Genomic DNA, 106,632 nt, shown 5'->3' on the forward strand with positions numbered 1-106,632 from the left:
ATTATTATTATAGCTTGATAAAAGTAAAACCCACTATATTTGCAAATTAAGGTAACAAATGTTTTTCTTTCGTTTAGGTAACAGAGCATTTCACATAAATGATACCCGTTTTTAAATTATTTGCTGAGTGAAAGATATGACACAATATTCTTTGTAATTATAACTTAAAAAATATTAAAATTACAATGAAGAGTAATTAAATTATATCAATAATAAATATATACAGTGGATACGGAAAGTATTCAGACCCCCTTAAATTTTAAAAGTTAAAAAGTTATATTGCAGCCATTTGCTAAAATAATTTAAGTTAATTTTTTTCCTCATTAATGTACACACAGCACCCCATATTGACAGAAAAACACAGAATTGTAGACATTTTTGCAGATTTATTAAAAAAGAAAAACTGAAATATCACATGGTCCTAAGTATTCAGACCCTTTGCTGTGACACTCATATATTTAACTCATTAATATATTATTTATATATTTAATGCATAATAAATGCATTTAATGCATAAATACATTTTAAACAATTTATTATAAATGATATTTAACATTTACATATATAAAATATATTTGAAAATATCATTATATATACATATTTGCATATGTATGTTTTATATATATTAAACATAATAAATAACCTAAAAATAAATGTTTTTTTTTTGTGGTGACACCTGTAAAAACATTAGCAGCCATGTATAAAAGAGAAATTGTCACGGTTCAGTTCTGAAGTGAATTTAAAGTGCTTTGGATTCAGGATTATCGTAGTTAAACTACATTTCTGTCATTTGAAATCAAATAAATGCTAACTGAAATAAAACATGAAAAAAATGACATTTTACATCGGCTAGTTGCAAACGCAATTTTTTTTCTTTTTCTTCTACTAGAATAACTAAAAATGAAATAAAAATGAATAAAAACAACAAAATTGTGAAAACTTTAAATGAAAACAAATATAACTCATTCAAATTTTGGACAAGTTAAGGCAATTTCCCCCTGTCGAAATAGAGAACTGATATCATAAAAATCGCACTCTCTACACTTTGACCAAATCTGACGTTATCAAGAAACGTTCCTGTAATCTTTACAGATAAGATTAAATGCACACACTTTCAACAGAGGAAAGAACAGCATGTGTTCATTCATATTCTTGTGTAAACAATGAGAAATTGTGACCCGAGTGACTGATAACAGAGCTCAAGGACAGATCACACACACTTATCTAAGTGGCAGTTCAAATGAATGTCATCATTTACTCACTCATTTCATTCCAAACCAGTGTGACTTTATTCTCATGGAAAACAAACACTTTGAAGAATCTTCTAGCATCACAATGACAGCTCAGAGCTCAAGGTTGAAGTGACCACTAGTGCTGGGCGGTATACTGGTTCATACCGAATACCGGTGTTTATTTTTGTTATGATATGAATTTTTAAAATACGGCAATACCGGTGTATGTCGCTTAAACAACGTTCGGAACGCGACACTGTTTGAAAGAAGTCCCTTTTCACTGTTGCACTGTGGTGAGGGAACAGCTGTATGTGTTACTAAGCGTGAACGTTCCGAAACTGAAGCTGTAGAACTAATAGAACGTGATGACACAGAAGAACTCATCCACAATATCCACACTCACCCCCACAAATAGCCACCGCCCCCCGCCATCAGCTCCCGCGTCTCACACACACACACACGAGCGTGACTTTAGCACTAGATTTAGCAACTTTCAGACCCTTTTAGCGGCTTTTTTCCATAGAATATTAATACTGACAAACCTAGCGACTTTTTTTGGATAAACCTTTGCTATGGTTCAGTTGGACGATTTCGCCAGTGCTGTCCCGCGAACGCGAGGTCTGACTTTCCCGGAGAAGTGTCGCCCCTCTTGGCGTCTGTTCTGTGCAGTGAGCGGCAGCGACGCTCCGCAGCCGACTCCTCAATAAATGAGTACAAAACAGCGTTTCCAAGCACCTGTCGCTTACTGATTGTTTGGAATTATAAATATGAGCGTAGTTCGTCTGTTAATATCACATGCACTTTTTTGTTTGTTGTTTTTTTTAGTTTGTTACTCAGATGCAGGCAGTGCGCTGCATGAGACAAAAAAGTAATATAGCCAAAACAACCGCATAGCCACTCTTTAGTGTAGATGCATGTTGATTTTATCAGACGATGTTGTGATTATAAATGAGAGTGACTCCTGGTTAACTTGTATTCAAAGGGGTCGTGTTTAGTCACTATATAGTGTGGTATTTTTTGACAATATTCACTCATCATGACAGTAAAATAGGGCATTCTAAGTCAATATACTGCAGTATTTCCTCTCTCAATCAGTAGAAAATATGATTAACACCCGGTCATGCATAAAAAAAAAATACCGTCATATACCGTTAAAACCGGTATAATTTTGAAAAATACCGTGATATAAATTTTTGGTCATACCGCCCAGCACTAGTGACCACGTTCCTCAGGGTGAGTAAATTATGACAGAGTTTTCATTTTTGGAGGACCTGTCCCTTTAACAGATGACACTGAGCGCTTCCCACCTTGCTGAGCAGCAGCAGCAGTTACTCCTTGTCTTTGGCCGCTCTCTTCTTGCTCTTCTCGGGCAGAGGAGGCAGAGGCGGTGGGGACGGAGCGACGTACGACACGATGCCCGGTTCGGGAATATATTCCTCCCTGCTCTTCTTCAGTAGTGGATTGGATTTGATCGAGTACCAACCCCAGTGAACCATCCCAAGGCCAGAGCCCATAACAATCAGCACTTTATAGTTATGCCAAAAGCTCCGGAGCTTACTCATGTCTATCAAAACTAGAAGACATGAAAAACACGAATAAACTAATGCCAGGCCAGTGGAACAAGAGGAAGAGATTGATGTAGGCAGCTGACACTGCGATTAAAAAAAGTGTGCCAACTTGCCCCGGTCTCTCTTCTACATGTGAATTAATACTCTCATTCATTTTAAACGCAGTGATATTGTATAACGCTGTCGTTTATCATTTTGACAGGTTTAGAAGCAAATAGGCGGGTTGACAAATGAAATATCTGTTAGGTGATCAAATGTTAAATGTGCACATGCTTGTTATAACTATTTCTAGAATTACTCACTCACTCACCTTCAGGTTGTGGTTTCTACTCACGCCGCCACCATTTTGGGTCCTGACGATGGAGACGTAGGTAGCCGCTAATTGTCCTGACTAAAAATATTACTGTTAAAATTGAAAAATTAAAATATTTCAATTCAGTGCAACCATTAAAATGCTGTTTTAATTATTAAATTTTATTATCAACTGTAGGCAGTTGTTTTGGGCCACACACTGAGGGTTTGTATCGCACTATTTGTAAAAAAGCTACCTCGGGACATGATAAAATAATATTTTTTTAAAGGCACCGCACCTGTATTATTAATATAATAATAGGGGGCTTGATTTATTTACACATATGTAAATTTGTTAAAGTTGTTCCAAGTTTTGTGACATGCTGTCTAAATTATTTATAGTGTATATATATATATATATTCTTTTGGATTTATTGTAGGTGATAATACCTGTGTGTTATTTAAAGAGGCTTAATAAAGGGTTAAAAAATCAATAAGTATTAAAAACAATAATATTCGTCGTGATATCCTTATTCCAACAGATAATCGATCAAATAGGCGCATTTTCATTTGGGGAAAAAAAATGTCACACCTATGTAGAACCAGCAGAGAGAGCTATTCACTTAAGTTATAGCTTCATTCACAAGCCTGTTAGTGAGCACCCTTGTGAGCAGATGTGATTCGTTAAAGGTGTGTCCATTATGGACAGAGAGAAGAGAGTCTAAAAGGAAACACTAGTGCACTGCTTAACATATTATGCAGTAGCCTAGGCCTATACATTGTAATGTGTTTCAGGTTGTTGTATGAACTATGAATTAGCCTAGTTTGAAGTTACTCAAAGCCAAAACCGTTGATTTGATACAAAACTATCGGAGAACACAGCTGGCTGACTGTTTACAATCAAATCTCTCTGTTTCTCAGTGTTTCATTCCTGTGTAACAAGGTGTAGCTACGCTGCATGTTGGTAAGGAACATCAGCTAACAAAAATATCTTCTAAGAAATGTTTGCTAACATTTCCATTAAGAAAATGTTGTTTCTTAATGTTCTCTAAATATTCAAAATGTGCAGTATTTTTAAATGTTCTAAAAAAAAAAAAATTCTTGGTTTTGCAAACCTTAAATAGCACACGTATGTCTGCAAGGTGTCTGTTAAAGATCACTTCATCTGGAAAGCATCTGCTGTGTACAAACATCTGATAGACGTCTTTAAGATGTCAGTTATAGAATGTCATACATTCTAAATAACATCTTGAAGACATTTTCTAAACGTCTATTTGGCATATGATAGGAAACGTCCTATAGATGCCTATTGAGCAAACACTCTAAAAAATACGTCTTGTACAAGTAAATGCAGACGTCAAATAGACGTCTCTGTGTGCTATCAGGGTAAGGGAACATTCAAATGTATCATATTAAAAACATTATGCAAATGTTACTTTTGAATGTGAACGTTCTGAAACAAGTACCATTCAGAAATTGTTAGACAAATTTCCAACTGAGATGAAAAAAAAATTCCATGAATGCTGTAGGCTATACATTTACCAGTTTTTGTGCTAAAGTTTCAACAACATTATTAAAGACCAGATAACTTTGAATGAACGTTCTATTAATGTTACTGGAAGAACATTTGTTCAGAATGTTCGCCAAAGATCTGAGAACATTCCCTGATAGAAGAGAAGCAGGCTCAAGCAGCTCTTTTCGGTACAACAGCTGATGGACAACTTTTGGTTTCTGGAACATTTGGAAAACGTTAGTTTTTGGTTCTCAGAATGTTCCCAGAACTGTCGTTATTTGATGCTGCGTAAAGATCCTTCACAAATTCAACTTTTGTGTACCATGAAAAAACGAGTTTGAGAAAATAATGGCAGTGTTTGCATTTCTGGGTGAACTTTTTCTTTAACGCTTCTATAAATGCAATCCTCTGAGCTTTGTGTATGAAGTGGGACTGAAATATCCTTCACAATACAACATTCCCACTCATTACGACACCAGGCTTACTCTCTAATAAGCCTGTGTGGTAAACACGCTGAATTTGTTAAAACAGGCCATCGTCTCTGCAGTTCCCATGAGAATTTGCCCTCACACACACTGCAACTCCACAAGTAATCCCACCAAGAGCGTGCCTGGCTCCCCCACAGTGTGTGTATGTGTGTGTGTGTTAAGATGACAACTATACCTACTAGATTACTATAAGACGATAAATGTGTGGGAGTGTCTGTCTCCGTTTTTAGTTTTTAGCCTGCATTCATGTCTCAGATTCATAGAAATGGACAGTCATAATAGTTCACTACAAAGTCACTTTACAGAAAACATGTGTCAGTCATTCCTGGTATTAAGGTGATTGTTTATTTCCCAAAAGTTAGTGGGATGCTTTATTGCGTTCATTTACATCTCTCTTCAAATAGTTTCCAGTCTTCCCATGCCATGAGGAGACAGAGAGAGAGAAATGGCAGGCAGGTTTTGAAGGAATGACAGAGGGCAATAACAAATTAAACTGGCTAATTGGTTGAAGCTCAGGGCTATAAGGCAGTCAGCTATCACACATATACACATGTAGTCAGTGTGGGAAAGGATCTAGTTTGTATTACAGTAACACGCCTAAACCACCCCGCACCCTCACGTCCCCATCACATTCTAATCCACCAATCAGCAGCGGTTCTCTCTGGGCATGTGCAGACACAGAGGTCTTGTTTACACCTGCTATTGACAACCAATTCAATTTTCAATTTCAAAATACTGCAATACATAAAATACTGCCAAAGCATTAACACCAACTTTGGAAATCCATTTCTGCCACACAAGAAAAAAAAAACATGCTTTGGTAAATCATAATTATGACATACAAATGTGAAATAATGAGATACTAAGTAATAATTATGAGATAAAAATGCAAAATAACAATTATAAGAACTAAGTAATTATTTATGAGATAAAAAGTTAAAATTCTGATATATTATTATATATTATGATATATAGGATGTATTATGTCATACTTTTATTTATTAAAAGTCAAAATCCTAATAATGTTATTTTTATGTTGTAATATGACTTTTTATCTCATAATTCAGACTAATTATCTCATAATATCTCATAACATGATTATGATTGCCAAAGCATGTTTTTCTTCTAATGAGGTGGAAATGGGCTTCCATATAGAACAAAATAGTATTAATGATTAAGAAATGAAATAAATGAATAAGATGCCAGTATAAAATAAAAGAAAAGAAAAGAAAAGAAAATTAAACCTGGAAATTTCAGGAGTCAGAAATACTTTTACAGTTTTTATTGTGGTATCATGAAATTATAAGGCATATAAGAATAAACCAAACCGTGGTTGGATGCTTTACTTGTTACTCAAGTAGTCTAAGTGTTTCTAAGTGAGCGATTTTTGGTGGCCAGATTTTATTCCACTACACAAGACTACCATCATCAACATATCACATGACTATATTCAACGTCCACTCTTGTGTGCAAATACACTTACATGTGTTTGAGTGTGTGGTTGGTCAGTGATGTTGCAATATTATTAATTTACCCCATTTTCATACTGACTACCACTTTTGAAGGACAGCAGCCTCTGGCTATATATCCCCATGGAGAAATCAAGTGTGTGTTTGTGTGTTGACAGGGTGTGTTGTGAGTGTAACACCTGGTACTGCAGCTTCTCCATCATTACTTTGATAGGCCGTGGGGCAATTTCACTGATGACAGCAATCACTTACACCCATTACTGACAAACCTTTCCCCTCTCACACACTCTTTTTCTACTTCTGTCTCACTCTCAGGAAATGTGCATAATATACCTTCACCTGTGTGCAAACTACGAAACACACACACACCCACACAAGGTCCTAAGACTATAGTGAAAATACTTTAGTTTAGCATTTTTCTAATTAAACAAATATGTTTTGTTACAAATAATATTATCAGAATGACAAACTGTGCGAAATTTGAATAAAAAAAATGATCTGTCATGTCATCCTTTTTGTCAGTCTACAGAATAGCCCAGCAACAGCCTAGCAACACCCTAACAACTCTCAAGATTACCACAGCAGCAGCTTAGCGATGTACTAGCAACAACCTAGCATCACCCCAGCAACTGCATAGAACAATCCAGCAACAGCCTAGCAACACCCTAGCAACTGCATAGAACACCCCAGCAACAGCCTAGCAACACCCTAACAACTCCATCAAACACTGCAGCAACAGCCTAGCAATGTCCTAGCAACCGTCTAGAATACCATAGCAACAACTTAGCAACTGTATAGAACCCCACAGCCTAGAACATTCCAGCAACAGCCTAGCAACATCCAGGTAAAGCTTAGAACCTAGCAACAGCCTAGAAACACCCTAACTACTTCCTAGAACACTGCAGAAACATCCTAGCAACTGCAGTGAACACCCCAGCAACAGCCAAGATATGCCCTAACAATAGCTAAGAACATCCCAGCAACAGCATAGAAACACCCTAGCAACAGCCTAGAAACAGGCAGGATTTGAATCCATTTTTAAATGTCCAGGCTAGCCTGTTTGTTTTGACAGTTTGAACTGTATCTCAGCTCTGACACACCCAACAGTTTTAGCTGTAACTGCAGATGCATCTGATTCGTGATAAGAGAGTGTGTGTTGGCTGGACACACCTGTTTTTTCCAGGAGCTTCTGGTACGTGATGTAAGAGAGGATGCACTGATGATGTCGTCACAGGTGGGAGGTAGTGATCGTTTGACGGGAACAAATGAATCGTAGTCAGTCAAACATGACTGGGTACTCTTCTGGGAACTCTTACCTCATTTTTGCATTTGCATTAAAATAACAAACTATTCTGCCTCACAAATACCACAGAAATGATTACAGGTGTGGAGATCTATGTGCATGTGCATGTTTGAGTACTAAAAACGCAATGCAATTTGTGTGTGCTTGGCAGTACATCTGTGAATCTTGACTTTTGGCCACTTTGTTTTTGATCTTCAGAGGGTCTGAACAGGTCAGACTGTTGCTTTCTCTTGTGCCTGACCCACATTCCTCATTCACTGCAATAGCAAGTGGTTTGTCAACAGTTTGCGCTGTAGGGTGAGATCAAATACATACAAACAGCCCAGTGGTGCTTTCAGTCCACAGAGAGAGCTGGACTCTCAGCACCATATAACAGGATCAGCTCTACTACACTCTTAAAAATAAAGGTCCAGTCAACAAATGTAGCTCTTTCTTGGAGAATGTATGTTTACTGAAAAAAAATCCCTCTAATACAGTATCTTATACAATTTTACTCAGATAAATTGAACTTCGCTTATGGATTTATATAAATTAATACTGGAAAAACATCACTATACAAAAAAAAAATATTGATTTAAACAAACTTTTTTTCGCAAGTGACTTTTCTAAATCCGCTATCATAGTCTCCTTATCATAGGCTGCATTTACAGTGGGTACGGAAAGTATTCAGACCCCCTTAAATGTTTCACTCTTTGTTATATTGCAGCCATTTGCGAAAATCATTTAAGTTCATTTTTTTTCCTCATTAATGTACACACAGCACCCCATATTGACAGAAAAACATAGAATTGTTGACATTTTTGCAGATTTATTAAAAAAGAAAAACTGAAATATCACATGGTCCTAAGTATTCAGACCCTTTGCTGTGACACTCATATATTTAACTCAGGTGCTGTCCATTTGGTTCAAGTGATCCAATTCCAACTCAGGTGGGCACTTTTAAGGGCATTTTTGCCAAGTCTGCCGTTTTCCAGCAAAATTGGGCTAATTTTTGAAAAAAATTAGAAAAATAACATTAGAAATATATATATATTTTTTGGTAACCATTTGCAAAGTTGGCAAGTCTGTTGTAACACAGTCCATAGGTCGGGAAGAAGGAGGCGGGAACCAGTAAACATTCAAACATAAATTAAGCGTTAGCGTTAGTTCTGGCAGGTCATGTGAGTCAAGCTTGTTAAATCCAGTCAAAAACCCAATAAATGGGAGTTAAATACAATCTTCGAGCACATGATACACCAGCAATCATTGATTTTTGGAATTGATTCACAAGCTATTTCTGGTGCATTAAGTTTGACGTTATAAATATTGAACACAATCTGCATATGCAGTTCAGTTCAACAATTGGATGAAACTCACAAAACCCTCAAGAACATTTCCAAATCTAATTTCATCACAAGAAACGAATAAGAATTTATAGGACTATACTGTTTAGCACTATAAAGGTTAAGCACATCCCCCTGTAATTCTCAGTTTTATGCAATACAAAAATATGTGTTTTTAATTACGTGGTATTTATTGTGCTTCTTGTAATTTATGCTGATTTGCATAAAAATCCTAGTATTACAGTATTTTGTATTGGATAAAAATGCAGTATTTCAATTTTGGAAAAACTGGGAATTACGGGGGAAAAACCCACATGTACAGTAATGAGAATTTGGGTGGATAGAGTGCTCTTTGTCGTGACAGTCAACAATAAGCGTTCTGATTCCAAAGGATGTCTTCTTTCGCTTGACCTTTTGTGACATCATGTAGCAACGACTGTTACCATGCCGAGCATCGGCTGCTATACGATATACTCTATTTTGTGCAAGCTTTGTTGTGCGTCCAGATCTCTTTGCTGTGAATCCGGAGCTCTGTGCTGTGACTCCAGGTCTCTGTTGTCTCGTTTATTAGTCCAGTGTGGATTTTTTACGTCTGTGCCGTTGGCGCTCAGCCTGTCGTCCCTGTCCACCAGCATGTAGGCCGACTGGCGTGGAAAGCACGCCTTCTGCAGACGCTTGTTGGAGTCCTCCTGCGCTAGTCTGGCGGATTCGGAGAAACCCGTCCTGATTTTGGCGTTGACGCTGTTCTTGTCGTCGCAGTGGAGCTCTTTTCCTGGCAGGCTGCCATTGGACGCGTTCTTCTCGATGTGGTTCTTGATGTGGTTGAGCTGCTCGCGGGCGTTGTTCACCGTGTTGTCTTCTGCGTTTCCCGTGGAGTAGGGGGTGGCGGGGTTGATGGTGGTGGGGCTGGAGCTTTGTTTGCGTCGATGGCGCACGCACCACAGGAACACCCACGCCAATGCCAAAACCCAGATCGCCGTCACTATGGAAACCAGCAGTGGCATCAAGTAGTCTACTAAATGAAGAAAACAATGAAAATAAAAACAAGACGGCAAAATATTAGATACCAGCATTGTGCAAAAGCATTTATCATTTTATTATATTTGATATATGTTATTAAATTGATTAGTGTGGTGTATTAGCTGAGTAGCTCAAATTAAATGCAAAAAAAAATCTTAATATTTTTCAGAGAAACAGTAAAATTGTGAAATATTATTACAATTTAAATGACTGTTTTCATATTTGAATCCATTTTAAAATGTAATTTATTCCTGTGATGCAAAGCTGAATTTGCAGCATCATTTCTCCAGTCTTCAGTGTCACAAGATCCTTCAGAAATCATTCTAATATGCTGATTTGCTGCTTAACAAACATTTCTTATTATTATCAATGTTAAAAACAGTTGTGTTGCTTAACATTTATGCAGAAATCATTATTCAGGATTCTTTGATGAATAGAAAGTTCAGAACAGCATTTTTTTTTAAATAGAAATCTTTTGTAACATTATAAATGTCTTTATTTTCAATTTAATGCATCCTTGCTGAATACAAGTATTAATTTCTTTAATGAAAAGAAACCCCTCACTAACTCCAAACTTCTGATTGATAGTGTATATCTCAATATTTATGCATTTGCTCTGAAATTGCATAAAATTTTACTTTATTTCCAATCAGAGCATCCATCATTTTGACCTACGGCTACTTCCTCCAATGTGTAAGTGCTTCCTGTGGTGTCTCACCGTTGGGGTTCTGTGGTTGTCTGCGCTGCACACGGACCTCAGCGATGGAGCCGATGATGGAGCTGTTCGCGCTGTGTTTGCTCACCAGATCGATGATGCTCTCTGTGATCTCTTTGACAGGAACCCGGCCGTGAATGCCATCCTCAGTCACATGCTACAAAACACAATATTTCCTTTAAAATGCGATGCAAAATGCAAAAAATAATCCTGACTTAAATTGTTTTCTATAGTTTCTTTTTACGACTGAAGCTGCTGTTATTAAATTAAAGCAAACAAAATGCATGGGGTGTTAAAATAATAACAATAAATATAATACAACAACATAATGTATAATAAAATCAAATAATATAATAAAAAATATGCACATTATTTCCTTTGAAATGCATCTTAAAAAGTGAATAAGACATAAATATTTTTTACAACTGAAGCTTGTAAGCTATTATTAAATTAAAGCAAAATTAACTGCAAAATTACTTTGATAGTAAAATACAAATAAATAAAATACATAATGTAAAAAAATAAATAATAACAAACAAAAACAATACAAATATATTATTTATACACAAATAAATACATACATAATGTAAATAAAAAATAATATAAACAAAAACAATACAAATATATTATTTATACACAAATAAATAAAATACATAATGTAAATAAAAAATAATAATATAAACAAAAACAATACAAATATATTATTTATACACCAATAAATAAAATACATAATGTAAATAAAAAATAATTATATAAACAAAAATAATACAAATATATTTTTTATACACAAATAAATTAAATGCATAAGGTAAATAAAAAATTATAAACAAAATAATATAAATATATTATTTATACACAGTTGTTTATACATAGTCGTTCTTTAATGCAATAAGGATATTAAAACTGCACTCACAAAAAGCTATTTCTAGCCAATGAAATACTGCATGAATGTGACTTACGATGGCCACATGGATCTCATTGGTGGCAGAAGAGAGTTCACAGCTCATAGAGATGGAAAACTCAGCCGAAACATTCTTTGCCACATACAGATGCCTCAGCTCACGACACACCTGCTCCACCGTCACTCCCTTAGAGCAACACATCAGAAAACATTTTAAAATGCATGCATTAATCCAATACATGCAACCTAATCACCCAACCCCACCACCACACTTTAAATATCAGTCCCAGTGGCCTCACCTGTGGCATGGTGTCCTTGTTAAAGGTGAAGGTGATGTTGGTGCAGTCGCTCTCGGGGTGACAGCGGGCCCTCACGGCCGGCCGGTGAGCAGACCAGCACTCGCCCTGTGATGAGCAGGGCTTCACGAAACACTGCTCGTCTCGCACCGGCACACACAACTGACCCAGAGGACAGTCGCCTCGTCCTGAACCAAGCATCCGGCAAGGTTTAGGGCCACACCACAGCTGTGGAAGAGAGGAAGGAAGCGAATTCAGAAACGATAATGCATCACTATTAACTTCTGTCCTCGATTTAACAACAGCTACAACACACAGGCTCTCGCTGACATACCTTAGTGCAGCTGACAATCCCCCTGTGACAGTAACAGGTGTTACAGTCTTCAGCCCACTTTGCTCCATCTACAGCAATCCCACCTCCGACCACACACAGACGTCCGGTGACTGAGAGAAAAAACTAGGCATTAAAAAAAAATCATACTACATTTACACGTTTTATTCTTTAATTAGGGCCACTTTTGACTATTTTACACTAAATTAAACTGAATTATAGTTATGGTTCAGTTATGTTAAAACTTTTATCACTTGTCCTTTCAATTTGTGATTTGTAATGATGTTTGCCATGTGTTTGAGAAAAAAAACAAACATAAATCTTGCTAATTACATTAAGTTAGCTAGTGCGTGGTAACTGTTAATTAAGAAAAATACAAAGAAATAGATTACAGAATTAAAATTAGTAAATGTATCACCAAAATTATTTAAAATACTGAATTATTTAAAAATAATTAAAACCAAACCTACTCTGAGGTCATGATTATAAAAAATATTAACACAATAGTTAAAGTAAATTTTTTTAAAGGTTATTATAATACATCCTTTAAATCTAGAAGAAAGATTTTTTTTAAATAATAATAAATTACACCATAATATTAACACAATAGATACAATTTTAATAAATTACACCATAATATTAACACAATAGATAAAAGTTTAAAAGCTACTACAATAGATCCTTTAAATCTAGAAAAAAAAGATACAAATAAAAAAAATAACACCATAATATTAACACAATAGAGACAATCAAAAGTTTAAAGGCTACTATAATATATCCTTTAAATCTAGCATGAGAAAAAATGTAAATAAAATACTAAGGGTTTTAGTAGCAACATCTAACAAACCTAGTCTGAGATCATGATTAAAAAAATAATAAATTACACAATAATATTAACACAATAGATATTATATTAGCTAAAATAAATATTAGAATAGATAGTGAAGTTTACAAACTATTATATATCCTTTAAATCTAGAAGAAAAAAAATTTATTCTCAAGGGGACAGAAAAGTTCCCCTAATCGATGCATGATTTGAAGTATCAACGGTTTAATACTAAAGCTTAGTGGGATTTGAACAACCCCTGAATTCTGTATGATCATTAGCTGCATGACTAATAATACTGAAGTTAAACAGCAAGCATGAATAATGGGAATTGGAGTCTGGACCATGTACCTTCCTGACATCTGGGTCCGGTTCTGCCGGGTGGACACAGGCAGCGGTAGCCGTTAATTTCATCGACACACGTGGAACCGAACGCACAGGGAGATGACTGGCACTCATTGATGTCTGTGGGGTGAGACATATATGTTTACACAAGAACAATATTACTCTAAAATCACCATCTTCTGTGCTAATGTGACTATTTACATTGTATGCATTAAGCTACAACCTAACAAAACATTGATGAAGCATGAATCACTCACTGATGCGACAGTCGGGCCCTGCGAATCCACTGGCACACTCACAGCGGTACCAGTTATCACCGTCCACACACGTCCCGCTGTTATAGCTGCACACACATTACACACATGATGAGATACGGGGTCAGAGTTCACCAGCACACATGCTGCCTTCAAGTCCTCCTGGGAAATTTCTACGAGTTTGGACATCTCAAGTACGTTGTAAAATACAGTACATTTTTGGTCAAATCCCATTTATTTCAAATTGATGACAAACACAGAAAGCTTTTTAACTGGTAATGCAAAAAATAAAAACAAGCTTACAAGCATTTATATACATAAGTATATATATATATATTTAAATATTTTTTATATATATTTAAAATATATAAATTTGTATGAAAATATTAATTTAATTAAAATATAAATTTTATGAATTAATGCTTTACATATTTTGTATTGTCCACCCACAGAGATCGATTCATTAACAGACTATATTTGTTTTTTCTGGCAAAACGTATTGCAATTCTTAATTAACAATATACAAAATATGTATAAACGAAATTATAGTTGATGCTTACAATACAAATTTAATTATGATCAATACCAGTTAGCCTCCGCCATGATTCTTTCATTAAAACGGAATTAAGTTCATGACTTAAACAGCGCCATAAAATAAAAAAATATTTTCTTTATGTATGCGCATCTCATAAATGTGATCCTCCCCTCATGACTTGAAGGCAGCAACATAATTTATTGATTTGAAATTAATCTTACTATTCACGTGAAGCTTAATTAGCACAGTATTTCATATAATGAAATGGTTTAGTAAAAATATATAAGGTAAATATAGCTGATTATCACTATGTATTATTTGTTATATGATTACATTGTTAGATAAATGAAAAAGATCTTCCTTTAATTACACAGTATGCTTAAAAAAATTAATTTAATTTTGAAAGAAACAGCAAAATGACTGATTCAAATGAAGCTCACCATGGTTGTGGGTTGCAATCATTGGAATCTGTAAATGAAGCATCAAACATTTTGTTATTAACGGTATTCGCACACAGAAACAATCATCTGAAGATTATTGTAATCATGTGAAATCAGCATGTTCACGTGTACAACTGTCTATAATCCACGATGCAACATCAACCAGTAGATCAGTCATGTTTGCTAATAAAGTTATGTTTGCTAATAATCTGTGAACTATTCATGCCACTTTCTGTGTTCATTTAGAAAAACCTGGAGTTCTGCATCTGAAGGTAAAGATGACGTGTGTAAATCTTTCAGTGTTAAAATACTTTCTTCTATCCCAGTGTAATATGCAAAGACAACTATAATGATGACGCTCGTGGTGTAGAAATGACACACTTCAGCGTTAAGGTGCTATCCAATTAGTATATAGTTTGAAAGAGAACCTTAAGCAGCAGTAGGTGATAGTTGGAAACAGGAGTCAAGACAGGAAGTAGTAAGGAAGTGGAACAGGAAGTGTTGCCGTACTCTGGCTGCAGGTGAGCCCCTCCCAGCCTTCTTTGCAGACACAGGTGAAGCTGTCACCTGTCACGACACACGTGGCTCCGTTCTCGCAGGGGTTCGGCAGGCAGCTGCTGTTCTTTGCTGTAGAGTGAAGGGGAAAAGCTTTAAAAACTGATTCAGAGGCTAGTTCACCAAAATGGTCAGTCAGGTTGTTAGCGGCTCACCTATATTACAGGTAGCTCCTTCCCATCCAGGAGCACACATGCACTTAAATGAGTCGCCTTCGTCAGAACACGTGCCCCCGTTGTTACAAGTAGCCTCGTCACATTGGCTTTCGCCTATAAACGAGAAGAAATCAAGTGTCAGACAAATGGACTATATTCAAATCATTTACTTGATACTTGAACGATTTATTAGACTAATTCTGCGATCCTTTAATTGTCTCGTGACTTGCAAGATAATAGCGTTTGATTTAAACTAGTCGGAAAGTCAGATTAGTTTCCGTGAATCAGTTCAAATTGTCCGTTTAAATGAACTGATTCAAAACTCTGATTCAATGATTCATTTGTATCATCACTTAAAAATGCTCAGGGACATTTTCCCATGCTATTTCATGCATTCAAATGGTTTCGTAAAAATATATGTAGATAAATATGGCTGTTTATCACTATGTACTGATATTATATTTTCATGTAAATTAAAAATATTATTATTATCATTCTTAAAGATTGAATTCAATTTAAATATTCTTATTTGTGAAAAAAAACATGCTAGATTTTTAATGTATTTAGTTCTTACGTTAAACATATTGGATCTACTTGACAACAGCTGTTTTGTTGACAAAATCCCTCTTTTTATTTATAATTTTTTTTACATATAGAATTCTGTTAGTTAAATCAAAATAATAATATTTTCATTCATTCTTACTTGTTTAACAGTAAAATAACAACAGCAATGAATTTATGAATTCTTGCTTGCTATACAGTAATAATTACCATGAGTATTAATATTAATTAATAATCATTATTAATATAATTTAATAAGTATTTTGTTATTTAGTCTTGTTTAAAGCAAACATATCTAAATCTTAAAACAAGATGAATTCAGTTCAAAGCCAAAAAGGCATCTGAACAATGACTTTCCAGTCGATTTAAAATATTTAAAAACATTTATTGACAAAAGAAATTTTATTTTCATAAAACGACACTAGGGTTTTCAAGATTGTATAAATACACACGATTTTATAAATCATCTAGCCAAACTGCGCTGATATGCAAATGAGGAGGCGGGGCTTACGTGAGTGACAAGTCTTTCCCTTCCAGCCGTTTTCACACTCGCAGTAAAAGTCATTGACCAGATCACGACACACTCCTCTGTCCCGACAGGGGTTCATACTGCAGTCGTCAATGTCTGTTTTGGAAACAAACAATGTTTTACTGCTAAATATAATTAGAGACATTTCTGAAATTTCTGACTTTTAAGGCTGAAATGTACTCACTGCTCTCACAGTTGTGTCCCTCCCACCCATCAGCACAGATACACTGGTACGCATTGATTTTATCAATGCAAGTACCGCCGTTACGACAGGGACTACTTTCACAGTCATTGATGTCTGAGAGTAAAGAGTGAGAGGTACAACGTTAAAAAGTCTGTGAGCGAATGTGTTGAATCGAATATCAGCAAAGAACCCTGGGATACGAATCTGGCTTACTCTCATGGCAGTATGTGCCGGTGAATCCTTCCTGACACTCGCAGCTGAAGTGCCCTCCGGCGTGACTTCGACAGCGGCCGTGAGGACCACAAACGTTAGAGGAGATGAGCCGCATGCCGCCCGGAGTGCTGTTAGACGCCACGGCAACCGTGCAGCTGTCAATCACTGGGGAACAAAATGAGGACTGAGTCATTAAGAGTCCTTTTGATCAAAATCCTTAATCTAGTCTATAGGTCAAACTCATGTCCACCAACTGGGAGCCATTTAGACCAGCTAGAAACCACAAAGAAGCTGGTTTAGAAGCTAGCTAGATTTCCCAGCTGAGAATCTCGCCACAGCATTAATAGTAACAATAATGCTGTTATTATTAGTATAATATAATTAATATTATTAATGGCGACAATAATTACATTTGATATTATAATCTTAATCTGATTAAGATCAGATTTAATAAATGTAACTATTGTCAACATTAATAATAATTATTGTTTTAATAAGTATTCATAATTTATTAAATAATTAATTTAATAAGTATTTTAATATTTTCTTAATTCTTGTTTAAATAATGATCATTCTTGCAGTAATTAATAATAATATTTTACCGTAAAACAGGATATTATTGTTATTATTTATTACAGTAAAAAATTATATTATATATTAATAATCACTAATAGTAAAGTTTCATAATTAATAATATGTATTTTTTATTTAGTCTTGTTTTAGAGAAGAAAAAAAATCTAAAACGAGGTCAATTTATTTGAAAAGCAAAAAGTCGTCTGAACAATGACTTTCCATTGTTTTTAAAGCCATTTGCGCAATTTGAATGATTTAACTAGAAAAAAAATTCACCATAGAAATTTCTATGAAAAGTCGTTGGACTTTAAGATTATGAATTAACATGACTTTTACAGGCCTGAATATTTAATGTGAAAATAGTTCCAGGGTTTCCATCCAAATTTCTCCTTCACACTGACAGCAATGATGAAAGCAGACAGCGGCATGCTAAGAATTAGCCAAGTCGTCATGATTAATGGTGGGTTTTCCCCTCTCGGTATAAGCTCACTTCGGGTTAGCATATGTATCGTGTAACGATATCTTAGCTGTTACCATGGTGCACCAGCCCGGGAGACCAATAGACTAGAGTTAGCAATCACTAACGCTACGGCGTACACAATGGCACGGCATCAAACGCACCGAGGCCTTGAGATGAGGATAGTCTTACGCCCACGCTGACTAAAAAAGACTCAACTTCTATTTGGAGTACCCATTAAAACCTCCGAATGTGCCCAAGCAGATAATCTTACCACCCGCACATGAGGCTGAAGATCTGGAGTCTGAGAGCGCTGATTAGCCCTCAATAAAGCTGGAGACTTCAGGACCCCTCTAGTATTCACTCTAGGGCTAACATGGGTTTCCAACGGATATCTTTCATTGACAGTAAACCAACTACCTCAACATGTAGAGTGCAACAAAGAAGTAAAAACATAATTTTAATATTATTCATTAAAAAATAAATTATATATATATATATATATATATATATATACTGGATCCTCGGGGTAACCTACCTTGACATGGTGTGACGAGGCAGTGGTCTTTAAGTTGGGAGCAGTTTTTGCCTTCGTAATCTTCTGGACATTTACAGTAGTAATCTGAGGCCAAGCTAAAGCACTGTGCTCCATTCTGACATGGGCCGCTCTCACAGTAGTCTATGTCCAGCTGAAGACAAAATCACACCGACAGCACAGACTCTTATACCTGCTCACAAAGTTATTTAGGCACGTTTACAAAGACTACATAAAAAAATCAGCAGAAACGGTTAAGACAAAAGGTTTTGGAGCTCACCTGACATGTGACACCTGAGAAAGCAGGTGGACACAAACACTGGAATGCATTGAGCGCGTCCTGGCAGCGTCCGCCGTTGAGACAGGGTCGACTGGCGCACTCATCCACGTCTCGCTCACAATGTTCACCTGCAAAGCCTGCTGCGCACACACATCGATATCCACCGACCAGATCCTGACAGACAGACAGACAGAGGGAGAGACACATTAGGACAGGGCGGCAAAACACTATATTCACAGAACACTAATCATTATGAAAAAATAATACCATTATTATTATTATTATTATCAATTGAATACATTGTAAAATAAAAAGTTGTATTATTATTATTATCAAGATAATAAATAATAATTATTGTAAACATTAATAGTAATAGTAATAATAACAAGTGCTATTATTATTATTATTAATAATACTATGATATTGACAATAATGATTAATCATTATTTAATAATTATCTGCATTTAAATTTATAATTATATTTTTCTTTTAATTATTTAAATTTGGAATACTTCATTTTATTAATTCCTATTTGTGATACATAATAGTAATAATACTGTATTGTAAAATAAAAAGTTATTATTATTATTATTTTATACTGAGTAAGATAATAAATACAAATGATTGTAAACAGTAACAATAATAGTAATAATAATAACAACAAAACAATTACTATTATTGTTATTTATAATACTATGGTGTTGACAACTATTAATCATCTATATATGTAATAATTATTTATATTTTTCTTTTATTTATATTTTATAATTTAATAATCATTACTTGTTATACAGCAAAATAATAATAATAATAATAATAATATAATTTTTACTTGCTATACTTTAAAATAATTAAGTGTATAAATATGATTAATTAATGATCATTAATAATATAATTTAATAACTATTAATTACTTAAGTAGTATCATTCAGTAAGTATCATTTTCGAGCAAAAATGTCCAAACACCTACAAAATAAATCTACCCGAGAAGCAAAACTGTGTATGATACAACATATTTTCATAGATTATATCTTGAATTTTATTTTCTAGGACCACTGACAAATAGTTTTTTCTTTAAACAAAATTTTGTGAGGTTTATGCAAAGACAATATCACCCATCCCTAGTGAGGATATTTTACTTTCTTGCAGTACAAGGGACTAATATCCTAAAGTCCATTACAACATGTTTCATTTGATCAAATCAAGCACGGGATTGTCAGAGCTGATTAGGACTTTACTCGCAGTGTTTTGAGAGCTAACTGGCTCAGACAATGTCCTAATGTATTCCAGCTGTACACGAATCAGCCTGGACCAGAGTGAGCAAAGTATACAAAGAGAGAGAAAAAACAATGAATAGGAGACAAGAATGTTTATGGTAATCCGATCGTTTTACAAACTCACTCTGTCTTTATTTTCACTCTCCAAAACATGACTCAGCTTCTGCTATTTTTAAACAGAAATGGATAGAGGTGATCGAAACGGAGAAAGCGGGTCTGGGGGGGGGGGGGGTTTTTCACCATACTTACTGATGTCGCAATTCTGGCCCGTCCAACCAGTGAGGCACTCGCAAAAGTATCCGCCAATCAGATTCCGGCAGGAGTGGGCATTGACGCACGGGCTTTCCTTGCATTCATTAGCATCTGAGCCAAAAATGACAAAAGAAATCAGCACGAGCGCAGTCTAAATTACAATCAGACTGATAGGCAAGCACCAAAACGTCCCGGAGGAATTTGTGCGTGTGTGTTAATGGACTGTAAATGCGCTCTCGTATGTATCAGCGGTGGGGGTCTCATGGTGGTCTGGTACTTAAATTCTTCCAAGGCTGATTCGGTTACCACGGTAAATTGAATTTTAGAACAAACACACCCTGACTCAAAGAAAGAGAGGGAGCACAGGCACACACACACACACACCAATGAGACAGGTCTTGCCGGTCCACTGCGCAGGGCAGATGCATTTAAAACCGTCCGCCAGGTCCACGCACACGCCGCTGTGATTGCACGGGTTCGGACTGCAGTCATCTTCATCTGAGGAAGAGGAGGACACACAGAGGAAATTTGCATGATAGTTTAAGAGACTTCTGAAGTTCAGTTTTGTTTCAGTTAAGTATCAAATCAAAGGGAAACAAATGTTTATGCAAGAAAACAGCTATAAAACTTGATTTTCACTTTTGCTGAAGAAACACAAGTGGTCCTTGATTATGCAGAAGTCACTGCAGTGATACTGGCGTATTTTAAATGGTTCAAATGGTGTTGCTGTGCCCTGGCTAAGGTGTTCAGAGTGGTTTTTAATGTGTTGGCATGCGCTTGCTTTGTTATTCTGGGCTATAGTAATATATCAGAATGATTTCTGAAAAATCGTGTGACTCTGAAGACTGGAGTAATGATGCTGAAAATTTAGCTTTGATCACAGGAATAAATTGCATTTTAAAATCTATTCAAACAGAAAACAGTCATTTCATATGGTAATAAAATTTCACAACATTTCTGTTTTAACTGTGTTTTAAATCAAAGAAATGTAGCTATGAGCATAAGAGACTTCTTTCAAAACGATTTAAACATCATATGACAAGAACTGTTTAAATAACAACAACAATAATAAACTGTTATCATAATTCGAATTAATTCATTCTAATACTAATAAATTGTTATTATTAATAATGTTGACACTTGTTGTTAATGATATTTAATACTTAATATACATTTCTTAATACTAACTCATATTAAAATATTTTCTTAATTTACACTCATTTTACAGTGGAATAATAGTGAATATTTTGACAATTATTATTTAATCATTATTAATAAGTATTTTCTAAGTTGATCTTGTTTAAAAGCAAAAATGTCTAAACATCCTTAAAACAAGATTCATTTATTTTAAAAGCAACACTGTGCAAGATGTATTTTCATAGCATATATCTTGATATTTACTTCTTGTCCCCTATTGGCAAAAAGTTTTTTTTTCTCTTAAGCATAAATCCAACAAAATGTTGAGGTTCATACAAAAACAATATCACCTACCCCTGGTAAGGATATTTTACTTTTTTGTAGATTAAGGTACAAATATCCTGAATTTTTGAATTTTTATTAGTCTGTTATTCTAATGCACATAAACATACAGATACAGTCTCAGCTATACAATGGAAAACAATAAGAAGCATACAATCAGGTAGAAAAGTGAATACAGTCAGGCATATGCACCATAGAATAGAAGATCAAGAGAGGTTGTTAATGTAGCACCAGAGAGGTGTCCATATCTGCCAAAAATCATTAGACTTTTGATGTATATCAAAGGTGAGTTTCTCAAGTGGAAGTAACATAGATATTTGAGACAACCACATTTTAAAAGAGGGTACTTGAGGAGATGACCACAGTAACAATATACATTTCTTTGCCAGATAAACCAAAATTAGAAACTGTTATACAGTGGAGTGTTTGACTTCCACACCAAACAACTAATACAATTCCAGAGAAAAACAAAATTTCAACTTAAAAAGACTTTGTAAAAAAAGTATGTACTTTAGTCCAAAAAGAAAAGATTTTGTCACAATACCAGAAAGCAGTGAAGGAAATATCCTGAATTTTTTATGTGATAACATGCAATTGCTAGGTTATTCTGGGTGGTTGCTTTCTGGCCCGAGTCAAAGAGTGACATTCTGATTTCTATATATGGCTCAGTTCTTTCCTTCAAAGTCAGTGTGAGGTACGAAAAATCGAAAGGCAGATCTGAGCAGTTTGAGACATTGCAGAGATGGCTTACTGATGTTGCAGGACGGCCCGGTCCAGCCCGGCGCACACTGACACTCAAAGCCCTGACTGGACTCCACACAACTGCCTCCGTTCAGACACGGCTCAGACAGACAGGCGTTATCTGCTGCAGAGAGCCAGAGAGAGAGAGAGATGTTATAATGTAGTGCTCACACACACAATCAAAGCAAAACTGAGACAGAACAGCATTTTCTGAAGGAATGCACAAAATACAGACATTTTACCACAAAATAAAACACATGTACCACACATTTGCCAAACAATGACAAACTCCCTTTCTATTCTAGCAGCACTGTATGCCTCTGCTTGTTTCATGTCATCTTATGACTCCACGGTCTCTTCCCACTCACATAATAAAATAATTACAATTCAAATCAAAATTTAATGTCTATTTATTTAACCAGTTATTTAGTTAATAGCCACTTCATGTCAGGCAGTGTTATTGATAATAGGTTTTGTTAATTGAAAATTAAAATAAAATAAAATAAAATACAATTTTGCCTTGGCAAGTTAAGCTTACATAAGTACTAAAATTACTCAAAATAAACTGAAAACAAAAAATATAGAAATATATAATTATTTTAAAAAAAAATTATAAAAATTTTATATAATAAAATTTTATAAAAATACCTCAATTTAAAACAAAAAAAGAAAATATACAAATAAAAACCAATTCAAAATATTGATAAAAACTGTAATAGTAAATAAATAATACTAAAATAACTATATAAAATAGCCTAAATAAATATATGACCCGCTGACTGTACATTATGACTAAATTTAAAAGTATAACTTTGCTATTCTTTATTTATCCATTTATTTCTAATTTTCTTATTTTATATTTGTTTACTCCATTAATGCGGTTTCCATTTCCCTTTTTTCTTTTTTTACTTATTTTACAACGCTGTGGAAACACAGATGTACGGTTGCAGCAACAAACTGACATTTCACTAGCATCTGCCACAAAAAAATAAATATTAAATAAAATAAAAAACTTTTACAGTTTTCTAATGTAATTATACGAAAGGCCTCTGTGTCTGCAAAGCTTTATTGAAAACTGTGCTTTTCCCCAATTCAGATATCATGGGACATTCTGTAAAGCTTCTCAGACCGAGCAATGGCAAGCAGGCAGAGTTTAACAAAGGGTCAACTGAATGCGAACCAAGAGAGAGAATAATCAATATGAGGTTTGTTGCATCAAATCACATTGTCTTTTATTGTTCACAGACAGTCAGGCAGGATCATGTCTTGGTTTTCTCCCTTTCAATCTTCCAGTCCCTCCCTCTCTTCGCTCTATCGCTCTTTATCAGATCAGTCAGTGGACGGGAAAGCCCCTTTGGCCTTTCTCACACCGAACAGAGACCACCAACAAAAACAGACGAGTGAAGCAAGAGGCTGTGAGCTTTTATTTCCAATAAAACATAAGAAAAAGGATCGACGAAAATCGAAGCAAACCAGAACAAAATGAAAACAGAAGAACAAAAAAATATCTCTATTACTGCGTCCTGGAGCGGTGTGTTTGACAGAAGACACATCATGCCAAAACAACCCAACCAACAGATCTATTCCAACACACATATGTGATTGAGCCTGCACACGATGTGATGCATTATTCTGCCCAAATCAAATGAATGCACACTGCATTCTTAGGCTTGGCCAGGACACGCACTGCTTGATTAGTAAGTGTATGTTTGCGTGTGTATCTCTCAGTTCTTACGGCACATAAAAATCTCCTGACCAAAGAAAGACAGATGACAGAATCCAGGAGAAATATGGACAAGCAGGATCCAGAATCAACCCTCACCAAGTGCTAAATGGGAGTAAAAATTGGCTTTGGAGAGTAAATAAAATTGAGTTACTTGCCAGTTGGCCAGTATGAACTGCAACATGATACATGGCTTAATTTGACGACTCGCTGATAAGTAACGTGAGCGAAACATACAAACCGCGCACTCAAGAAGCATCTGTTGAACAACTTTTTATCCTCTTTGGAAAAATCAAATCAACCTCCAGTACTTCCATTAATGTGGAATATTCCTTTTTTCACTGACATTTTTGATCAAATAAATGCAGCCTTGTTGAGTATAAGAGACTTATTCCAAAAACGTACCAATCCCAACTTTAGTGTAACAGTAGTGTAATAAATATGGAGAAATCATGATGCATCCGGAAATGAAAAAGAAATTAAGACAAAAATGTATATTGTATTTTTACAGTTTTACTGTTAAATTAAATTTTTATTATTTTCATTATTATTAATAAATAATAGGGTTATGTTTAGGGTTAATAATATATTTAAAAATGTGGCCAAATTTAGCAGCACTACAAAATTGCACAGAAAACCTCTTTAGAAAAAAAGCTCTTTAAAAGAAAAAATATATAATTTGAAACTACAAGTGCAATTATCAAAAAAAAATTTTTTTACAAATTAAAAATTTAAATTTTGCAGCCCTAGTTATGAGATTCTATATGTTGTCACCGTAGTGTTCCAAATCAGTCACTTAATAGTAGGCCAGTGCAGAAACTGGGGTTTCATTTGAGTTTACTTATGAGACTCTAGGATTTTTTTTTTGGCATGCTACCTTAGAAGGGAGCTGCCCATTTAGCCAGAAGTCAGCTCACTTAATTTTGGAAAAGAGTCATTAAATCCATTATCCGTATAATAAATGCTATGTGTTACCTGCAATATCCAGGCATTTTACAGGAGCCATGCTCGGTGCTACAGCCCTGCTTACAGATGGCTAAGAAAACAAGACAGAAAGAGGGATATGGTTACTGCTATCAGCTCCATCTGTGTGATCTCAGCAGTTCTCTATCATCACGCCATTCCAGCCACCCTGAACATCATCGCACCCTCTGCCAATGATATAATTTCTCCTCCCCTCCACTCGTGTTTCTTCATGCGGGAGTGAATGAGGGAATAAACACTATTACAGATACAATTTATACCACCAAAATAGACAAAAAACACTAAAAGTATTCCCAGAAGACACATCATGCCAAAACAACCCAACCAACAGATCTATTCCAACACACATATGTGATTGAGCCTGCACACGATGTGATGCATTATTCTGCCCAAATCAAATGAATGCACACTGCATTCTTAGGCTTGGCCAGGACACGGACTGCTTGATTAGTAAGTGTATGTTTGCGTGTGTATCTCTCAGTTCTTACTGCACATAAAAATCTCCTGTCCAAAGAAAGACAGATGACAGAATCCAGAAGAAATATGGACAAGCAGGATCCAGAATCAACCCTCACCAAGTGCCAAATGTGAGCAAAAATTGGCTTTGGAGAGTAAATAAAATTGAGTTTCTTGCCAGTTGGCCGGTATGAACTGCAACATGATACCTGGCTTAATTTGACGACTCGCTGATAAGTAACGTGAGCGAAACATACAAACCGCGCACTCAAGAAGCATCTGTTGAACAACTTTTTATCCTCTTTGGAAAAATCAAATCAATCAGAATTTTATTCATGATGGTTTTCCTCCAGTACTTCCATTAATGTGGAATATTCCTTTTTTCACTGACATTTTTGATCAAATAAATGCAGCCTTGGTGAGTATAAGAGACTTATTCCAAAAACTTACCAATCCCAACTGTAGTGTAACAGTAGTGTAATAAATATGGAGAAATCATGATGCATCCTCAGGTTAGAAATGAAAAAGAAATTAAGACCAAAATGTATATTGTATTTTTACAGTTTTAATGTAAAATAAAATTATTATTATTTTCATTATTATTAATAAATAATAGGGTTATGTTTAGGGTTAATAATATATTTTAAAATGTGGCCAAATTTGGCAGCACTACAAAAATGCACAGAAAACCTCTTTAGAAAAAAAGCTCTTTAAAGAAAAGAAAATCATTTTAAACTACAAGTGCAGTTATCAAAAAAAAACAATTTTTAATTAAACATTTTAATTTTGCAGCCCTAGTTATGAGATTCTATACGTTGTCACCGTAGTGTTCCAAATCAGTCACTTAATAGTAGGCCAGTGCAGAAACTGGGGTTTCATTTGAGTTTACTTATGAGACTCTAGGATTTTTTTTTGGCATGCTACCTTAGAAGGGAGCTGCCCATTTAGCCAGAAGTCAGCTCACTTAATTTTGGAAAAGAGTCATTAAATCCATTATCCGTATAATAAATGCTATGTGTTACCTGCAATATCCAGGCATTTTACAGGAGCCATGCTCGGTGCTACAGCCCTGCTTACAGATGGCTAAGAAAACAAGACAGAAAGAGGGATATGGTTACTGCTATCAGCTCCATCTGTGTGATCTCAGCAGTTCTCTATCATCACGCCATTCCAGCCACCCTGAACATCATCGCACCCTCTGCCAATGATATAATTTCTCCTCCCCTCCACTCGTGTTTCTTCATGCGGGAGTGAATGAGGGAATAAACACTATTACAGAGATTAAATCCACCCTAATACTGTCGCAAACCCACACCGTATCAAACAGTAACACACACTAGCTGGCAGACGGGATGAATGAATTTCCATGATGTTTTCCATTGTTTTGTGATTTTTTATTGTCAAAAAGAACATTTTGTTGCCGATTAAACATGAATGCCTATTGTATACAACAAAAATACAATTTATACCACCAAAATAGACAAAAACACACTAAAAGTATCACAAATGTTTCCTTACATGAAACATACCCTACATTCCCAGTCTTCTGAAGCCATATGATAGCTTAGCTTGACAAATAGATCTAAATTTAAATCCTTTTTGGAGCTTGATAGCATAAATCACCATTACCTTTTGATGTTTGATGTATAGAGCAGCTCAGACATTCTGCTTAATATCTCATTTTGTGTTTCAAAGGACATGTAAACAAAAAACAATGACAGATTTTTGGGCGAACTGTCCCTTTAAGAGCAGTTTACTATAGACTTTGTTTACTACTGGGCAGAGAAATATTGTAGTAATTTATTCAGTGCCGGCCAGAATCCAGCACAGCGGTGAGATATTTGGCCGAAGGGCTGTAAATTGTGAGACGAGTGTGTGAAATGTGTGTGGCTCGTGGTTTAAGAGAACTGTCTTGACCCAAACCTGTCCTTCAGAAATACAGGAGGACAAGCATCAGTGCCAGGCTGCCAAAGCTGAGATCTCCCTGTTACCTCTCCTCGCTGTTTACCTGAGAGCGAGACGAGCCTTCAGATACCCACATGACGCTGGAAACATCACACCATAGTGCAAGAGCCAAAAGTGTTGTGTTTTTGATTTCTGCTAACATACATACACAAATATAATATATAAAATATAATGTAAAATAAATACACACACACACACACACACATATATATATATATATATATATATATATATATATATAATATTTACACAATTTATTGTGCGTATGTATATAAAATAAAAAATATATTCTATATCATTTAAATATTTACATAAAACATATTTACATTTTCAAAATGATTTAGGAAGGAAAATTATAGTCGATTTTATGCCCAGTTCATTAATTACGCACAGTACACATTATATATACTGCTGAAGTAGTGTGAGAATTAATGTTTGAAAACAGCCTAAGAATGTATTTACTGCTGTATTGTCTTTAAACCCTAGTTAAACAGCATTTATTAAAGTGTGTGTGTGTGTGTTTAATGAATGCCACACTACAGAAGCTGGACCCGTGCTAAAGGCTACTTGACACGTTGGTGTTAAGTACAAGTCAATATTTACACTCCCGTTTAGATTTGGCGCACACTCACATGCTCATTTAGATTTGAATCAGATAAATAATAAAAATAGATTATACACACATATTACATTCTACACAAAACTAATGTCCCAAATATCCAAGTTTCTCCCTGCTTCGTGTGTGTAAATTTGTCTCACGCTTGTAACAATGTGTTTAAAAGACTGATGAATGCAAGCAGGTGCAGGCAGCGGTTTAGTGACAGGAAGTGTTTGCCAGCCATCCACAACACACACGCACAGAAATACACACAAACACGCACAAGTTGCATGCTGCCTTTACACACGCTCTCTCTCATTATCACTTTCTGACTGTACTCTCTTCAAAGATACAGAATAAAGTGTGTATGTGTGTGTGTGTGTGTGTGTGTGAGAGAGAGAGAGAGAGAGATACTCACTGCCAGTGCTCGAGTCATTATTGAAGTCCAAAGCCTCCACAATCAACGTATATGACCTCTGAAAGAAAGACAACACACATGAAATCACCAATACACACAATCTCAAAGAATCACTTTAAACTGGATAATCTTCATCTTATATTCATTCACAATGTTTTTGTGTGTTCTTTGAACATTTGTGTTTCAAATTCTGCTGATTTAAGTTATATAGTTGGCTAAAACGGGTGAAGTTTAAAAAGACTTCAAGGTGTAACTATGGGGTGAAAAATTATAAACCAGTAAGTAATGCGTTCATCCTATGACTTTCCACCAAAAGGTTTTTACTAATTATAGAGCTAAATGGTTAAGAATATGCAGGAAAGAAAATTAAATAATTAAATATGCAATTAATACAATAACATCATCACGGCTAGACTACTTGAAATTTGAATCTTGAATTTATAAGTTTAAAATTTTTTACAGTTAAAAAATTTTAAATTAAGCATTTAAAAGTATACTTTAATCTTAAAGTAAAACGTTTACAAAAACGATTTATCATACTGTGAAATATTATTTCAATTTAAAATAACAGTTTGAATATGCCAATGATGGCAATGATGAATTTTCAGCAGCCTTTCAGTGTCACATGATTCTTCAGAAATTATTCTAATAAGCTGATTTGGTGCTTAAGAAACATGTTGAAAACAATTGTGCTGCTTTATATCTTTGACTAATAGAACAGTCCGTTAATTAATGTAGAACTTTCATTCTTTAGGTTAGGGGTTTAGAACAAACCTTTCCAGAATATTTGAGAAACATTAATACAGCACTGCCTCACAAACACTGTAATGATTGATGACCCTGCTTTATCAGGAGACATCACTGAACTACTTTCACTATCTGGCTCTTCATCGACTGAAGATAAGTAACAGGACAGACAGGAGAGTGAAAGAATGTGTGAGAAAAACCCTCGACGAGATGATGTTTGAGGAAAAGGAAAAGCTTGAAACTGACAGAAACAACTTGAGAAATTATTCTCAGAATACGAGCTGATTCAGAGAATAGACAGCAGAAGCATTTACTCCATCTGTGCTCTCTGAGATGACCTCACACACACCAATAATGCCGGCTCTTCCTGCCTCTGCAGTCTGAGGGATCTACAGCCCTTTATGAGCTTTAATCCATCCATACACACACACAACTGAGTGCAGCATGGACTGCAGGCCATTCAGAGTTCAAACTCATGCACAGAAAGGCACAGCGGGGCTACAGGATTCATCTGCAAGTGACACCTCAGTGATTTGAACTAGAGACAGTGTGAGAAAGAACCTCTCAGACAGAACTCATGTCACACTGACGGAGATGTTTGTTTGACCGTATTCAATATTTAGATCTCAATATTTAAAGGGGTCATATGATGTTGCTAAAAAGAACATTATTTTGTGTATTTGGTGTAATGAAATTTGTTTATGTGGTTTAAGGTTAAAAAAACACATTGTTTTCCACATACTATACATTATTGTTTCTCCTCTATGCCCCGCCTTTTTGAAACGCGTTGATTTTTACAAAGCTCATCGTTCTGAAAAGCGAGGTGTGCTGTGATTGGCCAGCTATCCAGTGCGTTGTGATTGGCCGAATACCTCAAGCGTGTGACGGAAATGTTACGCCCCTACCATACTGTGATGCCCTGTCCGGCCGGAGCGATGAGACAAAAACATTCAAACCCATTATAAACAAGGCATTTGTTGCATCCAGTGGGGACATAACTACTGATTATAATGACTTATACTGACTTTTTTACGCATTGCATCGCGCCGTGTAAACATAAAACCATGTCTGCATTTGTGATCGGAGAAATTACAAACAACAAGTGCTACTCTACACTGCTCAAAACTCGCGTTTGAATCGTCAGTGGCAAATTCTTTAAATATAAAAAACGTACTTACAGTCTGGGATTCAGCCGGCATTGTAGTCTACTCTACCAGGATCAGGAAACAGTCCTCCATAAAATGTGCTGCACACATCTGAATATTTGGGTTGAACTGCTCCAGGCATTTGGACGGCGTTATGCAAATCTTCCCTCATTGTGACGTAGATATGTGGGGGCGTGTTAGAACGAGCCGTTTTAGGTAGGCGTGGCTGACTCTGAACTTTTATAAAGAATATCTCTTTGGATTTGAGACTTTAGTCTTTGCAACTTTACAGATCTTCTTTATGCACCAAGAGCTTGTAACACTCCAAAGAGAAAGGAAAAATTGAAATCGCATCATATGACCCCTTTAAGTATTTACTCTGAAATGGCTTACATTTCTTTCAATTAGATGAACCATCATTTCAATGAACTTGTCAGTGTAATCATTAAGATTCAAAATGTTTGATGCAAGAAATCAAGTTATAGAAACTAATCAAGGCTTGTCTTTCACTATTTGAACAGAATTAAGAAGGATATTTGATGTATATGTATAAGTAATTACATGCATATGTAGCGTCTGGACCAATCCAACACACTATATATTCTCTTTTTATATAACAAATACTCTGTAACCTCAGTTTACATTTACCAATATAACAATAAATGCTAACATATTGTTTACAAAACCCTTTAATATATTAACCTAACAAAGCTTTTCCAACACCAGATATTATTGATGTTGCTTCATGTTATGCTTCCAATAAAATCACTGCAAGTAGGCTATATTTGTGAATATCTATTATATCAGCTAGCCCTAATCAGACCAAGTTAACTTTTTAAAAGTGTATGTGCCCAAAAGGGTTTTACAACCCACACTCTTAAAAAGAAAGGTTCCAGGGTTTTCAAAGCAATGCTACTGAGAGATCCCTTAAACCAATATATGAATCTGAAAACCTAAATGTAACAGAACATCTCCAAAGGGCAACTCAACAACGCCATACAGTGAAAAAGGTTCTGAACAAGAACTTTTTAGCTGAATTTATGGAACCATTAAAGATTTTTAAGAGTGAAGCATGGAATATCCACAGTACAATCAAACTCAATCTAGAAGTTCTCTAGTCTTCATCTCCTCCAAGTTCACTAACAGCAGGACGCTGGTTACCAAGACTCGGCCTGAAACATCCATACACACACCCTGCATTTTCATCTGACCGCTGCTGATGAAAACGAACAACAAATAGAGCAGAACACACACACAGTCATGCAAAGACCCCCTGGGTGTCTTTGTAAACCCGCTTTGTTGAACCGGCGTCCAACAATCCAGCATCGCAGGGTGCGCGGAGTTCAATTGCTAGGTAGACTTGTGACGGAAAAGAAAGCATGCAAGATGACAATATCTAATTAATCTCCATTCAGAGCGGCTGTGAAGCAGGTCTAGACCGCTCTGATCGACGTGGGCAGGGGGTGAGATGTTTGAGCGCGGCTGCCACGGTAACTGGCCCTAAGTGGACTATCAGACTGACTTACTTTGACCTCGTACTGACGGCTCGGCCTTAGGAGCTGTGAAAGTAAACATGGGCTTCAGCAAAAACAATTGCACCATTCAGATTCAGAATGGAGAAAATTAGATGCCAAAATCAGATCTGGCTTGGGCGATGCTCTAACAAAAGTTGAGGCTGACTGATAAAGAGATTTTCAAAGGCTGATGCAACGTCTAGTGGTCGACCGATACGGTTTTTTGATGGCCGATGCCAATATCTTATCGAGCAGGGTGGCTGATGGCTGATATAAAGCTGATATACCCTATCACAGTATTGAATTTGAACAGTTTCTACAATTAAATGTATATTTATTTGGCATAATATTTACTTAAATTAATTACAAATAAATAATTTGACAATTAATCCATTTAAAATAAAATAATTTTAAATTAAAATAAATTTTTACAATTTTATTTAAAAAATAAATCTGTAAAATAAGATAGGAACTTCCTGATTTAATAATCCTAAACTAAAATAATTAGAAATAAATAATTGGAAAATGAATCGATTTGGAAATTTTTCACAAATACAGAAGTTGACAACATGTGGACTAGAGATCAAGATGATGGTCTCTGGTCAATATACCTCAAACGTGATTGTAAAATTGCAAAATTAAAAAATAACAAAAAACACTTGTTTTGCATAACCCTTACTCATATACACCCAAAAAATGTGTATTATTCACTGACAATTTTGGGAGCTAACTAAAGGGGAACTAACACTTCATGCAAAGACCCCCTGGGTGTCTTTGTAAACCCGCTTTGTTGAACCGGCGTCCAACAATCCAGCATCGCAGGGTGCGCGGAGTTCAATTGCTAGGTAGACTTGTGACGGAAAAGAAAGCATGCAAGATGACAATATCTAATTAATCTCCATTCAGAGCGGCTGTGAAGCAGGTCTAGACCGCTCTTATCGACGTGGGCAGGGGGTGAGATGTTTGAGCGCGGCTGCCACGGTAACTGGCCCTAAGTGGACTATCAGACTGACTTACTTTGACCTCGTACTGACGGCTCGGCCTTAGGAGCTGTGAAAGTAAACATGGGCTTCAGCAAAAACAATTGCACCATTCAGATTCAGAATGGAGAAAATTAGATGCCAAAATCAGATCTGGCTTGGGCGATGCTCTAACAAAAGTTGAGGCTGACTGATAAAGAGATTTTCAAAGGCTGATGCAACGTCTAGTGGTCGACCGATACGGTTTTTTGATGGCCGATGCCAATATCTTATCGAGCAGGGTGGCTGATGGCTGATATAAAGCTGATATACCCTATCACAGTATTGAATTTGAACAGTTTCTACAATTAAATGTATATTTATTTGGCATAATATTTACTTAAATTAATTACAAATAAATAATTTGACAATTAATCCATTTAAAATAAAATAATTTTAAATTAAAATAAATTTTTACAATTTTATTTAAAAAATAAATCTGTAAAATAAGATAGGAACTTCCTGATTTAATAATCCTAAACTAAAATAATTAGAAATAAATAATTGGAAAATGAATCGATTTGGAAATTTTTCACAAATACAGAAGTTGACAACATGTGGACTAGAGATCAAGATGATGGTCTCTGGTCAATATACCTCAAACGTGATTGTAAAATTGCAAAATTAAAAAATAACAAAAAACACTTGTTTTGCATAACCCTTACTCATATACACCCAAAAAATGTGTATTATTCACTGACAATTTTGTTGTCCACTGGAAATACATTTTTTAATGTTTCATTGTCTTAACAATCAACACCAATTCACAGCAGGACGATCCATTGTACGGACTGTACATCCGTCCTTTATAGTGTCATGTTCATTCATGTAAAATTAAAAGTGATGTCTGTCCTGTCTAGGTCTGTACATCTCAGACAGCACACACACACTCTCTGTCAGTTTTTTTACCCATGAGCCTGCATAGACGTAATCATAGACGAATCACATTAGGCATCTCTCTCTGACCTTCTTTCCTGGTGTCTCTGCCTTATTGCATTTTCACTACTTCACTAGATTGCATTCTAATGAGGTTCATTTGCTACACGTTTCGGCACAAGTTGCCATTGTGACAGTCCTGTTAATATGTGTATAGTATTCATGAGCAAGAACCCTGAATATCACAACACAGGACCCCTGCTAGTTCTCCATTGTTTTCGGCACAGAAACAGCCTCAGTCTTTTCATGCCTGTAAACGCAGCTGGTCGGAGACGGCTCTTTCTTGGAACAACAAACTGCTCTTTTCAAAGCTAAACGTGAAGCGGTTCATCATCTCCCAGTCCGTGTTAGAGGAGTCCCAAAAGAAAAGAACATGACAGGAATGAGGGGGATGGAGAAGAAAGGGCGATCAGAAGGGGCATCTCCTGTGAAACAGAGATGGAGGAAGGAGGGGCTGATAAAGGTGGGGGTCTTTATTTTTAAATTAGAGCAGCTGGGTCTCAGTCTCTTTAAAGAGCTGTCATGAATAGATTATGGCACAGGCCGAAACAGGAGCTACCCACCCCTCTCTTTAGGACAAACCCCCTCAGCCTCTGCTGGATGGAATGAACTGCATTACTTTGACAAGAGAGCAGGAAGTAAATTACACACGTGTAAAAATTTTTTTAAAAAAAACCATCTTATGAACAAATAAACACTGTTTGAAAATTATGAAAGACGTCTCTTATGTTCACCAAGGCTGCATCGGTTTGATTGAAGTTATATTATGATTTTTTGTTTCTTCAATTTAAAATAAATATTTTCTATCAGAATAAATTTTAAAATGTAATTTATTTCTGTGATGTAAAGCTGAATTGTCAGCATCATTACTCCAGTCTTCAGTGTCACATGATCCTTCAGAAATCAGTATAATATGCTGGTTTGCTGCTCAGTCTTGGTGACTCGGTGGCAGTTGAAAACATTTGTGCTGCTTTATATTTTTCTGAAAATCTTTTTAAAAAAAAATTTAGATTCTTTGATGAATAGGAAGTTGAAAGAACAACATTTATTATATAGAATAGAAATCTTTTGTAACGTTATAAATGTATTTATGTCACGTCTGTTCTGTCAAGGGGTCTGTCAGGGGAAAACACGGATTCAATTTGCAGGTTAAACTTAAATTTATTTGAATCTCAAAACAGTCCAAACGAGCCTCCAGTCACTCCACGAGGCAGAGCGGGTAAGGCGTAGGGAGAGCAGTGCACACAGTCCCAGCGTCAATGCTGACGCAACGTCAGAGTGGAGAGAGAACCGTGCACAGAGTCCAAGCGTCGGTACCGACACAACGTCAGGGCAGAGAGTTCCTTGTAGAGTGCATCGAGAGGGGCAGGAGAGGAGAGGCCGCAAAGCGCAGTTCTGGTAACTGGTAACACGGCAAGACAAGAACACAACAAGACTGATAGTAGGTCACGAACGAAGAGTAGCGTGTTCACACCACAACGGTCAGACACAAGACTACACACGAAGGGAACTAAAAAGGAGGGAGAATTAAGGAATTAACAAGCCACAGGTGTGACAGCAGCTGAAGTAGTTAAGATAACGATGGGGAGGGAAACCACGAAGACAATGAGCACATGGTGAACTGTCAAAACAACAACAACAACCTGCTGATCAGACCGAAGTCATGACATGTTCAATTTAATGCATCCTTGCTAAATAAAAGTATTAATTTCTTTCTCTTTAAAAGTAATTCATTTAAACTTTTGAACGGTAGCGTTCACAACTAATCAATTATTTATGATCTCTTTTGTATAGTATTTAACTTATCGTTTTGCTGTTCTGTACATTTAACAGGACTGGAATTAATTATCATAATTATTATTTCTTGTTTTTACATTTTAATGTCAACATAAATTCTAAATTGACCCTACTTACAGATGTTATTGTGCACAATTCATCCATGCATGCTATTCCAATTTGAAATTATTTATATTATTTAATTATTTATCAATTGGTTAATTAATGAATTAATGAAATCTAACTTTAATTTAAAATAAAAAAAGATTTTATTTCCATATCTTCCACATCTTCCATATCCCTTTGTGCTCAAGAAACAACTGAGGTGTGACACTGCAGTGTGTTGACGCTGGCAAAGCTATTCAAATAAATCTAGGACTCTATCAAGCATTTTATCAAGGATTCTCAGACTCTCCCAATTCCTCGGAACTCATAAACACCTGCAGTGACATCATAGCAGCTCAACCACACTTTACCAAAACTGATTTTAGCATCCCAGCAGGCCTGTAGCCACAGGCAGCAATACGCTGTCAAGCAGCCAGTTCTTGGGCCAAAGGAAAATGACTGGCAATGTTTGAGTGCGTGCGGAGGAAAGCTTTGAGTTTTTTTTTTAAGGCAAAACGTAGCTAATTGCAATTCCTTCTTTGTCTTCTGGAGATGAAATAGCTCAACACAAGCCAGACACTGTAAATAATTTCAACTACACTCTTAAAAATAAAGGTGCTTCACGATGCCATAGAAGAACCTTTTTGTCTAAATGGTTCCATAAAGAACCTTTAACATCTGAAGAACCTTTCTGTTTCACAAAAGGTTCTTTGTGGTGAAAGAAGGTTCTTCAGATTACAAAAAGGTAAGAAAGAGATGGTTCTTTAAAGAACCTTTGACTGAATGGTTCTTTGTAGAACCAAAAATGGTTCTTCTATGGCATCGCTTGAAGAACCTTTTGAAGCACCTTTATTTTTAAGAGTGTAACCCATATGACAAACACATTTCAGATCTCCGTGAGGTTAGCCAGATGTTGTCATTGTCTTCAAAATGTCTAAAAAGTGAGTTTGTGTTTCAGGTAAGAAGATAAGAAATGACAAAAACCCAGCTTAGAAATATAATGCTGTGCCAAAGATACCATAGATAAGAAAACAAAAGACATTTGACAACAACACAAAAAGGTTCCTGTATGACATAAAGTATAATAAAAGATTACAATTATGGACACAGGTCAAAGCTCACACGTTTGGCAAAACTTTGAAAACAAGACCTTCATTTCAGCGGCACATTCAACACACATTTGCATCACTTTCTAATTGACTTCTACATATAATTAAGCTACCATGGATTCATGTCAACAAGCCATGCATTTTTTGGTCGAATCATACGATTCATCATTATTTCATTGCTCCACCTCTAAAACAATCGTTCATTTTGACCGCTGTCACAAATCCAATACTTTTTCACCTCCCCCCTCTGACCACCTGACTCCATTCTGGAATGTACCGTCCACCTTTCCAAAATTCCTGATGGATAAATCAAATTCCACCCAGATTACAGAAGTGAATGAGGACATTAAATAGTGTCTTTGTGACCCATTTGTCCTTATGAGCGCAACTTGTAAATTTCATGCTAATGTTATCACAGATGAGTAGTCAATGGAAGAGTATGCGTGGGATCTCAAGGGTGTGTGTGTGATTATATTCTACTAACTGTGCTGAGAAAGTGTGTCCTGAACGCCCCCTCATTTTTACTACAGAGTTTATGTGCTGTAAGTGACTGACAGTAATAAAATGATCTCAATCACAGATACATGACTTTTTCTTTGGGCTACCCAATTAAAAAAAAAAAAATAATGTTTTGCTTCAAATCTACTAATGTCAGCAGGTTTGTGTGAGGGTTAAGTTTAGGAGTACAGCAAAAATCATTAGCGGAGTATGAAAATCATTGTATTTTAAAAGGATCTTCCCCAATAAAGCTTCAAGTGTCAATTGTGTGTGTGTGTGTGTGTGTGTGGAGAGGAGATCTGAGGGAGTTGAATTCCTCCATCTCTGATGTGACAGGAAAACATTTCACACTCTGAAAACAGAGCCAGCACTGCAGCAGGTTCAACAAGCACATCTGGACAGGAGATAGAGACAGAGGAATATAGTACAACCAAGCACAAAACGGACATAAATGCATGTAATATGCTTACATAAAAAGTTCAGGTATGCAAATAATTTCCACCTAGCCAACAAAAATATGATCCTTGAACGTTCAAAATGTCTTTTTTTATTATGCTTACTGGAAGAACGTTTGTTCATAACTTTAAGAGAGCCAAAGTTCTGAGAATTTTCCCTGTTAGCCGGGCATCTCCTCTAAAATGGCAGACTAAGGCAATTCGCTAATCTCGTTGAAACGCATCCAGCTGAATCATTCCAGCCCTGAAATTCCCCAGAAATAATCAAAAGTTCTGCTTGGTGACATCTGTGTGAAAAGTCCATTTTACGTGACTAATGTTAAATGTGAAGTGTAATTTCTGAGCCTCTAGGAGCACCAAAAGAATTGAAATTAGTTTGTCGAGTAGCTAGACTGTGTCAGGCACAACGGTCGGTTTATAGCACAACCAATGGCGTGAGTTTGGGGTGGAACTACCTGTTTGTTCAACCAATGGCAAATGGGGTGTTTAAATAGCTTAAAAACAAGTTTTTTTTCAGTTCTGTTTGGGACTTTTTTTTTAGTGGTGCAGAAATTACACACTTTGATATAGATGTTACCAGAGGTGAAAAATATACTTGAGAGAAGATTAAAATGTTTTATTTGACAGAAACAATCACTGATGGTTGTACTATTAAACGTTTACAGTGTTTGCATTCTTCTGATATGCTAAATTGGATAACCCTGATTTATAAAATATGTATTCTTGTATTTTAGATGGTTCGTTTTTGAATAAAAATAGTGCAGGAAAAATGTAACGTGCAAATCATAAATACACACGCACAAAATTGAGTTCAAACTGTGCGACTCCCTTTAATTGTAAGCACATCTGGTGCAGCAGCATACGGTCCACCCCCTACCCGTCCCAGAACCATTCGTCCAGTTGACCAAGACAAGTGATTCATGATTCACTTTCTCTCTTTCTCTCAACACTGACTTTGTTAGGATTAACAAGTATGGACATAACTTAACTGGGCCTAAATGTACATACACAATGGGGTATTTTCATTATGCTGAAAATTATGCTGAAAATTCAGATTTGCATCACAGGAATAAATTACATTTTAAATTGTCCAAAGTATCTTGTCAGAAGCATGCGAGTGTCCACTTTCTCTAGTGTCGAGAGCCTTTCACACACACAATCGCTCAAACAGCCCACACATGCTCATTTATTGTGGTCACTTTTATGTGCAGGTCTCTGGAACGGCAAACAAACTCTCTCTGCCTTTGTTTTTCCCAGTTTTACTTTCATGGACACATCAAAAATATGCCACAATGATGACTGTGAGAATCCTCCGGATTTGCTGGAAAAGCATAAATTTTGCTATACTATTCTACAGGAGGGATAAACTCCGGAGCATAAATTACTCATACTGGCCATAACCCTGTGAAAAATCTAGTCAGAATATGATAGAGATTTGTTGGTGGGCTAGTGGACAAGAACATAACAACAACCCAGAACACCCTACAACCTCATAGCAACTCTAAAAACCACTCAGAATATGCTAGTAAACCCATAGTAACACCCTGCAATGGCACAGCAACTGCTGTTTTCTTCTGAGAATGCAAAATAGCTCTTTAATGAAATTAAAAAACAACAACAATAACCAAAAATGGCATCCACCAAACACTCTAAGATGGCACAAATCAATGAGAAAATTAACGTAAAATTTTAAAAATAATAAAAAACAATAACTTGTATAATACCATTACTAATCAGAAATTGCAATAAATATTCATCTTTAAGCTTTATTCATGTCATTGTTATATCCAAAAATTGCACTTAAAAGCAAAACTATAAGTAAAAACAAAAAGCTATAAACTGTGTGTGTGTGTGTGTGTGTGTGTGTGTGTATTGGCCAGCTGCCACGTCCCAGTTCGGTTTGGCTCTCAGCAGGGACACAGGACACAGATCACAGACCTTACTGTTATTATACACACACACACACACATGCTTGGACCGACACATTCATACATTCCCATTTGCCCTCATGAGAGTCTGACACAACACACACCAATCATAGAGTGGATGTGCCAGATTCAGAGCGTTTCTGAGCGCTTTGATTGGGTGGAGTTTCAGGACACTCGAGGAGCTCTTGGCTTCACCATTTTGTTGCACATTACTCAATCAAAATAACTGAGAATTGTCCTCTTCATTTTGTGTAATTTCCTCTCACTGAAATGTTATTTCAGTTTTCACTAAATCTAAAATGCCATTTCTCAGCGGTCCACCCTGTGCTAAAGGTTCAGTCACTGTACCCATTTACTGTAAATTAATTAGTGCTATAAAAATATGGATTACTGTATCTTTTTCACTTCCAACTTTACCCTGAGACATACCATTCTTTAGTCAGGAAGAATCCAGATGTGGACGAGATTAGACAAATGAAAAGGATTTGTCTGTTAAAAACACATCTGTTATCACTCACATAAAGCATAAAATGAATAAATCCACAAAAGCAGTTCACCCGAAAATGAAAATTCCTCTGAGCTTCCAATTACCATATTTGATGAGCTCCAAATTGCAGTTTCAATGCCGCTTCAAAGAGCTCTACACGATCCCAGCCGAGGAATAAGGGTCTTATCTAGCGAAACGATCTGTCATGTTCTTAAAAAAAATACAAATTTATATACTTTTTAACCACAAATGTGCGTCTTGCACTAGCTCGACTTCATGCATTACGTAGTCACGTTGGAAGGGTCACGCGTGATGTAGGCGGAAGAACTGACACAGCGTTTACAAAGCGAACGTGTAAAGAAAATCAAATGCCATTTACAAAAAAAAAGGTAAAACAACTTTGTCGGACGATTTTGAAGTTGGAGGAGAAAATGAGATGGAGTTTTTCACCCTACCCTACCTTTCTGAACTGGAGTACATAGACGAAGAGCTGACCGCACGTGACCTTTCCAACCTGATTATGTAATGTGCGAATTTGTGGATGTGCATCATGGAGCTAGTGCATTTGTGGTTAAAAAGTATATACATTTATTTTTGTTTAAGAAAATGACAGATTGTTTCACTAGATAAGACCCGTATTCCTCGGCTGGGATCGTGTAGAGCCCTTTGAAGCTGCATTGAAACTGCAATTTGAACCTTCAGCCAGTTGATCCCCATTGAAATCCATTATATGGAGAAAAATCTTGGAATGTTTTCCCCAAAAACCTTAACTTCTTTTCGACTGAAGAAAGAAAGACATGAACATCTTGAAGTGAAGTGACATGTGGCCAAGTATGGTGACCCATACTCGGAATTAGTGCTCTGCATTTATCCCATCCAAAGTGCACACACACAGCAGTGAACACACACACCGTGAACACACACCCGGAGCAGTGGGCAGCCATTTTTTGCTGTTGCACCCGGGGAAAATGAATGGCATGAGGCTGAGAAAACTATGCTATCAGGACATTTTTATTCTGGAAGTGAACTAATCCTTTAAACTAGGCCTACAACAACCTCACAAAGTTCATTTCGACTTGACACATTAAAGTAATGATGACTTGCACAATATAGTGAGTCTGATGGTAACTCAGTGAATGAATCATTAGAGTGGGTTTTTAAGTGTTTTTGATTCACTGAAAGGAATCGGCTCATAAGATTCATTCGTTTCTCATTTTGTTTTCCACAGACGAAAGAAAGCTACACGGGTTTGGAGCGACATGAGGGTACGTAAATGACGACAGATTTAGTCTTTCTCTTGCTCCATGTGTTTCTCCAGGCGACAAGGTTTCCCGCGGTTTCTCTGTGGTGTAAACAGATCTGCAGTGATGATGCCCAGGGCACAGGCTTCAGCTTCAAACACTAATGACGCTCATTACAAAGGATAGCCATTTTACACACACACAGAGAGAAAGAGAAAAGAGTTCAGAAAGACTCGATTCTAGTCAGTTTCCTTCTAAACCACAATTCTTCCTCCTTCACACACACAGACACAGGCGTTTGGGAATGTCTGACCGCATGATCACGGCTTGTAATGTCACACATATCAAACAAGTCTGATGTGGTGCGCAGCTGTCACGGCCTGTGGTTTCCATCTTGTTTTATGCGCTCACAATTGTGTTTTGGGTTTATGCGCGCCTGAGAGAAAAGCAAAAATGAGGAAAGAGAGCAGAAAAGCAGAGCGATATTCAGATTAAATGCAAAGCAAACCTCACTAATCGAATACAACTGTGTTTACGAGTGAGGGAGAAATGTGCTGCGCGCCGCACAAGGCGAGAGGACACTGCTCGGTCATGAGTCACGATGACTTGATCTCCATGGCAACCTCGTTCATTCTCACTCTGGGACAGTAACCGGACCCCTGGAGCAAATTACTACACACAGATGAACTGTTGGTGGTAAGAGCAAGTAAGAACATGAGCTCTGTCCAAAACCAAGTGAGCTGCCTTTCTACCTTTTAAGTGTGCTCCCTAACTGAAAAAGAACCTCATAAGTGATCGATTTAGAACTTTTAAACAGTTTTTGGGAACTATTCTTTCAACATGAAGAATTTAAAGCTTTTTTGAAAAGTTACATTTTCTTTTCTTTGCATGTACACTCTTAAAAATAAAGGTTTTTAATTGGCATTTATTGCTCCGTTAAGAACCTTTAAAATCCATGAAATCTTTCCATTGCAAAAAAAGGGTGTTTAGTGGAAAAAGGTTCTTAAATTTTTTAAATGTGCTTCACCCTGCATGGTTCTTTTAAGAACTGTTGTCTGAAAGGTTCTTTGAGGATCCAAAAATAGGTCTTCTGTGGCATTGCTGTGAAAACCCCTCTTTGCGACCTTTATTTTTAAGAGTGTTTAGTGGAATGGAAAGGTTCCATGGATGTTAAAGGTTCTTCACAGTAGATGCCAGTAAATAGCCTTCGTTTTTTAAGAGTGTAGGTTTGAATTTGGAGACAGCAACTGAATGAAAATCCCACACGGAGAACTGAGGCGAATAATAATGACCACAAACTCATGAGAGGAAACCATTAATCCAAACAATCATCTCTCTCGGTTGCGATATCACTGTACAACATCTCATAAGACCAAAATGAAGGGCTTTCACATGGTTATGACGCAAAAGAAAGAAAGATATGCCAGGATGTGTTCTAATGCAGATAAACAATATAATGATTTCTAATGTTAGACAAGAAATTATTTCTATAAAACGGTTATTAAAGTATGTTTTACAAGAAAATACTATTACAGTCTTTCCAATAAAAATTATTTGTAATGAATGGCGAACTTCACTAGCAGTTTCTGAGTGAAAATTGTTTCTACACCAAATTTCTTTCAGTGGAGGTGTGTTGATAGTTTGAGTGAAGGGTCTTTACAGGTGATTATTAGGAGAGGATTCCTGTCTGAAGCATCTTGTGTGTACAGAAATAAGTCAATGCAAACTCTGACCTCATTTCACAGTGTGCATGGAAAACACACACAGGTACGCCTTGCCAAACTGAGAGGCGCTTTCACAGTGTGCAGAGAAAGACACAGACACTAACATACACCTTGCTGGGCATACGGAGTAGTTTAGTCTGTGCAGTGTAAACTGTTCATTTTGCAAGCCCCATTAGCAAATGCACGAGGACATTTTTTTGACGTTGAATCCACACAAACACACACAGGTATGCTTTGTAAATCACTGAACTGATTCACAGTATGGAGAGAAAAGCACACACTTCACAATAACATGTTGAAAACAGTTGTGCTTATTAATATTTCAGTGGAAACTGTGACATTTTCGGGATACTTTAATGAATCGGAACGTCAAAAGAACAGCATTTATTTAAAACAGAAGTCTTTAACATTCAAGACATTTTAAGTGTATCTTATCTGTCTAAAAACTCTTTATAGTCGCTGTAGTTTTGAGTCCTGTTGTTGCTAATGGAGTTTATAGTGGTTTAATTGAGTGGAGTAAATACACGGAGCACATCAATGGAGCGGCAGGCAGATGCTGCCGGAGATAATAAAGGACGGTCTATTCTCAAGTATTCAAAACTAATTCAAGACTCCATTATCCCTTTCAACCACGCGCAGGATGGCGGAGAACCACAGCACAGATGGCAGGGGTGACCGTTTGGGCCGGAGAAGAGCTTTCTGAGATGCTTTCTTTCAAGCAAATGCAGTGAAAAGTGATGGGCTCTTTATTGACTATTCATTGGTGGTGAACACAGGTCCCTACAGCTGAATGAATGACCAGTGGAGGACAGAAAGAAGGACCCAGAGCTACAGTTGCAGACTGGTTTATGTTGGTTACTGCTGGTCTGGTCATGATCTGGCTGATAGATCACTCAATTGAGAGCTGAATTATTACATCTATCTATCTATCTATCTATCTATCTATCTATCTATCTATCTATCTATCTATCTATCTATCTATGAACTGTCTTTTTGAACTATCTTTTTGTTTGCTTTTGTTTTGTCTTTTTACTTGCAGTTTTGTCTTGTTTAGTTTTGTTTGCTTTTGTTTTGTCTATTTTTAAGGTCCAGAACGGCCTTTTCTTTGATGGAATCTCTGGCAAAAGGTGTGTAACATGCTCTCATAATGACTTTCTATGAGATGGACACACACAGCTTGAAATTATTATTCAAGACTCCATTATCCCTTTCAACCACGCGCAGGAGGGCGGAGAACCACAGCACAGATGGCAGGGGTGACCGTTTGGGCCGGAGAAGAGCTTTCTGAGATGCTTTCTTTCAAGCAAATGCAGTGAAAAGTGATGGGCTCTTTATTGACTATTCATTGGTAGTGAACACAGGTCCCTACAGCTGAATGAATGACCAGTGGAGGACAGAAAGAAGGACACAGAGCTACATTTGCAGACTGGTTTATGTTGGTTACTGCTGGTCTGGTCATGATCTGGCTGATAGACCACTCAATTGAGAGCTGAATTATTACATCTATCTATCTATCCTTAAGGTCTATGAACTGTCTTTTTGAACTATCTTTTTGTTTGCTTTTGTTTTGTCTTTTTACTTATTGGTTTTTCTGTTTAGTTTTGTTTGCTTTTGTTTTGTCTTGTTACCTGCTGTTCAGTTTAGTTTAGTTTAGTCCTTTTTTGTTTGCTTTTGTTTTGTCTTTTTACTTGCAGTTTGGTCTTGTTTAGTTTTTTTAGTTCTGTTTAGTTTTGTTTGCTTTTGTTTTGTCTTTACTTGAAGTTTGGTAATTTTTTTTTGTTTTGTTTAGATCTGTTTAGTTAGGTTCACTCTTGTTTTGTCTTTTTATTTGCTGTTCTATTTAGTTTAGTTTTGTTTAGTCTTTACTCTTTACTTGCTGTTTTGTTTAGTTTTTAGTTTTGTTTGCTTTTGTTTTGTCTTTTTACTTGCAGTTTGGTCTTGTTGACAAGAGATCAAAATTAAATTGTAATTTTTTGGAACATTGTAAAGTATGGTCCTTGCTGATTTTTATTCAAATGTATTATGTTAAAATGTTAAAGGCAACAAATAACGTTTTTTTTTTTCTTGGATTGAAAATGTTTATTTTAAAATCTTTACAAATATATTTAAGATTTACATTTTAAAAATATATTTGTAAAATATATTTACATGTCAAAAAATGGCCAAAAATATATTTTGAAACTAATTTTAACAAACATACTTTTTGGCCTTTTTTTTGTATGTTTTAAAATGTATTTATTTGCTTATTTTTCTGTATGAGAACATTTCATAAAAAATACGTTTATTAAGTTTAAATGTTAAAACAGTAGATATGCTGTTAAAAAATGAAGATACCAATGAAAATAAGTTTTGAGACAAGCTTTAACAGGATTTGTTTGTGAATACAATGAAATTCAGCCACTTGTAAGTGTGGCTAAGTGTCCAAATACATCTTGGGCACATTATGGTTTCTTATTGTGCTTTGCCTGTTTATGTGTCTGCCATAACCAAATCAACCATCCTATAAAAGCAAACTGATGTTTTATTAACCTGATATTTTAATATAACATTTCACAAGCTTTACCACAGCAGTTTAATCTCAGACTTTATGGAAAAGCAAAGAAAACTGACTGGATCTATGAATAGAAGAGTAAACATAGTATGGGTCTCCACACGAACATTAAAAAAGAACCATTTTGTGTACAAGCCGACCATAACTACTGTAGACAGGCAAACAATGGTCATTTCCTAGTTTAAAAACCTCTAAATGGCCTAGAATTGGTCTGAGAGATACAAATCAATGCCCAGACAATAAAATTGTGGCTTGTTTACGGACCCCTTCCATTAGGTCGGTGCCTGTCGGAGTCTGACTGAGAGACCCGTTACCCAGCATTCCCCAAGGCCGAGGCCTCTATAGTGTAATTAGTAAATCATTACGTAAAGCCTTTGCATCAGTGCAACAAGGGCAGCGTCGCATTCCTGTGACTGTTTTTGCTGTTAAGCTCCAGTCAAGCTGCTTTCCAGGGTCAATGTTCAGTCAGAGGTTTGCAGGCCGTGGGATTCCAGTGATGGGTCTGAATATTTGCTATTTTATCACTAATAAAAGAGATTCTTTGCAGTCTGTGAATTTCGCACACTGACCTCGATGTTTAAGGCTGAGGATGGTTAGGATAAATGGTAGATGTCTAAAAATGTGTAAGGTGCAGAAATCCAGTATCTTTTTGTAATGCATGTTTTGTCAGTGGCAAGAGAAAGTGTTTATAAAAAAAGTATGTTATTATTAGATAGTCTTGCCCATTATTTATGAGCTAAACATTCTTGTATTAGAATGATCCATTAATTCGCTTGTTACAGCTGGCAAACTGAACAATCTGCAAAGATGAAAACTCTTTCGTCATAGTTGCAGATCAGGAGCACCTGAGGCAATGTTCACAATGTATGCCATTTCTATTTAAAATAGCATTCTATAATTTTAGTTTTCAGAGTTTCAGCTTGATTTCCTTAATGATAAATTAAATTCCAAAAACGTAAATTGGGTTTTACAGTGCAGGAAAGAAATAGAATCCAAAAACGTGATACGATATGATATATATAAGGATGTATTAAAAAAATAAATAGCATATTATAAAATAGAAAATAATAAAAGAAAAAAAATGCAAAAAAAAAAACCCGTCAATTTGCAACGATTGAAAAAGGTTATAAATTATTCTAAAACCTTGCATTAAGCGCCACCTTCTGGTATATTACGATCAATGCAATTTAGGTTTAAAATATATAAATAAAATAAATATTTTATTTGGCATTAAATAAATAATTTGGTAGCAATTCTTACAGCAAATATTTGTAATTTGTGAGAAACACCGTATCACATGAAGACACGACTGTAACAACAGTCTAAAGCAGCACTATGTAACTGTTGGCGCTCTAGCGGTTAATAAACAGACCTGCACACATCCCGCGGAAGAACATTCCAACCGGAGCTACTTCTCTAAGTTTATGTCTATGGCGATTCACGCAGGTATGTGTTCCTCCGCAGCGGTGACCAGGCTACAATAGTCCAAATATAAGTACTTATTATTATAAGTGTACCGGAGTGATTCGGAATAAGACAAAAACGCGATTTAGAAGACGAATTCATGATGTACTCGCTCATTATATACATTTAGCAAATTTTGAACACAGAAAACGTTACATAGTGCTGCTTTAAACATCAGTTTTAGTCTATAAATATTAACACAATCCAAATCAAATATAGAAAGTTCATAGTACCTACTGTTAGCTGCAAGCAGTACTTTATTCTCTTTTTTTCCTTATAAATAATAATAATAATAACAACAACAATTGTATTTTACAGCGCATGCGCAGTCCGTCAGGCGGATTCTCCGGTCATGGAGGATGTTGATGTGCAAACCAGCTGAAAACTTTCCTCTATCGCTAAACCTGCTGCATTAATCAACCTCTGGTAATTTACTCCTGTTGACCTGTTATTGGTTGATGTCGCGATGGTGTTTTAGTTTGATGTTTTGGGGGTTTTGTAGGTTTGTGAGCTCGATGGCTGCTTTTGTTTATTTCCTGTTGCTTGCATCTGAATTCAGATCATCATCTGTTATCATTGATATTACAGTTATCACACGATTTACTAAATGCGTGTGCTTCTAGATCATTCAAACACGTATTTAACAGTAGTTATTGCTGTTCTGGGATATTTGGATGATCATCGCAGCTTTAGCTGTGATTGCTAACTGTTGTGTCAGTCTAGCAATGAATGTGAATTAGCTGAGCTTCTTCTGTGAACTGCTTCATTTAGCGCCAATCCCAAATAGTCTTATGTGTAAGATAACAGGGATGAGAAGACCTATTAAAATGATTTAATGCTTGCTAATAAAAATTAGGATTGATAATGTCATATACACATTATTAAAGCGATAAGAATATGCATAAAAAGAGTCATTTCAAGCGTTTGTATTAAAATGATTTCTTATGAATGCTTTTTGTGTCATTCAGAATACCTGGAGCGTTTTGTCTTTCCAGTTTCACGGGTTGCCAGATCCTCTGCCATGAAATCCTCCTGATTGATTGACATGTGTTGGTAAAATGGCCGCTGAGCTGTTTCCTGCCAAAAAACTGGCCACTGTTCAACAGTACCAGCAGCAGAACATCAGCAACAACAACAACATTCAGGGATGTAACTGGCAAGGCTTGTATCCCACTATCAGAGAGAGGTGAATCACTCTTTCTCTTGTGCATTGCTCTGTTATGCTGCCTACCTAGACAGCACGTGATGTTGCATTGATAGCACTGTATGTGAAGGGTCTCACTCATTTGTCCTCTGCAGAAACACAGTCATGTTCAACAACGAGCAGATGGCCGATATTCATTTTGTGGTGGGACCTCCTGGAGGAACCCAGAGAGTGCCTGGACACAAGGTACAGAATTACCAGGCTTCAGCCATGTTTCAGAAATACTGACATGGAATCACTCCAGTACATACAATAAATTAGAAATGAAATATTCGAGTATTTTAATTAGATTTCTTTTCTTTAATGCAGAATTTATTTATTTTGATCGGGACATGTTCTTGAGCGATGCTTATAATCTGTTTTTGAATGCATTTTCTTTGTGTTTTTCAGTATGTCCTGGCTGTTGGTAGTTCTGTATTTCATGCCATGTTCTATGGAGAACTGGCTGAAGATAAGGACGAGATCCGGATCCCTGATGTGGAGCCAGCGTCCTTCCTCGCCATGCTCAAGTACGATTTTCAGACCCTAGCGTATAGATAGACACTAAGCTAATATTTAATTAAAAGACACAACATTTTTTGCACATTTTGATGTCGTGGGGTCATGAAGATATAAATTTACCCCTTTTAATTTTAGCCTTTTTTTTATTTTAATAAATGTTTATTCTACTTATGTTATGGGCTTAGATAGTCCAGAACATGTATAAAAATTCTAATAAAATAAAACAAATTACATTTATTTATTTATAAATATTTTGAACTAATACCATTTTTCATTACAAATGACATAGTAATTAGCATTTACCATGAATTTCAGAATGTTTATTATTGTCGCTCATTTGCTTCAGTGAAGGAGCATTCATACATTTTTTTTAGAATTTATTTGCACGTTCTTTGCAAATTTCAAAAAAATTTTGCACTCTGCTTTCAGGTATATCTACTGTGATGAGATCGACCTGTGTGCTGACACCGTCCTCGCCACGCTGTACGCCGCCAAAAAATACATTGTACCCCACTTGGCCCGCGCTTGCGTCAACTTCCTGGAGACCAGCCTGAGCGCGAGAAACGCCTGCGTCTTGCTCTCTCAGAGCTGCCTGTTCGAGGAGCCCGACCTCACGCAGCGCTGCTGGGAGGTGATCGACGCGCAGGCTGAGCTCGCGCTCCGCTCCGAGGGCTTCTGCGACATCGACGCTCAGACTCTGGAGAGCATTCTGCGGCGCGAGACGCTCAACGCCAAGGAGATGGTGGTGTTGGAGGCGGCGTTGAGCTGGGCGGAGGCCGAGTGTCACCGACAGGAACTCCAGCCCAGCATCGAGAACAAACGGCTTGTTTTAGGAAAGAACATCTACCTGATACGGATCCCGGCGATGGCGCTCGATGATTTCGCCAACGGCGTTGCGCAGTCCGGCGTGCTGACGCTCAACGAAACCAACGATATTTTCCTGTGGTACACAGCGGCCAAGAAACCGGAGCTGAAGTTCGTCTGCAAACCACGGAAAGGGTTAACGCCGCAGAGGTGCCACCGCTTTCAGTCCTGCGCCTACCGCAGCAATCAGTGGCGATACCGCGGGCGCTGCGACAGCATTCAGTTCGCCGTGGACAAGCGTGTCTTCATCGCCGGGTTCGGGCTGTACGGCTCCAGCTGCGGTTCGGCGGAGTACCAGGCCAAGATCGAGCTGAAGCGGCAAGGCGTGACGCTCGGCGTCGCCATCATCAAATACTTCTCCGATGGCTCCAGCCAAACCTTCCCCGTCTTCTTCGAGTACCCGGTGCAGATCGAACCCGACACCTTCTACACAGCCAGCGTGGTTCTGGACGGGAACGAGTTGAGTTATTTTGGCCAGGAGGGCATGACGGAGGTCCAGTGCGGGAAGGTGACCTTCCAGTTCCAGTGCTCTTCGGACAGCACCAACGGGACGGGTGTGCAGGGGGGGCAGATCCCTGAACTCATATTTTATGCTTGAGAGAGTGTCCCATTCACAACTGATTAATCAGAAACCTGTCTTGTTGTTCCTTAATGAAGTGCTGCTCAGATTTTGCACAAAGGCTGCAAAAAGATTATTAGAGATTACTGACAATCCATATAGACTATATTAGAAGTGTTAGTGCACCTGAAAATTAAGTTCGGTCATTTTACTCAGCCTCGTTGTCTTCAAAACCAATATGTCTTCTGTGCAACATAAAATTTCATGCTTCTGGTTTCCATCCAGGATCAATGGAGACTGAGGCTGTCAGACTTAGAAATCTTAAAGTGGTCCAAAAAACCTAATTTACACCATGAAATACACTTTACCGTGCAAACGTTTGGGGTCAGTACTATTTAAAAAAAAAATAAATAATAAGTTAATACTTTTATTCAACAAGAACCAATTAAATGGATTAAAAGTTACAGTAAAGACATTTATAATGTTAGAAGCTTTCTATTTCAAATAAATGCTGTTATTTTGAACTTTGTTCATCAAAGAATCCTGATATTATCTTGAATTATTGATAATAAAAAGAAATGTTTCTTGAGCAGCAAATCAGAATGATTTCTGAAGGATCATGTGACGCAGAAGACTGGAGTGATGCTGCTGAAAATTCAGCTTTGATCCCAGGAATACATTTAATCCTTAAATATATTTAAATAGAAAACGGTTATATTAAATTGAAATACTATTTCACAATATTACTGTTTTTACTGTTTATAAATAAATGAAGCATTGGTGAGCAAAACAATTTACCAACCCCAAACCTTTTTTTAAATATTATTATTATTATTGATTAGTTGAGGCTCTCAAGCTCTCAAGTCTCATTTCCAGTTGCGCACATTCAAAATGTGGTGTTTCAAGACATGCTTTGCAATGTTTGATGTTGATGGAAGCAAAGGCAATTGGTTATTGCAGCTAAATGTGATGGCGAGTTAAAAATCTGTGTGCAAATTAGGTTTCAGTGAATGATTTATAATTAATAACGACATAAATGTCCTCACGTAAAAGCTGTCATACGACTTCAGATCACTTGGAAAATGGTGCATGGGTGAATTAGATGACACGAGGTTGAGTAAATGACCTAATTTTCATTTTTGTGTGTTGTATTCTGTTGAGAGCAGAGATTATGATTCACTTATTTAGCTGGATAAATCTTTCTTGAAAATGACACTAATAAGAACGTGTCTGCTAAACATAAAAGTACAACTTAAAAGCTTCAACATCTGCATCACGTAAATCCTCATGAAGTGAGTTTTTTGAGCATTGCTGAAACAGCTCTCGTCTCCTTTCGTTTTAAAGGTCACGTGAGGTTCACGTTTTCTGGTGACTGACAGCGTTTAAGCTAAATAATCATTTACCGCCTGCTCTGACTGACGGCAGACATGTTGTGTTGTGAGGAAGATGATTTAATATCTTCAAAGCTAATTTGTGAAGTCACACACTTGATTTATTCTACAGAATCATTTTATTGCCTTGTGTGTCGTATCGTAATGAAACTATTTTACTGAACTCTAAAGTATTTGTATAATTTTTTTACTGAACACGTGAAGCACACTTTGTCCTGAAGCGTTTCGCTGAAAACTTATTTTCTCTACTTAACATTCATGTAATCCTATATTTTGTAACATTTTGGTGCAACACAACATTGTATGTAAGCGGCATGAAGTTAAGAGGGGTTTTACAAAGACTTTGAGAGAAAAGATGAGGAGAGGGATAACTAGTGGTGCTAATTAAGACAATATCACTATTATTATTACTCAAACTCAAATATGGATTTTATTAAAGGGATAGTTCATTCTAAAATGACAATTTGCTGACAATGTACTCATCCTCAGGCCATCCAAGATGTAGATGAGTTTGTTTCTTCATCAGAACAGGTTTGGAGAAAATCATCATTGCATCACTTGCTCAGCAGTGGATGGGTGCCGTCAGAATGAGAGTCCAAACAGCTGATAAAAGCATCACAATAATCCACACCACTCCGGTCCATCAGTTAACATCTAGTAAAGAGAAAAAAACGAATCCATCATGATGTGTTTAACTTTAAAATATGAATCCATAATTCATAACAACACTTCCTTCAGTAAAAAAAAGTCCATCCCTTGTTGTCCTCTCACATCAAAAATCGACCAACATATTTGTTTGGAACTGTTCTGGATGGTTTTCACTTGTAAACGGTGCTTGATCAGTGCATATTTCTCTCCTAATTCAGACGAGACGACTTTTCCTCTGGAGAAAGCTATAATATGGATTGAAGTTAAAAACGTCTTAATGATTTGTTTCTTGCAAACATGCAACTTTTCACTTCACGACATTAATTGACGCACTGGAGCGGTGTGGATTATTGTGATGTTTTTATCAGCTGTTTGGACTCTCATTCTGACGGCACCCATTCACTGCAGAGGATCCACTGGCGAGCAAGTGATGTAATGCTAAATTTCTCCAAACCTGTTCTGATGAGGAAACAAACTCATCTACATCTTGGATGGCCCGAGAGTCAATTTTAAGCAAATTTTCATTTTATGGGAGCTATTCCTTCAAAGTTTTGAAGTTTGGTGTAAAACTCAAGGTGTTCTGTCACTTTTCCAAACAATCAGACTTGGGATTTGCGCTATAAAATGGGCAAAAAAAGACACTGAAGGAGGGACCTGACCCATATAGAGACCAGAATATCATAGACAGTGGAATTGTTTACTAAGGCCGTTAAGAAACCACCCAGAACACCTTAGCGGCCACGTAGCAACACCCCGTCAATCATCCATAACAGCCTAGCAGCATGGCGGCGAGGTCGAGCACCATTTGCATTTGCTTCGGAAACTGGACAAATTATATTGTGGTGATAAAATATGTGATAACCTGAAACACAACACAACACTCAAGCTCTTTCAGATGGTGTACATGTGTATGTCAATGCCAAACCTTAATTGCACTATTTCTCATAACGTAGCTGTTTTTGTAACACTGAGGCACAATCTAGAATCATTTCATTCCGTTGGTTTTACTTCTGAAATGCTTGTGATCTGGACTGGAGTTCCACTTTATTTGGTCAAATCAAGCCCTGTGTTATTAACATTACTTGGCTCAAATCTGTCATTTGTGCCTTTTCTGGATTGGGTTTAATGATGTGAAGTGGATCTTATTAATGTACACTATATTCCTGGACCATGAATTGAGATGTTTTTACATGCTCTGAGCACTGGTCAGATTCACTGGAATTTGAAGTGTAAGAGGTGTTCATTCATTCATTTACAGTTGTGCTTTGATATATGGCACGAGTGAGGAAGCCTGTTTCTCCTGTTATGTAGAAAATGAGGTGCCCGTGAAAGTGCCAACAGACTTTTTTTGAATGTGTGAGCTGCGTTGTGTGTCAACATGAATAAAGATAACATTAACTCCATCTTATCCATGTCTATTTTTCATTAAAAGTGACACTCTGAATCTAAATCTGTTTGGCTTTGTTCAAATATAAAAACTTTATATTTTTTATTGTATATTTTTATATATATATGTATTGTTATATGTATGTATATGTATATATTTTTTATGCAATATGTATATTGAATATATTATTTTATATTTATTTTTTATTATATGTTTAATATATTTACAGAATAAAAATACATTATATTTTTATTATACATATTTTTACATATAAAATAAAAAATGAAATGATTAAAAATAATTCAAAAAAAGATACTATTAATATGTATACTAAAATGTTTAGAATTAATAATCTATTAAATATAAATAAATTAAAAACTCTGATACCTGGTACCCATGTGACTTCCATATCCATGCTGTCATCCTTCTCCTTGTCTTTGTCCTGATAGCTCTTCAGTAGTTCTCTGTATTTAGTGATCTGCTCTGCGCTCCTCTTCCCTTTACTGCCCTTGATCTCCTCAGGAAGAGGCTCAGCGGGCTTCTCAGCTGGGTGAACATTCAAGGCAACACAACAGCATTTCTGATTGATGCAAAAGTACCAGTAACAGTTCAGAATAATGTTGATAGATGAGATTTAGTCATCACTAACTGTCTATCTGTTCTTCTGCCTCTTCCTCATCCTCTTCTTCCTCACTGGAAGAGGCCAGGTAAGCCTTGAAGTCATTGTCCAACAGGTCATCTTTATTGAACTTCCTGCAGAGAGCCGTGACCCGGTCGTGATCCGTTTCATCCCACGTCAGCTCCACCTAATGACAAGATACACAGACTCACATTATTGTACACTGAGTCAGCAGCTCAGATCTGACGTAGGATTCAGCGTGACGGACCTTGGCTGTGGTGGTGGCTGTCGATGTGAAGAGTTTGGGCTTGTAGGAACTGTAATCCACATCAGTGGCTCGGTCTTTCGGCTCGTCGTCAAACATCACGTCATCAGGGATGAACCTGCAAAACGCCCAGAGCCAATGACAAATAAAGAGAAACGAGAGATCTTTTAATAGTACACAAGTGCAAAGTTATTTAGAAATGTTAGAAATCAGTTTCATGTTCTTGATGGTTTCAGTTAAATATTTTCGACCCCAGTTTTGAGGGAATCTCTCCGTGAATGTGAGGTTCTCACCGCAGGTCGATCATCGAGCAGCTGCTCTCGTACTCATAGCCGTCACACTCCTCGTAAATCTTTGTTGCCGTTTCGACGGAGTCACACTCCACCACGGCGTAGTAATACCTCAGACGCTTGAACTGATAGTCACGCACTTTCTCTCGGTAGATCCTAAAAAAAAACACGGGAGACCTTCATCGTGAATCATTTGGCTGAAATAACTGCTTAAGATGATGGTTCCACTTTCATCCTTGAAATCCATGCAGAGTGAATATAAAAACAGAGGACATTACATATTGTCAAAAGGCTGAAAAATATTGAGATAACAGTGATATACACTTTTGCTCACCAAGGCTGCATTTATTTGATCAAAAACACAGTAAAAACAGCAATATTGTGAAATATCATTACATTTTAAAATAACTATTTTCTATTGTAATCTATTTTAAGAAATAACTGCTTAAGATGATGGTTCCACTTTCATCCTTGAAATCCATGCAGAGTGAATATGAAAACAGAGGACATTACATATTGTCAAAAGGCTGAAAAATATTGAGATAACAGTGATATACACTTTTGCTCACCAAGGCTGCATTTATTTGATCAAAAACACAGTAAAAACAGCAATATTGTGAAATATCATTACATTTTAAAATAACTATTTTCTATTGTAATCTATTTTAAAATGTAATTTATTGCTGTGATGCAAAGCTGAATTTTCAGCATCATTACTCCAGTCTTCAGTGTCACGTGATCCTTCAGAAATCATTCTAATATTCTGATTTGCTGCTCAAGTAATATTTCTAATTATTATCAATGTTGAAAACAGTTGTGCTGCTTCATATTTTCGTGAAAACTGGAATTTTTAAAGAATTCTTTGGTGAACAAAGTTCCAAAGAAGAGCAATTATTTGAAATGGACATATTTTATAGCATTATTCACTTCACTGTCACTTTTGAGCAATGCACTGCATCCTTGCTGAATAAAAGTATTAATTTCTTCCAACAAATTTCTGCACTAGTATAGCTAAAATCATTATATCCCTTTTTTAGCTATCAATGTATCATGCAACACAGCATACACAACTCTAATAATAATACACAGCATTGAGTAAAACAGTCCAATTTTATTTAGACTTGATTTTTAGAATTTAATGAATAATAAGAATGTTTTAAATAAATATTGGCCATCTAGAATGGATTTTCTTCACTAAGTTTGTTTGCAATGCATTCTGGGATGGTCCTTGACTCCTCGCTGCAAATCCTGGTCGGCCCAACCCCAATAAGCTCCAGATGATGACTGCGTCCAGTAGGCTTGCCGTGATAGACGGTGCTGACGGTGATACCGGTTGTAAGCCGCAACACCGGTTACGTCACTTGCCCACCGTGGCACCGACCCCCACCGTCGTTTTGATTTTTTATAGTAATAAAAATAATTTAGTTCAGTAAAAGAACAGACACTACAATTAAAAACTGAACGCGGCTGTTCAATGCAGCGTGCCGAATAACAGTCGCATCACAGATCAGATTTAATTTATCCAGTGAGGAGAGTGAGTCGAGCTGACTGACAAGAAGAGTAAAATAATATCAGAATGCAAAAAAAAAACATTATGGCTGTAAACATTATAATAGAAATTACTATATTAAATATATTTTATATAACAAGTAATATCAATTTTATTTGAATTTAATAAGTACACTACTGTACAAAGGTTTGGGGTCAGTAAGAGATTTAAAAAAAAATAAAAAATACTTTTATTCAGCAAGGATGTATTCAACTGATCAAAAGTGAATGTAAATAAATTTACAAGCTTACAAAAGATTTATATTTCAAATAAGTGCTGTTTTTTTCCCCTACTCATCAAAGAATCATGAAAGTATCATTGTTTCCACAAAAAAATATTGAAAAGCAAAAACTATTATCAACTTTGATAATAATGAAAAAATGTTTGGAGTAATGATGCTGAAAATTCAGCTTTGCCTCATAGGAATAAATTACATTTTAAAATATATTCTAAAAAATGTGTAATAGCATTTCACAATATTACTGTTTTTACTGTATTTTTGATCAAATAATTGCAGCTTTGGTGAGCAGAAGAGACTGCTTTCCACATTTAAAAAAAATCTTACTTTGAATGGCAGGTTATGATTAATAAAGCATTCGGATGAATCTCACGTTGTCACTGCGTGGAGCATCTTTCCACATCTCTCCCCAGTCATGCTCAATCTCCTCTTCCTCGTGACGAAGATAGTCCTCCAACTCATCATCATCATCATCTTCATCTTCATCAGAGCTGGTCTCAATGTTACCCTTCCCTCGGGCCAGATCGGGTCCACTGTCACCGTCTTCACCTGACTCACTCTCGTCATCTTCATCAGCCTCTTCATCCTCATCTTCAGAGGGACCCTCTTCCTCATCCTCTTCAACACCAGATTCCTCATCCTCATCTGTTAAAGCCAATTCAAACAGTATCAAGCCATAAATAACAAACGAATCACCGTCTTCAGAAGATCCATATCAAAACGAAACAATCAGATGTACATAACGCAGATTAATAATGAACATAAAAGCAATATAAAAGCTAACGCAGTACCTTCTTCAAAAACTCTCACTCCCTTTACCAGCGGCTCTTTAGTTTGCTTAGCTTCTTTTGGCTTCAGGATCTTCTCGGCTTCTTCCTCCTCTTCAGATTCATCGCTCTCTTCTTCATCCTCAACTCGAGGTTCCTCATCCGCCTTTTTCCCTTTCTTTTCCCTCTTGGGCTTTTCCGTCTGCTCGTTCTCCTCTTCTTCGTCTGACTGCTCGGAGTCAGAGAGCTTGTAGAAGCGCTTGAGGTCCTCGGTGGACGTCTGGTTGACGGGTCGGCCGCGTTTATCGACTGTATACGTCAGTTTAAAGCGTTTGTCATGAAACATGGACTTGAAACGCTTGTCGATTTTGACTTTGCGTTCTCTGCTGGGCATCTCCCAGAAGCGAGGGTCCTTCTGGACCTTCGAGAAGCGGTCGTCACCGCTTACAGTGTTTTTGGAGGTCATGGTGAATACTTGGAAGAGCTAGATAAAAGCATCAACCTGTGAAAAACACAGAAGAGGTTCATTTCAAGTACATGTGAAACCAATTACCTACAAGTATATCAAACCGTTGTAAATGCATATTCAATAAAAGAAATGCCATGAAACATTTCCTACGCAGATAACCGGCTCATGTTTCCATCTGTATAGAAAACACTCAAGTCCAAGTCAAACAAACAAACAAAAATCTGATAAATTATGAAAAAATTGAGTAAAGTGGGGCTTGTTGCCACACTTTATACTGCAGTATTACCTATGGTTGATAACAGTGCATGCTGTCAAATTATAATTTATAATGTATACTTGTCATTTGGCTGTATGCAAGTTCTTTTTGTATTTATTTGTTTACAGCGTCTGTCTGTAATTGACACAGCACACATTCTGAACCACTGTAACGTTACAGACTGTAACGACACAGAACTAAAATACTGAGCATGTCGCTAATTGACGAAAAATCCAAGAATTCAGTACAAAACAGACTGCGCAGTAATTAAAAACACTTCCATAAAGACCGATACTGACCGACTGGGTTTTCGTGCGACGTTCCAGCACAGCTCCACACGTGTTTTCCCGTGATGCTTCACTACTTCCGTTACCACTTGGAAGCCACGCCCTCTTTTGCATACGGCGAGGCGAAGAGCTCAAAACACACCATAGTATTGTACTGTACATCAGTACTGTACACCACTGTACTGATGGTAGTACAGTTCTTTTCCATTCTGATATTTCTGACAATAAGGAGTTAAATGATGTCTTAAACTTTATGTGTATGATGGGTAAATACCATATCCACAATACCTTAAATTTAAACCCAGCTGCTAAATATTTGCTTCTGATCTACATTTAAAAAAGCTGTGGAGACATCTCGTATTATAGAAAGGTTTTTAAGTAGCCTAAATGATATGGTATTTTTGTATTTATTTTTCTTCTTCTCTCCTCTGTGTTCCCCCATATGTTCTATGTTCTTTGTTCTGTATTCTTTGATTCTTTTGTATTGAATTGTATTTCTGCAATAAAAAGGGTATAAAAAAGCACACTAGACGGGAGCGTCTTTCATTTTACTTTTGACATTCTGTGTAGATTTTATAGCTAACTTACAAAAAAAACATTTAAAAAAAGTGTTACTTCAAATAAAATAAATATAAAGAATGTATTTTATTCAAGCGGCCAGTGCAATATTTCTCGTTTTCATTACATTTTAATTGATGTAGGCTTACAATAACTGAAACTAAAACTAAAATAAAAATGTATTAAAAAAGATTTGTAAATAATAATAATAATAATAATGACAAAACACAATTAAATTGCTAAAACTTAAAGACAAATGAAAATGGAAATATAAAAATACAAACTAGTTCAAAATACAAATAAAAACTATAAAAGCTACCAAACACTGAACTGAGGCTATTATTTAGTTTAATTCGTGAGTTTGTAGCTGGAAATATAAATAAACGTACAAATAAAAATAATATAATACATAAACAATAAATATAAATAAATTCACAAATAGGAAACTTAAAATTTAAATTTTAAACTTAAAATGTGACCCTCTAACTCTAGCACTTTCTATTTGAATTCTACTTTATCTATGTTTATCTTCTTTTTTTATTTTTTATTAAAAAAAACAACAACAAAAAACAAACAAACACTAACTTTCTATTTTTTCTATTCTATCTACTTGTTTTTCTTTGTGTGTGTGTATGTGTATAATATATATATATATATGTGTGTGTGTGTGTGTGTGTGTATATATATATATGTGTATATGTATGTAAATGTATATGTATATATATATGTATATGTGTATGTATATATATATATGTGTGTGTGTGTGTGTATATATGGTGTATGTGTGTGTATATATATATGTATATGTGTATGTATGTGTATATATATATATACACCTTGCTACATATACTGTGTTAGGCTAACCGAGACTTGTCATTTGCACTTATATATTGTTGCTCTTACTACTCAATGAATGTTTTTGCAGAATAGAATAGAATAGAATAGCCGTTTTTGTCTCGACTCCAGTCCTTACTACTCAATGAATGTTTTTGCAGAATAGAATAGAATAGAATAGAATAGAATAGCCGTTTTTGTCTCGACTCCAGTCCATGTTCCAGTGTCCGGGAAAGCTCCAGTCCATGTTCCAGTGTCCGGGAAAGCTCCAGTCCATGTTCCAGTGTCCGGGAAAGCTCCAGTCCACGGTTTACCGCAGATGTCTGTGCTGTGACGCAGAGCTGAGCTCCGTTCAGAGGCACACAGATGAGTGTGTTTGAAAGTGTTGCGCGAGCGCTAGAAATAAAATGTTAAACTGAGAGCCGATGAAGAAGCATGAATATCACTGTGAAAAGCCTCCGGTCTGTGCGCTGTCTCTCCTCCAGGCAGGGGGGCGCGATGAACGTGTTTGACAGGAGCATGAAGCGCAAGCAGAAGCAATGGGCTTCATCTTTACTAGACAGCGACAAATACGATTACCTCCGAGACGAGGTGAGGTGCTTCACTGCATGATGCCTTTGTTTTGAGGAGAACTGAAGCCGAGTCTCTGAACTTCTGCTTTCCTTGTGTTTGCAGGCGGGGAGCAGAGTGGCAGACAGAGTTTATGATGTCTCAAGGTCACTGTCCACATCTTCCATGCTTTTTAAACATCCTGTCATCAGCTCTTAAAGAAATAGTACAGCCAAAAAAAAATTTTTTTTACTCGCTGTCTTGTAGTTTCAACCCTGACTTTATTTTGTTTTGTGGGATAGAAAAGTAGATATCAAGCAGAATGTCCAATCTGCTGTTTACCGTGCAATAGAAGTGAATGGGGACCGGGGCTGTTAAGCTCCAAAAAAGCATCATGACAGTGATCCATATGACGTGCGTGCTATATTTGAAGTCTTCTGAAGCCATATGATGGCTTTGTGTGATGAACAGACTAATTTAAATCATTTTTTGGCATTTTGTAAGCTCGACAACTCCAGTCCCCATCCACTTTCACTGTAACAGCAACTCTGTCATTCTGAATAATGTGTCCCGTTAGTTCTCACAAGACAGTCATGTGGGTTTTGATTAACATGTGGGTGAGTAAACAATAACAAAATTGTCATTTTTGATCCCCTGAATGTCATTGCAGGACTTTTCCTCTGGCTCTGGATGTAGGATGTGGGAAGAGTCACGTCGCAGAGCATTTGAGTAAGGTAGAACCGTTTGTAATATTACAGTGAATAGCACTGGTAAAAGAAAAGCTTATGTTTATGTGGTTGCGATGCGTAATGAGATCTTTTGATGAATGTTCACATTACTCTGTTTCATGTAATGAAAGTGAAAGGAGACTAGGACTGTCAAGCTTCTTGTGTTCTATATATATTTTTGGTTTTTAACATTTTTCATATTCAAACAGAAGGTTGACAGCATGTGCTTTGATTGTATGAAAAAGAGCAGTGGGAACATTCTTTACAACATCTCTTTTTGTGTTCTGCAGAAGAAAGTAAGTTTTGTGTTTTCATTCTGTCCTGACACTGATTCTTTCTATTCTCAGGAGATTGTTGAACGTCTCTTTTTAACAGACATTTCAGACTCTTCCCTGGTAAGAGACTTATCATGTCTTTATTTTATTAATGCACAGTTGCAACATAAACCTTAACATTTTATAAATGGCTTTAGTTATGCCCGTTCAAACTTTTGGGGTTTTCTTTTTTTTTTTTTAAAGAAATTAATACTTTTATTAAGCAAGGATGCATTAAAGTGATCAAAAGTGACAGTAAAGACATTTATAATGTTACAAATAAAATTATATTTCAAATAAATGCTGTTCTTTTGAACTTACAATATGGTTTCCACAAAAATATGAACTGTTTTCAACATTAATAATAATAAAAGCAAATAATAAAGCAAATCAGCATATTAGAATGATTTCTGAAGGATCATGTGACGCTGAAGACTGGAGTAATGATGCTGCAAATTCAGCTTTGATCACAGGAATAAATTACATTTTAAAATATATTACAATAGAAAACAGTTATTTTAAATTCTAATAAAATTTCACAGTATTTTGCTGTATTTTTGACAAGCAAATGCAGCCTTAATGAGCATAAGAGACTTCTTTCAAAAACATTAAAATTCAGATTATCAACTCGCATTTTCTTGAAACTTCTTTCTCTTCCTTGTTCTTTAGAGAAATCGGAGGAAATGTGAGATTCCTGGTCACTGTGTTTTGGCAGATGAGGAGTTCCTGCCATTTAAAGAAAACACATTTGACCTAGTGCTCAGCAGCATGAGGTACCGTACTGCCCCAGTGCATGATGGGAAATTTAAAGAATGAACTGTCATTTATAAAGCCTTATTTGTCTCCTCAGTTTGCACTGGATCAATGACCTTCCTGGAGCTTTGAGACAGGTATGAGGATCTAACCAAGTGTGCAGTCCTGTTGTACATAATAAATAATCCAAAAATACCCCGTTTTTGTCGTTCAGATCTACCAGGTGTTGAAGCCGGATGGCGTGTTCATTGGAGCAATGGTCGGCGGTGAGACGCTCTACGAGCTGCGATGTTCTCTGCAGTTAGCCGAGCTGGAGAGGGAGGGCGGCTTTGCACCGCATATCTCACCCTACACAGCCGTCACTGACCTGGGCAACCTGCTGGGACGGGCCGGCTTCAACATGCTCACTGTGGTATAAATATTAATTTATTTAAAAGTTTGGTTACACTGATTCAGCTACATAATCTCCAAATCTGCTGAGTTGAATCATGTGTGATTACACTGAGGCCCGTTATTGTGTTGTAATTCAGGACATTGATGAAGTTCAGGTCAATTATCCTGGTATGCTGGAAGTCATGAGCGATTTACAAGGTAAACTCTGCGTCTTTTAGATTTGGTGTCTTGTTTTGTTTTGAAATGGAAGGAGAATGTATTTATAGTTTATTCATGTACTTCAGGTATGGGTGAAAGCAACTGTGCATGGACCAGGAAGTCACTCCTACACAGAGACACTATACTGGCGGCAGCTGCCATTTATAAAGGTGAGACCGCAAACTGGGAACGGCATCGAACGCTTGGAGGACCTCTGATATTATCGAAATGTTATTTGTTTAAAATTAACAGTGTAATGACCATTTAAATTCCCATAGTATTTATTTTATGTATTTATAATTTCTACAATGATAATTTTAGGTAGAACAGTGGTTCTTAACCAGGGAGCCGCAATATGTTGTAAAAGTATTTAGAACAAGACCAAACAAGGTTTAAAATAAGCTTAAACATCTAATAATCAAGATGTAAGCTGAGATCATATTTCTTAATTTGTTCCTTTAACAACTGACATTTTAATTTAAGAATCAGGGTTTTCATGCTCTTGGACAACCTGGATATACTGTATGAGCAAATATCATGAAAGTCATTTACATTTTTATATACATATTAAATTTTTTTTTTTACGTTTAAGTCATTTTTTATATTAAATATAATTTAGTCAATCTCCGAAACATCTTATCATTTTGAAATGGCTATTTCAGAGTAAAAAACCTAGAAAATTCTTGTAAATTCATTGGTAATAAAAAGCGTGAACCATGAAGAACATTCAGCTTTTGGAATTATGGAATTTAATTATTTTCATTGATTTATTATATTATATTTCCATTGCTAGTTTCAATAAATTAAACATTTGAAAATGAGCAGCTTTGTCATTTAGAACCACTGATGCAGAAACGGGTTTTATTTATCTGAATGTGATTGAAGATACTAGAAATCGTGTAATTCTATTGTAATTTCTTATAGAGATGTATGGCAATGAAGACGGCTCGGTTCCAGCTACATTTCAGATCCTTTACATGATTGGCTGGAAGCCTCATGAGTCTCAGGTCTGTTGCATTTCCATTGGTCAAGCATGGAACAAACCACAGCCAATCACATTTCTCCAAAAGTGGAATGTAGTGAGATTCTGACTTTGCCATCTTGTGATGCATTTACAGGCGAAACCAGCAAAAAGGGGTTCGGCGAATGTCTCGTTTGCCAATCTGTCAAAAATAAGCAAACTTCAGACCGTCCACCAGAAAACCAATGAAAAACCCTAGGACAGGAAGAAGTTCCATCTTTCAAATCAACTCTGGATCTGCTTTACTTACATGAACGTGATTACACAGAGATGTTGCATCAACAAACTGTATTTTTGCAAAAGCTTCTTTGACAAATGTACTCCAACAGAAACGATGAGGTGCATGTTACTCTATAAAACTGAGTTACCAAATCATGTTACTCACAAATTATTACATTCAGTTCCAGAAATAAAAAAGCAAATGTATAAAAAAAATGTATACATCTTACTCTCAGTACTCTTTTAGAGAAAACAAGCATTCTAGTGTTCAAGAAAATCCTAACGGCTAATATAGCAGTAAATCCCTTTCCTCCAAACATCATGAGATGTTCATGACAAGCTCCTCTGTACAGATCAAGTGTACAATACATTTACATATACATATGGCTTCATAGTGCTGAAGATTAACTGTAGAGTTCAACAGCTGTCAATGGACATGATATTACAGCGTATTCTACTTAAACTGCATGCAGGGGGTTGAGTATGTTGATCATTTTGAATCAAAAGCATTACTTGTTTTGCTGGAAGACATTAGCTCACACGTCATGTGCTATTTTGTCAGCTTTGACCTCTTAGTGGTTATATAAAACAAAAAAACTAATCTGCTCAATGTTAGCCTGAGTATCATGGATATTAGTACAGATTTGCTGTAATTCACTTAATCTGGAGTACATGTGGATTGGAGCCAATAACAGGCTGCCGTTCTCATTACATCATCTAAATCCAGACTAAAGTAGTAGAGATTCATTATACTGTACGCAGCAACTAAAACATGATTTAAAGTGAATCACAAACCGAGTAGCAGCTACAGGACGTCCTGTCTGTCCACAGAAACAGGCTTCATGGTCCTCGATGTAAACACAAGACGTTTGGAGCAGGTTATGGTGACCATCTGTTGTCAGTTTAAGTCCATATTTCTCATTCTTTGAAGCATTTAAAGCTCAATTAATGCCAACAAGGCACAAACAAAACTATTTACATCTACTTTGGATCCTTTTTTTTTCTCCATTCATTCTCTATTTCAAGTCACTCTACCTTTCCTGCTCTTGATTTCCAACTTTCCTGAGTGAGTTCATGAGTGTCTTTATGAACCCAGGTCATATTTCACCTCAAAAAAAAAGAAAAAAAAGCCTAATTTTATATTCATAGGATTTTTTCCATTATGATATTATTTTCATGGCAATAATGATGAAATTTTATTTAAAATGTTAAGTATTTTTACATCATGACAATATTGTTGTCCTGTTATTTCGATTTATGCTACTTTATATAATACAAATAAATATTTTTTACTTTTTAGGATTTTTAACTTTAATACAGAATAAAACTTTTTTTAAAAAAAAATCTGTATTACTATGGGAATCACACTTGAGAATAAATTTCAAAAAAAAAAAAAAACGTACGTCAAAAAATCTAAATGTATAGTATGAGAATGTCTTTGGAATAATATGCTTAATTGTCATGAAAATAATGTCACATTGCAAAAATCTTTATGGTTCCAAAATCAGGCTTGATTTTCTTTATGCTGAATATAATTTCTTATTTTTTTCTTTTTGATTTTAGAGTGAAATGTCTTTGTCTCTGTCAGTGCATCAGTCAGTTTGTATTTATGTAAATGAGTGTTTTTTTAATTGGAGTGTGTGTGTGTGTGTGTGTGTATCAGCCCGTCCCGTGACTGCTGTAGTCAAACACTCCCTTCTTAAAGAAAGGAGAGATGCTGCACACGGCGTGTTTAGAGAGGTGTAGTCCAAACTCGTCTGTTCTCAGAGGAGAAGAGGAGGAGGATGACATCATCACATGGAAGAAGTTCCGCAGGTATTGCTGGGAAAACACAATGGTATCATCAACATCTTAGATCAGTAAAACCCCTGTAGTTTTCATGAGGTTCTCATTCAAAAACATATCTGATTACCTCCAACTGATTCCGGCGTTCCGCAACCATTCGCTCATCTCTGTTCCCAAAAATCTTTTTGGGAGGGAAGTCCAAAGCCGCAAGCTAAAACAAGATTCAAGATTATCTAAAATATCTCATTAGTTTGGGATGAAATATATTAATATATAATAAAGAAGAAATCTTTTTTTTTTACATATATGCATGTATCAAAAGCAGCTTATGCATGCATTAATCTTAATTGCATATAAATATTGCAAAAAAATGTGATGGTCCTAAATTGTATTTTGGGGTGAAATTTATATATATATATATATACATACATATATATATAAAAAATGACAAATATTTCAAAAATTGCATGAATAAATCTGATCTGAAATTACTTAAATTTACTAAATTTATGCATTTATCCAATGCAACTTATGATGCACTCTCATGCATTTAATTAGTATGTACATTCTCTGTGAATCAAACCCCGTAACCTTGGTGTTACTCGCGTCATGCTCTACCAGCTGCATCACATTTGTTTCTTAGTATACATGTGGGTCATACCTTTGGATACTTCAGCTTCAGAGATTTGTGCATCTCCCGAAAACGACTGTATCTTCTGAACACCGTCCACGTTTCATCCAAAACAGTGATCTGAACACAGACACAAAACCCCAAGAGGTTTTTTTTTTTTTTTTTTTTACAGGAGGTGGCCAGATGGTCAATTTAATCATTCTTACAGATAATGCGGTGATTGTGATTGTATGAAATGCAGACGAACCTTGACTTCAAACTCGAAGTGTTCATCTTTTCCCTGACCACAAAGGACGTAACGGGGAATACTGATCTTGACTGGATCTTTAAGACTCTCTGGACTCGGATCCAGAGGAATTGACACCAGCCGCTGAGGAAAGACGGGCACTGACGGTCAGAAAGCATCCTCAACTGAAGTGTTAATGAAATAAAATTACCTAAATATACAAGACAGTACCTCATATTTCAGTTTGCGTTGATCAATGCGTTTTTTATCGTTGTCCTGAGAGATTAAAACACATTTCATTAGGTTCATAAAATAATTAACAAAACTTTAACAATCTCAATGACTAGTAGCTGATTTCAGAGAACAAGCAAGCACTTGTTTGTCATTTCCCATAAGTGAGGTAGAACAAAAAAAACAGTTTCATTGCAGGAACAGGTGAAATGCATCTATGCAAGACATCGGTGGGCAGGCTGCATGCTCCCAAAGTAGTAAACCACAGGAAAGACCCAATCTACTGATATCAGAGATTGTGAGCGGTATGCAAATTAAGGCTGGATCATGCAAATCACCGTCCACTCAGCTGGTGCTGATTGGCTGAGGCCTGTGCTTACCTCATCTGTCAATCTCACAGAGCTACCCTCACTATCCTGCTCCTCCTCCTGCAGAGTTAAACAACTTTGTTGATGCCAAAAACAACTCTGTGGGTTTTAATGCGTTTCTTGTGCATGACGAGGGTAAAATTAAACCATTTTTCTCCTCTTTTGCAAGCCCACACCGAACCTGTGCTTGCACACAAATCTCACAGAGAACAGTTTGGCTAATTCATTTGTGCTTTCGGCTAAAATCAGCACAGAAACAGCCCAAAAATAAGTGAATAAAAATGTATAGATTCTGTTTGGGCCTGCTTTTTTCAGTTTCACAAATGTACAAATAGTTGGCATCCAAACCAAAAAGAAAAGCAATTGTGCAACAGCATGTATATTTTATAATAGAATAATGATAGTAAGAACATGATGTTTTGGTCTTCAGTTTAAAGACAACATGAAACAACATATTTCACTTCTGTGCGGTAAAGTATTCTTGAGCGAGACAGAATATTCTGTAGAAAAGAATACAATTTTATTTGTTATAATAGTTTATTATTGGTTAATATTTTTCTCTGGTTATGTTGCCTTAGTTACATAGGCCCCAAAAAAATTGCTAGATTTTCTGAAGAAAACAGTTGTAAATAAATAAGTAAAAATAAAAAAAAAATGTTGTCTTTAAAGTGCCAGTCTGTCTGTTACAGTTTAAATGAGTGAGTGTGTTAGCTGTAGATTTATACCTGCAGTGAATCTGAAGACAGTGAGAGTGTGTTGTTATTCTCTCTATTCCACAGGTTCAGTTTCTGCAGCCTGCGCTGCACCTCTTCTTCAATATACACGTTAATCCTGAGAGGTAAACGGCCAGTTCAGCCACAAATGAAATTACTTACTGACAAAATCACAACCAAGCAGTAAGTCTTTACTACACACTGCTTGTTTGAGACCGTTAAGCAGCAATAAAAGGCAGCAGTGGTGCGTGTACCTCTCGTCTCCTATAGACAGGACAGTCGGGAGGGTCTGTATGGGGCTGACGGGTGACTGGTTCACATTGTTTTTTTCTTCCCCGCTCACACTGAGACTCCGCACGCTTCCTTCACTCTCACTGATCCTCTGCTTCAGCTCCGCGATCTCTCGCTCCATCCTGAGAAACACCCAGAACAAAATCATAAAGCAAAGACACAGCAGAGCGTCTCTAGGTTTATCACATTGGATTCCAGACAACCCCTGGAAGGGGTATCTAGAGTCCATAAAAAATTAGAGATTTTATTTATTTATTTTAGGGCTGTTAAAATTCATCTGTGCACTTAAGATTTTAATGAAATATAGTGTGTGAAACAATTATATTTTTACGTTCACATTCACTTTAATTTAATAGTATTTCATTATGCTTTCTAAAGACTGGTTAAGATTAAGACATTAATTATTCAAAATGATTAATGCATTATTTAAATTATTTTATATAAAATTTTTCTCATAATTTGTTTTTCTAAAGTAAAAATCTTTGAGAAGAATGTAAGTGTCAATCTCAGATACACTAAATAAAAAGTAAATATTTTCCAGATAATCTTTTAACAATTTGTATTAATATAATGACAATGTAAAAATCCAATTGTTTAATTTTGGAAACAATTATTTGTCTATAATATTACTATTAATTAATTTTATTATGTTCTTATACTTGCATATTATTGAGCTGCATTTTAGAGGGCAATATCATGTTTCAATTTGTTTTGACGCTTACAGGTATTAATAATATCACTATTAATTAATTTTACTATATTCTCATATTGTCTGGGTGCATTTCTAAGGTGCAATACCATGCAATACATACATAAGACTTATGTTTTGTGAGTGGTCTGGCATGGAAATATTCCTAATGAAATTAATATAAAGTTTTTACCATACCTTAATCATTGTCTCAAACAGTATAAATATGTATTTTTACATAACAATATACAGCTGTCTTTATTTTTATCAAAAGGGTCCCCTCTCAAGCTGTGCTAGTGTACTTCTAAAAAAACAACTACACACCTGTCCTGGTCCAGGTCTTGTGTTCCTGTAAACCTGGAAGTGCTCTGTCCTAGAGCGGACTGTGACCTCTTTCGGGGCCCTTCGGCGTCCGGCTCCAGACTGAGGCTCCTGCGGTAAGTGGAGTGTCTCCTCTCCAAGCGCGCGACCGCCTGCTCCAGAACCTCCCGCTGCTGTTTCTCCTTCCACTCCAGAATCTCCTTCTCCTTCCTGCGGACCTTCTCCTCCTGACGGGCCACGTTTGCTGTGAACTCGTACGACTGCTGGAGCTGCTGCAACTGCTCTGCGCTCGCGCTGTACTGAGACAAACGCTCCTCCTTCTCCTCCAGCTCCTTCTCTACCTGCAGAGAAAAACAGAGAGCAAAGAAAGATAAAGATGGATAAAAGCGAGATAAATAAGTATTTGTGAGATGCCACTACCAATACAAGTTTGCAGCTTATTCAGGTCAAGTGCCGCCCACTTAGACAGGAAGAGATCATCTGATTGATCAGAGTTTTACCTGATATAGAGTCTCATCCAGCTCTTTGTCCATAGCTTCTGGACTTCTGTCCAAACCAGGAGACCCTGTTCCTCCTCTAACTCTCTCCAGTAGCTCAGTGGCTCTTTGCCGCTCCTCTGAGACAGCGGGGAGGTGTTTCTCACAGAGAGATTGGAGCTGTCTCTCTTTAAACTGCAGCCTGTGCTCGGCCTGCTGGATCAGAACCTCCTCCTGTCCCAGACAGGACACGTCCTGAACGCCACGCTCCATCATATCACAGACCTGCAAGGACGAGAAGAGTGAATCACCAGAGTCTTGATTCAATTTGATTAGATTTTTTTTTATTCTCATGTTGATTCAATTACGATTCTATTACAATGTCCATTTTGCTCACATTTGAAAGAAGTTCTCTCTCTGCTGATGCTTTAAATTATTTAGTTTTTCTAATTCACTAATTCAAACCGGCAATTTGTCTTATGGAACTATTCATTAAAAGAACCGATTCCTAAGAGTCATTTGTTTCAGTAATCAGCCTATATTGGTCCCGATGGATGTTATAGACAGAGGCGGACAGTAACTAAGTACATTTACTTGAGTATTGTACTTAAGTACACTTTTAGAGTATCTGTACTTTACTTGAGTATTATTTTTTCTGGGAACTTATGAGTTTAACTTCACTACATTTGAAAGACAAATATTGTACTTTTCACTCCACTACATTTCTATCAAGGTCCTCGAAGTAGAAAGTCGTTAGCAGCTTTGAAAGTCAGTGGGTGATTTCTTTCTTCTCTAAAAACTATTTTTTTCAGACAGTTTATCAGTAATCACTCTTGGGGCTACATGAAGAGCTTTCCCAGCATTTTTTGAACACTGCCCAGTTCCAAATATGATATTTATTTATAACAATTCAATAATAAGAAGTTAATATTGTGGTTTATATTAGACACAATATTGTCTGATTTTGCTAAATTGTGTACGTGAAAATATTACCTATAAAGCCACAGAAGAACTGTTGTGCGTCTCCTAATAAAACACAATAGGTGTTGGACTTGAAGCAGCACTGCACAGACTGTTCTGTGTATGATATCAAAGTACTGCAAGAGCGATTAGACAGCATTTTTAAAATCTTGCTGTTTTGATTTTTTGTTAAAGCAGTGTTGCTGTTGTAAAAGTTATACAGCTACAGTTGTGTTGCTGGGTTTTAAAGCAGGTTTGATTTTTCTTTCTTTCTTATCACTCTGTATTTACAGCAATTTCACTGTCCACTCTGTTCAAATGTAATTGAATGGCTACATAGATGTGTGCACACACTGTCAGAGCTGTGAGATCACTACCATCCTGCTTTTGTGGGGGTGGGTAGGGTGTTAATTTTTCCCCCCATAGATTTTTAACATTCTAAAAGCTCTTTATTCCAAAGATACTACAAGCTAGTCAGTGTATTCAGTAGGTGTAATGTATTGTAAGTTGCTTCAGAAGTATTGCAAGTATTACATACAACAATAAAACAGTGCATTGACATAAAAAAGGAAATTTACTTTTGCTACTTAAGTACTTTTAAAAGCAAGTACTTCTGAACTTTTACTTGAGTAAAAATCTGTCTTTACAACTTTTACTTGTAATGGAGTAATATCTGACCAGCAGTATCTGTACTTTCACTCAAGTAATGGAGTTGAGTACTTTGTCCGCCTCTGGTTATAGATTTACTAAAAAGAACCATTAAAAAAAAAAAAAATTTGCTCATGAATTAACCTACACAGGCCTTGCTGCATTATGGTTGGATTAACTAAAAAGAATAGTATCAAAAGAGTTTTGTTCATGTATTGGACTACACAGGTTGTGCTGCATAATTTTTTGATTCACTACAAAGAATCATCTCAAAAGAGTAATTTGTCTGTGAATCAGACTACACTGGTCCTGTTGCATGTAACAGATTCACTAAAAAGATTCATCTCAAAAGAGTCAGTTGTTTGTGAATCAGACTACACTGGTCCTGTTGCATGTAACAGATTCACTAAAAAGATTCATCTCAAAAGAGTCAGTTGTTTGTGAATCAACCTACACTGGTCCTGTTGTATGTTACAAATTCACTAAAAAGAATCATCTCAAAAGAGTCATTTGTCTGTGAATCAGACTACACTGATCCTGTTGTATGTTACAAATTCACTAAAATAATCATCTCAAAAGAGTCAGTTTTTTGTGAATCAGACTACACTGATCCTGTTGTATGTAACAGATTCACTAAAAAGAATCATCTCAAAAGAGTCAGTATGTTACAAATTCACTAAAATAATCATCTCAAAAGAGTCAGTTTTTTGTGAATCAGACTACACTGATCCTGTTGTATGTTACAGATTCACTAAAAAGAATCATCTCAAAAGAGTCAGTTGTTTGTGAATCAGACTATGTTGTATGTTACAGATTCACTAAAAAGAATCATCTCAAAAGAGTCAGTTGTTTGTGAATCAGACTACACTGGTCCTGTTGTATGTTACAGATTCACTAAAAAGAACCTGTTTAAGAGAGTCATTTGTTGGTGAATTGGCCTACACAGGTAGCGCTGCATTATGTTTTGAGTCACTAAAAAGAATCATCTCAAAAGATTGTTACTTCGAACTTAAATTTAAATATTAATTTAAAAATGAACAAAATGGTATTTAAGTGTCGTAAATGTGCCACACTCTTATCACAATCATTAAAAATAAAACAAACAATGAAAACCTCCCCACATCAGTTTTCCTCTTGTTTGAGTGTGCTTTTGAAATAAGGACACCTGTACCTGTCTCTGTTTGTCCTTGTGTGTGTGCAGCAGCAGGCCGAGTGACGTGCGTTCATTGGCCACCTCCTGTTCCAGCCGGTCCTTCTGCTGGATCAGTGACTCCTCCAGCAAACTCAGCTCCTCCACCTGCATCTGTTTGAAATGTTCATACTGTGCCTGCGCGCTCCTCCGGGCCTCCTCCCCGCCCTCCTCCTCTCCATCGATCCGCGCCTCCTTCGCTCTGAGCAGCTCCTCCCTGAGCTCGGTGAGTGTCTGTCTCTCCTCTTCCAGTCGGCGCGCTTCATCCGGCGTGAGCAGGGCGGCCGCCTCCTCACTGCGCTCCCTCAGCTGCTCCTCTAGACGCCCAACCAGACTCAGCTGCTCCTTCTCTCGCTCCTCCAGACGCCTGGAAGTTATTATTGTGAAATATTGTTAAATAACTGATCTCGGTTTGAATATATTGTAAAATGTCATTTATTCCTGTGATGTTAAAGCTGAATTTTCAGCATCATTACTCCAGTCTTCAGTGTCACATGATCCTTCAGAAATCATTCTAATATGCTGATTTGCTGCTCAAGAAACATTTCTTATTATCAGTGTTCATATTTTCCACCTGTGTTCCAGCTTGAGTTTGATGGCCTGCTCCGCGCGCTCTCGTTTGAGCCGCTCCAGCTCACGAAGGAGCTCGGTTTGTTCTGCTCGATCTCGCTGGACCTGAGCCTTTTCATCCTCCTCCAGATCCTCCTCCTGCACTTCCACCTCCTCCAGCTTCTGCTTCGGCTGCAGTCTCCTCTGCTTCTGCTGTTCCTGTTCCTTCTGCTCTCTGTGTCTCTCCTCCTGAACACAACAGACATTAGCATATAAAAAAAGCCTCTGAAGTGCAAAAATCGATTTTAAAGTTTACAATATTTAAAATTTTGGCTCTTGGCTGGAGACAAAAACTAACCCTATAAAAAACAAATGAGTTTTGCAGCCATGTAGAGGGGAAAAAAACTGAACAATTCCAAAAATTGACAACCATAAAACGGCCTACTTCCTGATCAGCAGTCTGACCTGAAATCTCTCTTTCTCAGCGATCAAGTCTCGGAGGCGGCCCTCGATGTCCTGACTGCGTCTGCGCAGGCTCTCCTCCTGTCTGCGGATGCACAGCTGCACCTGCTCAGACTCCTTCCGCTGAGACTCCACCTCCTGCTGCATGCGCTCAAGCTCCGCCTTCTCACACTTCTGCTTTTCCTCCATCTCTTTTATCAGCCGCCTGGACCAGCAACAAAACAAAGGAAAAGAATTCTGATTAGGCCCAAAATTAATTAATTTGACATTATTTTATATAAAAGAATATATATTATTAGATAATTATTATTTATTATATAATAGTGATTACAAATACAATTATTTTACAAATAACTTGTATATAAAAAATATAATTGTAATATAATTATTATAATTTACAAAAATGATTCATAGTTTTATTATTGTAATTAAGTTACAAATTTACGCAGCTCGCCGTTTTGTTTGCAATTTTGTTTATTTGCCTAAGCTGATTTGGATAAAATCCCAAATTACATGTAAATAAGTGGATAGGACTGCTTTATGTAAATTACATATTTCGCTGAAGTATTTTGCGTATATTAATGTTTTATAAGTCACATGACACACCTTTTATTTTCCAGTTTTTCCAGTTCTTCTCTTTGCTGCCTTTCAAACTCTAGTCTGGAACATATAAGACACAATTAGTTTACACCCTTAAAACACACACACACACACACAAACCACAGCAAACTCACAATAGCACATGGGATGAGGGTCTGCATTTTTATGAGCACTGAGCGGTCACATTGCATGCGCTGCAACTATAAGCACGTGCTGCAGAATACACAACTTTAAATAAAAGAGATGGAAACACACAGTCAACTAAAGTGTTAGGATGATGATGATGAAGTGCTTCTCACAAGCATGATGAACAAAAAATGGAGAGACTGAACTGAACCCACAAATACTGACATTAATATGTATATAAAAACACAACAGTTAACATGAGAACACTAGTTGTGCTTTGGTTCTACCTGAGAAAGATGGGACCCTTTTCAGTGAAGAGACTGCCATGAAGAAGTTCACAAAGAGGAAACGTTACCAAATACTGCTGCACAAATCCAGACTATTAGTCTGAATTAATTTTATCTAAGGATAATTGAAAAAAATAAATGACTGAATTTTTGTGAACAACTCCTTAAAATAAAATAATATAATAAAAATAAAAAATAAAATTTCAATGTTTGGTGTTCATTTATGATATGTAGTTGGTGTAGTAAGTCATTGCCCAGGATCATGATCAGTCATTTTAGGGTTTTACAGGCCAATCAGTTTCCACATGCGTGATCGCAGATCCAAACCTCACCAACAAAAATAACAATAAAACCATCATAAAACTAATTTTTACTGTGCATTCTTCTATTAATGTGACAATGCAAAAAGTCAACATGCATTCTGTTGTTGTTTAGGGATGCATCGATAAAAAAAATAATAATAAAAAAAACTATAGCCAATACCCTAAATCTGTTTGGTTCAACCTGTTTTTTTTTGTTTTGGTAAACTGGTGTTTTCACTAGAGCAACCTAGTCCAACCTGAAAGTATTTATGCTCAAATTTTGGCATTAAAATATTACAATGTAAAGCAAAAATGTGTTCAATACTCTTGAGACCGGTCACAGAAAAAACATTGTTGAACTTGTAAAAAATAATATTATTTTCATCCAATAATGACTTAAACCATGGGAATTTATTTACATTAAACAAACTCAAGTACACTAACATTCAAAAGTTTGAGGCCAGTAAGATTATTTTAACATTTTAAATAAATATCTTCTGCTCACCAAGGCTGCATTTATTTGATCAAAAATACAATAAAAACTGTACTATTGTCAAATATTATTTCCATTTAAAATAGCTGTTTTCAATTTGAATATATTTTAAAATGTAATATATTCCAGTGATACAAAGCTGAATTTTCAGCATCATTACTCCAGTCTTCAGTGTCACATGATCCTTCAGAAATCATTCTAATGTGCTGATTTGCTGCTCAAGAAACATTTCTTCTTATCAATCTTTTTCAAGATTTTGTGATGAACAGAAAGTTAAAAAGAACAGCATTTATTTGAAATAAATCTTTTGTAACATTATAAATGTCTTTACTGTCACTTTTGATCATTTTAATGCATTCTTGCTGAACAAAAATATTTATCCCTTAAAAAACTCTAACTGACTTCAAACATTTAAAGATAGTGTAATATACCAAATTTCATGATGATCAGCCATTCAACTGAAACTATTGGCTGTTGTTGGTGGTCATTGTTGTATATTTGTCCAATTCATAATTTTAGGAAACCACTATATACATGCTTTATCTTCCATTAGTCAGTACCAGAATGGTAACTGATTTATCATGCATCCCTATTGGATCACTGATGATCTGGCAAGCTGTTTTAATGCACTGGGCATCAGCAGTACCAGCAATGGAGCCGGAGGGCATGAAGAGAGAGGAGGATGGAGAGAGGAGGGAAGAGAAGGCTCATGTGAAGGAAGAGAGGGAGGAGGGCTGAGGAAGAGGCGGCGGCGTGGGGAGGAAGATGCCACTCGCTCTGTTGCACACGCACTCCCACACACGTGGAGGCTTACCCAGGGTTATACAGCATGACTGTGGAGAGGTTTTCACAGGATTTGGACAGATCAGACATGGATAAGCTCAGGCTGGTGAGGAGGCCGCTCTGGAGAACCGGAAGAGCAGATATATTAACAAACGTGTGTGTGAGATGCTGAAGTTTTGTGTGTGAATTCCTCTCACCTTTCTCTTTTCTCGAAGTTTAGCCGCCTCTTTAGGATGATTGAATCTGAACATATTGGTTCTGCCGAGGAGAATGACAGCACCTGAGAAACACAAATGTACAAATAAATCTACAGTTTAATAAATGGGAAACATCAGCTTTGCATAAAACTGCATTCATATAGCTTATTTAATCAAAAATGAAATTCTTTGTAGAAAGGTGTATGTGTGACCTTGGTTGAGCTGGCAGGGCTCAGTGATCTGAACTCCATTGACTGAACATTGAGCGTCATTCAGAGGAATAAGAGTGACCGTTCCATTCTGATTCTCTATCAGACAGTGCTCACTTTCCAGACCCAAACCATGAAGAACTGCAAAGAGAGAGACAGCAAATATCTTTATGATTGACAGTACTGGCAAAATCTGGGTTGGGGTTAGGCAAAGATCTGAATTTCAATTCAACTCCAGTTGGAAATCTAAATTGAAATTGAACTGAAAATGGCAATCCAAAAGAATTTGAATTAAGAAACAAACAGGATACAGCATCTTGGATGGCCTGAGGGTGAGGACATTAACAGCAAATTTTCATTTTTGGGTGAACTATCCATTTAAGGGCAGGATTTCAATTGAATTTTTTTTTTTAAATGCATAAAACTGAAGCATTATTTTTGATTACATTTTTTAGTATCAATTACCCATAAATGCATCATCATACACAGGATGTTCCACTGATATTTGAATTGTAATTACAGTTAGAGGAATTTATCTTAAAATTGCAATTCAGAGATACCCATTTTGTGAGAAAACATAATTACATGATTAATTCTGATTATTTATAGAATTTTTTCCTCATCTGATCTGACATATTTAACTAAACTACCAGTAAAATAATTAACACTAACATTAAAACAGCACAACTAAATGTCCACATTTTCAAAAACATGAAATCATATCACATTATATAGATTTAATTAATATAGATCATTCTAGAAAACATATGGTGCATAAATTAAGACAGATTTTCATCGTGGCATTTCAAATGCTTATTATTAATATCATGTTTGTGTGCTGTCTCTGAATCAAATAATAACTAAAGAGATGGAGAGATAGTTCTGTCATTGAAGACTGTTAAACTCACTGATGTCCTGTTCATTAGTGGCATCGTCACGGCCAACGTATGTCCTTCCCTCCTGCAAACACACACAAACCCTGTAAATTCATATAATACAATCACATGAAATAAACAACATAATAAAGAAAAACTAATTCATTCGGTTGTAGCGGCGTCTTCATCTTCACTAGCCAATACCCTAAATCTGTTTGGTTCAACCTGTTTTTTTTTGTTTTGGTAAACTGGTGTTTTCACTAGAGCAACCTAGTCCAACCTGAAAGTATTTATGCTCAAATTTTGGCATTAAAATATTACAATGTAAAGCAAAAATGTGTTCAATACTCTTGAGACCGGTCACAGAAAAAACATTGTTGAACTTGTAAAAAATAATATTATTTTCATCCAATAATGACTTAAACCATGGGAATTTATTTACATTAAACAAACTCAAGTACACTAACATTCAAAAGTTTGAGGCCAGTAAGATTATTTTAACATTTTAAATAAATATCTTCTGCTCACCAAGGCTGCATTTATTTGATCAAAAATACAATAAAAACTGTACTATTGTCAAATATTATTTCCATTTAAAATAGCTGTTTTCAATTTGAATATATTTTAAAATGTAATATATTCCAGTGATACAAAGCTGAATTTTCAGCATCATTACTCCAGTCTTCAGTGTCACATGATCCTTCAGAAATCATTCTAATGTGCTGATTTGCTGCTCAAGAAACATTTCTTCTTATCAATCTTTTTCAAGATTTTGTGATGAACAGAAAGTTAAAAAGAACAGCATTTATTTGAAATAAATCTTTTGTAACATTATAAATGTCTTTACTGTCACTTTTGATCATTTTAATGCATTCTTGCTGAACAAAAATATTTATCCCTTAAAAAACTCTAACTGACTTCAAACATTTAAAGATAGTGTAATATACCAAATTTCATGATGATCAGCCATTCAACTGAAACTATTGGCTGTTGTTGGTGGTCATTGTTGTATATTTGTCCAATTCATAATTTTAGGAAACCACTATATACATGCTTTATCTTCCATTAGTCAGTACCAGAATGGTAACTGATTTATCATGCATCCCTATTGGATCACTGATGATCTGGCAAGCTGTTTTAATGCACTGGGCATCAGCAGTACCAGCAATGGAGCCGGAGGGCATGAAGAGAGAGGAGGATGGAGAGAGGAGGGAAGAGAAGGCTCATGTGAAGGAAGAGAGGGAGGAGGGCTGAGGAAGAGGCGGCGGCGTGGGGAGGAAGATGCCACTCGCTCTGTTGCACACGCACTCCCACACACGTGGAGGCTTACCCAGGGTTATACAGCATGACTGTGGAGAGGTTTTCACAGGATTTGGACAGATCAGACATGGATAAGCTCAGGCTGGTGAGGAGGCCGCTCTGGAGAACCGGAAGAGCAGATATATTAACAAACGTGTGTGTGAGATGCTGAAGTTTTGTGTGTGAATTCCTCTCACCTTTCTCTTTTCTCGAAGTTTAGCCGCCTCTTTAGGATGATTGAATCTGAACATATTGGTTCTGCCGAGGAGAATGACAGCACCTGAGAAACACAAATGCACAAATAAATCTACCGTTTAATAAATGAGAAACATCAGCTTTGCATAAAACTGCATTCATATAGCTTATTTAATCAAAAATGAAATTCTTTGTAGAAAGGTGTATGTGTGACCTTGGTTGAGCTGGCAGGGCTCAGTGATCTGAACTCCATTGACTGAACATTGAGCGTCATTCAGAGGAATAAGAGTGACCGTTCCATTCTGATTCTCTATCAGACAGTGCTCACTTTCCAGACCCAAACCATGAAGAACTGCAAAGAGAGAGACAGCAAATATCTTTATGATTGACAGTACTGGCAAAATCTGGGTTGGGGTTAGGCAAAGATCTGAATTTCAATTCAACTCCAGTTGGAAATCTAAATTGAAATTGAACTGAAAATGGCAATCCAAAAGAATTTGAATTAAGAAACAAACAGGATACAGCATCTTGGATGGCCTGAGGGTGAGGACATTAACAGCAAATTTTCATTTTTGGGTGAACTATCCATTTAAGGGCAGGATTTCAATTGAATTTTTTTTTTTAAATGCATAAAACTGAAGCATTATTTTTGATTACATTTTTTAGTATCAATTACCCATAAATGCATCATCATACACAGGATGTTCCACTGATATTTGAATTGTAATTACAGTTAGAGGAATTTATCTTAAAATTGCAAATCAGAGATACCCATTTTGTGAGAAAACATAATTACATGATTAATTCTGATTATTTATAGAATTTTTTCCTCATCTGATCTGACATATTTAACTAAACTACCAGTAAAATAATTAACACTAACATTAAAACAGCACAACTAAATGTCCACATTTTCAAAAACATGAAATCATATCACATTATATAGATTTAATTAATATAGATCATTCTAGAAAACATATGGTGCATAAATTAAGACAGATTTTCATCGTGGCATTTCAAATGCTTATTATTAATATCATGTTTGTGTGCTGTCTCTGAATCAAATAATAACTAAAGAGATGGAGAGATAGTTCTGTCATTGAAGACTGTTAAACTCACTGATGTCCTGTTCATTAGTGGCATCGTCACGGCCAACGTATGTCCTTCCCTCCTGCAAACACACACAAACCCTGTAAATTCATATAATACAATCACATGAAATAAACAACATAATAAAGAAAAACTAATTCATTCGGTTGTAGCGGCGTCTTCATCTTCACCACTCATACTGTAATGATCACTGCCCGATGTTCATTACCTTTAAGTGATAGAGAATGATGCCGGTGCTGAGCAGATCATCATCAATCCCGATGAGATGAGGCAGCTCTGAGTCCAGGATCACTCCGATTCCCTCCTTCCTCAGAGCCAGAGTTTCCTCCTGCTCGAAACACACACTCAGTGCCTGGCTCAGCGAACGAGGCCATAAAAATAAGATGCTGGACTGAAAGATAGCGACAAACCTTCAGGATGTTCTGCGTTTCATTCCATTTGTTCGTCCATTCCTTGGTCAGCTCCAACACCTGCGACAGAAAAACATGCACATGACTGTGTTATTTCATATCCTGCCATAACTAACATTTGAATTCATCACTGGCATTTCGCACAGCATTTATTAGCAAAAATTTGGCAAACAAATCCCTGCTGTTTAGCACATTATGAGCTTCAGTGTGTGAAAATGAATAGCTTTAGAAACTGCTTATTCAGTGCGACTGCGTCAGCTTGGAGGAGTGTACAAGTGCTGTTGTTATGTAATTATGAAAGGGTGCATGTTACCATAGCTTCATTATGGTGCAGTTCCTCCTCCATACTTAACGCTGTGGGGGAATCGAGCAGCGCTATCTGAAAATGAGACAAAATATAACAGCCAAGTCAGGTCACCTTTATTTATAAAGCGCTTTATACACTATAGATTGCTTCAAAGCAGCTTCATAGTAATAAACAGGAAAAAAACAGAATCAATTATGCAAACTTCTTCAAATATGAAACTAAAGCCCCGTTCACACCAAAAACGATAACTACAAAGATAACGATATTAGCGTCCACTAGAGGAATTTATCTTAAAATTGCAAATCAGAGATACCCATTTTGTGAGAAAACATAATTACATGATTAATTCTGATTATTTATAGAATTTTTTCCTCATCTGATCTGACATATTTAACTAAACTACCAGTAAAATAATTAACACTAACATTAAAACAGCACAACTAAATGTCCACATTTTCAAAAACATGAAATCATATCACATTATATAGATTTAATTAATATAGATCATTCTAGAAAACATATGGTGCATAAATTAAGACAGATTTTCATCGTGGCATTTCAAATGCTTATTATTAATATCATGTTTGTGTGCTGTCTCTGAATCAAATAATAACTAAAGAGATGGAGAGATAGTTCTGTCATTGAAGACTGTTAAACTCACTGATGTCCTGTTCATTAGTGGCATCGTCACGGCCAACGTATGTCCTTCCCTCCTGCAAACACACACAAACCCTGTAAATTCATATAATACAATCACATGAAATAAACAACATAATAAAGAAAAACTAATTCATTCGGTTGTAGCGGCGTCTTCATCTTCACCACTCATACTGTAATGATCACTGCCCGATGTTCATTACCTTTAAGTGATAGAGAATGATGCCGGTGCTGAGCAGATCATCATCAATCCCGATGAGATGAGGCAGCTCTGAGTCCAGGATCACTCCGATTCCCTCCTTCCTCAGAGCCAGAGTTTCCTCCTGCTCGAAACACACACTCAGTGCCTGGCTCAGCGAACGAGGCCATAAAAATAAGATGCTGGACTGAAAGATAGCGACAAACCTTCAGGATGTTCTGCGTTTCATTCCATTTGTTCGTCCATTCCTTGGTCAGCTCCAACACCTGCGACAGAAAAACATGCACATGACTGTGTTATTTCATATCCTGCCATAACTAACATTTGAATTCATCACTGGCATTTCGCACAGCATTTATTAGCAAAAATTTGGCAAACAAATCCCTGCTGTTTAGCACATTATGAGCTTCAGTGTGTGAAAATGAATAGCTTTAGAAACTGCTTATTCAGTGCGACTGCGTCAGCTTGGAGGAGTGTACAAGTGCTGTTGTTATGTAATTATGAAAGGGTGCATGTTACCATAGCTTCATTATGGTGCAGTTCCTCCTCCATACTTAACGCTGTGGGGGAATCGAGCAGCGCTATCTGAAAATGAGACAAAATATAACAGCCAAGTCAGGTCACCTTTATTTATAAAGCGCTTTATACACTATAGATTGCTTCAAAGCAGCTTCATAGTAATAAACAGGAAAAAAACAGAATCAATTATGCAAACTTCTTCAAATATGAAACTAAAGCCCCGTTCACACCAAAAACGATAACTACAAAGATAACTGTAAAGATAACGATATTAGCGGCCACACCAGCGAACGATATCGTCTGTTTATTCTAAGCGCACATGCGTCTGCCGCTTTAAATTCTTGAGCTCGTTACAGCAGGATGGATTCTGATTGGCTGTCAGTGTTTTATCATTCATCAGCTGGAAAAAAATAGTTTTGAAAGTGATCACAACCGTGATATCGTTCCTCTGTATCGTTATAGTTGTGGTGTGAACTATGCTATTCTTTAATATTGAGAACGTTTTTTAGAACTATATCTTTATCTTTATAGTTATCGTTCTTGGTGTGAACGGGGCTTTATTCAATATTAGCTGCTCTAAAAAAAAAAAACTGTGTAGTTTAATTCAATAGTAGTTCATTTCAGTAACTGCGTAAAGTTCATCAATTATGAAACAAGTTCAAAATTCAGCTAGAAACAGCTTGACAGAAGACAATAGTGTGCTTATTCAGCTTAAGTCAGTTCCATATTGATTCTATTCAGTTCAATAACTGTCAATGTTGCAAAATTAATCAATTATAGAACGAATCTGAATCAACAAAGCAGCTCCACAGCTCTAATAGCAAGTGAAAAGATCTATTAAAACTGATACTTAGATAAGAAAAGGAGATCCATCATTAAGACGTAAATAGCTTTAATCTTTTAGGGTAATTAGCAATTGTCAAATTCACGTTCAGACCTGATTTCCCTGCGCGAGCAGCGCTCTCAGCCGAGCGATCTCTGCCCGCAGTTCTCGTATAAGTCTAACGTTGGAATCCTCATTAATCGTGGGTTTGTTGATGATGTTTTTAGCACGATTAGCATAGCGCAGCGTGCTCAGCGTCTCGCCGTAGTTTACGTCCGCAGGCGATATAGCTGTACAAAAATATTTGAGATCTCACATGCATGACAAAAAACTGATTTAATAACTTTAAAGGTGTCGCTAAAAGTTTCACCATCAAGAAAACAAATGGTGTGACAATCAAGTAAAATGTAATAAATGATGTTCCTTTCTTCAAGCCATTGTCTGTGCAAATTACATAAGTGTTATGTAACAACTTAACAGATCCAGCCAAGACATCGAGTGTCACGTGATCCCTCACTCACTAGCGATCATGATGGTCTTTGAGTTTCCTCCCAGACTGTCCTTCAGGAGCCACGTGAGCACTGAGTCTCTGTAAGGAACAAACACTTGCTTCTTCTTCAAATGACTGTTCGCTCCTTCCATTGACAGATCAGCTACAATGACAGAAGGAGCCATCAGAATAACAATTAAAAGAGACAAAATTTTACCCATCTGTACCCAAAAGTTAATGTGAATTTAAGGAAATGAATCAAGACAATCAGAAGTGTGTCAGGGCAAAACAGCGCCTCTCACCTAAGGCGGAGATGACATTGCCCAGAGTGACCAGTGATTTGTTGATATTGCTGCCCTCTTTGAGCCGGACACCCGTGGCCCCTGTGGCATCGGCCCTCTCACTTCCTGCCAGGTCCACCAGGTGAATCTTACTGACTGTCTCACTCGGCATCACAGCATCAAACTTAGCCTGAGAAGAGGGAATAAAAACAAAATGTATGATATTATCCTTCTAACTTTATTTACTAGTAAAGGTATTTAGCATCTTTTGCTGACATCATGGATTTCTCAGCTGGTTCAAGCTCATGCAAATCCACATTCTATGGCAATAACACAAGTGTAGATACCTGTGTGAAGTTGATGGTGAAGATGGCGTGTGAGCGGCTACTAGTGTCGTTCATGCCGGTGCTGGCAGTCGTGCGGTTGATGTTTCCCGCCTCCATCAGCTCCTCCACATCATTATAGTTCTGCACGAGGTGCTTCGACAGGTCTGAAATCAATGAGGAAGCATTTATAAGAACTTACAGCACCTACACATGCAGACACCTTTGAATGCCGCATTCAAGTGTTTTTGCAATATTTACACAATATTTATTTAATGTTTAAATAATATTGACATTTTTACTCAATATGTATGCAATGTTTGCATAATACTGCAATATTCACTCAATATATACGTAATGTTTACTTTGTTACAATATTTAAGAAATGTTTACATAATGTTGTAATATTTACTCAATATTTATGAACTAATTAATGTTACAATATTTACATGTTTACGTAATATTGCAATAATATTTACTGAATGAGTAAATATTGCAAGATTAAGTAAATAATAAGTCAATATTAATTAATATGGCAATATTTACTTAATGTTTACATAATATTGCAATATTTACTGGTACTTAATATTACAATATTTACTCAATATATAAATAATATTGCAATAATTACTCCGTATTGTAATATTTACTCAGTATTTACATAATATTGCAATATTTACCAGTACTTAATATTACAATATTTACTTACTACATTTACTGAATATGTACTTAATATTGCAATATTTACCAGTACTTAATATTACAATATTTACTTACTATATTTACTGAATATGTACTTAATATTGCAATATTTATGTAATATTTACTTAAATGATTCCTTGAAAAAATTAAAGCAACGGTTACTTAATTGAACAATACCAGAAAGCTACATGCCACTGTTTTGATTAATTTACTAATATTTATATTAATGTTTTTTGTTTTTTAATTAGAGGAGTGTTATCCATAACATCTTTGTTTGGCTGTGACACTGAACTTAGTATGAGAATCATAAAATTTCACTAGTATTGTCACTGAGAATGTTTATCTTATGCATTGATTTGCAGAGTTTTGGTTAAGGATTGAAGTCATGTTCTTACCTTCTACATAGGGTCCCTCTTTAGGATGCTCTCTGACTCTGAGGTTATATGTCTCTGCCAGCTTTCTCCTTAACAAGTCCCGCACCCGTTCATTGTAAATCTCCAAGTAGCTGCCAGCATAATCAAAACATGACAGCTTCAGCAGTTTTTAATTTTTTTCTGTGTATGTATAGTATACTGCAACAGATCTTTACTTTGAAAATGTGCATGTGAATAAATATTAATTCTGTGCTACTAGGAGCACCAAAAAGAACTGTAATCTGACGTAAGCAATAAATGTGTGAGTTTGTGATGGGGACTGCTTGAAACTTTTATGCAACTCTGTTTGCTGCCCCTAAAGGTGCAGAAACATGGTGCACACTTCACCATTTGACTATCAGACTTTAGCTATCGAATACTGCAGGATTTTCACATATGACTTCTGAACTCAACTCACCTGACCTCTGTACGGAAAGAGGCTTCATCTCTCCGAGTCATTCCTGAAATTCGGCTGAATAATCCTTCACAGATCCGTGGGATCAGCCCGACGTCACCCTACGGCACAGCAAGTCATGATTCAGAGCCTGTATTCAGCTCAATACCTCTAAAAGCAGTCAAGGCTGATAAATCAACTGCCTGAGAGATTTACTGACATATATTTGAAATGACAAAACAAGCCTCAACCTTGGTTTTGGCAAAAGAAGACACTTGGATTAATAAAAAGGCTTACAGGGATGCCCATCATGGTGTGTGACTTCCCTGATCCAGTCTGGCCGTAAGCAAAGATGCAGGCATTATATCCTTCAAACGCTGCCTTTAACACATCAGTGCCCAGATCCTTGAACACCTGAAATCACACACACATCATGCTTGTGATATTACGGTATTTTTATATGCACCAGTGAAAAGCTGAAAACTGATAGTTAATCATAAAGTCAAGATATGAGCTCAAATGTACTGTTAATGATGGCTGGGCATTTACAATCTCTTTAAGATCAGGATTTGATTTAATCAGCCTCTGGGAAACCAACCATGAATACCAATATTTTAGTTTTCACTATATAACACAACACCCAAGATTGTTATTACGTGTCATCGTTTTGAGTAACAAACCTTTCTGAACACAAACGCTAAGAGGATTAGCTCCTAATGAGATCTGATTACTTTATTATACGTAAACAGTATATTAAAATAAACCCTTTTACAAACATGCTCTAGTTATTATTATCAAATGCTCATAATCTTTTTGAATGATATTGCATTGTGAATAGCATGAAGATATTTATTTGGCTATTAGGTCATGTAATTAAACTAGTTCGGTGATCTTGCAAGTAAGTGCACATTAGGACAAGATTATCTTTATATTCATGCATTAAGCAGATGCTTTTATCCAAAGCGACTTGCATTGCATTAAACATTCTCAGATTTAAATCTTAATAGTACAAATGATGTTAGAATTGATATGTTTGATTCATATCTGTGAATCAGTTTTTACTATTATTATGTATTGTTAATTTGGTGCATTTATTTTTTTTCATTTAATAAAATAAGTGTGGAAAGCATGTTCATATTTCCACTGACCTTCTCCTGTGAGACAAAGCTGGCGTTTTTACAGTCCGAAGAGTCGTAAGAGAAATCATACGTGAAAGTCTTTGTTCTCTCTCTTACAGAGTCTCCAGTCACTCCATCTGGTATCTGATGTAAAAATAGAATTAGCTCAAAATTGATACTTTTTTGAAACTATCATTTAGAGACTTTCAATGCAACATACTTTTAAGTTGGTGATGGTGGTTTTGTTGCCTTCCATTTCGATGATGCATTTGGCAGACAGGTCTTTCTCCCTGTGCCAAAAATCAATAATACATGAATAAAATATATATTTATGCACTTCATCTATTATTCACACACACTGTAAATCCATAGTCCACAGGCATTTACTCTCGAGGGAGACGATTTAATTTAGACCAATCAACAGATCAAACCAGGTGTCCATTTTCGACCTGATGCTTTTATGAGCTGTTTAAGGTGGAAAGCAGATTAAAACCACTAGTTCGTTTTTTTTACGCAATAATTTTTTTATTATTACAAATTAAATTATCAATTAGAGTTAAAGGGGTCATATGATGCGATTTCAAGTTTTCCTTTCTCTTTGGAGTTTCCTTTCTCTTTGGCGGCTCGTTCTAACACGCCCCCACATATCTACCTCACTATGTGCAAATATTAGCATAATGCCGCCCAAATGTGCACGCACAGAAAGAAGGCGTGGTTTCAGTAACCGCAGTTAGTGTTGAAGCAGCATGTCAGGGAGACGCCGTGTATTTCTAAGCGAAAGCAAAAGCACTTTATTTGGCCTTCCAGAAAGTAGATGCATTTAGGAATCTTTAAGATAAAAAGAATGTGTTTTTTGAACATTAAAGCATGTCAACATATTCTGTTACACCAAATAATGATCTTTTAAAAAGCATCATATGACCCCTTTAAAATAGTTAAAATGAAAAATTAATTTTGGATCTCAGTATTAGCATTTTTTTGTCAATTTTATTGAGCACTGCCATATACAATCTGAATCAGACACAGGAATAACCAGAAAATTACTGAATTAAGTAATGATATTTCTGCTCTACTATGACAACAGCACCATGCAGTTAGCCACTCCAGTGAAAATCCTCACACAGCGCGTCTAGGATCAGGAGATGTTTCGGAAAGAATGATTCCCAGAGACATACAGAAGCTACACAAGCTGTATGCTAAATCCACACAGGTTTGTGTGCAATGTGCATTTAGCCCCACAAATTCTCAGTCTTACTTTAAAGCATGTTTATACTTCTTATTGCACTCATGCATGATTTCTTGATGATATTCACATTATTGTAAAACATTCATTAAATTCATTATATGCTGCAAATTAAAGACAAAAATTAACAATATTTATACAAACATTATAATTATTTTATGTATTATTAAATGTATTATTATGAATCATATATTTTTTATTTATTTTTTATTTTAATTGTGATAATAACAAAAATATACTTTTATTATTATTATTATAAATGACAAATATTATGATAATAAATACATGGTCTGGGACAGTCTCAAGACAAAGGGGGCTGAAAATGGAGAGAGAGAAAAAAAGATGAGTCCACTTTCAAGAGAACTTGGGCATTTTTCATCCGGTTCACTTTCGATCGGATTATTTACAATAGAGTCCAGTGTCAGCTCAGGGACCGCCAGGTTCGAATCTGACCTGCGTCGTGACAGCTTTCCAAAGGAAAAAAACCCTCAATAATAATGAATAGAATATTAATACATGCCGAATGTTAATAACGAGAAAAACAGCTCACTAGTTTGATTTTACGTGTATTTAATGTTTGTGTTGTCGTGCCTTTCACTCCGCAGCTGCTGCGACATTATTCACGCCGATGTTTACGTGTTTGTTTATTCGGTGAATTATGTGTTTAAGACGCACTCACCGTCTGTTCATGGGCCGGACCCGCACTGCCACCCGAACCGATGCCATGGCACATCCCTGAGCACCAGAACCACACACACACACTTCAGCAGTCAGTTCTCATAGGTGACTGACACAACTCTGACCGGCTCCGGCTGGTGCGACTGTATCCGCGGAAAACAGCTCAGTGTGTCCGTGAGAGGAGCTGGTGACGCTCGTCTAGTGTTCACTCAACAGTCAGCATGTAAGAAGATTAATTAGTCCGGGACGCTGTTGTTCAGTTCGTATTATTTTCCCGGAGTGATTCTTCACAGCGTCCTGCTCTTTGCTGGCAGTAGGGCGGCATACGGAACACATGGCGGACGCGACGCTGCCACCTGCCGGCCTGGAGTTATCATGGATCATGCCTGGAACAACATCACATGGTCTGATGATATCAATGTAAATCAATTCATTTATATTAGAACAAAACTACCTGGTATAATAACACAAATACGAGGTATCAGCGCATTACCATTACAAAATAATAAAATGTTGTTTTGTTCTCATGCCTGGAACAACATCACATGGTCTGATGATATCAATGTAAATCAATTCATTTATATTAGAACAAAACTACCTGGCAGGGGCGTAGCCATCATTTCAAAAGTGGGGGGGACGGAATGTCTAGTGTTATACCTGTTTTTTCCCTTGTCTAATTGACAGGTTTTATTTTTAATCGTACCTTTTTTGCTTTATATGCTTATTTATATACATCGCTCCATTAAAACCTCAACATGTCGTAAACACAACTCTCCAATAAAAAAGTGCGGGGGACGAATTTACTTTTTATAAAAAGTGGGGGGGACATGTCCCCCGCGTCCCCCGCGTAATCTACGCCCCTGCTACCTGGTATAATAACACAAATACGAGGTATCAGCGCATTACCATTACAAAATAATAAAATGTTGTTTTGTTTTATTGGTAGAATAGCTCATACGTATTAGTACAGAATATATAAATCAATATATAATAATCTAAAAACAAAATAAATAAACATAACATAAACAATGTGACATTTCTCTTAGCAACAGTCTTCTTTTGAATAGCTCTGGATATTTATTTATTTTTAATTTACCTTAATTTTTGCAACATGTCAATTTTTTTAAAGACGTTTTTGGATATTTCTCTTAATTCTCCACATTGAAATAAATAGGCTTTTGTCTATATTGCTATATGCTATTTTAATCTTCTCTGTTCTAGACTATTGTAATTAAGTGTACTTTAGTCTTTACAAGTTTGCATTTAATCCAATAATAACAGCATGCTCTCTTGGTTAGGTCAGTTTACACAGAGACCTTACATTATGGCTAATATCTAGTTAATGTTCAAATTATTTTATACCTTTATGTCTTCACTGACCCCTGACTGATTTATTATTTTATTTTATAACTTTAACTTTAGTTACCGATGGCACATTTTGAGGCATTCAATTATAGCACCTCATGATGAACACAATCAATAAAGAATTAAATACGTATTTATCAGTGCTGTTTATACAAATTAGTTTTCTTTGAAATAAATTGAACATATAAATATAAATATTTGATTAAAAACGTAAATGAAAACTGAAATTAAATAAGTTTAGGTACTAAATTACTAAAACTGAAAAAAAAAAAATAAAGCTAAAAAGAAATACAAAAAAAAAAAATGAAAATGAAAACTGAAAATTCTGAAAATTACAATAAAAAAAATGAATAGATGCTATAAATAGCCTAATACAAAAAAACACTGCAATCTGTAAGATGTATCAATAAGGACAGATAAAAATAATTACATTATCGAATGCTTTTATTATCTAAATTACAGTACAGATAAGACATTTAAATAAATGTATAAGTCAGTTATTTGGTAATGGATCTCTAGATGTTACATCCAGAACAAAAATAAATAAATTGTGACAATATTTAGTGACACACGTTGCTGCTCCCGCTGACCATCAGGAACGATGGTCCTTGGATGCTGACCTGAATCCATTCATGCTGTCCTGTGGCTTTAACCTACAACATTACTGTACAGATCATAATCATATCAGCTCTATTAGTTCTCATTTTTCTTCAGCAGAGCCAGCAGACGCTGTGAACATCAGCTCATACACATAAACTGAGTTATAAGGCAATTCCATTATGAGCCATTAGAGCTAAAGTGCCCTGAAGTTCTTGCTTCAGTTTTTAAAAGTGCCCATTCTCTGATCCTGGATCTTTGTTTCCCACAGTTCATAGCCAGCGTCGCTACAGAGTGAGAGGAGAGGATGACGATGGTGGATCCCACAAAATGTGAGGAGGCCCCCCGAGCCGGCACCTTCATTTATAGTTTATAGTTTAGTTTAATTCTTTCAGAGGAGTCCAGCAGAGGCTCTGTAATGCAGAGAAGACATTTGAGCGACGGGAAGTCTCACATCAGCCTCGGCTGGCATTACTAAGACAGATAATTAGATTTGTAAATTATAGTTCAATCAAAACATTTACATTTTTTGCTCCATTAAGTCTTTATAAAAGAATAGGAGACTAATAGTGTTAGCTGTTTTATCATACTAGATACGTTTGTAAGTTCTGTTATAATGCTACTCTGTGCGGTCGTCACCGGTCTATTAAAACACACAACATATTAAAGCATCTTTGGTGTTTTGGAAATCAAGGGGTTATGAAGTCATTGGCAGGCGACACAATGACACTATGGACACGGTCCGTGTCACTAGTTAAAATTGCTTATTTCTCTGGATTTAAACATTCTTCGAAACATTTGGGATAATGTAAGTACACAAGTCAGCAAAATATATAACACTGTTCTTGTGGTTTTTGGATATTTTAATTTTAAAAATCTTACATATTGTGCCTTTAAGTGTAAAAACAAAAACACCCTGTATATTTCCTGAGATGTGTCATTTCCACTGTCTACCAAGAGATGTCAATGTTAATTCTTTCACTTGATGGTAAGCCAGACTTGCATGCTTGTTAAGCATGTGTGTGTGTGTGTGTGTGTGTGTGTGTGTGTGTGCGTGTGTACAGCAAAGCCTCTAGTTGTTGTTTTTTCTGCCAGATGTTACTGAACATAACTTCATTACTGATAATTTTGCTTTAACTGCACACGCCTCACAGAATAACACAGTTAACATTGTCTAAAGCTTTGTTTTGCAGCACACGTTCTTCCTCCTAAGGACTCTGTTTGTCTCAAGGACCTTAATAAAATGCATGTCACACAACTTATCCATGGTATCTGTCTAATTTGACAGATGAATTTGCACCAAAATACTGTTGCATTTTCTGAATTTGAAAAATTGTTTGTCTTTCCTGTGCACGAGCATGACATTATGCATTTTATTATTTGGTTGTAGCATTGTTTTCCTCCACTGTCCCTGACCCTATCCGAACAGATCTGCCGCACATTTTGAAAACTGTGCGAGTTCAGTCTTCACCAGTTTCATACTTTACTTTCCTGCTTATTTTATATATAAAGCAGTGGTGCTGATATAAAATCTGGTAAACAGCATTACAGATTGATTAGTGGTGGTGTTCTCAGTGTACTGTATGTGGATGATCTGATGTAGATTCCTGTGGAGTTTGTCTTTCTCTCATGTAATGGTTTCTACGGCAGCAAAGCTTTTGATTAGAGATTCCTCGTGGGTGCATCTTTTCTTGTATGGCTGATTGCATTCTGCTTGCCTACAGCTTTTCAGCGTGTGTGTGTGTGTGCGAAAGTGAGAGAATATGTGTGAGCGAGCCAGTGTGCCAATTAATGTTCAAAGAAACACTAGCGAATTCACACAATGGATTGACATTTCATCTTTTCAGATAAGAATTGATATAGTATGAGCTTGAGTGATTGTGTTTGTTTGTGTGTGTGTGTTCTGGTATATATGGTTTATAAGGACACAAATGTGTATAATAACATGAGTATTACAACGTAAACATGGTTTATGAGGACCATTCTTGTGTCCTGGTAAAACATAAGGCTTAAAAAACACTAAATGGTGTTTTTTGAAATTCAAAGATTGCCCGTAGTTTTCTGTGAGGGGTAAGTTTGTACAGTATAAAAACCATTACATATGGAGAATACCCATAAACCACATATGCAAGAATGTGTGAGTGACTTTATGCATTGTTATTGCAGCATTAATTTCTTTCTTTGTGTCTATTCAAATGTGCATTTGATACTTGTTAGGCAATGGAAATAAAATTATAATTTACACTCAATCACAAATACTCAAGCACTCATATATTGCTACACACATACAGTACATATGCAGATCACCATTAAAGGGATAGTTCACCCAAAAATGAAAATACTGTCATTAATTAATCAACCTCATGTCGTTCCAAACCCATAAAACCTTCGTTCATCTTTGGAACACAAATTAAGATATTTTTGATATAATCCTCCTAGAGCTTTCTGACGCTGCATAGACAACAATGCAACTGAAACGTTACCAGGCCTAGTATAAGGACATCATTACAATAGTTTGGCGTACTATTTATACACACTTTCATGAGATCGGGTTAATAGTCCATGTGACATCTGGTTCAACCGTAATGTTATAAAGCTATGAGAATACTTTTTGTGCGTAAAGAAAACAAAAATAATGATTTTATTATTATTGTTATTAATGTATTATTATTTAACAATTTCTTTTCTTCCTGTCAGTCTCCACCGCCATTCACGACAGTACCACATACAGGAACTAACCCTTTTAAGATGTGTTTATTTGCATTGTAATTTGTTTTCTTGACTACTGAAAATTAATTTCCTCATATTCTCATTACTGTGATGCAATTGGGTAGTTTCCATCTGATGTATTTTTTTTTCTAATTTGCACTGGAAAACGTCATATGTGACTATATATTTGTCTAGTTTTCAGTTTTTAAATCATATGATGCAAACTAGAAAAATATATATAGTATCTATCAATACCATATGCATTATACAAATAAGAATGTTGTGTGTTTGGGGGGGGGCTATATTAAAATCAATTGTTATAAAAATTAAAACAACATCACAAAGAAACATTTAATTTGTCTTAATATATATATATTTAAAGGTGTGTATAGTATACATATAATTAATATAAAAATGTATAATTATATATATTCTATTTATATTATATATTTAAATATGATATATATTTAATATACGTGTTTAATATAAATATATTAAAAATAGCCATTGTTTTCTTTAAGTATAATATAGAAAATGGTTGTTTAAATGTTGTACTGTGATGTCATAATGGAGAGAATGGCATCTGTTTTTGCTGTTTCTGTGTCTGAGATGTTTCTAAGATACGGCACGTTCTACCATTTAGTTTGACACTGTTGTCATTGTCAGATGGACAATCCCCCCTCAACACTGTTCAAAGGAACATATTGTCTCAGTGAAATAGGTAACAGATTTCATCTAAACTAAACAAGGAACCCACGCCTTGGGGGAAGTCTAATATTTCCACTCACACTCACACACACCCACAGACACACACACACCCACAGACACACACACACAGACACACACACAGAGATTGACTTCTGCTGGGCGCCTCCTACATAGGTTTACTTTAGTTCAGAGCTCAAAGGGTTAACGTGCTTACATACACACACGCGTATGTATTCTCCAGGCTAGTACACTGTGTGTGTGTGTGTGTGTGTGTGTGGATCCCTCAGCAGAGGCGGTAGTAGCTAGTGCAGATTTGACGCGCGCTCTTCAGTAACGTTACAGCAGCACAGGAAGGAATGGTTACTGTACTTCATTCAGACAGAAGCTCGCGGCAGCAATCAAAGCAGGATGCATTTCACATAAGCGATGCCATTACTGCTCCAGCTGCCGGCGAATATGATATGATGGCGATGTCCTCTGGGGGACAGACTGTGGTCCATTAGTGCGGCTGGATGTCTCGTTAGTGCGCCAGATGTCCAAAAGGACCACTCTCCGAAAGCCCGCACCCGCACACGGAGAGAGTGAAGATCAAGATGAACCTTTTACTCGTTTCTGACCGTACAGACCAGGCACTCTGACCCTGGTCGCTGAGATCGGAGCGTTTTGATCATTATAAAACGATATTCCGGTTTATTTCTAAGTTATCTGGTGTGCTTTCCATCAGCCGGGTGTTTGCTGTTGATGTGTAGCGCGCATCGCTTTGCATGATCTTCTCTCTCTAGCCGAGGAGGGAGATGCAAACGGGGAGAAACTTCTGAACGCCAGCTGTAGACGTCTGTCACCACGTGGACGTGATCGGTGACGGGTTTTTAGACTGACAAGACGAGATGAGCGATGCCATGGATGACTCCGGTATTATCCGCCGGCGGAGGATGCAGGTGAGATGACTTTTTGTGTAAATCAACATCTCAGGAAAATGTTATGGGGTTTCAAATCAAATTCCCTAACTTTCTGTTACGAAACAGGAGGTTGATTTCATACATGTCCTCATATGAGGACACTGGGAGTAAAAGTATGTTTATTAGCATTTTGGGAGACATAACAAATGAATAGGGAAAGAAATTATGTTTCAATATTCTATGAAATATTATATATTATTATGAAAATCTTGTCAAATATTACTCCCATTATTACACTTCTTTTTTCATTACATGTTGCCCCAAAAACACATTAATATGCAAATTAGATTTAGTTTATAGATACATTGTATATAATGAGAAAACCTGTTTATGGCCATTTTACACACATTTTGCAGAAAGAAAAATGGTATATCAAATCATTCTGTTATAACATAGTTGAGAATCATCTTTATACAAAGTTTAGGGGGAAAAAATCCTGAAAACTAAAAATGTATTGGTGATTTAAAAAATCTTTTGTTTTTGCCTATGCATGTTCATTCATGTGTTTATTTTATTTTTTTAATTGAGTCCCGATGTCCTCTACCGAGGACATAGCATAACTTATGAATGAAATATCATTTTAACAATGTAAAGACATGAAAAAAAATCTTTTCTCGGGTCTTAAGAGATTAAAAAGCAAAAAGAATAACTCATTTGGCCCATATGAGTTATTCCTATATTTCAACGAGTAAAATGGAAGTGTGAATGTGAAGTGCACCAAAAAGGCCTGAATCTACTTTCAAGGCTAGGCACAGTGTGAATGCAGTTCTTTTTTTTACTTAGTTCACTTTTTAGTGCACTTAAAATCTGAGTTTGTTCTTCGTAAGTAACTCCTGAATGAAAACTCACTGAACTTTGATTAAAAATAAATAAATAAACTGGCTGGTATTAATCTAATGTGGCTTCTTATTAATCTAGTTTGCACAGTGCAGTTTATTAACACTTAAAAACTTTTCTTAACACTAATTCTTTGCCCAACAGAATGTAAATGTGAAGTGTTATCTAAACCAGATTAGATTTGTTTTCATTGTCAGTTACTCACTAGGTTCCAGCATACACACAGGAGTTCATATTTGCTTTGTGGTTTGGGAGTTATTGTTTTCATCTGGTTTTCATCTCCAGTTCTTGCCCAGAGCAACATTAAAAATTTTTTAAAAAACATAAAAGAGGTTTTGAGTTGCTGTATTATTGTTGGTACAGTGTGGCAACCATCTGCTGTTATATGAAGTCAAAACAAAATGTGTGCGTATTACTTTCACTTCCCCTCTTTCATTGCTGAAAATAAACAAGCCGTTTTCAAGCTCCAGCTGATCTGGGTTTCAGAGCGCTGCTGCACTCCACCCCAGACAGCTAGACATTTTGCTAAAAGGTTTCAGCTCTTTTACTGGAAAATTAGAGAATGTACTTTAGCCAAAAGTGCTGGTCATCAGTTTTAGCTGCTCATACTGACAGTATTTATAATCTGTAACTAAACTTCAGAGCGTAACATTGTGTATTTCATTAATACGCCAAACATTACAATATAGTCCAGTGAAAATGTCTTTACTCAGCATTGTGAAAATGAATGAATAATAAAATGAAATGAGTAATTTCAATGAGGAATAAAGCATTCCTTGATCCCTTTTGCGATAAAAGAGTTCATTGTATTATTAAAACACTGTACCTTTCAAAACTCAAAACTTCCTCCTCAGAGAAAAAAGGGCATTTATTGAAACTAAGCTGTAAAATGGCTTGTTTCTACATATTCTCCTGCAACTTTTGACATTTTAGTGTAATGAACACCTGTTTGGTGTTCAGAACCTGGCCTGTTCAGTCACAGTGTTATTGGCTGTGTGTAGCACCCGACACTCTGCAGATCTTTAAATATGAGTGGTGTGATTTCTTTTTCAAACAAGGTTTCTAATTATTTCAGATTATTTATTTAATTTTAATGCCTTTTTTATGAACGTCAGAGTCTAATTCTAAGTCTAATTCTCTTGAGTCTAAGAACGGGGCAGCTAAAACGATATTAAACTCGAGAGAAAACCTGCAGCTCGTGTTTAAATGCAGCAAAGTGCAGCATCTCATTTCACATGTAAAGAGGACATTTACATAGAAGTCTTAAATGTATGCAGTGTTCTATTCTAAATGTGGGAGGATGGAAATTATAAGGCAGAAATACTAAATTACTTTTAACCAACTGTTTTTGATAAAAAGAATACTAAAATCATAATTGGACCTCAGGGAAAAATAGTATATGGTAATAAATATGAAAATGTAAAAAGTCCTCTTTAGGCTTAATGAAAACATTAACGTAATTTCACTCCCATATTCAGGATGTATACCCCACAAGACACTTATCCAGGTTTGCAGCTCTGCTTTCAGCCTAAAAGCCGTCTGGATCTATGAGATGTGAAGTTGCAATGGCTTTCAGCCTGCGAAGCATCATGGGAGATTAAATGTAGACCACAAATTAGTGGTTGCTTTCAGGGATGCCAGAGAGTTTTGAGCAACTTAAGGCTTTGTTTTAGGGAGCACTTCTGAGAAACCTGTTTCACTTGGGAATTGACCCCTCGGGAATCCTGGGAAGGCAGCTTAACAATTGGATGCAGCTTTATTGTGTAATGGTACATCAAAGCTACATAAAACCCACAGTCAGGTAGAAAACGCTCGGATCGGTGTGTGTGTGTGTGTGTGTGTGTGTGTGTGTACATACAGGACACATAGATTTCACTAGCAACCACTTTGAGTCTTGTAAATGCTTACCGAGGCAGAGGCTTACCGAAACAGATACACACACCTCTTCGACACACATTCAAGTCCATACCATAAAGCTATCAGAGCTAGGGTTGCAAAAAGGTGGAAAATTTCCAGTAAATTTCGGAAACTTTCCAGGATTTTTTTTTTATATTCCAGGGATTTTTGGAAAGTTTCCGGAAATTTACCGGAAATTTTCCACCCCTTTGCAACCCTAATCAGAGCCCACTGCACTGGATGTTGAGGTGGACTTTAGGGAGGGTCTGATCTTTCTGGGACAAACAGAGTTTGCTCTTCAAGCCCCATTAGGAAGTTAATGGCAGCCTTATAGCGTACAGCCTTCGGAAATAAATATCATAGAGTGTAAGTATGTATATATAAAGTATAGGGCTGGGCAATAAAAAATTATCTTGATATTTTTCAGCCTTTTGATGATTTTCAATATCTCTCTCAATATAATGTGATGTTTATGTAAGTGCAAGAAATATAATATAGTAAAATCTAAATGATAAATGCATGTTTTCCACATTGTTTTGTCACTGAATGAAAAGTATATTTGTATTGTATTAATTTCTTTTATATGCATGAATGTAACAAAACAGTAAAAAACAGCAATACCTACATTTACACTACCCTTCAAAAGTCTGTTATCCTCACAAATGCATTTATTTGATCATAAAAATAGTAATATTGTGAAATTATTATTACATTTTAAAAACTAAATTTTCTATTTTAATGAATATTTAACATTTTTAGCAGCCATTACTCTAGTCTTTAGTGTTGCATGATCCTTCAGAAATCATTCTAACATGCTGCTCAAGAAACATTTATTATTATTATCAAGTTGTGCTGCTTAATATTTTTGTGGAAACAATGATTGTAACGGATGTTGAAAAACAGTAGATTATGACTGGTAGTGTATTTTTACTCAAATACAAAAATCTCACAAGCAGACTGGGCCTTTTTTTGAATCATGACTCAAATGAATTATTCTGTTAGAGTTTTCAATCAATTAATCAACAGTGTGAACTGATTCACTCAAATGAATCATACCAGTAATTATGTATCGTTACATTTATATTCTTCCATCACTACAAAACAGCATTAAGTTGACTTAAGGGATCCCATTGATGTAGCTATTTGGCTCTTATTTTAAAAACAAAGCATAAAATATGATCAGAAAGTGTCTCATTTTACCCGTTTTCACTATATATTTTTATATGTAGGTATGTGATATATGTTTTTGCATTATATTCTGGCTGCTAAAAGTTTGAAAAAGTAAGCGATTTAGTAAACGGGTGTATATTTGTGGAGTTATTTCAGGTGAATCTCTCTAGCTGTGTTTTGATTGACAGCCTAGTCTGGCAGTGTGGCGACTCTCTTATTACCCTCATTCCTCTTTTCCGTCCCTCGTTTTATCTCCAGTTGGAAGCACGGGGCTTTCTCTTTTCTGGGCGCAGAGCCCAGTCTGTTTCATTAGTCTCAGTTGTCGGCTGAATGTTATTCATCACCGGTCTGGAAGTTCACAGACTTAATGAGCCCGGTGTTTGTCAATATCATCTTTTGCCATTAGGTCAAGTGCATGCTATGGATATGTTATTTTCTGCATCTTATATTGATTCAGTTTGTAGCCACTCCATTGGACCTGAGAGAAACACAGCCTTGGAAAGGTGGATGCATCCCAATTGCATACTTATTTGGCTCAAGTGTGTACGTACAGCAGTGTTGGGAAGTTATCACATCATAAAATTGACTGGTTTTTGAAATCAGACATTGCATTAGTGTTAGCATCTGTTGCAGTTATGCTAGGTCATTTCAAATCACTGATCAATTGCTGTTCAGTACTGCAGCGGATAACCGGAAGATTACTGGTTTAAAGCTACTAGAGATTGGTGCTGTTTAAATGTGTAGAGTAACCGAGATTGAGTTCAAATATCAAATGTCCCTATAGTAGGGTGACCATACGTGCCATTTTCCCAGGACGCGTCCTGGCCAGGATTTCTATATTGCCTAAAATATCTAGGTTTTGGCTTTGTTTGCGTGTGCAGACCGATAGTGTGTGGTTTGCGTGTGCAGACCGATAGTGTGTGGTTTGCGTGTGCAGACCGAGTATAACATCAAAATACCTTGAGAGCATTTTGACTTGGTCTGCACACGCAAACAAAGCCAAAACCTAGATATTTTAATCAATATAGAAATCCTGGCCAGGATGCGTCCTGGGAAATGGCACATATGGTCACCCTACCTATAGCCTTTGCTAAAGATACTGAGACAGTGGGAGAAGACAGCCTTAGCGTAGATCCCTTTTCAACCCTGACCTTTGACCTAAACATCCAAAAAAGGTACAGAAAACAGTGTTCTAATGAATGAACAATTAAGATATACAGTGGGGGAAAAAAGTATTTAGTCAGCCACCAATTGTGCAAGTTCTCCCACTTAATCAGCACAGCAGAGAATCTCTTTGCTTTTTTTCATCACTGTTCCTAGAATAGAGTTCAAAGAGGAGAACGGAACTACATGAAAATGTAAATGAAGTGCAGCTGCAGAGAAAATAACAGCTTCTTTTTCCTGTTCTCTCACTCCCTGCAGAGACGAGCAGAAAGATGCAAAGAGAATGGCAAAACTTTAAGAGTTTGTCTAAGAGATAATGCCGCACACAGTCTTGAAATGGAAATCAGAGCCCAATTTGGGGTGGTTTTCATTATTTTAAGTCATGTACAGGGTCGGGATTCAGCGAAACTAACCCTGATTATTAATCCTCTGCTATTCCTCACTTGTGATCCTCAGCAGTAGTATTTTGAGGAGTTTTAATGCTAGACAATATCTTTAAATGCCTCTCATGGTAATAGACAACCTCTAAATTATCCACTTTTTTCCTATGTAAAAAATTTATTTTATAGGCAATAAACAATATAGGAAAAAATTTTGGCAGAATTTTTTTTTTTACTTTAAAAAAATAGAGCAAAGGTATTTAAAAATTCAGTGCATGAAAGGCAGATGGGTACCATCTGGTGGAAATAAAGAAAATCATATGTAATACAATGGTGTGAGATGCCTGTATAGAGGAGATATGAGCTATTATTTTAATTGGCAAGAGGACTTACTTTTCACCTGTGCAAAAGCATTAATTCTGTCAAAGCATCCTACAGTCAGAGACTGGAAACTTACTATACTGCCATTTCAATTACCCGTCACAAATTCTAACTCACCTGGAAAATAAAGACAGCTACGCCAGACTGCTTTTCATTGATTAAAGTTAGGCATTCAACACTATCATCCCCTCAAAACTCATAAACACGCTGCATAACCTGAGCCTCCTCACCAGTAGACCTCAACATGTCTACCTTGGAAAGCACTCCTCCAGCACCATCATAATGTACACAGGCACTCCTCAGGGCTGTGTACTCAGCCCTATGCTGTACAGTCTTTTCACGCATGACTGTGTTGCTACCCATCCTAACAACGTCATCATCAAATTCGCAGATGACACCACAGTCACTGGTCTTATTACAAACAATGATGAGACTGCATACCGGAAAGAAAAGTCTGAACTGGTCACATGGTGTGAGGCTAACAATCTCACACTGAACATCTGAAAGACCAAGGAGATGGTTGTGGACATGAGGAGGAGTGAGCGTGTCTATCAGTCTCTACTGATCAGAGATGCTGAGGTTGAGAGAGTTGGCAGCTATAAGTTCCTTGGTGTACACATCTGTGAGGACCTCAAGTGGACAGAGAACACTGTGAAATTAGTAAGGAAGGCCAAGCAAAGAATGTACTTCCTTAGGATACTAAGGAAGTTTGGCATGCCACCACAAATACTCCATAACTTCTACAGATGCACTTTGGAGAGTGTGCTAGCTTGCTGCACTGCTGTGTGGTTTGGCAACAGCACAACACATGACAGAAAGACTACAGAGGGTGATAAAGCTGGCCCGGAAAATCACAGGGACATATCTTCCCTCACTCCAGGACATCTACAATAAAAGGATCTGCAAATGGGCTTGCACCATCATCAAGGACACCACCCATCCATCCACAATTTCTTCACCCTCATTCACACCTCACCTTCTTTCATTACTTTCTTTTTTATGCTATTGTTATATATATATTTTGAATTCTTTCTGGTTTATACTTTACTGTATATTCTATATTTTTTATGTTATTTGTATTGTCCTATTAAGTTATGTTTGTTCCCATTCTACCTTGTCATTCTTGTGAGGAGTAAACAAAGTAAGAATTTCATTGTACTAGTACATATGACAATAAACTTCTTGAATCGTGAATCTATAATAAATCAGGCTAAAAGTCAGGTAGACTAGTATGGACCTAGGATGTCAAGAGGCAAGAATATCAGACTTAGAGGTGAGCTCTTTGAACTTGGGCCAGTAAGAAACCACCTAGCAACCACCTAGAACACTATAGCAACTGCATAGCAATGATGTGGCAACCACCCTCAACTCTAGCGCGTTTTGCACTGCCATCTCTCACATTTCCTTCAGAAGATGTCAAATCTTGTTAAAACGAAAATAGAGGCTGTTTTAAATAAGTGAGACATCCATCCACAGAGGGCTTTGAAGGGTTTAGTCTTTTTTCTCATGTAATGAATTGACCTGCTCTCTAATGCCTTTGCTTCCCCCCCATTGTCTCATTGGCCTCATTTGTCAGCTGCTGCATCCTTTCTATTCATCTTTCGATTTCCTCTGGCTCTTCACTCTATCTATCTATCTATCTATCTATCTATCTGTCTGTCTGTCTGTCTGTCTGTCTAGTTTTTCATCTAATATTTTTATTTTAATTATATTTCAGCTTTATTTCAATTAATGAAGACAGTTTTATTTTTAGTTAACAATAACACTGGGATAAATTTATACTAAATACATTCTGTCAGTTATTGGTTTTCATATCGTACTTGTTTGTTACTGCTTTTATATAAAAAAGATCATTATAACTACAATAATACAGTATAAGTATTATAAGAGTTATTATTATGAGACATAAAGGCTCATATCTTATTGGTCTTTTTTATGGTTATGAATTAAAAAATTAAAGTGTCTATAAAGTGTAGAACACACACACACATCGGCCACATACTATTTGTCCACTTAATCCTCCATTAGTTGCTCAGTGGCGCCAGTCATGCTGGCAGGGATGTCCTTGTCACACAGGATGTCATCAAAGTGAGTCACAGTGGGTGAAGTCATTTCCCCCCGACTGAAGCCCTTAGTGTACCATCACATGCACCAGCATGGCCTCTTTCCCGCTATCTAACATGCATGCTCTCGCTCGCTCTCTCCAGTGACCTTGTTTGTGTAATTGGCCAGTTTAATGTTTTGGGGATTGTTCTCCCCTAAGTGCTGTCCTCCCTCTAAGAGATCTGAAGAGCATTATGGGTCATAATGAATGTCAGCTGGCATAAGATTATTCCAGTTTGGTTTCATCAAGATATTTATGTCCTGAAGCAAACTGGTATTGAGCAGTTATTGATGGTATCATTTTACACTGGGTAATATAGTCACTCAGTCTATCATTTCTCTCTCTCTTTTCCAGAAGGATCTTCCCTTGCCCAGGAAGAGCAGTGGGTAAGTGTAGCAAATCCACTTTACCTGATTTAATTCTGCATTTGTTTGTCCAAATGTTGTCTGTGGACCTTTTTCGGGACTTAGTATAATGTGGTACTGAATAAAATCACTTTTCTCAAACCCAATCTAAAAACAAATAACCCCAGACTTGTCCATTTTTCTCTATGCCTGTCAACATTAAAATTACTTGATGTGGTGAATGAAAGTGACAGACTAAAGTTGGAAATCTGAGACTATTATGTAAGCAGAGGAAAAATGTGCACATTTTTTGATGGCATCACAGATGCAGGGTCAGATTAATATGCTGATGCTATGGTGAAGTAGGGCAATATTGTAGGAGTAATGCAGTAGCTTAAGAGCACACAAAGTTATCCACCTTTTTCTTTTCGTAAAAATGGGCCATTTGTAAATTCTATGGGTCTGGCTTCTGGTCTCATCTGCATCCAGCTAGTTTTAGCTGTACAAAACAGTTCATTTTGCTGCTTGATATTGAAAATTGGTGTGTCTTATCATATTATTTTAATGTATTATTTTATTTATGAACACACTGGTTTGTAGTGCAAACAGTTTTACCGTTTACTGCACGTTGTTATTCTCCTTGTTATTTACCTATAGCGGTTAATGATCCGGAAGTCTCACCCATAGGCTTACTTCCGCCTTGAAGAAAAAGGTAGATAATGTAATGCAGGAACACAGTAATACTTCAGTGCAGTAATGATATAGTTCAACAGTATGTGGTGGAGTAATGCAGGAATACTTTAGTGCAGCAATGCAGGAACACAACGATACATCATTGCAACATTCAGGAATGCAGCAATACACTAATGCAGTAATGCAGGATCGCAGTAATCCTTCAGTACAGCAATGCAGGAATGCAGCCATACACTAGTGCAGTAATGCAAGGTCAGTGATACAATAGTACAATGATGCAGGGACACAGTGATACACTAGTGCAGTGATGCAGGATACAATGATACACTAGTGCAGTGATGCATGGGCACAGCGATACATTATTGCAGCCACGCAGGAATACAATGATGCCCTAGTGTAGTGATGCAAGATACAGTGATACACTCGTGCAGCGATGCAGTGATACACTAGTGCAGCAATGCAGGGATGTGTTAATACACTAGTGCAGCGATGCAGGGATGCAGTGATACACTAGTGCAGTGATATAGGGATGCAGTGATGCACTAGTGCAGGGACGCAGCGATACACTAGTGCAGGGATGCAGTGATACACTAGTGCAGTGATGCAGGGATGGAGTGATATACTAGCGCAGCGTTGAAGGGATGCAGCTAAACACTAATGCAGTGATGCAGAGATGCAGTGATACACCACACCAGTGCATTGATGCAGGGATGCAGTGATACACTATTGCAGCCATGCAGGGATGCAGTGATACACTATTGCAGCCATGCAGGGATGCAGTGATACACTAATGCAGAGATGCAGGGATGCAGTGATACACTATTGCAGCCATGCAGGGATGCAGTGATACACTATTGCAGCCATGCAGGGATGCAGTGATACACTATTGCAGCCATGCAGGGATGCAGTGATACACTAATGCAGAGATGCAGGGATGCAGTGATACACTATTGCAGCCATGCAGGGATGCAGTGATACACTATTGCAGCCATGCAGGGATGCAGTGATACACTATTGCAGCCATGCAGGGATGCAGTGATACACTATTGCAGCCATGCAGGGATGCAGTGATACACTAATGCAGAGATGCAGGGATGCAGTGATACACTAGTGAAGCGATACAGGGATGCAATGATATACTAGTGCAGCGATACAGGGATGCAGTGATACACTAGTGCAGCGATGCAGTGATACACTAATGCAGTGAAGCAGTGATACACTAGTGCAGCGATGCAGTGATACACTAATGCAGTGAAGCAGTGATACACTAGTGCAGCGATGCAGTGATACACTAGTGCAGCGATACAGGGATGCAGTGATACACTAGTGCGGTGATGCAGGGATGCAGTGATACACTAGTGCGGTGATGCAGGGATGCAGTGATACACTAGTGCGGTGATGCAGGGATGCAGTGATACACTAGTGCAGCGATGCAGTGATACACTAATGCAGTGAAGCAGTGATACACTAGTGCAGCGATGCAGTGATACACTAGTGCAGCGATACAGGGATGCAGTGATACACTAGTGCGGTGATGCAGGGATGCAGTGATACACTAGTGCGGTGATGCAGGGATGCAGTGATACACTAGTGCGGTGATGCAGGGATGCAGTGATACACTAGTGCAGCGATGCAGTGATACACTAATGCAGTGAAGCAGTGATACACTAGTGCAGCGATGCAGTGATACACTAGTGCAGTGATACAGCGATACACTAGTGCAGCGATACAGGGATGCAGTGATACACTAGTGCGGTGATGCAGGGATGCAGTGATACACTAGTGCGGTGATGCAGGGATGCAGTGATACACTAGTGCAGCGATGCAGTGATACACTAATGCAGTGAAGCAGTGATACACTAGTGCAGCGATGCAGTGATACACTAGTGCAGTGATACAGCGATACACTAGTGCAGCGATACAGGGATGCAGTGATACACTAGTGCGGTGATGCAGGGATGCAGTGATACACTAGTGCGGTGATGCAGGGATGCAGTGATACACTAGTGCAGCGATGCAGTGATACACTAATGCAGTGAAGCAGTGATACACTAGTGCAGCGATGCAGTGATACACTAGTGCAGTGATACAGCGATACACTAGTGCAGCGATACAGGGATGCAGTGATACACTAGTGCGGTGATGCAGGGATGCAGTGATACACTAGTGCGGTGATGCAGGGATGCAGTGATACACTAGTGCAGCGATGCAGTGATACACTAATGCAGTGAAGCAGTGATACACTAGTGCAGCGATGCAGTGATACACTAGTGCAGTGATACAGCGATACACTAGTGCAGCGATACAGGGAGGCAGTGATACACTAATGCAGTGATGCAGTGATACACTAGTGCAGTGATACAGCGATACACTAGTGCAGCGATACAGGGATGCAGTGATACACTAGTGC

General features: G+C 36.7%; 6 protein-coding genes across 10 annotated transcripts in view; 3 read left to right on the forward strand and 3 right to left on the reverse strand.

The window, feature by feature from the left end:
• Positions 1 to 9,542: 9,542 nt before the first annotated feature.
• LOC107583230 (protein jagged-1a-like) lies at positions 9,543 to 25,369 on the reverse strand. Its single transcript, XM_016269377.1, has 19 exons — positions 25,339 to 25,369; positions 22,651 to 22,764; positions 20,805 to 20,918; positions 20,409 to 20,531; positions 18,892 to 19,118; positions 18,615 to 18,765; positions 17,047 to 17,211; positions 16,834 to 16,947; positions 16,632 to 16,745; positions 15,560 to 15,673; positions 15,360 to 15,476; positions 14,850 to 14,877; positions 13,878 to 13,963; positions 13,627 to 13,740; positions 12,453 to 12,562; positions 12,122 to 12,346; positions 11,881 to 12,009; positions 10,925 to 11,078; positions 9,543 to 10,201 (listed from the first exon to the last, which is right to left on the reverse strand). The coding sequence occupies exons 1-19, from the start codon at positions 25,367 to 25,369 to the stop codon at positions 9,648 to 9,650; spliced, it is 2,784 nt and encodes a 927-aa protein (XP_016124863.1). The 3' UTR covers positions 9,543 to 9,647.
• A 22,454-nt stretch (positions 25,370 to 47,823) lies between these two features.
• Positions 47,824 to 51,002, forward strand: LOC107583195 (BTB/POZ domain-containing protein 3). Of its 2 annotated transcripts, none has more exons than XM_016269326.1 (5): positions 47,824 to 47,909; positions 48,452 to 48,669; positions 48,783 to 48,873; positions 49,078 to 49,196; positions 49,618 to 51,002. In XM_016269326.1, the coding sequence occupies exons 2-5, from the start codon at positions 48,542 to 48,544 to the stop codon at positions 50,648 to 50,650; spliced, it is 1,371 nt and encodes a 456-aa protein (XP_016124812.1). In that variant the 5' UTR covers positions 47,824 to 47,909; positions 48,452 to 48,541; the 3' UTR covers positions 50,651 to 51,002. The 2 variants fall into 2 exon arrangements, with proteins under 2 accessions (XP_016124812.1, XP_016124813.1); XM_016269327.1 differs by having other exon boundaries at positions 48,479 to 48,669.
• On the reverse strand, positions 50,716 to 58,885 carry LOC107583231 (ESF1 homolog). Its single transcript, XM_016269380.1, has 8 exons — positions 58,790 to 58,885; positions 57,790 to 58,267; positions 57,355 to 57,643; positions 55,215 to 55,367; positions 54,925 to 55,039; positions 54,687 to 54,843; positions 54,417 to 54,583; positions 50,716 to 50,733 (listed from the first exon to the last, which is right to left on the reverse strand). The coding sequence occupies exons 2-8, from the start codon at positions 58,229 to 58,231 to the stop codon at positions 50,716 to 50,718; spliced, it is 1,341 nt and encodes a 446-aa protein (XP_016124866.1). The 5' UTR covers positions 58,232 to 58,267; positions 58,790 to 58,885.
• Positions 58,886 to 60,329: 1,444 nt separating this feature from the next.
• On the forward strand, positions 60,330 to 65,464 carry LOC107583196 (NADH dehydrogenase [ubiquinone] 1 alpha subcomplex assembly factor 5-like). The gene is made up of 11 exons (XM_016269328.1): positions 60,330 to 60,760; positions 60,845 to 60,885; positions 61,389 to 61,452; positions 61,794 to 61,841; positions 62,430 to 62,533; positions 62,611 to 62,650; positions 62,728 to 62,925; positions 63,044 to 63,104; positions 63,191 to 63,274; positions 64,029 to 64,111; positions 64,223 to 65,464. The coding sequence occupies exons 1-11, from the start codon at positions 60,605 to 60,607 to the stop codon at positions 64,322 to 64,324; spliced, it is 981 nt and encodes a 326-aa protein (XP_016124814.1). The 5' UTR covers positions 60,330 to 60,604; the 3' UTR covers positions 64,325 to 65,464.
• Positions 65,465 to 65,759: 295 nt separating this feature from the next.
• Positions 65,760 to 89,138, reverse strand: LOC107583193 (kinesin-like protein KIF16B). 4 transcript variants are annotated; one of them, XM_016269323.1, is made up of 31 exons: positions 88,917 to 89,138; positions 87,215 to 87,284; positions 87,025 to 87,138; positions 86,174 to 86,290; positions 85,901 to 85,998; positions 85,465 to 85,574; positions 84,392 to 84,534; positions 84,066 to 84,234; positions 83,795 to 83,926; positions 83,388 to 83,563; positions 82,451 to 82,516; positions 82,138 to 82,197; positions 81,936 to 82,055; positions 81,737 to 81,788; positions 79,463 to 79,600; positions 79,251 to 79,333; positions 79,085 to 79,173; positions 74,489 to 74,542; positions 73,886 to 74,087; positions 73,446 to 73,669; positions 72,854 to 73,238; positions 70,099 to 70,359; positions 69,602 to 69,939; positions 68,553 to 68,711; positions 68,311 to 68,416; positions 67,598 to 67,642; positions 67,218 to 67,262; positions 67,008 to 67,130; positions 66,791 to 66,880; positions 66,257 to 66,340; positions 65,760 to 66,165 (listed from the first exon to the last, which is right to left on the reverse strand). In XM_016269323.1, the coding sequence occupies exons 1-31, from the start codon at positions 88,961 to 88,963 to the stop codon at positions 66,004 to 66,006; spliced, it is 4,062 nt and encodes a 1,353-aa protein (XP_016124809.1). In that variant the 5' UTR covers positions 88,964 to 89,138; the 3' UTR covers positions 65,760 to 66,003. The 4 variants fall into 4 exon arrangements, with proteins under 4 accessions (XP_016124809.1, XP_016124808.1, XP_016124810.1 ...); XM_016269322.1 differs by having other exon boundaries at positions 67,598 to 67,645; XM_016269324.1 differs by lacking the exon at positions 67,598 to 67,642.
• A 5,506-nt stretch (positions 89,139 to 94,644) lies between these two features.
• Positions 94,645 to 106,632, forward strand: part of LOC107583192 (microtubule-associated serine/threonine-protein kinase 1-like) — a 68,665-nt gene continuing 56,677 nt past the window's right edge. The window contains exons 1-2 of the mRNA XM_016269320.1: positions 94,645 to 95,232; positions 103,540 to 103,571. Of these exons, the coding sequence (XP_016124806.1) occupies positions 95,182 to 95,232; positions 103,540 to 103,571 (83 nt within the window). The 5' untranslated portion in view covers positions 94,645 to 95,181. The remainder of the gene's footprint in view (positions 95,233 to 103,539; positions 103,572 to 106,632) is intronic.

Source organism: Sinocyclocheilus grahami, unplaced genomic scaffold, assembly GCF_001515645.1.
Source record: "Sinocyclocheilus grahami isolate Dianchi unplaced genomic scaffold, SAMN03320097.WGS_v1.1 scaffold51.1, whole genome shotgun sequence".
NCBI classification, from domain to species: Eukaryota; Metazoa; Chordata; class Actinopteri; order Cypriniformes; family Cyprinidae; genus Sinocyclocheilus; species Sinocyclocheilus grahami.

Coding starts and splice junctions, on each gene's coding strand:
- LOC107583231 (XM_016269380.1), bottom strand. CDS start 58,231: ATGACCTCCAAAAACACTGTAAGCGGTGACGACCGCTTCTCGAAGGTC. Junction 55,368..57,354: donor AACGTGAGATTCATCCGAAT/GCTTTATTAATC, acceptor GTTTTTTTTTAG/GATCTACCGAGAGAAAGTGC. Junction 54,584..54,686: donor GGCAGAAGAACAGATAGACA/GTTAGTGATGAC, acceptor ATGTTCACCCAG/CTGAGAAGCCCGCTGAGCCT.
- LOC107583195 (XM_016269326.1), top strand. CDS start 48,542: ATGGCCGCTGAGCTGTTTCCTGCCAAAAAACTGGCCACTGTTCAACAG. Junction 48,670..48,782: donor TATCCCACTATCAGAGAGAG/GTGAATCACTCT, acceptor TGTCCTCTGCAG/AAACACAGTCATGTTCAACA. Junction 48,874..49,077: donor AGAGAGTGCCTGGACACAAG/GTACAGAATTAC, acceptor TGTGTTTTTCAG/TATGTCCTGGCTGTTGGTAG.
- LOC107583193 (XM_016269322.1), bottom strand. CDS start 88,963: ATGGCATCGGTTCGGGTGGCAGTGCGGGTCCGGCCCATGAACAGACG. Junction 85,575..85,900: donor TCTTTCCGTACAGAGGTCAG/GTGAGTTGAGTT, acceptor TTATGCTGGCAG/CTACTTGGAGATTTACAATG. Junction 82,056..82,137: donor AAACGCAGAACATCCTGAAG/GTTTGTCGCTAT, acceptor TGTTTCGAGCAG/GAGGAAACTCTGGCTCTGAG.
- LOC107583230 (XM_016269377.1), bottom strand. CDS start 25,369: ATGGCTCCTGTAAAATGCCTGGATATTGCAG. Junction 16,746..16,833: donor GGGACACAACTGTGAGAGCA/GTGAGTACATTT, acceptor TTTCCAAAACAG/ACATTGACGACTGCAGTATG. Junction 12,010..12,121: donor ACAAGGACACCATGCCACAG/GTGAGGCCACTG, acceptor TGTTGCTCTAAG/GGAGTGACGGTGGAGCAGGT.
- LOC107583196 (XM_016269328.1), top strand. CDS start 60,605: ATGAATATCACTGTGAAAAGCCTCCGGTCTGTGCGCTGTCTCTCCTCC. Junction 60,886..61,388: donor AGAGTTTATGATGTCTCAAG/GTCACTGTCCAC, acceptor ATGTCATTGCAG/GACTTTTCCTCTGGCTCTGG. Junction 62,651..62,727: donor TTCCTGGAGCTTTGAGACAG/GTATGAGGATCT, acceptor TTTGTCGTTCAG/ATCTACCAGGTGTTGAAGCC.